The 144,179-nt window shown below is 43.9% G+C and overlaps 1 protein-coding gene across 1 annotated transcript; it reads right to left on the bottom strand.

The window, feature by feature from the left end:
- Positions 1–26,353: 26,353 nt before the first annotated feature.
- On the bottom strand, positions 26,354–124,990 carry LOC147718223 (nicotinamide N-methyltransferase-like). The gene is made up of 3 exons (XM_086966646.1): positions 124,831–124,990; positions 65,696–65,900; positions 26,354–27,098 (listed from the first exon to the last, which is right to left on the bottom strand). The coding sequence occupies exons 1-3, from the start codon at positions 124,976–124,978 to the stop codon at positions 26,648–26,650; spliced, it is 804 nt and encodes a 267-aa protein (XP_086822772.1). The 5' UTR covers positions 124,979–124,990; the 3' UTR covers positions 26,354–26,647.
- Positions 124,991–144,179: the final 19,189 nt, after the last annotated feature.

Here is a 144,179-nt window from a genome sequence, read left to right as displayed (position 1 = left end):
TTTCCCACAAAAAACAAAATCAATATTTGAAGAATATACAGAACCAGGGGTTGGAGTGGTCGCCACTCAAGCACGAAATCCACAGGTCAGTGTACAGCTTGAAAAGAGATAATGTGTTAGGTTATTATTCATAGTTATCATAAGGCACTCGAAATCAATTAGGTGTTCATAACCAAGTCATTAGTGAACCCATCAACAACCCACGTAGGTAATCGTTCAAGCAAGTAGTTATGAGCACAAAGTAATTTTCAGGTACTCAGGTGGCACCCTGACCTGGGCGTAAACCATATAGGTGTCATCTGAATCCTGTTGGAAAGCACAGGTGGGCAATACTAACTTGACATTGTTGCACCATCATAAAAACACAATGCAAGCCATTGACTTAGACCATACAGGGAAATTCTAAAAGTGAACCTGCACAGGAAACTGAACAATGCAGATTATGAAGAACACGAAAGGGGATGGTGGGGTCTTTTTTGTGTAATTTAGCAGCTGCAGTCCAGCTATTCACAATGGAAAAGGAAAGAGTGATGACTGGTGGTGTTGCAGTCCGACTACTTACAGAACAGGTACAGTTACTCAATGGTCATACAAATAAAAGCTCCCTGTCTTTATGCCAAACAGACATTCATGAATTGAAAAAGCTGTAAAGAGCTCAGAGCGGGGGAAGCTTGCATGCTACAAAATGGCTGAATGCGAGTTGCTTACTCAAAACTTGTTCCTACGCGCTGCCCCTGCGCCTGTGTGAATGAGAGGTCAGGTTGGATGCATCGCACGCAAACCTATGACGGGACGGACGCAGGGGGTGCAGATTTACCCAGGAGGGTGGCTGCTACCCAGGTCAAACAGGATTACTTTAGAAGCCATCCCAGAGTCATTGGGTGATCATCCAAGTACCTTAGAAGCCATTAACACGTCATCGGACATCATCAAGCTCTTGAAGTCATCAGCAAAGCTGGAGAAGTTCAGCCTGATGACTTCAGTAGGTGTCAATATTCGTGATGATTTAAGGATGACTTGAAAAGGAGTACCTGATGACTTTAGTAGGTGTCATTATTCGTGATGATTTAAGGATGACTTGAAAATTAGTATCTGCTGACTTCAGAAGGTGTCATTATTCCTGATGATCTGAGGATGACTTGTAAATGACTCTCCGATAACTTTACAAGATGACATTGTTCCTGATGACTTTGGGGTGATTTGAAAATAAACATCTGAATACATCAAAGGTACTACTGTGTTTTCAATAAGATGTTTTTGGGTCTGGTGATTTTTACAGGAATTGCTTGTCTATTTAAAGAGCACGTCCACCACTTTGGTTTCAGTTTTTCCAGAAAAATGCAAACTGTTGGATGATTGCACAATGAATTGCAGGTAAACGCAAAATGTCATATACGTTTTCTATTATACACAACAGAGTATACAATGTGCTATAGCATGGGGCACAGGGCCAGAGCTGATTTGCATATCGCCATTGTCTAACCCAGGGTGGTGTGGAGTGCAAAAAAACGATGGATTTGGGCCCAGATCTTTGGACTGGGGTGAATGTGTGACATTGATCCGCATTCGATCCATCACCTGTTTTGTTTGCAAATACCGCCATAAGTGCGCTGGGGATGCTTAGACGTGGGTCCCAGGCACTCCACACCACTGGAGTCAAGCTAGCCGGGCTGATGAGAGGTGTTACCTCGAAACCGGTCCGGTCCTCGGATGCTTGATTCCGTTCTGGGAAGGACATGGCTTTTGTAGTTCGGACTGGACTTTTCCCATGGGGCACAGGGCCAGAGCTGATTTGCATATCGCCATTGTCTAACCCAGGGTGGTGTGGAGTGCAAAAAAACGATGGATTTGGGCCCAGATCTTTGGACTGGGGTGAATGTGTGACATTGATCCGCATTCGATCCATCACCTGTTTTGTTTGCAAATACCGCCATAAGTGCGCTGGGGATGCTCAGACGTGGGTCCCAGGCACTCCACACCACTGGAGTCAAGCTAGCCGGGCTGATAAGAGGTGTTACCTTGAAACCGGTCCGGTCCTCGGATGCTTGATTCCGTTCTGGGAAGGACATGGCTTTTGTAGTTCGGACTGGACTGTTCCCATGGGGCACAGGGCCAGAGCTGATTTGCATATCACCATTGTCTAACCCAGGGTGGTGTGGAGTGCAAAAAAACGATGGATTTGGGCCCAGATCTTTGGACTGGGGTGAATGTGTGACATTGATCCGCATTCGATCCATCACCTGTTTTGTTTGCAAATACGCCATAAGTGCGCTGGGGATGCTCAGACGTGGGTCCCAGGCACTCCACACCACTGGAGTCAAGCTAGCCGGGCTGATGAGAGGTGTTACCTCGAAACCGGTCCGGTCCTCGGATGCTTGATTCCGTTCTGGGAAGGACATGGCTTTTGTAGTTCGGACTGGACTGTTCCCATGGGGCACAGGGCCAGAGCTGATTTGCATATCGCCATTGTCTAACCCAGGGTGGTGTGGAGTGCAAAAAAACGATGGATTTGGGCCCAGATCTTTGGACTGGGGTGAATGTGTGACATTGATCCGCATTCGATCCATCACCTGTTTTGTTTGCAAATACCGCCATAAGTGCGCTGGGGATGCTCAGACGTGGGTCCCAGGCACTCCACACCACTGGAGTCAAGCTAGCCGGGCTGATGAGAGGTGTTACCTCGAAACCGGTCCGGTCCTCGGATGCTTGATTCCGTTCTGGGAAGGACATGGCTTTTGTAGTTCGGACTGGACTGTTCCCATGGGGCACAGGGCCAGAGCTGAATTGCATATCGCCATTGTCTAACCCAGGGTGGTGTGGAGTGCAAAAAAACAATGGATTTGGGCCCAGATCTTTGGACTGGGGTGAATGTGTGACATTGATCCGCATTCGATCCATCACCTGTTTTGTTAACAATACCGAAGGCAGAGAGTGCTTGGTATTATGTGAGATGGTGCTCTGGCATGAGCTGAGCCTGTCTGCAGCTTTCGGAACCATGTCCTTATAGCTGTTCTATGATATAGCCATACCATATACTTTTAAATGCATTATAATCCTGGCGGTCATTGCTAACTTCGGTTTGGCTTTATCAAAACATGTTGTGCAAGGTGTCATACTCTTTGTGATTCTCACCAAACCCAAACAGACCCTAAACCTTGAAATTAACCATGGCACCCCAAAACCCATATACACCCTGAAACCCCAAATAAACCCTTGCATCCCAAAACCCAAACATACCCTGAACCCCCAAATAAACCCTGGCACCCCAAAACCCAAACACTCTAAACCCTAAAATTAACCATGGCACCCCAAAACCCAAACACACCCTGACCCCCCAAATTAACCCTTACACCCCAAAACTCAAACACACCCTGAACCCCCAAATTAACCCTTGCACACCAAACCCAAATACACCCTAAACCCTAATAATAACCCTTGTACCCTAAAACCCAAACACACCCTAAACCCTACAATTAACCCTGGCACCCCAAAACCCAAACACACCCTGAACCCCCAAATTAACCCTTGCATGCCAAACCCAAATACACCCTAAACCCTAATAATAACCCTTTTACCCTAAAACCCAAACACACCCTAAACCCTACAATTAACCCTGGCACCCCAAAACCCAAAAACACCCTGAACCCCCAAATTAACCCTTGCACACCAAACCCAAATACACCCTAAACCCTAATAATAACCCTTGTACCCTAAAACCCAAACACACCCTAAACCCTACAATTAACCCTGGCACCCCAAAACCCAAACACACCCTGAACCCCCAAATTAACCCTTGCACACCAAACCCAAATACACCCTAAACCCTAATAATAACCCTTGTACCCTAAAACCCAAACACACCCTAAACCCTACAATTAACCCTGGCACCCCAAAACCCAAACACACCCTGAACCCCCAAATTAACCCTTGCACGCCAAACCCAAATACACCCTAAACCCTAATAATAACCCTTGTACCCTAAAACCCAAACACACCCTAAACCCTACAATTAACCCTGGCACCCCAAAACCCAAACACACCCTGAACCCCCAAATTAACCCTTGCATGCCAAACCCAAATACACCCTAAACCCTAATAATAACCCTTGTACCCTAAAACCCAAACACACCCTAAACCCTACAATTAACCCTGGCACCCCAAAACCCTAAAACACCCTGAACCCCCAAATTAACCCTTGCACGCCAAACCCAAACACACCCTAAAAATAACCCTTATACCCTAAAAGCCAAACACACCCTAAACGTTAAAATTAACACTGGCATCCCTAAACCCAAACATGCTCTAAACCCTTAAATTACACCTGGCCCCTCAAAACACAATGGCACCCTCAACCCTAAAATGACCCTGTACGCCCTAAATTCCAAAAGCCCTACAAACCCCCAAACTGTTTATGAATGCAGAATGCAGGGAGGCGCTGCTGTGATTGCAAATGATACTTTCTGTACCCCCAGACTGCCCTTCCGTCATAGAGTATTTCCATGGAATCCGATTGTTAGGCTTATTAAACAACTGCTGACAGACCTGCTCATGGCCCTAAAGAGGAATGGTCTTGCAAAGGAAAACAAGCTAATTTGTAGAAGTCCTTGGGACTGCCGAATTCACTCCATCACAATACTAAAATACATTTATAAAAAGCACAGCAGCTCTCTCTCACCTTTGCATATCCTGAAGCCGGTGGATTCTATTGCAGGACCGGAGGCTTCAGATTATGCTTCTCAATCTTTACTAGAAGCTCACAGCAGCCAATGAAAAGGCTTGCTTTTCATATTAATAACGTTAAACACTGCATATCCCATCATGCCTAGAACATAGGCACGCCCCCTTAGTCCATAAGAGGCCTCTGCCTGCCGCCATCTTCCTCTTTCTTTGCTGCTCACAGCAAGAGCTAAGTGCACTTTGTTTACTCCCTCTGCTATGGCAGTATTGCTTAACAGTAATGATATTATCAGCAATGATATTAACAGTGATGTAGCATTTTACTAAGGAGTATTTCATCAGACTTTCATGCTTAAACCTGTGGGTTAGGGGCAAGGGATTGTCACCTGTTTTGCCTGTTTACCGAGTAATCCGAAGTGTGAGGGGGTGTTGCACTTGACCGCTAGCGTCGCGGCGCATAGCGAGTCTCTTCTCATTCCTCAGTGGCTTGAAACGCCCGTGTGGCGCGAGGTAGCGTCGGTCGCTGACCGGGGGCAGACGGGCACCATTTAGTGTAGTGAGCCTCTATTGTCCCGGCTGTTTTCCCGGGGAAGCGCGTCTCGCGCATGCGCATCGGCATCTCTAATAGGCCGATGACGCGAGTAGGGTCCGGGTGGCTCTCGGCTGTGACGTGCGCCTAAACGCGCTGAAATTGGGCTAATTTCTAGTAGGTTTTCAGTCGCGTTTGGGCTGCACGTCACGGCGCGAACCTGAAACTGTCAGGCATAGTGTTTTGATTTATTGGAGACAACGGTGATCCCTCTGCTCTCTCGAAACGCCTGAAAAGGTAGTAAAATATTGTGGACAGTATTTAGAGTGTGCAAACGCTCTGTGGATCGTGCATTGGCCTGGGTCTGTGGCCCCTGTGACTACAGCTTTGCTTAGGGGGTTTTGAACTTTGTGACATTAAGTGTGCTTCAGGGCTGACCCCCCCTCTTGACCCTCCTTGTGTCTGGACAGTGTGTTTGCATATCTTCATTGAGGTACGGTTCAGACAAGAAATACCACTGCAATGGCAGAGTGGGAACAGTACAATGAAGACTATGCTGAAGAGGAGGTGTATGATGGACAGCAGGAAGCCGTCCTTGAAGACAACATAGTCAATGCATTGGACGCATCAGTTCAATCATCAGTCAATAGGGCTATGGAGACTACGGTCCCGCAAACAGTACAACAAGCCCTGGCTACAGCCCTCCGTCCAATAAGAAAGCAGTTGGAGGGCTTTGCCAAGAGGCATGGCTACGACAAGCCGCAAAAGAAGAAAGTGGTCGCTTCCACTTCCGGTCAACCGTCAGTTGACACTGCCACATGGCCTCATGCGCAGGCCCTAGCTACCCTTCCGGACACGGCAGAGCACTACTCTGGGGGCAAGGCCAAATCTAAGCATAAGGTCCATGTAGATGTGGACTCAGACACTGACAGGGACACTTCCACAAACACTGACACAGATTCCTCTGAAGAGCATCCCCCTCCAAAGATGGCGAAGACTGCGCCAGTGAATGGTCCACAGGTGATCACACCATTTACATTTGATCCGTCTGACATCATGCATCCCAGGTCACAGGACTGGGTGCCACCTCCGGCGGTGACTGCGTATATCCACGACAACCTCAGATGGAGTTTCCCTAGGGAAGTCAGGAACCGCCTCAAATCAGAACGCCCGCGTCAGGACATCCCGGACAAGGTTGCAGAGACGCCAGAAATCGACGCGAGTCTCTTGACCTTCTTAAGGAAGTTTTCAAAAGATCCAAAACGAGGTCTAGATAGGGCATGGTAAGGATGCCAGGACAAAATGTTGGATGCTATCGGGCCGCTGGCCAAGATTCTGGAAATGGCTCTTGCAGCCAAGGAGGGTTCCACTCCTGTAGATCCGGACGTGCTGGCGGGGTGGACCCAGCGAGCCATATGCCTACTAGGCAACGCAAATTGTGCCATATCTTCTGAGAGGAGAAAATCGCTGCTTATGAAGATGGACACAAAATTAGCGGATGCGGAGCCGGGACCCCTTGCTGCGGGTCAATTATTTGGAGACAAGTTTGTCAAGGACGTCTCAAAATATGTAGGGACATTTACGGCACTGGACAAGGTGCAATCCGGCATTAAGAGGGCTCTAAGCCAGGGAGTTTTTACCAGGGACGGACGAGGCGGGGACCGCTCGTCGGGCCGAGGAGGTCCACAAGGTTCCCAAAGAGGAGACTTCGGCCGGGGCAGGAACGACTATGATTCCACCCATGGTGGGACCTTCTACCCCTCCCACAGGAGGTTCAACAGGAGCCGGTATCAATCCAGTTACAATAGGGGGACCTTCAAACACCAGCAGAACTCAGGTGAGAGTAACAAAGGTTTATCTTCTTCCTTTGGGGGGACGGACGCAACACTGCCTAGCGCAGTGGCGGGAACTTACACAGGATGCATGGGTGTTACAAACAGTTCAAGGTTTTCACTTGGAGTTCTATTCTCATCCTGTTCAATTGGGGCTTCCTGCAGATCACCATTTTTCCCAACAAGATCTCAGTTTTATAGACGCAGAGATCATCGAGTTGCTGCAGAAACGCGCGATAGCACCGGCCCAACAAGGACCTCGCGGTTTCTGCAGCAATATCTTTGTTATTCAGAAGAAGGGAGGCAGAAACAGATTAGTTCTGAACCTCAGAGACTTCAACCAGTTTCTAACGTACAATCATTTCAAGATGGAGGGCATCCATCTTTTAACAGACCTTCTACAGGTAGGGGACTGGATGGTCCGATTGGATCTGAAGGACGCTTACCTGTCGGTTCCAATTTTTCCCCGCAACGCAGATATCTTCAATTCCGGTGGAGAAACCGATGGTACGAATATTTGGTTCTGCCTTTCGGGCTCTCCTTGGCTCCTTGGTGCTTGAAGCCAGTGGTGGCATATCTCCGGGAACGGGGTATCCACCTCATAATTTACCTGGACGACAACCTAATAGTGGATCAGTGCCAGCAGACACTCTTGCGACACCTCAATCTGACGACGACATTGCTTCAAAACCTGGGTTTCGTAATCAACACCAGGAAATCTGTCATGGTACCGACTCAGGTGATAGACTTCCTGGGTTTCACGATCGACTCCATGACAGCGCAGCTTGGCCTTCCAAAGGACAAGCTCAAGGACCTGAAGAAGGAAATCAGAAAACTTCTGAATGGTCAAGCGGTTTCACTCAGGGCGATTGCCAGAGTGGTAGGAATATTGGCATCATCAGTACAGGCGATATTCCCGGGCCGTCTCCATTACAGGGCCCTGCAACAGTTGAAGATCAGACACCTACAGAAGGGACTTTCGTATTCGGACAGTATCCCTCTCACACAAGAGGTGAAAACTGAGCTGCAATGGTGGCTGGGACACGTGGATGCCTGGAACGGCCGAGCTATCTTCGGCTCTCTCCCAGAAATAACAATAGAGTCAGACACCAGCCGCTGGGGCTGGGGAGCGCGTTGCGGAGACATTTCCACAGGTGGCAGATGGTCTCCAGAGGAGCTTTCTCTTCACATAAATTGCCTAGAGCTGCTCGCGGGGTCGTTCGTGGTGCGGACGTTGTCCCCGAGGCAGACATCTTGTTGTATCCTCCTGCGCTTGGACAATGTGTCGGCAGTGAGGTACATCAACAAGTTGGGCGGCACAAGGTCGTCAATGCTTGTGCAAATAGCCAAGGACTTTTGGCACTATTGTCTGGAAAATAAGATATCGATAATCGCGGAATATCTACCGGGTCAGTCCAACAAGTGGCGGACTGGAACTCGAGGTACCTCAGGGACTACAGCGATTGGAAGTTGCTCCCGAGGGTGTTCCGATGGCTGGAGAGAATTGACGGCCTTATTTGCCTCCAGACTAACTTACCAGATAGACAGGTTCTTTAGCTGGTCATCAGAATCGACCTTCAGAACGTATTATTGTAAGCCGGTGGGGGATATTACCTCTGTTGTATTTAATAAGCGTTAAACAAGCATAATCTGAAGCCTCCGGTCCTGCAATAGAATCACAAATTTGCAAGCATTCGCGACAAGAATTTGCAATTCTATTAAGGACACGGAGGCGAGGATTATCCCACCCGGCATGTTATGTATAAATGCTTGCCCACCCAGTTAGTTATGGTGGTTACGGTCTCATATCCTTTATTCCAGGTTCTGATAAGAAGACTGACTGAAGGTCAGAGAATACCAGGATATTGCGCCTGAAGATGTTATGTTCTTCCACGTTGGAGGAGTTGCAAGTTATCCAAGTTGTTGTTGGAGCTGTTCGCCTAAAGAAAGAGGAAGATGGCGGCAGGCAGAGGCCTCTTATGGACTAAGGGGGCGTGCCTATGTTCTAGGCATGATGGGATATGTAGTGTTTAACGTTATTAATATGAAAAGCAAGCATTTTCATTGGCTGCTGAGAGCTTCTAGTAAAGATTGAGAAGCATAATCCTCGCCTCTGTGTCCTTTATAGAATTGCAAATTCTTGTTGCGAATGCTTGCAAATTTGTGATTCCTCTTGCAAAAGCCTACGCACATCCGGGTGCGCCGGAAGTGACGTCATTGGTCTGCGGCAAGAACGAATACCGTGAGTGCAATGGCTATAATGGATGATGGATCGGGATTGGTCTTTTTATTTTTCCAACTCCACTTCCAAAGCATCACAAGTTCATCGATTCCAGTGTGTATACTCTGGTAAGTGCTGCAGCTGCTAGGTAGATGTTAGTCCATCGGGGCAAGCTCCACGGATCTGCACGCGCCCATATCCTGGGTCAGCCCCTCGATTCTAGCGCCGCTGCTCCCAGTCCTCCGCTCTCGGTCCCAGCTGCTCAGTTTCCGTCCCAGACGAGCTTCCTCATTTTTCGGAAAGCACGAGTTTTCATTAAGTGGGCCAGACGCAGCTCCCTGCAGATTAAGAAAAAAAGACAATGGGGCATATTATCAAGCCTGTGCGCTAAAATTATCGCCGCTTTATCGGCCGAAAACGGCCGATAAAGCGGCGATAATGGGCTTGATAATATGCTCTGTGGAATTCCAATCGAAGCCCATGTTAGATGTCTTCACATCTAACATGTGCTTCGATTGGAATTCCATAGAGCATATTATCAAGCCCATTATCGCCACTTTATCGGCCGTTTTCGGCCGATAAAGCGGCGATAATTTTAGCGCACAGGCTTGATAATATGCCCCAATGTCTTTGGTTGATGTGGCACCCGATGCGTTGGCTGCACGCTTTTCCAAGCCGAGCCGAGGGTGTACGCCTGACCGGTGACCGGGCGGAACACTAAGATAAAGGTGTGTGCTTCGTGTTAGTGTAATGAATGCCTGCCTTGCAATGTGTGTGCGTGTGTGTTTGATGTTTGTCTGTATCAGCATACCTGCTTGTTTATGCACCTTTTGTGTTTGAGCATGTGTATTTTGTGTATGTGTGGTAGTGCGTGCCTGTGTAAGTTGTGGACAATTGCAAAACGCCTAAAAGATGTTTTACAGCAAGTTCTTCGCCGTAAGGAAAAACAAATGACTGCCCGTGTATTGGGTAGCTGACGTTTTCGCCTAGTGTTAGTTCGGAAATTAACGCTGGGTACAATGTTGGGATGATTTCTTCTAAATCATGTGACATTCTGCATTTCATCTGAAATGTACCCGTGTCACAAGCACATGAGAGTCTTCAAGAGAGATAGGGACACGAAGTACAGCATAAGGTCTTGTGATAATCCGGGACAGTTCCCTCTAAAACTGCCGGGGGGGGGGGAACCGAAACATCACATCATACCAGCCTGGCGCGCAAACACGATGAAACACTGGCCGCATATTCATTTCAATTTATACTATGACTTTTAGTACCGAGATATACAACATCGGTTGATGCCTATATGAATGTCAAAAAGCATTTTACATTTTATTTGCAGCTTATTTGCATAAAGCAAATGTGCAAACGAAGAAACTGTTCTGAACAGTAAAACACAGGGAGGTGGAGCGTCAACATAGGAAGGATGACTTGCAGAACCCACTCCCTTCTCCCGTGAGATGCCGGCCTATTAGAGTGTGTGATAATAGTGATAATAACACACGTTAAAACAAATGAGCACCTTTTAGCAGGTGCAGTCTCGGTTCAAAAGTGAATATTTGCAGGGTACACCCCCTGCGGTGGACAAGACTTTCCTCCTGCCAAAGATGCGAGTCAGTTCTCAGGAACTGCTGGCACGTACTTCCGTTCTCTGGCTTTCGGCAGGTCTCTAGAATGAAGCCTCTGCAAACGTGAACATGTATGCCTTCTGAAAATGAGTTAAAATGTAATGAAATCCACTTATGTTGGTATCTTGCATGAAAATTGAATGTGTGGGTGGGCAGAGCTCACGTTCAAAAGTCACGAGTACACTCGAGCTGCACTCGAGACGTTTTCTGCTTCAGTCAGTATAAACTGCGAGATTTTTGTAGCCACAAAAATTAATAGAATTTTGCAAATGTCATATAACACGAAATTTGGAAATTTCACGAGCATTATAAAAAGTTTTCATGTGCCTTCCAGCAACAGAAGAGTACTGGAGCAGCATACAATTGGCTCTTCCCTCATTAATATCGATGAGGCCATGTATGTATATTATGGCCTTCTGCATTCATGATACAATGTAACCTGTAAGAGAAAAAAAGCCTTTGCCGCCATCTCTGTCGAAGGTTGTAACTATCTACATGATTTGGTGCAGTTTCCAGATTTCGAAAGACTCTACACCAGTGGCATAAGAAAGGCCTCTGGGGTCCAGGGGGTCCCGCACTCCAGGGAGCCGCTCAGCACAGTGACGTGGCCTCAGAGCTCCTGAGAAAGTCTGGAGGGCAGCCTCTCCATGCGATCTGCAGGGGTCTCACCTCAAGTTTCATTACGTTATTGCTCCACACTATATACAAACCTTATTCCTTCATTTAAACTTCTTCGTGGCATGACAGGTAAGGGATGTCTCATGTTATATATTAGCCAGAGAACGCAGTCATTATGTAACTTCACCTTAGTGTGTCATTTCAACTGTTAATTTTACACCCTCCTTGATCCAGGGCATTGCCATATCATGAATCCACATCGCAATAACAAAGCTGTGTGCATCAGAAGGAGAAAAGGACCCCACAGCACTCGAGACAGTCATGGAAGGATCGCAGCTCATTTTTGATGATAGATAAGATATGGGGAGAAACACACCCGCCCAGCCACGAGCGAGCTCAAAAATTATTTGGGCTGATTAACGTGTTGCTGAATCTGAACTTCTACTCAGGCAAGCACCTGCTTCGTTTATATCAGCATTTGGAGGCATCTGCTGCTTACTGGGGACTACCCTTACCTGACCAGGGATACAGCCGCTGCACGTCTCCCTCCCGCCGCCACCATTCAAACACGGCCGCAGTGCGGAGGGGGACTACGATTCCCAGTGTTCCTTGCGGCGGAACCAGAAGCCGCCACCCGCATTCTCCCGCCTGGAGGCGCTCAAAAACATCCAGAGCCCCGGTGGAGCGGGCGAGTCTTTTTCTTGCCTGAGGCATTTGGAGGCATCTGCTGCTACTGGGGACAACCCACACCTGACCATGGATACAGCCGCAGCCCGTCTCCCTCCCACCGCTGCCATTCAAACGTGGCTGCAGTGCAGACGGGGACTACTATTCCCAGCATCCCTTGCGGGGGAACCGGAAGCCGCCACCCGCATTCTCGCGCCTTGAGGCGCTCAAAAACATCCAGAGCACCCGCGGCGCGGGACCGCGCGCGGGCTAACCCTGGGCAAAGGGCGGGCCCTCTGTGGCCCTCAGAGGCCGGAGGAGGCTGGGCAGGGCCATATTACTGACATCTCCCCCCTCCTGTTCTACTGACATTGTAGGTTAACGGTATTGTGGATATCAGACTCTGGACCCTATGCACATTTTTGCTTGTTATATTGTGTTCTATTGGTAGGTTGTGCCCTTACCTAGTTAACCTCTTTTAAGCACACGCATCACCTTAATACAAAGCTGATCATGCCATCAAGGGGAAGGAAATCATTAGTAGGAGGGTCTGTGAGGGGGACACTGGATCAATTCATTACTTGGGCGGCTACCATGCTTGAGCATGAGATAACTATCACTGAACGCCGTATCTCAACCGAGCTTCAAAATAAACGCTCATCTTTAGGTCCCCTGAAGTTAGCCACTACCACCGTACATAACTCAGATAAGACGAGCTCTTTGCATAGTAATATTAGCACTCCCCCTCAGCTAAAAGATCTTACGAATGTAACTGAACCTATCAGCCCAAATTGTAGTGAAAATTCCAGTCTGGAGTATCCCCTAGTAATAATATCTGACAAACCCCCCAAACAAGGACTTCAAAACCCTATAGCATCTTAGAAACCACATGCCCAAATACCAACAAAAGGACCCATATTAAAGAGAAAAAGGGGGGATAGAAGACAGGGGGGCAGTTTATGAAGCTGGTTGTTCTTGATATAGAGAGACATGATGAGAAATATTGTGTGAGAAAGAGAAAAAAGGAGTGCATAGGTAATACTTGTTTAAAGAAGTATTTTTGTTTATTAGAGGATAGGTTAATAGGAGGATTAGTGTCAGTGTTTTTAGTGATAGTTTGAACATAGTTGTGTATGAAACTGTGTGTAAAGAAGTGCCGTTTAGTATTTTATTGATGTGGTGATATTGTATGGGATAGTGAGATAGACGGGTGATAGAGTAGTAGAAAAAGATAAAGCTGTAGGTGAAAAGGGTATTTGGAGGGATGGTGGAATGTGAGATGTGTATTAGTTATAGTGTGCGAAGCTTTAGGAAGGTTGTATATGTTCATAGGTAGTATCGAAAGGAGATAGGTAATGTGGTGGATGAATGATACGGTGTAGTGATATCATTTAATGATGTATTTTTCAAAATAACCAAGTATAAGTACATCAAAAATGTTTTCTACTTTTTTTATTAGAAAATACATTTTCTTTTGTAGACACACTTATAGCATTTACAATGCGTCCCAAATTGTATATTCTAATAGCCAAAATAGTAGCATTTTTATACATTTTAAAAGTTCAAATAAATAAAGTTAGCAATATATTGGAAAAGTTGTATTGGGAAAAAATATTTTTCAGTGAATTTACTACCAGTGTGCGTATTAAAATGATATTAAAAAGAAAACCGAAGTGCGTGTTTTTCTTATATTGACTTGGATATGTAATCTTTGAGGTTCTACAAATTGTTTTGTTTGGTTAAATGTGTGTATTAAGGGTTACATTTGCGAAACCAAAAGTTGAGTTATAAATATAAAACTATGGGGGTGATGTGTGTGGAACACAAATCCAAAAGTGTTACGTACACAGTCTTGGTGGGCTATATACTAATTCCCGTGCCACAGCAGTGGTGCTTTAGAGTTTGGCAAAAAAAACTGTAAGAAACTACTACATGTGCAATTACTATGTTTTAAAAATGCTGTTTCTGAAGGTACATTTCCCCCTCTTAAGAAATATAGGTTGAACCCATTCCAAAAAAATCTGAATACTTCCCACAAATTGGCATGTGGGTGCTTGCATGTGTAGAGGGAGGGTTTTCACAGGAGAGGCCTAATTGTGGGAAGTACTCTGATGATATGGAGTGGGTTCCAGATAAATGTCTAAGTAAGTTGAGATACACGTTGTAAAAATGTCAAAGGGTACAGAGTGTTTTCAAAATGGTAATGGGTATATGTGATAAACTATGGATTAGCTTTCAGACCAAACTTATGGTGTAAATGTATTCATTATATACACCTATAAGGGGAGGAGCCTGTTATTTCTTGCTTGCACGTTGGTAGCCCCTTCTTTTAATTTGGGGGGGGGGGGGGGGGGGTTATATACCGCAAAACTAGACCCCAAGGGATCAGAATACTTTGAATGAGCACCAGTTGCGTGACAGATGGAGACATTCATTTTTGTTAGGCACAGGGAGATTAAATGATTTGCCCAGAATCACAGGATGTTGAGCGTCTCTACTCCAGCTCCAAGATAGACCACATCTTCGCCAATAGGCTTCAGGATGGCTCAGGGACTTCACTGTGTTTGCCGCACAAACATACTTTGCTCCTTCTTATAGCAGGTTTATTTACTGAGGAAATATAAAGTAAGCAACAATTTTCTAAAGTTTTTTCAAGTTCCCATGTTATCCTCTCAGTGCAACTAAAGCAAATCATAGGAAGCCGATAAGGGGCAAACGCTGGAAAAGGGTTAACCCAAGGAAACTGTGAAAGGCTTCAGGAGTGCTCAGTGAGGTAACTGTGTGTGTGGCAAGTAAACAAAGTGTTTGTGGATTAAAATCCCAAGCCCTGCCAGTGCCTACTTAAAATTCAATCCTCTCTGAGTTACAAACCTTATGACCATTAAAACTGGTGAAAAGTAATACCCTTTATTTAACGTGCTTTGATTCAACAAACGCGGCATTAAACAGGCTTGAGCTCGACCAGCATAAACAAGTAACACAGATGTTTTCCCAATGTCTACCGCTGGGGCACTAACAACAAGTTATCCAATATCTGTTGTGGGTTTCAGACTCGAAATGAATGACCACAGATGCAACAATTCTGGCTGGTATGTGTTACTCAACCAAACTTGGGGACACAGGGCTTTTTGTAAGGTCCAACATACATGCCCAGGTAGATACTAGAGAAAGAGGTATGCAGTTCCTAAACGGGTACAGAAAAGGGGAGAAAATTGCAGGATGCTGTCAGAAGGGCTGAAGGAAGTTCTAAAGTGATGGGCAGGAGGGGGGAGTCCTCCCTTTGGAACTAGGGTCCTCACACACCCACCCAGCTAGGTGTCATGCTTCATCATTGGGCCTGCTCCTCGTTGGGTTGATGCGCCAAAATATCCGATAGGCACCCAATGTGGGGCATTTTGGCGGAGATCTTTTGTTCCTTAATGTATGGTGCAGTGGGAGTGAGGGGCCTAAAAGGGTATAGCTGTGGTGGGGTGAAGAGGAATGAATAAAACTGGTTGGGAAGTCCAAATGAGCAATTTATTCTGGCTGGCTCCCCAGCTGAAAAAAATGAAAGTAAGAGTGATGGTTCAGGATAACTGTGCTCTACTGTTAAGGAGTTGACATGTTGTCTGGAGGATAAAGCGGAAATTCATCAGGACCTAAGATAAAACTATTTACACATTGTGGTAAAAGTGAACTGACCTACCTACCACATTTTATCTCTGCAGGAAAAGTACCCACATACACAGAGGACAACATAATAGCTATAGTAGCCTCACCTCAACTGTATCCAGCATGCTGAGACACATTACTGTGTCCTTAAAACAGTGTTACTCGAATGGACGACTTACCCCTCGTCGCTGGTTTCCATTAGACCTATGCCAAATTTAAATTAGTTCAGTCTAATCTGCACAAATTTGCAAATTTTGTATTGATCTTTGTAAGAAAAATTCCAGAAACTACGTCAGTACTCTACTTTGTTTAATTACAAAGCATTAGTGGTAAACAGGAACCAAGGAAAAACTGAACAGAAGCGCTCTATTTTCCTACATTTATTGTGTGAAATGCATCCTTGTGTTAAAAATTAATGAAAGGAAGTATTTAATGTGAAAAGATATCAAATCAAATCAAGCTTTATTCGGTTTTTAAATTTAAAACCATAAAAGCAGCAGAGAAAAAATACATACATATATAGAGACACAATTGGTTGCAGGTTTTAAAAGAAAGATAAAAAAGGGGAAAATAAATCCGGCTATTTAAACCAAGCTAAAAACAATCTTGTAAAAAATAAAAGCGCATGGTACACAGGAACCCCCCTTTCAACTGATTTTATAGTTCGATACTCTGGGGCCAGGATAAAAGTCAAACAAATCACAGATACAAATAGGGCCATCTCCAGTTTTGGGGTGTGTAGATCTTAGGTAGGGGGCAATGTTCCTGTGTTTGAATTTAATTAAAATCAGATCTCCTGGAAAGGTTTTGGGCAGCGTGCCCAGCCATCCCACCCTCCTGACGCTCAGAATTCCGCCATCTAGGTCAGGTGGCAGCGGTCTGTTGTTATTAAGCCAGAAGATGGCTTTGTTCAGCAGGTCCTGGTTTGTTTCAAATTTGCCCTGAGTAAGCTCTGGCACCCCAGAGAGGACGGTCACGTAGGGGGCGGCTTCAGGGGGTAGGTTAATTCGAGGCCTTCTTTCAGGAGGAATCCTAGGTGCTATTAAAGGTACATAAGTTGGTTTGGGAGTAATCTTACAACTTTTTGGGATGGATTTGCTAGTGGAGGAATCAATTGGTCGTGCTTTCCTGTGTTCTGTAGACTTAGGTTTCTCATGGTTGGTGGAGGGCATATAACATAAAGGGGGAGCAGTGTTTGCATTTAATGGATTAATCCTTTTTACTATTTTTTCCACGCTGGACAACCTTTCTCCCAGATCCTGAATTTTTGTGACCAGGGGTGATAGGGCCGCATTCAGCAATCGTTCAATGTGGGCCAGTAGGGTCGATTGGAAGGGGGAAACAGAGTCATTTGATGTGGCCCCCACCTTATGCGGCGTTAAAACAGTTGAGTTATCGGGGGGTAATGAGGGGCTACAGGACATTAGATCAACATTTGCTGGAATCTCCTCAATGTTCCTTTTTGTGAATAGCGCCTGGGGCAGCGTGTTGGCTTGAGGGGATGTCGTTTCAGGCGAGAAAAGTACTTCCTGGGGAGGGTGGTTTGTAGGGTCAGTGTTTCTGCCAACTGTGGGCGGAGTTGATATGTTAGGGACATAGTTTGTGCCACACCAGGCATTCAGCTCCTCCCAAATAGACATATTGTTGGGACAGCAGGAGCTCCTACGAACAAGACACAGAACGGGTCAGGGACAAATGACAAAAGTTTTGAGTACCTGCTTCAGTGATGGGGCCAGGTGGGGTGGCCCGCCCCGTCCTCCTCGGGTCCTCTGAGGGCCACAGAGGGCCCGCCCTTTGCCCGGGCTTAGCCCCGGGCGCCGACCCGCGCGCGATCCCGCGACGCGGGGGCACGCGCTGTCCTTAAGCGCACCTCCGGGGGCGGGACAGGAAACACGCCTCCTTGGCGCTAGGCTTGCTGGGGGATGTAGTCCCCGATGTGCTGCCTCGCCGCGATTTCCCCGGAGCGGCAGGCAGCAGGGAGCCTTGTGAGTCTTGCTGCTGAGCAGCGCTGTGGCTGCGGTAGTGGTCAGGAGCCAGGTGAGTGTGGCCAAAAGTCCCCCGCTCCCCCGGTGCTCGCGCTGTCCTTAAGCGCACCTCCGGGGGCGGGACAGGAAACACGCCTCCTTGGCGCTAGGCTTGCTGGGGGATGTAGTCCCCGATGTGCTGCCTCGCCGCGATTTCCCCGGAGCGGCAGGCAGCAGGGAGCCTTGTGAGTCTTGCTGCTGAGCAGCGCTGTGGCTGCGGTAGTGGTCAGGAGCCAGGTGAGTGTGGCCAAAAGTCCCCCGCTCCCCCGGGGCTCGCGCTGTCCTTACGCGCACCTCCGGGGGCGGGACAGGAAACACGCCTCCTTGGCGCTAGGCTTGCTGGGGGATGTAGTCCCCGATGTGCTGCCTCGCCGCGATTTCCCCGGAGCGGCAGGCAGCAGGGAGCCTTGTGAGTCTTGCTGCTGAGCAGCGCTGTGGCTGCGGTAGTGGTCAGGAGCCAGGTGAGTGTGGCCAAAAGTCCCCCGCTCCCCCGGGGCTCGCGCTGTCCTTAAGCGCACCTCCGGGGGCGGGACAGGAAACACGCCTCCTTGGCGCTAGGCTTGCTGGGGGATGTAGTCCCCGATGTGCTGCCTCGCCGCGATTTCCCCGGAGCGGCAGGCAGCAGGGAGCCTTCGGAGGCAGCAGGGAGCCTACCTATCATCAAATGACATATTTTCACGGAATTAGGCAAAGGCAAATTCAGCATTTGAAGCCATTAGCTGGAATCCCTTGCTGTAAATGCAGATACTTACTACATTACCTGCCATCACCTTGATCCTTTTTGTGGTGATATTGTCAAGGGAAGTTACTGCTTTTGCATTCTCATGCTGCCGTTACTAGGGGGCTTATTTATGGGATTTTGGCATAGGGCAGAGCAGCAAGGCCCGTTGGTGTCCTTCTCTATGCCAAAGTGTATTTAAGCAACTCAGTGCATCCCTGCCCATTCTCCCTGTGCTGGCACTGTTTCAGTAGCCTAGCGCCAACATAGGCACCCTTGCCCCTTGGTGCCAGGGTGCCTCCATTGCATGCAGTATTATTTTTGTGCAGGAATGGACACCTTTCTGCAGAAAAACAATCCTAAGCATTAGTTTCCTCTTCTTTTTTTTGTACACAAAGAAAAAGGAAAAAAAGGAGACGGAAGAATATTGCCCTTTCTCAGGTTTACGTGATTTTTAAAATCTGGGGCAGCCTCAAATTCCATGGGTGTTGCGTAGGAAACTGACTGCAATGCTCATGGAACGCCTTCTGGGCACAGAGTAAGGCAACACAGCAAATTGCGCCACCTTACTCAAGATGAATGTGTCTACTTTAAGGCAACACAGCAAATTGCGCCACCTTACTCAAGATGAATGTGTCTACTTTAAGGCAACACAGCAAATTGCGCCACCTTACTCAAGATGAATGTGTCTACTTTAAGGCAACACAGCAATTTGCGCCACCTTACTCAAGATTAATGTGTCCACTCAAAGCCATGCAGGGTGGCTTTGCGTCGCTTCCTAAATCTTTATGAGATCCCTTTATGTTGTGCAAAAGTGATGCAGGGCTCTCATAAACAATCCCGTAGGTCTCCAGAGACTTGAGTGATGCAGTGCAGTGGCACATTACATGCCACCTTTTCTTTCATGGGTCTCTGCAGACACAAGGGAGGAGATGGTGCTCTTTTGGTACATTACTTATGCAGCTGATCCTTATATTACTTGGGGGTCTGTGCAGATGTGTGGCACACTGGAGAACATTAGTTGAATATGTGTTGAATATGTGTGGAGCAGCTCACTGAGAGCCTCTGTAAGCATGATTGCTTCTAACTGCGAGTTGGTCAGTTGGTCAGTTGGAGAGTGTGAGAGATGGTCCAGTAGGTGGTATAGGAGGGTCAAAGGGTGGCAAGAAGGTGGTTAAGGAGGGTGGCAGGGTAATCAGGGAAGTTGGCAGGAGAAGGTAGCATGGTGACAGGGGAAGGTGGCAGGGTTGCCGGGAGGTGGTCACTGAAGGTGGCACAGGCAAGTGGCAGAGGAAGGTGGCAGGATGGGAGAGGAATGTTGCAGGGTGGCAGGGGAAGGTGGAAGCATTGCAGACACATCTTGCCAGATGTTTTTTTTATGGTAAGAAGGTTCTACTTGGAGTTGACTGGGATGGCAGCATGCCACCTACTCTTTTAATCTCTGCAGTTACTACGTCATGAAGGGCTACATTTTGTAAGATTGCATACATCATATAGAGGGAGAGTATAACTGTATGAAGTTAAGGTATGAAGAATACAATTTATATGATGATTGATTAGATTGCAGTAAGGACAAGGGTACAGAAAGTGTGTTATTACTGAAGCAGCAGATGTGTGTCATTTATTTTTAGGTGTGCAAAATACATATTGCACTTATCAGTTCTAATTAGTGCTTTACTGTCTTCGATCTTTGACGATGACTGCAGCCCGTTGAGAAGGTAGGTGGTGGGGCAGCTGGACCATCAGGATACAGTGATAGCAAGTCACAGAAATTGTTTCTTCTTTGTGCAGTTATCAATCAAAATAATAATAATTTAAAGTTGTATAACTTTCCTTGTTTTTACAGGGAGACTCATCCATTGCTGGTAGTGTGCTAAGGAAATACCTCAGATATGTGTTTCAAGTGTTTAGCAGGTTCCCACAGACATGGACACTGCCACTCAGGTCATATGAACATTTTGAAGCAGCATCAAAGGTCACCCTGTACATTAGCCAACAACAAATCAAAGTTATGGATAGATTGACATCTTAATCCCTCCCGACTACTCTATACTCAGAAGTGATTGACTGGATACAACAGGAGGCGGCATTGCCTGCATTCATCACTCCAACCTCACAGTAAAAAAAATATGAAATCTGGAACAAAGACAAGAACATGTGTGTGCTGCACTCGATCTATCACCCTCCTGGTGACAATCTAGTCTTCACAGAGGAAATCATGGAGGTCAATTGCTCAAGCTCGGACCTACCCTACCACATATTCCTCAGAGACTTCAACCTTCATTGGAATGACACAAATGATCCAATTGTCTGTTCCTTTAAGACTTTCCACTCATCATTCCCAAAGACAACTTCATACAAGTAGGAGAAATCCTACTCTGTGACTGGTCTGCTCATTTTCGAATTCCCTTCCTCACCTTAGACAATGGACTGGGTAAACAGGGTCAACCCCTTAAAGCGAAAGAAATGATTTGCAATATGAGAGACCTCAACATTAGTATGATAAAGTCAATCACCAAAAATAGACTACAGCCCCGCTAACTTGACCAACCTTGACGATCTTTCTGAGCATTACATTAAAACATTTTTGACCTGGTTGCTCTGAAACAGCTCAAAAGGATTCCAGTCAAACTTTCTAAACCATGGTTTAATTGTACCCTAAATGATCAATGTTGCAATCTAAGACTCTCTGACAGACTCCGGAGAAACTCACCTGCCACCACAAGTCTCTCTCAACTGAGGAAAATGAGAAGCGTTTACAACAAACACATACGCTTGGCAAAAATCAAACACTTCAGATTTCAACTGGATGGAGCGTAAAAATGACACAAAAAACTCTTTGAAATCATTAATCTTACCAATCTTCTAACCAGAGCTTTACTCCCTTATCCCTGCTCCCTAGTGGTGATGATTTTACAGCTCACTTTGCTGAAAAAACAATGAAAATAGAGCTGGATCTATTACCCACATCCCCAACTTTGCTATTCAAGATTCAGCCGGCAGGATCAGGGGAGGCAGCAGAATCCACAACAATACACTCGCCTTTGGGCCTCAAAAACAATGCCTCTTGGAGCAGGTCTCTCCTACCAGACTGCACTGAGATACGTAGCAACATGACATCCATCAAACCCTCCAACCACTTTGGTGATCCTCTACCTGCCAAGCACCATAAGTGGAGAAGTGTGGCTCACTGGTTAGAGCAGGCAGACCCTGAAGCAGAGGTCAGACCCGGGACCAGGGTTCAATTCCTGATGCGGCAGGGTCTTGAGCTCAAATGTCCACGGACTCGATAATTCTCGCTTCGGTGCCTGACCTAATCATGGGTTCACACTCTGCAACTCTGGGCATTAAGCTTGCTTAATCTCCACAACGGCCCCCCGCGGCGGGATGCCTGGCTTTCACCTTGGGGATGCCCGTTAGGGGCTATCTCACAGGGAAAAGCCAGGATGGGTTCCCAAGGCAAGCGCCGAGATGCCTCCGGGTAGTCGAGCGCTATATAAGAACATACAAAAAAAAAATGTAATCTCAGCCATTCTCCCTCTTTAGTCCAGGATCATTCATGAATACCTGTTACAGGGAAAGATTCCGGACTGCCTAAAAGTTGGGCATGTTACTCCCATTCCTAAGAAGCCCAATTCAGACCTATCAGATTCAAACAACTTCTGACCTATCACCAGCATCATGACTCTAATGAAATTGCTTGAAAAATGCATTAATTTGCAGCTCTGCAAACATATTGAAAAATATCAACCCCTGGATCCTCATCCGTCAAGATTAAGAGCATGGCATAGCACTGAAATGGCACAAACTCATATTGTTGATGATGCCGTGAGAGCCCTTGACCAAAATGTCCCTTGTCTCCTGATCCTTCTAGACCTGTCCTAAGCCTACGATACCGTCAAACATGAAAACTTGATTGATCTCCTACAACATAAGATGGGATTGTCGGCCGGATCCTAAACTGGTTTCCCTCCTCCCGTCACAACTGCATTCAAAGGATCACAGTTAATCATGCCCTAGCTTCCATTAACCCTGTTCTGATTGGAGTCCCCCAAGGTTCAACGCTCTCGCCCACTCTCTTCAACCTATTTAGGGAGCCTCTTGTGGTCATTCTGAACATAGCCAGCATCCAATAACACCTGTATGTGGATGACACGCAATTGTACCTGAGGATCTCCTCGTAAGAGGACATAACAACTTTAAATGCTGCATTTGCCCAAACTCAACAATGGCTAGCTAGGAACCTTCTCCTACTAAATACTCTCAAAACTGAATTTTGATCACCCCTCCTAATCACTCAGCTCCTACCTGTGACTGGTTTAAACAGTTAACTGTTCTGAACTGCAACCCTCACATTGTAAACTCTGCCAAATCTTTAGGTATCACCTTGGCTAAACACCTTAACATGCAAGCCCACATCAGTGCCACTACTACGGGAGCCAATTTCCAACTCAACACACTGAAGAAAATGAAACTATTCCTCCCACCCAAAGAGCTGAGGCTGGTGGTTCAATCCCTGATCATCCCTAGATTAGAATATGGGCTGGTGACCCTTGCAGGACTTCCCAAAGCTAGCCTGGGCCCACTCAGAGCTACCTTGAATGCATCAGCTAGGATTGTAATGGGTTCTAGGAAATTTGATCACATTTCACCCGAACTTTTGCAGCTAAACTTGTTATCTATTAAAGCTAGAATCCAACTCAAGATTGCTTGTCTGACTCATAAAGCATTAGACCATACATCTAGCAAATATACTTGCGCTATCAGGCTCCAGCCGGAACCTCAGGCAAACATCCACCCTTCTCTTGAAACCTCCAAGATTCGAAAAGATCGTACAACCGTGCATTCTCTGGTCTTGCTCCACGAATCTGGAACTCCTTGCCATCAGAGATCAGATCAAATCCTTACACTACTTCCTTTAAAAAACAGATCAAAAACCACTAATGAACGAACGTTAACACGCTGATCATGCTCCTGTGTTTTGTTAATAACCGAAATCTTGAAATATTTTGACTGATGTTCTATGTTATGTTTTTATCTTCTGATATCTTCATTAATTAAATCACCTCTTGATTTTTGCTCCCGTCCTTTTTGTTAATATTCTTTGATGTACATCGCACATCTTGGTTCTTTCAATGTGTATGATGTTTCGGAGCGCTTTATGGCACCACTGATACACCCTACTCTTTGTGAATTTCTTACCTTCTTTATGTTCTGTATAATTTCTGATGGTAATGCTGTACAGCACTCTGAAACCCCTTTCGGTCTTGTTTGCGCTCTATAAAATAAATAAATAAATAAAGAGAGTGTACCCCTGCACAGTATGAGTGGAATATTGCAGTGGGCACAAAGGACAAACTTAAACCAATACAGTTGGTATCTACATGATCTGGGTTAAAATATGCTAGTGTGTGTCACACATGTGGCTGATGAATAAAGTCCATCTGCGCCCCCTCCACAAGTACATAGAAAGACATGGAGTATGCATGTGTGTTGCAAAGACAGCTGCTTTGTTGAAGAAGTCTAAAGAGCCTTGGTATGACCCTGCTCTTTCAAAGACAGGGCGAGAGTACATGGACCACCACAAGGAGAAGGCAGGAGACCAACCAGAGAAAGGCAGACATGAGGATAAGAGAGGACCTCAAAACAGACCTTGGAGGAGAGCTCTGCATTCAGTTTATAACAAGCTTCAACAAGGTTCTACTAGATTCTCCTCTCACTGTCCCATTTTGTACCAAATTGGTATTACGTGTTTTATTCTACATAGTTGTAAGTATTTTCCAGTTGTGGCTGGTGACATTTGAATGTGGTGGGCATAAATGATTGTTATAACTTTTCTGTAGTGAGCGACACAAGCGAGCCTAATGGACAAACGTGGGGTCCAGGCTGGGTCCTTCTCCAGAGAACAAAATTAAACACGTTTGGCAAATGGTTGGTTTTTAAGCAAATTACTTTAGTGATAAAGCAAGGCTTATAAAAAATTAGCAAGATATAGTCTTGAAATATTAAACACATTATAAACTGCCCTATATCTTAAACTATTATTATATTCAACAGTGCAAATTGTACGGCGTTTTCAAGTGTGCCCTTCCCCAATGTCTGGCACTGCATGAACATCAACTTTGGAAGAAAATGCTCTAACCAGGCTTCAGGGAGGACGCACATCTGCTGACTGACTTCACTGAATATGTGAAGACAGGACTTAAGTGGGGTGAAAAATGTGGGGGCACTCAAAAAGGGAATATGTAAAGGAATATGTAAAATACATTTGTGTGATTGCAATAGTGTGCTACCCGACCTGTATTTTGGTTTCTCTCTTGTTATCTGTTTAAGGTAAAGAAGTGACTTCAAGAATTTGCTATAAATGGTTAACTTTGAAAATGATTTAATTCTGGAATTTCAAAAATATTGAGGCCTGTTGAGGAAGATTTGGCCTTGAGTTACATGTGCTTTATGTTAGATAAGTATGCCCTTTTTCTCTGTCCATCTGTACATTCCAACCAACGCTCTTTTCACTCTTGCCTCGAATGCACTCTCTCGCATCTTCCTCACTTCACCACTTCCAAACATACACTGCACTCACTTTTATTTCAGCAATGTATTTCTTTTTACTTTTGTCCTGCAAATATTTTGCATCTGTTCTCCCCCTTCACACACATTCCGGCAGAATTGCAACTACAACTGGAATACATTACTATAGTTTTGTGTGATTTGCAGAGAGGCCAACCCGCTGACAGGCACTTTGCTTTGGCTTCAGTGTTAAACACCTTGTTAAACACTCATAAAGACCTGGCACAGCTCAGATTATGCACGTAAAAATGTACATGCACACATGATTAAATAGCTAACTCCTGAAGAAGGTAAAATTAAGTAAAACTTGATTTAAGAGAGGAACTAAATGGCTGACATACATTGCCTTAACATTGTTAACACTTATTGATCGTAAATCAAATATTATTTTGGCATTAATGTTGTTCACGCATGAAGATGGTCCCAGTTGTAATGTCATACAGCAGTTCTCTCTCGCCTTGCTCTTGACTCAGATATTTGGATAAACTTCAAAAGTGAACTAGAACCCTGGCCTGCTGTTCTTATGGATCAATTTCACAGGACAAAAAATACAGCTGCTCCACGTCTAACGGGCCCGGACCTGCAACCCAGGCCCGGGGTGTCTCAGTCAGGGAGGTTAGCGCTGCGAAGGGTCTTAGCACAAGATATATAACAGATGATTGCAGTATAGCACTTACAATTACAAAGAACAAGGCACCAAAACACACACATGCTTGCATCCATGAATGGAAAATGGTGGGATGCCTTCCTTTGAATGATAGACAGCTGCTCTCATGCAGGGACGGAGACTTCAGCGCCACAAACCATGATGCTGAAAGCGTCCCTGGGCTATAGTGGATACTGCCATAGACTACAATGGTAATGAAGGGCTTTAGAACAGTAAGCCCTGCCTAGTGTGTCACAGTTCAAAACGTTGATGTAATGCCTGGCTTCCGTCTCCTGCTTCAGAGTGAGGAAAGACAGGCAGCCTGGGCCAGAGAGCCGAGACTTAAATACATTGATTTTTTCAGAGATACGATCGTACATTGATCTATTTAATATTAGTAGGCGAATGTGTAGGAATTTCAGGGACCAGGAAAATATTTATAACTTCTTCTACTGCTCTTTGTACAGGTAGTATCCCTGTACTGACACGCTTACCTGGAAACATAGCATGCACACCTGTCAAAGGAAGTGACACCTATGTGGCCAATGAACCATCCGGCCCAGGCGAAAAATTATCTTTTATTTTGTGCTTAAAAGCAGAGTCGTGAGATGTCTAGGGATGAAAGCGGATGGGACAAGAAGGAGCAATGTCTGGCCATCACCCGGATGTATGCCCTGAAACCTCAATAACATTTCTATTCTTTATTGCTTTACAACATTGCAAGTGCAGCATAAGTGAACATTTTTGTTTTCTTCCGGCATTTTAATATTGTTTTAAAAAACAAATATTTAAAAATCATAGAAATGGTAGAAAGATAAGCATTTGGATGCTGGTTCCAGGTGCCTTCTCCATCGCTGTCTCTTATCTTCAAGAACAAGAAGGCTCAATTTCTCTTTCTTTCCGTGCCTTTAAAACGATGAAACCGCTAAAATCTGATGCATCATATAAACATTCTTGATGCCGCTTCAAAACATGGTAGTTCTCCACGACATAGCCAGCCTCGGCGAGAATATTCCTAAGAGAGCTCTCATTGATGGAGAAAAAAGGGAACTTGCAGTTGCCCAGCATGTAGAAGGTGGCTTCCAGGACCAAGATCATTAGTAGATGGCCTCCGGGTTTTAAGAGGGAGGAGACATTGTTTAGAGCTTCGCAGAAGGTTTTCTTGTCGGGGACAAAGTACTCCAAGGAATGCACAAGGAGCAGACAGTCTGCCTGGGGCTTGACGACGGGAGCCAAGGGGTTACTGCTCATGACGTCACACAGGAGGACTTCTTTAACTTTTCTTTGTAAAATGTTCTGCTTGGCAATCCATGTTTCACTGTAAGGAAAGTTATAAGAAGACAGACAATAATGAGACATTATTAATATATTTAAATTATTGACCAGCACCTTTTCTAAATCGTGGAGCCTACCATTGTGGTTGTTGTATGACGTTTGAAGATGGCTGCCCCAAAAGCCTATACTGTCTTCTTTGTATAGCACGTCTTTGGAACTACATATGGTTTATGAACTAGGGGCCTCATTTATGAGAAATGACGCATCGCTGCGTGAAAGCAGCGATGCGTCACTTCTCAGTGCGCACTCCCTGCAACATTCCTTATGCATCATATTTAATGTATGACGCATCATGTCGCAAGGAGTTACAGATACGTCAGTATTTCTGACGTTTCTGTAAGCGCAAAAGTGACATACATTTTACTGCATCACTTCTACGACCCTTCCTTGCGTCAATACGCCCCCCTTGCATACAATATACCTGCCGCAGGTATAATGTGGCGCAGGGGTTTACAAAGTGACGCATCTACCTAGCCGCGTCACTTTGTAAATATGGCGCAACAAGGCACATTTTTTACGCCACTGGAGCGTCACAAAAAGTGACGCACCGGAGGCGTAAAAGTGACGCACAGCCTCATAAATGAGGCCCTAGAAGTCTATGCTATTAGCGCTATCTTTCTGTAGCTAATGGTTTCCTATTACACACACAGGGGACAGTTTTTGGTTTAAGAGTTACTGTTGAGATTAATTTGCCTGAACAATATAGGTAAGATTGAAAAAAAGACCGTTAAACTCTTAACCAATGTGAGCCAGGTTTATGTTTGTGTTGAGTTCCAGGTGTGCTCACACTCACTCCTTCCATAGTAAGAATCATGGCTTGTAACGCCATGTTTTTATCCAATGTTCTCTAGGTTGTGTGACTCTTGTAGCATGAAGGTGAGAGCTTTGCTGCTGAGCTCTGGGTTAACCAAACCTCAGGACCTTAAAAATCATTTCCCCCTTGGAAATGTTTTCCCTTGAGATCCATCTTGTTGCCGTCGTTATTTTTTATTTTTTTTGTCATGGCAAACTTACTACTGTAAGAAATGATATATTCAAGAAGGAACATGAGTGCAGACAATGTCTGCACCCAGAACTTACAAAAGGTAATAGCTTTTGCACAGCATTATGTTGTCATCTCTACTAGATTAGAAGCAGTAGCTCATCCTCATGAACGCAAAGTTCACCAGGGTAGGTGCATTCAAGAGCGCACCACAAATTCCTTTTAAAAATGACAAAACATTAGGAAAACCTGAACTTGGAAATTATTGAAATCAAATGAGCGGCCTTACTGCATCATAGATCTTCTGCTGAGTATGTGTCATATATAATGCTGATATCAAAGTTTATCACCGTCAGGTCTGATAAAGAATACAAAATCACTAGACAGCAAGCCCAAGATTTACTAAGCCTTTGCGTCATTCTTGTGTTGTGCAAGAAGATGCAAGTCAAAGGCTTAAGTCCTATTTACTTTGTGTAGCAATGTGTGTTTTTGATTGCTTCTCTTGTCCTTGCGCAAGTCAGATTCAATATATGCAAGTGGGTGTTCCAACACAAATAGTCATTCAAGCCTAACACATTTTTATTTTTCAAAGCACATGCTGTATTATGCAGCCTTATACAGCATATTACAATGCTTTTATTGCACCAAAAAGCTAAACATGACCCTCACAGGTGCAGGTAACCACTAAAAGACCCCAATATACCATACATAACCCCCTAGACTTCTTACCAAATACTTTCCATCTATTGGCGTTCTTTTTTGTGATCGAGTTGTCATCTGCACCAACATAGCATTCAGTGAAGGAGGAAGTAACGGATATTCAGACAAAAGATCAGTGTCATTGATTTAAGGGATGTTTTAAGATTTCTCCTAGTTTGGAACCTACAGCATCCCATTCCCATGACATTCCACCACATGTCAAACTGATGGCAGAATTGCATTTGTTGGCTTCAGAATCATTTCAGACTTCATCTGCTTGCTTGGCATGAACTTCTCAGGCTGAATGTTCTTCTTTTCTGCCACCTATTCTTGCTGCCATTTTGAGGATCACTCCTAAGTATCATCACTTTCCAATTGACAGGCAAGAATAATTGATCAATCAATCAATCATATAATTATATAATATATATATATAAATATATATACATATATATACATATATATATATATATATATATATATATATATATATATATATATATATATATATATATATATATATATATTTTATATATATATATATATTTATATATATATTTATATATATATATATATATATATATATATATATATATATATATATATATATATATATATATATATATATATATATATATATATATATATATATATATTCCATATATAGTTAGTTGCACTAACTATATATCGCGCACCCGCAATCCACTGCTGATGATGTCACATATTACATCATTCATGACATGGTCAGTGACATCACTGATGACATCACTGATGACATCTCAAATGACATCACTGATGACATCACTGATGACAACATCCAGTGACTGTATGTTTCTGTAAAGTTAAAATATGTCTTACATATTGAAGAATGAGTGGATGTATAAGTGTCTGGATGAAGGATTTAGTAGGTGCATGACTGACTGTATGAGTGAGTGTTTAAATGTGTCTGACTGAGTGCATGGGTTAGTGACTAAACTGTCTTAATTTGTGCATCATTATGTCTGTTGTTCTGTAAACTGTTGCATGTGTTGATAAGTAGCTATATGAGTAACTATATGGGTTATTGATTGGTTGCCCAAGTATTTGTATGGGAGACTGAGTGTGTGTGTGGGTGGCTGGGAGGTGTATGACTCTGTGCATAGAATTGTGAGCAGTTGATTCACTAGATGTATGGTTTCAAAAGTGCATGTGGAAACAGCCAGTCAGTCAGTCAAAAAAGGCTTTATTTCGACATATAACAATATCTTAAAAAGCGTACATACAATTTAAAATTAATTTCAATGCATTTAAAGATAAAAACCGCAAATTTTTACTATAAATAAGTTTATAAATTTCCTAAAATAAGCATGGATTTTAAACAGACCAATAAAAAACGTAATTAAACAATTTGTCTGAGTCTTTTTGACCGAATTCGCCATGCCCACCCAAGGTACTTCGAGGTGGCACATGCGTAAAAGGTACGAGTGTCTGAAAGAAGAATCCTTAGGGCCACGTTACAATGCCTAGTACCCAGTGTGCGACACATGGGTTTTAGCCATTTTGACCGTGGGACTTTATATGCAGGACACTCAAATAAAAAGTGGGGGACAGATTCTTGGCGCTGTGGGCAGAAGGGACACCACGGAGCCGTCTGGTATGGAATTTTCCAATGACTAGTAAATTCCATTACAGGGAGAAGACCAGTTCTAAATTTAAAATACAGGGACCTTTCCCAAGGAGCTGAGATAATGTCCAAATACAGTTCTCTAAAGGGGGTATCTTTGGACTCCATGAAGTTTCTGGTCGACTTGCAAATCGAGGTGGAAGAATTCCTTCTATTTGTCACCCAGTTCCAATAAAGCTGTTTTATCGTTGATTTGGGCGGGGCTGTCTGTTGGTACCATGCATCTTCCAGCCCCAAGTTGGTGAGTAATGCTTTGATGTCCGTTAGCCACTTTATTTTCGCCCACCCTGTCGATCTTAATATCTCCCGCAGACCGTCCGCATAACTTGAGAGTTCGGGGACTCTCCAGATGCGGGCCCACAGAAGCAAAGGGCGTAACTTTGCTAGATCTTCAATCGCCCGACAGCCCATGTCCAATTGCAGAGGTAAGATGGGGACAGAAGGGCCGAGGGACATCAGGCTTCTCAAGAAGGTATTCTCAGCTCGAGTAAGGTCTTTCAAGTTCGACATTCCCCACAGTTCCGCCCCGTACAAAGCGGCACTTATTCCACTTATTCCTCTAGCCGAGTAGATGTCCAAAACTGCGGCAATGGGTTTGGTTGAGGCTGCTCTCTGCTCTTTCAGCAGGGTCCCAGTTACTCTTTTTAGATTTAACAGCATTTTAGTCAGATGCTAGTCCCATTTCATGGTATCCACCAGCCTGATACCCAGATAATCGAAGGTCTTAGTCCTGTCCAATGCCACAGAGCCCAATGTTGGCGGAGGGCCAAGTTTTTGCGGAGGGTTCAAGATGAGGTACTTTGTTTTGTCTGTATTTATACAGAGTCCTCTTTGTCTACAAAAATCGTCAAATCCCGAAAGAAGCTGTTGTAGGCCCATTGGCGATTTTGACAAGAGCAAAGTGTCGTCCGCAAAAAGCAGGGTGGGAATAGAACGACCTGCCAGGCGAGGGGTATCTGCTGGTATCCTTGACAAGTGGTCCACCACCCCATTAACATAGAGCGAAAAGAGTGTTGGGGCAAGAACACACCCTTGCCGCACACCTCTATTCACATCTATTCTTCGGGTCTTTTGACCATTAGGACCCCAGCGGATTTGGGCATAGGTGTTTTCATGAAACTTCATGATCAAGTGAAGCAGGTAAGGTGGCAGCTGTATGGGCGGTTGACTGTGTGCATGTGTGTATTGGTGAGTGAATGGATATCTCAGTGCTACATGTCAAAGTAAGTACATATGTAAAACACAGTACATGTGAGAGTTGACATATATAAATAACTGTGCATAAGAGCCAGTGAATGTGTGAGTGGCTGTATGGATCATTGTGAACTTGTATCAGGGATTGTATAAGAGAGTAAATATGTGTTAGTATATGTTTGAATAAGTAAAGTTTGTATAACTGTATAGTTGAGGAAATGGAGGTGTGATTGATTCTTTGCATGACTGACTAGGTGTGTGAGTAACTCCATCGATGAGTGACAGTCTGTGAGTGTCTGTTTACACTGATTGTATCTAAGGTTATATTAGAGTCTGAAGAGGTTCATCGTATTATCACATGAATGATATCATCAGTGATGTGATCAGTAATGTCAAATGAGATGTCATCAGTGATGTCATCAGTGATGTCATTTGAGATGTCATCAGTGATGTCATTTGAGATGTCATCAGTGATGTCATCAGTGATGTCACTGACCATGTCATAAATGATGTAATATGTGACATCATCAGCAGTGGATTGCGGGTGCGCGATATATAGTTAGTGCAACTAACTAGATATGGAATTTCAATGGTTTTGTGTGAGTAAAATAAGGTTTTGTAAATGCGAATTCCTAACTATATATGGTCTATAACCTATCGTTTTTTCAGTGAATTTTCAAGGTTTTGTAAATGCTAATTCCTAACTATATATGGTCTACAACCTATGGTTTTTTCAGTGAATTTTCAAGGTTTTGTAAATGCTAATTCCTAACTATATATGGTCTATAGCCTATGGTTTTTTCAGTGAATATATATATATATACATACATATATAAACATATATCATCTGTATATCTATATAAATACAAACATAAATGCATGCATACATATACTTATATGCATACAGATGCATGGTTTTTACATGAAAGTTGAAAAAACACTAATAAAAGCAAAGCTAAAAAGCCACCTCATTACAAACAGAATGGCTTTAACTTAAACGAGGGCGAGATCTATTGCATTTTCAATGCTTGTTTACTTTGGTTCCATCAAGAAGGCATTCAGATGTGTCACACATTGCCATACATTCTGAATGTTAGCACTCTAGTTGCACATTAGATCACTGTAGTAAAGCTACTGCTCACCAGGGGCGTCTGCTGCTGGTATTCAAAGTGCATGTTTCAGTCTGCATGTCAGAATTTTTTTAATGAATAGAAGAGGATTTGAGAAGTCACTCAAAATGATCCCTAATTTTTCTTTCTGAAGCACTAATCATACTTTCTATGGCAAAATTAACCCCCTCATGTTGTTCCTTTTTAAATTGAGTGTTTTCAGACTTACCACTTCATTCCAATCAAGATGGCTTCTGGTGTGCCATACTTTTGTCATAAGTAAGACTCTTAGCGCTCTAGTTGTTCTTTAGAACACTCTCGGACATTCTGTCATTGGGCTATACGTGGGGTACATCTGGGTGATATTTGGGCTACATTTAGGCTCTTTTGTCTCTGGTGGCCATCTTGGGAGACTGTATGTCAGAATTTTTTAATGAAATTGAAGAGGGTTTGAGAAGTCACTCAAAATGTGCCCTAATTTTTCTTTCTGCAGCACTAATCATAATTCATATGGCAAAATATACCCCCTCATTTTGTTCCTTTTTAAATTAAATGTTTTAAGAGTTACCACTTTATTGCAATCATGATGGCTTCAGGTGTGCCATACCTTTGTAATAAGTAGGACTGTTAGCGCTCTAGTTGTTCTTTAGAACACTCTGGGACATTCTGTCATTGGGCTATACTTGGGCTACATCTGGGTGATATTTGGGCTACATTTGGGCTCTTTTGTCTCTGGTGGCCATTTTGGGAGACTGCATGTCAGAATTTTTTAATGAAATAGAAGAGGATTTGAAAAGTCACTCAAAATGTGCCCTAATTTTTCTTTCTGCAGCACTAATAATACCTTCTATTGCATAATATACCCCCTCATTTTGTTCCTTTTTAAATTAAATGTTTTAAGAGTTACCACTTTATTCCCATCACGATGGCTCCAGGTGTGCTATACCTTTGTAATAAGTAGGACTGTTAGCGCTCTAGTTGTTCTTTAGAACACTCTGGGACATTCTGTCATTGGGCTATACTTGGGCTACATCTGGGTGATATTTGGGCTACATTTGGGCTCTTTTGTCTCTGGTGGCCATTTTGGGAGACTGCATGTCAGAATGTTTTAATGAAATAGAAAAGGATTTGAGAAGTCACTCAAAATGTGCCCTCATTTTTCATTCTGCAGCACTAATCATACTTTCTATGGCAAAATATACCCCCTCATGTTGTTTCTTTTTAAATTAAATGTTTTAAGAGTTACCACTTTATTCTAATCAAGATGGCTTCAGGTGTGCCATACCTTTGTAATAAGTAGGACTGTTAGCGCTCTAGTTGTTCTTTAGAACACTCTGGGACATTCTGTCATTGGGCTATACTTGGGCTACATCTGGGTGATATTTGGGCTACATTTGGGCACTTTTGTCTCTGGTGGCCATTTTGGGAGACTGCATGTCAGAATGTTTTAATGAAATAGAAAAGGATTTGAGAAGTCACTCAAAATGTGCCCTCATTTTTCATTCTGCAGCACTAATCATACTTTCTATGGCAAAATATACCCCCTCATGTTGTTTCTTTTTAAATTAAATGTTTTAAGAGTTACCACTTTATTCCAATCAAGATGGCTTCAGGTGTGCCATACCTTTGTAATAAGTAGGACTGTTAGCGCTCTAGTTGTTCTTTAGAACACTCTAGGAGGCTGCAGTAGAACACAAAGGAATCAACTGACAGTCTCTGTCCTTGTTGGATGTACATGTTTTACTGAGAATGTCAGACCTCATTTTCACATGACTGAGAAAGATAATGTGAATTTACAGAAAATATGCTTTCAGTTTAGCTTATAGATCCCCTTCCAAACCACTGTGGGAAAATCATGAGATATTAGTTTTCTTTCAAACAATATTCATGATATCACAGCAGAAGGTTTTTTCACATGGTAAAATAACCTTAGAACCCACCACAATTCCTAAAACGAGTATGGTACCATCAACAAATGATTTATAATGTAACTAAAGTCCTAAAACCCTCTATTAACTACAATGCTTTTTAATGAGGTGCTATCATGTATATTGGTCCCAAGATGGCTGCCAACACTTCTTGGATGAAGTGCTGACAGCCAATCAGATCAGATGTGTGGTTAGGCTCCGCCCAGATATATATCTTTTTTTGAACCTAAATTACTCAAAATCCACTGGAGCACATATATTGAGACCTAGCAAAGGCACATCGGGCTAACAGTCCCTACAATTTTGCCAAGTTTCGTGCAAATCCATTCAGCCGTTCGAGCTAAAAGTGAGGCCAACCGCCCTATGGAAATTAACATGGGAAAAACGCGTTTTGGGACCCCCCTTTTTTCTCGGCCCCGCCTTGATAAAACCCCCCCAAATTGTCAGGGGCTGCTCAGAAACAAAATGTTCCTTTTTCCTGAAAATTTCAGCCAATTCCGTCCACAAACGCCAAAGTTATCAGACATAGAATTTTCAAAAATCCCATAGAGAAAAAATCCTAACTATATATACCTACTGGCAACCGCCAGTAGGTAATATATATATATATATATATATATATATATATATATATATATATATATATATATATATATATATATATATATATATATATATATTATCTACTGGCGATCGCCAGTAGGTAGTTATAGTTAGGATTTTTTTCAATGTTAAATCTCAAAATTCTATTTGGAATAACTTTGGCACCGGTTGACGAATCTGCCTGAAAATTTCCTGAAAATGGCCTCGTCGAGCTCCGGTCCTTCCTTGAAAGTTTGGGGGGGATACGTCAAGCGGGGGCCGAGATAAAAGGGGGGTCCCAAAACGCGTTTTCCCCATGTAAATTTCCATAGGGCGGTCGATTTCACTTTTAGCCCGAACGGCTGAATGGATTTCCAGCAAACTTGGCAAAATTGAAGGGACTGGTAGCCCGATGTGCCTTTGCTATGTCTCAAGATATGTGCTGCAGTGGATTTTGAGTAATTTAGGTTCAAAAAAATATATATATCTATAGGCGCTCTCCGGTGCGCGCACCGGAGTGCGCTCCAGGCGCGACACGCGACTTGCGCGCAGGAAGCTGATTGGCTCTTGGGTGTCTGTAAACATTCTAAACAGTCTGGAGCGGCCGCCATCTTGTGTCTCGGTAAAATCGAGACACAAGGGGTTTGAAAAAAAAAGGGGCAAATGACCATAAGGGGGAAGAGTAGACCCCCTCTCACCCCCTAGGTTTGATGTAGGGGCTAAAATAGGGTCCTGCGGGGCATTACATTTTTTATTTTTTTTTTCGTTTTGCGCGGGGGAAGCGCATGGTACGCGCACCGGCGAAGCACGGGGAAAATCCAGGACCATATTTATGAAGGCCTTGCGCTGCCAGTTTTGCGCCTCCTGTGCGTCAATTTTTGTGACGCACCAGCGGTGTAAAAAAATGCGCATTGTTACGCAATATTTAAAAAGTGACGCATCTATCTAGATGCGTCACTTTTTAAATATAGTGCAACGAGGCACATTTTTTTACACTGCTGGTGCGATGCGTCACTTTTCTGTGCGCACTCCTTATGACATTCCAGATGTGTCATATTTAATGTATGACGAATCATGTTGCAAGGAGTTACAGATACATCAGTATTTCTGACATATCTGTAAACATAAAAGTGACGCGAGGCAGGCGCAAGATTTTGACGCAACAGCATCCTAAAAGTGACGCAGAGAAATCTCATAGATTTCAGTACGTCGTTATTACCAAGCTTTTTGCGGGGGAATGCCCCCTCTGCATACATTATACCTGACGCAGATATAATGTGGCGCAGAGTTTTAAAAAGTGACCCATGTACCTAGATGCGTCACTTTTTAAAAATAGCGTCAGGTATAATGCATGCAGAGGGGGTGTTCTCCCGCAAAAAGCTTTGTAATAGCGACGCAGTGAAATCTTTGAGATTTCACTGCGTCACTTTTAGGATGCTGTTGCGTCAAAATCTTGCACCTGCTTTACAGCAGGTGTTAGACTGACGCAAGACCTTTCACATGGTGCTTTTTCCATGTGAAAGGACACATTACTGGAGTTGCGTCACTTTTGTGACGCACTCCAGCAATGCGTTACTTGGAATGTCATAAGGAGTGCGCACAGAAAAGTGACGCATCGCACCAGTGGTGTAAAAAAATGTGCCTCGTTGCGTTATATTTAAAAAGTGACGTATCTAGGTAGATGGGTCACTTTTTAAAATCAAGCGCCACATTATATCTGCGTTAGGTATAATGCATGCAGAGGGGGTGTTCCCCCGCAAAAAGCTTTGTAATAGCGACGCAGTGAAATGTTTGAGATTTCACTGCGTCACTTTTAGGATGCTGTTGCGTCCTTTAAATATAGTGCAACGAGGCACATTTTATTACACTGCTGGTGTGATGCGTCACTTTTCTTTGCGCACTCCTTATGACATTCCAGATGTGTCATATTTAATGTATGACGAATCATGTTGCAAGGAGTTGCAGATACGTCAGTATTTCTGACATATCTGTAAACATGAAAGTGACGCGAGGCAGGCGCAAGATTTTGACGCAACAGCATCCTAAAAGTGACGCAGAGAAATCTCATAGATTTCAGTACGTCGTTATTACCAAGCTTTTTGCGAGGGATTGCCCCCTCTGCATACATTATACCTGATGCAGATATAATGTGGCGCAGAGTTTTAAAAAGTGACCCATGTACCTAGATGCGTCACTTTTTAAAAATAGCGTCAGGTATAATGCATGCAGAGGGGGTGTTCCCCTGCAAAAAGCTTGGTAATAATGACGCAGTGCGTCACTTTTAGGATGCTGTTGCGTCAAAATCTTGCACCTGCTTCACAGCAAACCTTTCACATGGTGCTTTTTCCATGTGAAAGGACACATTACTGGAGTTGCGTCACTTTTGTGACGCACTCCAGCAATGCGTTACTTTTGTGTTTACAGATACGTCAGAAATACTGACATATCTGTAACTCCTTGCGAATTGATTAGTCATATATTAAATATGACATATCTGGAATGTCATAAGGAGTGCGTCCACAAAAGTGACGCATTGCTGTTTTCACGTAGCGATGCGTCACTTTTCAGAAATGAGGCCTCCAGTTTATTCACTGTGTCATAACTTTCTTTTCTGGGGGAGCGTGGCTTGAGCGCCGCACAAGATGGCGGCTTGACGGCGAAGCTCCACTGACGAAGCTCGAGCACCGGCGATTATCTTAACATACACCGAGGTTTCTCCGGTCCACTGCAGATAATCGACAATCGGAATGTGAGGTGAGCAGGACGCTATATTCCCTGTCTCTCAATTCCACCGGAATGTGCTCTTTTTCCAAGTGACGCGGTTCGCTATTCTGGCGACCGCCATTTTCTTTCTTTTACCGCAAACCTCTCAACAGCGGTTTTCCCTCATGTGAACCTTACCAGAAGTGCTGTTCTATGAACCTTTCGCCTTTCTCAGCCACTTGCTCTTACAACATGCTCATAAAGCTGCAATTTTTCATCTTCTGTGTTTCGAGGCTCCACGTTGTTTTTCACTAACTTACCTTCTCGAATACATGACCTCTCAACGTGGTTGACGCCTCTTCATCGCGACTTACATCCTTTTGGCACATTCTCCTATATTTTACTTCTTTTGAAGAAGTTTTTCATACAAAAGAGAATTTCTCCACAGCATTTACTTTTCAGTGTATCTGTAGCAGCGTTGCTGTACTTTTTCCTTGCCTTATATGGGGAAATTGCGCAACCTCAAGCTTACGGCTCCCAAAGTCGTTTCTCGTCAGTCATCAGACTCTGATTCTACTACACATACCATGGATGAACAAGCTCCTCACAAACCAGAGGCTACACAGGGAGCAATTCCTAAAACTAATCTCTCTAATAAGCTCCTGCAACCTGGTTCTTCTAAACGTCTGAAGAAAGACCCTCCCTCTCCAGGTTCCTCGTCACACTCAGCTTCCATGGATCTTATCCTTGAAGAACTTCGTGCACTTAAACTATTTATGGCTGAAACTACCAAAACTTTGCAATTCCTTCATGACAAATGGTCCACACTTGAATCGAGGGTTCTTTTGGTGGAACAATCTACGGAATCTCTTCAGGCTTCCTGCGCTCGAATTTCGACGTTGGAAAAGGATGTTTCTCTCCTAAGAAGGCAGACGGAAGAGTTGGAAAATAGAAATCGTCGAAATAACCTACGCCTTTATAATCTTCCGGAGCACACAGAAGGGTCAAATCCAACTGAATTTTTCCTAACCTTCCTACAGAAAATTCTAGATCTTCCTCCATCTTCCTCCCTCAACATTCAACGCGCACACAGACTTGGTCCGAAAGTTTCCACCAAACCCCGCGGAGTCATCATGTTGTTCTTGCAATATACTGATCCCCTTCAAGTACTTTCTGCAGCCAAAGCGAAAAAACAAATTATGTGGGAAGGTCATCGTTTATATCTTTCTCAGGATGTAGCTAAACCAACAGCTGACCGTCGAAAGCAGTTTCTTGACCTACGACCACGACTTCGGGACCTTGGTGCCAGGTTTGGTTTACTTCATCCGTGTCTCTTCAAGGTGACCTACAAGGAAAAGACCACTACTTTTGAAGAACCGCATGCCCTTGAAGAGTTTCTTCGTTTTCATGAAGCCGAAAACATGGACACTGCACGACCAGTTTAATTTATCATGTGTCTTCCCTGTTTGACAGCAGTATTTACCTCTCTTGTATCCTAGTGTATTTCAATGTTCTCTCCATCCTAGTTTGTTTTACTTAATCCACATTTATTGTATCTATTACTGTACATTTATGTGAATGGTCTTCATATGTTTCCTTAATCTCCCCTTTTCAATTTTTGTCTTCCTACAGATCCCCTCCTCATGTTCCTCACCCTGGTGTATATCCGCTCTCCTGAATTGCTCCTAAGCTGGTTCCTCGAGTGTTCGGTCGCGTGAGTTTCAGTTGTCGTTGTCGTCCTCTTTTGGCGTCGTCACCCCTCTTCTTCTATTGTATTTGTTGGTATGTCTCCTCTCTTTCTTCTATCTTATCCTATTTCTTCTATGCTTTCTATTTTACTATCACTCCTCTCACTATTTTCTTTCTTTACTCTTTTCTCTAGCTCTCACTTCTCTTACTCTCAACTTTTCTCTCTCTCTATCTCTATCATAAATTCGGTTTTGCATTCTTACAACTTCTCTCAGCCTTTTGTTAAATTCTTTTCTACTACATTTTCTCTTTTCTATCATTCTCTTGCTAATTTACATTCCGAGTAGTCACCTGGAATGTTAAAGGGTTAAATAACCCTATTAAACGTCAACGAGTCTTAACGCATCTAACTAGACTTAAGGCAGATGTAGCCCTCTTACAAGAATCCCACCTTACAGACTTGGAGGCCACTAAACTTAAGAGATGTTGGGTGGGTCGTGTTCTCTATTCTCCTGCTGTAGGTAAGAAAAATGGTACAGTTATACTTTGTCATAAAAAATTAAATGTTTCCATTGTTTCTCAAGAATGTGATGATAACGGTCGATGGGTCATGGTTAAACTGCTTATAGATAAAATACCGATAGTTATATTTAATATTTATGCTCCTACTGGTGTTGATAAATTGTTTTGGCCTGCTATTTCGGATAAACTTGTTACCCTCAATGACCAATATGTTATTCTTGGCGGTGACTGCAACCAAGTTTTTGATCCCTTTATTGATAGGAATTCAAAAGTTAAATTTTTTCCTTCCAAAATGCATTCCCAGTTTCTCTCCTCTATACAGAATAATGCTTTAGTTGACATTTGGAGGCTTTGTAACCCAGTCCTTCGAGAATACACGTTCTATTCCCCCACCCATCACTCCCAATCACGTATTGATTACCTTTTCCTCAGCAAACCATTAGCACAACTCGCCATTCATTCGGACATAGGCTCCATCCTGATTTCGGACCACGCTCCCGTCTTTGTGGACATTGACCTCATTCCCTACTCCCCTCATTCAGGCCGATGGAGATTTAATAATTCTTTACTCCTTGACTCTAACTTTTGCACACAATTTAATAAATTTACTACTGAATTTTTTGCAATTAATCACCTCCCAGACTCTTCCTTTGTCATGATTTGGGACTCGTATAAGGCAGCTGCACGCGGATTTATTATTAATTTTGTTTCACAGAAGAATCAATCTCTAAGTCAACTCAACTCTTGGATGAAATTGGAGTATGCTTATTATAATTCACACTCTGAATCTTCTCTTCGTGAATTAATTTCTGCCAAATTTGATTTTAATAAATTCACCACCAACGCTGCCTCGAATTCTCTACTAAATTGCAATTCCCGCTATTACGGCGGCCAGAACAAGATGGGCAAACTCCTGGCTAATTATCTTAAAATACGTAAGGACCGAACAAAAATTGAATCCTTACAAGGCCCAAATGGAGTTTCTTTCTTTAAAGACAAAGACATATTAACTCAATTTGTTTCCTTTTACCAAAATCTTTACACTCCCGAATCCTCTCCCGACCCTCATGACCTTCTTACATATTTTCAAGACATCCCCCCTCCAGAATCTTCTCATCTTGACTTTCATTCATTAGAGTTGGATATTACCCCTTCGGAAATCTCTCATGCAATCTCTATTCTTCGTTGAGGTAAAGCTCCAGGACCTGATGGTTTTACCATTGAGTTTTACAATCACTTTTCCTCCCTTCTTCTCCCAAAATTACATCTGCTATTCCAATCTTTTGCGACTTCCGGCTCCTCTCAAGGTACTTTCCAAGAAGCATTGATTTGTTTAATCCCCAAACCCGACAAAGATCATACCCTTTGTAAAAATTATCGTCCCATATCACTAGTAAACACTGATTATAAAATCTTCGCCAAAATTATAGCTCTCCGATTAGATCCCTTACTACCAGACCTTATAGGCCCTGAACAGTCCGGATTCGTTAAAGGCCGCCTATCATCAGACAATTCTCGTGTCTTCTTTAATATTTTGAGTAAAGCCCCCTCCCTTTCTGCCCCCCTCGCTGCCATCCCCCTAGATGCTGAAAAAGCTTTCGATAGAATAGGTTGGGACTTTATGTTTCAAGCTCTCCGATGGTTTGGTTTCCCCCCTAAATTCATATCTCTGATATCTTTACTCTATTCTAGCCCCCACGCTTCGATCTTTGCAAATGGTATGGTTTCCGACTACTTTCCTCTTCAGAGAGGGGTACGTCAAGGATGCCCCTTATCACCCCTTTTGTTTATTATAGCCTTAGAACCCTTTTTAACTAAAATTAGACTCAATGACACAATTACTGGTTTTCATTACGGTCCTCAAAAACAAGCTAAATTATCTGTTTACGCTGATGACATTTTATTTTATTGTTCAAACCCTCAAACCACTCTCCCTTCCTTCCTCCATCAGGTTTCTTCCTTTTCCAACGTTTCAGGCTATCGTCTCAATACAGATAAATGTGAAATACTTCCCTTAAATCCCTTATGTCATAAACATCTCTTCGACTCCTCTGGCTTTTCATGGCAACCCACGAAGATTAAATATTTAGGCATCTGGTTTGCCCCTCGTATCCCAGACACTCTTAAATTTAATTTTGAATCTCTCTCCAACAAAATTAATGCATCAATAACTCGTTGGAACCCTCTATTTCTTTCTTGGTGGGGTCGATTGGATTCCATCAAAATGATGCTAGCACCCTTAGTCCTCTATTCTATTTCCATGATTCCCATCCGTATCCCAGATAATTATTTCAAATCGATAGACTCCCTTCTATTAAAATTTTTGTGGAAAGGGAAAAAATCTCGAATAGCTCTCTCTTCCTTGAAAAAAGATAAATCCCTCGGCGGTGTCAAATTCCCCCACTTTAAATCATATCACAACGCATTTTCTTTAAAGCAAGCTATAAGGTGGCTCTCTTCTGATCTTCCTCACATCCCTCCTCTGTGGCTCACATTAGAATCTTCTTTACTTCACCCTTACGAATTTTCAGAAGTTTTATCCTTTACTTCAAAGGTTTCATCCCTATGTTCCCCTATCATCTCTCACTCTTGCACCCTTCTTCGACCATATTTAATATCCACTTACCCATCTGCCTCCTTCACTCACACCCAACCTATCTGGCATAATAGATTCCTCAAAATCCGTAACCGTTCTTTATATTGGAAAACCTGGCATTCCCTTGGTCTAAAATGGGTCTCACAACTGATATCAGACCACCAACCTCTTCCTTTTCAAGATCTACAAACGCAATTCTCACTACCATCCTCATCCCGTAAACAATATTTATCATTGCTCCCGTCCCTTACCCAATATCTTTCTTCACTCCCGGCCTCTGACTCTGTCCCTACCACGCATCTTTCGATTTCTAACGCTATTGACCAATCTCTCTCTGCTTCATTTATTTATAAATCTCTACAGTCCTCTGCTGAACGCACGAAATCTAAAGTTGAGTTGGCTTGGGAAAAAGATTTATCTCACACATGGTCTCTCATTTTATGGGACAAAATTTGGTCTAAGATTCATAGTACATCCAGAGCTGCTAACACTACACAAACCTTATTTTTCATTTATAATCGTACATTATTCACTCCACTAACTCTATCCTCCTTCTCCCCTGACACACCATCTACTTGTTGGTCCTGCCCATCCCCTATGGCTGATCTGAAGCACATGCTATTCGAATGTCCTCCTATTCTACGTTTCTGGCACCTAGTTTGGTCCCAATTACAAAAGATTTTCAATTTTACAATTTCATTCTCCATTACACACATTTTCTTAGGCTCCCTATCTCCTGTTTTTGCAAATTCCCATCATAAACAAAAATTGCTTGATCTTTGTATAGCCATTGCTTTCCACCATATTACATCACACTGGAAACAAGCTAAAGATGTCTCTTTTACTGCTTGGTGGAACACAATATGCTTTAATCATAGACTCGACACTAATTTTGTATCTCCTATTTCCTTAGCAGTCAAACGTGATCTTCTATGGCTTCCCCTCACCGAATATTTATCACAAGTTGCTAAGCCTCCTCCCTCACTTCCAATACGTCACTGACCATGTCATGAATGGTGTAATATGTGACATCATCAGCAGTGGATTGCGGGTGCGCGAAATATAGTTATTGCATCTAACTATATATGCGAATTTCAATGGTTTTGTGCGAGTAAATTAAGGTTTTGTAAATGCTAATCCCTAACTATATATGGCCTAAAACCTATGGTTTTTTCAGTGAATTTCAATGTTTTTTTAATAGCAAATATCTATAGCTGTAACATATATTCTTATTCTAATTCACAAATATATTTTATATTTTATTTTTTAAGCAAAGGACCCAGATGCATTTACAGTTTATCACTAACAATGTTCCAGGCTAATGTATTTTCACGGGAAATTAACAACTGTCCTGCAAGTAAAATATCCCTATTTCATGAAAAAGGGCGTTTCTTTGTCCCGTGAGGGAGCCGTTGAGCAAAAGAGACTCGGCCTGCTGTCTTAGTCGCTGATAGGCCTGATTATCGGATTTTTATCGATCACTTTATGTTGCAACAGTGGAAAACAAAACAGCCCTTGCCCATTTATTTTTACAGCATTCCTGCATATTATACTCTACCCCCAAACAGTATTTTGCATGTTACCATAGTAGTAGTTAATGGAACACTTACGTCAGCACATAGGTTAAAAGTTCACCACAATATGTTGCTAATGAGTGAGCTTCAGCATTATACTTCAAATTATAAATATCATTTCTATTGATGACTGCTACCCCCACAAAAAAACAGACGTATGTACTTTATTAATTAACTTTCATTAAAACAATAACTGGAACTATAACTAAAAGATAACACTACAATAAATAACTAGAACTATAAGTAACAAAACAATATAATAAACAACATATAATATGGAGTCCAAAATAAGTATTGTAGTTAATCTGCAAAACAAAAAGAAAATTAGTGTTTAAAATTAGATTGAAGTAACTAAATGAGATCAAACATCACAAGTCAAAGTAAAACTTGACAATATTTATATTTTTTTAAATCTTCGCAGTGTGCCTGAAACGCTTCCACTGGCATTGTACAGGCAGACTTTGGTCCACCCTTTTTATCAATTTTTGCAGTTTGAGATATAACGTCCTACATGTGTTATTCATCTCCTACTTTCTCCTTTCAAATTCTCTTGTAAAGACCTTAACAACAAATAAAGGGAACATTTTCTGCATATTTTTAATAAAGCATTTGACACAATGCATAGTAACACCGTATTTATTGAATGTTTTGAAATTAATTTTCACAAGTCTTAAAAAAGGTGAATGAAAGAAAAGTTACTTGCCGCATATGCAAGACTGCTTTCAAAAGGAGACCCCAATAAAAAGGACTTGTGTGGAACTGCAAGTATGCTGAAGCAGTTGCAGACTAGGAATCCGGTCAACTTTGCAAGGGAAGAGTTAAGGAGATTGAGAGCGGCTCCTTCTACTTCATGAGAAGGCCCGAGTACCAGTGGAGCAACACCGTCAACCTCTAGAGCACAGCCTAATATTTGTCCCCAATTTAAAAACCCTTTAGGAGAAAAAGTAAGAAGGTTGGGATCTTTGTATGCCATCCTAATATCTAATTATCCATAGTAATACAGAGATCCGCCCTGTATCAGACTCATATGTACAAGTGTATATTGTAGATTATCTGCCAGCGAAAACCTCTCAAGTACCTATATCTGTTACTTTTTAACTTCGTTGAGTAGTCATATTGTGAGTATTTACCTTAAAGTTGTTAATTTTTTATTGATTATTGCTCTTTGAGATATTCCCTGTCTACAAACAGAGAAGAATAGGAATATTCTGTCTCCCTTTGCAGATAGTGAAGGATAGGCCATTGAGGAACAGGTGTGGGTTCACTATATTGAGAAGTTGTACAGTAATAATAATTCTCATGGTATTAATGTTGAATTCGATAATGCTGCTGTTTCACTTGACTGTCCAACAGAAAAGGAAATTGAATGTGCCATTAAGAATATGCGTTCCTCTGGTGCGATGGGTCCTGATAAAATCCCAATTTTAGTATTAAAAAACCAGAGTGAACTTTGGAGTAAAATACTCTTTCCAGTGTTTAAATTCTGTTTTTTAAGTGGAATAGTCCCCCTCTCCTGGAAAGGAAGCATCATTGTCCCTTTGTATAAAAAAGGGGCAAGAGATCTACCACAAAATTATCGCCAAATTGCCTTGCTTGACGCCATTGGTAAGGTGTTTGCAAAATGTGTGCTTTCTTTAATCAACGATTGGGTATCTGAACATAATATACTTCCCCTGGAGCAAACAGGTTTCAGACAAAATCATGGAACCTTAGATAACCTGACCGCATTGCAAGTCATTAATGAAAAATATGTGAAAGTTCGGGGTGGTCAGGTATACGGCGCCTTTATTGACTTCTCCACCGCTTTTGACAAAGTAGATAGAAATTTGCTGTGGAGAAAGTTAGTTATCCTTGGTATGCCTGCTTCCCTTATTAAGTTAATTCGTGCCCTATATTCTGACACTTGGTGCAGAGTTTTACTTGGAGGTGATCGCGGCGTATCCAAATTAATCCCAACATCTAATGGGTTGAAGCAAGGTTGCCTTTTGGCTCCGTTGCTATTTTCATTATATACTGTTGATTTACCCATCGCTCTTTCTGCCTGCGCCGGTATTGCCCCATCTTTGGGGGGTGTTCCAATTGCATGCCTTATGTATGCAGACGACATCCTAATTTTGGATCTCACCCCAAAGGGCCTAAATAATCGGTTGCATGCACTTTTTGAATATGCTGAAAGTCATTTCTTATCAATAAATACGGCAAAAAGCAAGGTGATTTGTTTTTCTGGTAGAAAGAAGCCTAAATGTTCTAACTTTCCATGGGTTGTGGGGGGGGAAAAACTAGAATGTGTGAAATCGTATACCTTTTTAGGTAAAATTGTCACTCACAATCTAAGTGACAAATCACACATAGACAATAACTCCCGGAAGGCTATTTCTCAGGGAAAGAGTTTAGTTTCCTTATATAAAGCCACAGGTAGAAGGCATTTTTCTATTCTCTTAGATGTTTTTAGAGCGAAAGTTCCAGCCTCCCTGTTATATGGAATTGAATTAGTTGACCTAAAAAAATGGAGTTTTCTAAACTCTGCGGAAGGAAAAATTCTTCGGAGTTTAATGTCTGTAGGCACCGCAAACTCGACTGCTTCCTTGCGACAGGAATTGGGTTTACGTAGCAGCAGGGTTCAAGGTCTTGCTAGTATCATACGCTGGGTAGTAGCTTTATCTAAAGGTGAACCCAATACCTTAAGAGACCTTATAAAAAATGAATTATTAGGATCTTTTAATGACTTCTCATCAATTGTAAAAAACTTTAGACTGGCTGTGTTACAATTGAAATTGGATGAGGAGACTTTATTTTTACTGTCCTCTCATCAATTAAAAACAGTTTTGAAGTCAGCCTCTTGGGAATTGGGGTTTTGTCTTGATAGAGACTTTTGTCTAGCGAAAAAAGGTTGTACGCCTGTTATTGAATCTTATACCCTGCGGAAAGCACAACCATACATGTACTGGAACATCTCCCATGGCGTGAGACGCCTGTTGTACTTATTAAGACATAATTTGCTTCCGCTAAAAGTTATACAAGCCAGCTGGTTTGGTTGTTCGGCACGCTGTGATCTTTGCCAATTACATGATCAGGATTTAGATCACGTGATGTTCGTTTGCCCTACACTGATGCCTTGCAGGCGTAGATGGTTAAGATCAATCTGCTTACAACTTAACATATTATCAGCGTCTTCGTTTAAGGCAGCCTTGATTAACCCTCCTAATGAAATGTTTGTTTTTAAACTGTACAACTTTTTTAAATGTTTTTTGGACCTGTATTAAGATATCTCATGTGATTGTGATGAAAATATCTTCTTTTCTTTTTTTTTTTTTTTAAGTATTTATGCTTTGTATGTATATGTTGTTTTATGTGGACCTCATAAAGAGTTCCTTATCATAATAAATAAACTTTGAAACTTAGTGAAGGATAGGTAATGCGGACTTTTGTCCCCCGTTGTAATCCGTCATGCCTGTTTTTCTCCCCACTGATTGATTGATTGGCTGGACATTTATTGTTCAAGGAATAGTTCTTTCGAGGTATTCTCTGTTTGCAAATAACGTGGAATAGAAATATTCTGTCTAGTCTTTGCAAGTAGTGAAGGGTGGGTAATGCGGACCTTTGTCACCCGTTGTAATCTGTCATGCCCATCTACTCCCCACTGATTGAGAAACTAGTTCCACCCGGACCATTTATTAGAGGTACATCATCTGGCTCAACCCGAGAGTACCCCTAATAAAGAAGACATATGTAAAATACGAAGTAATCACTGTATCCTGTTAAACAGAAACTTTACAATGAAACACACTTGAAAAAGAAGGGAAAGAAATCGAACAAAATCAGTAGGCCACTGATGAGTTTTTGACTTCGCTAGAAATAAGAAACATGGAAGTGGTGAGAGAAGCCAAGCTTGACGTTACGGCAGCCACGAGGTAGCTAACCTCCGCCACCCCCCCACTGCTCCAAGCATGTCTGTCCCACCGCCCACCATGCCCAATAACGGTAACATGAAATAGATACAAATCAGCAGATACCTACCCCCATTCCGGAAACTCCCGAAGTGCATCAGGTCCACAGTTACGCCCATCCGGAAGACGAGGCCTCGACACGTGCAGGGCGGGGCCCGACTAGCCACCATCAGCCGGAGAAGTCGTGGGATGGTCGGCCCAGAATGTGCTGGTCCTCCCTTTCTCTTCTGGCGCCCTGCAGGCCACGGGGGGGATGTCTTGCCTCTGCCTCCGACCCCCCCTCTTATCGCCTGGTCCAGACATCACGGATATCAACGCCAGGTGTCGGCGTGGGGTGCGCTGGGAGGGAGAGGCGGCGTGAACGAGCCTCTCCCACCCCCCCAGGTGGGGGCACCTCAGCTGCACCCCCAACGCTCCACTCACCCAACAAAAGGGTTGTCGCGTAAGGTGCACCAGGAGGTGAGTTAAGGCCGACGGGATCTTCTTCTTTCTTCAATAATGGCTGCAACAACACTAGGGGGGATGTCTTGCACATGCCACCGACCCCCCCCCCTCCCCTCGTATCTCCTGGTCTGGCCCCGGCTTGGTATGAGCTCCCTGTTCGGTCCTGATGCGGCGCCCTGCAGGCCACGGGGGGATGTCTTGCCTCTGCCTCCGACCCCCCCCCCTCTTATCGACTGGTCCGGACATCACGGATATCAACGCCAGGTGTCGGCGTGGGGTGCGCTGGGAGGGAGAGGCGGCACGAACGAGCCTCTCCCACCCCCCAGGTGGGGGCCCCTCAGCTGCACCCCCAACGCTCCACTCACCCGACAAGGGTTCCTCCACTCTTGCGATGCAGCGGCGCTCCACTGACCCGACAAAAGGTCTCGTCCACTATTGCGAGGCAATGATGCTCCGCTCACCCAACGGGGGACTCCTTTACTTTTGCGGTACAACAACGCTTTTCAGTTCAGCTAGAAAATTAGTCCTGCGTCCAGAAACGTTCTCCTCAACTTTGAAGATTCTATAAGAGCCACGGAGGCCCCCGACCCCCGATGGGGAATGACTGCCATGATCACCCGCGGAACAACCACGACGTAGCCGAGGGACGTCGGCGCGCTCATGCTGGCGCCGGCCTCAGTCTTGAAATGATCAAAATCCTGCAAGACTACCAACTTGATCAGTTCCAGTTGGACACCAGTATGACCCGGTAGGAGAGATTGTTTCCTCCCACCCCACTTTCACTGATTTTTCATGTCGCCAGTCCCCTCTGCTACCCTTCAACGAAAACTTTTGGACTGCCGAAAGAGGTCCCGGTCAAACCACGAGTTGGTGGAGACATTTTGACTATACTTGGACCTTCCTGCCTCACCCAAAATGGCGCCGGTACAAATGAAACTCTCAACTCCTTGTTGTGCCCCGATTGCTCAGCCTTGATATCATGAGATATGTATGCAGTTTTTAGCACATGAATTGATATGGGATAAGACTGATTACACGTTCGAACAATGAATTGATATTAAGTTCTAATGCATCATTGATTACTGTATTTATTATTGAAGGTTGGAATTGTCGACACTAATGGTACTTGCTCACAATGAATTATCGATATGATTTTGTTGCACTTGTCACACTTTTTACTATGAAATCAACGACCACTGACTCTGTTATGTTTTCCACAAATAAATACCCCCCCCTTACAGTTCCAGCCTGCTCCGTGGCCGGCCCATGGGGTTGTAGGCCCGTATTTGGGCACCAACATTTTTACTAAAGGTTTTTGAAAAAGCAAACGTGGTTGTAACGCGTAGATTGGTAAGTTTCAAAGAAATGGCCACTGTTTCCGATTTTTTTTTTTTTTTAAAAAAAGCAGGTGAAATGAAGCAGCTCAATTAGTTAAGGTTTAAAAAGTATAGTACGCAGAAACCTTGAAAATATGAATGGTCCAGGTTTGTTGTATGTGTTTTTCATTTTTGTACAGCATAAAGCAATCAATAAAGATCCTGGTATTTAGCCTCTACTTTATATGCTACCTGTATCAGGGAAGTTGTTTTAAATGCCCCTAAGCCACCCCGAAGGAATGTCACCTGGCCCCCCTAGTATGAACGAAAACAACTCGGTACCACTGTAGGTTATCTCTCTTCCTCAAAAATGACAAAAATTACTTTCTAGGACGTTTTGGACATTGATGATTTTCATATGATCTATTTATTAAAGTAATACTCATCTCTCCTCATGAAATTAATTTTCCACATGCTACACAAGTCAATCTCATCTGCCCAAAGTTCTTTTGCAGATTTGGGACCGTTTCCCTTGCCTCTGACTCACTTATTGCTAAGTCATTGGTGGATGTTTTTGCCGGTCGGGGGTTATCCACCAAATCTTGAAGTTGTTCTTTAGAATAATTAAGAGGGTGCCACCTCTCCATGTGCCGATGCATGGTATGATTACCATAGCTATATTTTTTTTCGGTCCCTCTCGAGAGTTTTTTTTTTGCAGATGATTTAGGTAACGAACCTGACATTAACTTTCTTTTCATGAGAAGGAAAAGAAAAAAATTGCCAGATAAAATTCACTTTCACATGGGACGTTCTTGGCATTTCTTTCAGAAACTTTTACATCACTGTGTCATTTCTTTGTCTATCCTGGTTAAAGCAATGTCATGTTTAATATAAGCATTTCCACATAGGATTGGGTGTATTGTTATAAGGCATGCTTTAAAAGTGATTTAATGAAATGAGCGACATTTCACTGAGTTAGTTCAGCAACACTGATATATGAAAACATTGGTGGTAAATGATATTAAATGTTACATGGTGTTCTTTGCAGGAGTTTAAGTCCTTTGTTGCAGTGGCAATTCTGCCTCAGGATTAAGGGGCCGGGGGGCTGAGTGGTACTTGTATGATATGTAGAGTGAAATGACAGGCTCTCCTCATGAGAAATAAAACTTGTGTTCCTGCTTCCAGCGCCCGTCTCTTTATTTGGTAACCGTTCAAGATGGGAACTAAGTGGCGTCTTGTGCCAGCAGCCTGGACATCGGTTGCAATCTGGGCTGAATTTTCCTCAGCACGGGGTGTGATTCTCAGGGAAGAGCAGCGCATATGGGAGGAGGTTTATGGCCCATACATGAGAGAGAGAGAGCGTGGGTGACCAGTGCATGGGGGAGATGCTTGCGAGGGTGGGGAGCCATGCTGAGGATCGGCGGCGTGCAGAGAGTGGGTCTGGTCAAGGCATCTAAAATGGCTGCCGTGCACGACAAAAGTGTGGCATTGGAAAAAAAGCAAGATGGCGCAGACAATGTTTATCAATACGGATTAATTTATAACAATTATTTTTAACAATATATTTACTCGCAGTGTCAAAATGGCGGTCAACACTTCCTGATTTCCTTCGATTCGAACGTTAACAGAAATCACGCAGCAAAAAAAAAAAAACGCTCACGCGCAACCGCTGGAAGACAAGTATCAACAAATATGAGCCTCCTCAACCACCCTCAGAAAACATAGGGGGTCAGGATACGTCTCCCATACCCCCTTTTACCCAATACTCACATTGCTTTTCCTCCACCTAGTAATTTAATTAAATCGAAACACAAAATGGCGAATTCACGTTTCGCTACCAGTTTGCGACCCGGTTCGCGAACCGAGAAGCGCTTCTACCGCGAAAAATCAAATTTTTTTTATTTGCCCCACGGGACCCTTTAAAAACCCCAACATCATTCCTAGGGGGTCAAGAGGAGTCTACCTTGCCCCCTTTCATTAAATTCCCCCTTCGTTTTTCTCCTCCTCTTGTCTCTCGATCCTACCGACAGACAAGATGGCGGCCGCACCGGACTGTTTAGAATGTTGACAGACACCGGAGAGCCAATCAGCTTCGCTTTGCAAAGCTCCGTTACGCGAAAAGTACGCGATCTGGAGCGCTATCCGGGACGCTGTCACAGATATATCTGTTTTTTTAAACGTTAAATTCTCAAAATCCACTGGAGCACATATATTGAGACCCAGCAAAGGCACATCGGGCTAACAGTCCCTACAATTTTGCCAAGTTTCGTGTAAATCCATTCAGCCGTTCGAGCTAAAAGTGAGGCCAAACGCCCTATGGAAAAATGAATGGGAAAAATGCGTTTTGGGACCCCCCTTTTTTCTCGGCACCCCCTTGACGAAACCCCCCCAGATTTTCAGGAGCTGCTCAGAAACAAAATGTGCCATTTTCCTGAAAATTTCAGTTGATTCTGTCCACAAACGCCAAAGTTATTAGACATAGAATTTTCAAAAGTTCCATAAAGAAAAAATTCTAACTATATATACCTACTGGCGACCGCCAGTAGGTAATATATATATGATTGTCAAGAAAGGATTCCCACGCATTCTCAGAGCAATTGGTGCCACTAGCAGATAAACCCAAATGTACTGTAAAAGATAACAAACCTATTCCATTAATATGCAGGAAATAGTGGACTATAAAGAACATGTTTTTAAAGTTGTTGCCACATTTTTTTATATGTATTTCTCATAATTTTTACATAACACTCTGATAATAATACAAAAGCATTTCGAATTTGGAAAAATCTATCAAGTTTATAAAAATGCAAATGTGTTTAAAACAATTTAGCAATACACCCATTATAATTTGGAATATTCTGGTTACATAAGTCATGTTTGAGTTAGGATCTAGGTAGACCATATGGCAAGGTGCATTTTAATTAAAAGGTTGGAAATGTACTTTTATGTTTTGCATATCCTGGAAGGTAAAAACTCCTAAATTCACTTTTCAATACTGTGACACCTACATCTCCCACATACTGACACTGGGATGCCTTATTATATTTAATAAGTGCCAACTTTTCAATGAGTACAGTAAAAAAAGATGTGGTCGCGGTAGTGTGGAGTATCTTTCTTAAACAATATATAGTACATGTACATGATTAATGTGCATTATATTATATTATGATAGTGCTCTTGAAAAGGGAAAAGAAGGAAGGGAATGGGTGTTAAGTGGTAACATGTGGGTTGGGAACAGGGAAAAGGTATTTGTGACATTGCATGATATGAACCTTTCCAGTCTATTCGTAGGGCAAAAGTTCCCAACAGTACACATAGCTCCAATAGACAAGCAATTGTTTCAAAACATTGTCACCAGAGTTTGTGTAGTATGATGTCTGGGTGTTGTTGATGTTTGGACCCCTGTGTGTAGGATTGATTGTTATCCTTGCGGTGGGGTCTTCATCAGGACTGAAAAGAGCACCTGTGAGTGATAGGAAAGATTATGTAAGGAAATGAAGGTGCTACTGGTATTTCTCGTGATCACTACCTACTTGGAAGGGGAGATGAGAAACCTCCGCCATGTCAATTGAATTTGTGGGCTTGGGGAAGCTCCTGGGGGAAGAAGGAAACAATCACCTATATGCTAGTGAGCTAAAATCTCAGGCCAAGGCCAGGCCCATCTTCGCCCGTCAGAGCCCGAAAGAGGCTGAGCTGGGCCACCCCTCTTTCTGTTTTTGGCATAGTTTTGAAAAAGCATTGGTCCACGGAGCTACTCTTGAAGCAAGAAAACAAGGAGCCCCTTTGCTGTTTGCTATGTGATGTTTACTAAGCTACCCAGCTGCTCTGGATACATTTTGGCTCCTCTTCCTTTAATCGAGGTTATCGACAAGGCAAATCACGTTAATACCTTTCAGCAACAAAGGAAAGACATGCCTGTTTAGGGAAAAAGCAAACTCTAACTATGCAATCACCAACAACCCATCAGCTTACTATTGATAAGATGTTCTAGAGGGCTATAGGGGTGGCATCAACACAAATTGTTTTCACTGAAAGGCGGCTATCAATAACACTAGACCTAGCCTTTACCTGACTAACTCTGAAAATCAATCTGCCCCGTCAACTGTGGACTCTGAGTCCTCTGAGACCCTGTCCAGGACACAACTCCTGGTACATGACACTCCCACCACAGATGTGCACCTCCAGGTCCAGGAAAAAAGGGAAAGCTAAAGCTACTATGAAGGGTGGGAGTAACCGGAAGAAAGGTGCCATGGAACCCATAGTGAATGGAGATTCGGGGAAGGGAGAGACTGGTGGTCGTGTAACTGAAGGCTCAGAAAAGCAAACTAGGGTGGCAAACTTGGTAAAGGATTTGGAGTTGCAAATAAGAGAAATCAGTAAAGATGAGTTAAACCTCTTGACTTCCCTGGTAGATAAGCTCACAACTCTATTAGAGTCCTTTGTAGGAAATATAGGTGCAAATCTAAGGGTGGGTGAATCCCCACAGTGGCGAATGTCACAAACCCGGTCTGTCCATGGTAGGACCGATCACCCTCAAGAAATCAACTTGAGTCTACCCCCGCAAATCCAGAATAACAAGGTGGAGGCAAATAATCAAGTGATTACTCCAAAAATGCGAGGTGACAAAGTCAGTGTCCAATGTCAGTGGCCCAGACAAAGTTGGGAGGCTGGTAAGAAGCATAGACCCTGTCCAGAAATGCCAAAAGCTGAAGTCAATACGCAGTGCCCACGACCCACATACAGAGTAAATGAGGGGCAAGATGCATGTACAGAAGCAGTAGAGGGTAGACCAGTTTTATCATGTATAAATCTACCCCCAGATTCCACACCAAATGTCATGTTTTTAACTGGAGTGCCAGAACTCAATTGGGGCAAAGGGAATCCCACTTTGAATAAAAAAATAAGTGCATCTTTTGGCTGGCTAAACAGTTCCTATTTCCGTAAAAGGATGCAGGTGAAATTATGTACACACAAAGGGTGGGATGGGTGGGCTGGAGGCCAAAAGATATATCCAGTGATTGTGATTAACTTCAGAGATCCCCGGATTGTATGGGCGCTTTAAGAACAAAACTATCAAACGAAGAATGGGCCATTAGGCCTCTCACGTTGCAGTATTTTTACCCTCCAGTACTTTTGAGTGAAAAAAAACTGTGGCCTGTGTATGGGGCAGGGACTAGGCAGCAGCCTAAGCTAAGTACTATCCTGGGACAGGATCAACCAAGCCCACTATTTCGTAACCTCCCACTTACAAATAGATTTGGGTCCCTAGAATCAGAGGGATCTCTGGTGGGATCCCACAGAAAGGAGGGTATCCCCCAAGAGGCTTGCGGTATCAAGACAGGAAATAAGACAGGTTATTCAGAAGGCAGAGGGAACAGGAAGTGTTCAAAGTGAGGGAGTTCAAGGGGTTTCCAGTATTCGCATCACAGCGGGTTTACCCCCGAGGCCCCTACAGGCACCTAGAGGCCAACAGTGAGTGAACCCAGTATCCACAGTTCCTACAGTTGATCACCCTACTGCTGGGATGGGCATAAGGTCCCTTGTGAAGAAGCCTGGTGACCCCATACAGCCAATAAATGATGCACCCAAGTTCCAAGTGCTATCCTGGTGTACTGTGGGCCTCCCTTCCAAACTAGACAGCCCGGAGTGGGAAGCAGTTATTCAATCAAATTATATTTGCATGTTCTAGTAAACCTGGGCTAGGGAGGATTCCCAAAGATTAGGTTACTCAACCTTTAGTATGGCAGCCACAAGTGGGGGAAGGGGAAGACCCGCTGGGGGCCTCTGCACTTGGATTCCCATACACCTGCGGTGTTCAGCAAAACAGGTTGAGACATCTTCATTTTGAGCTTTCCTGCTAAGATCAGAATTGCCCTGATCTATGTTTATTCTCGTCCAGTTGGGTTCGTCTAGGAGTCTGCCCCTCTTGACCTTCTGACAAACTTTTTGCTCACTATTTCTGGTAATATTCTGGTGATTCTTGCCGGTGACTGTAATTGTCAGAATGAACCTCTGAAGTACCTGGATGTGGGTAACTCCAGTGAGAAATATGTGCATTGGGCCATTCCAGAGCCTATTGCTCCGGCAACTCAGACTTGGACCCCAATGATATTTGAAATGATCAACCTCTCACTGAACCATTCCCTCAGGGCGTGCGATGGGCGCACTAAATCTGATTTCCCGGCCAATTATAACTATAACAGATTTGGTTGTCCATTGGTTATAGACTACGTCTTGGTCGACACCAAATCTTGGCAACTGTGCCCATACAATAGTGACCACGCTCTGATTCTTGAGATGGTTCCGCCTTGTCCCAGGGATGCACCTGAAGGCCAACCCCCAACTGTTTCTGGGTTAATCTTAACTAGTTGCAGGAGGAGAGTTAGATGGGGAACGTTATACCAATCTCAGGAAAAGCTAGCCTCCCTCTATCAAACTGTCATCCCATTTCACAAGGCTACAAACCAACATAGAGGAACTGTTGACTCCTCTAGTGCCTTTCTCAAAATTGTAGAAAACCACCAAGGTTTAGTAACAGCCTTAGGTAACATTTCTTTCCCAGATAAACGAAAAAGGGAAATGCGGCTACAAGGGCATCCTTAGTATAGTGGTGATTGCCACAAGGCTAAGCAAGCTTTTGTCTAAGCTATTAAATCTAATGACAGACTCAAAATAAAGGATGAGCAGGTAGCATAGAAAATATGATTAAACTAGCAAAAAGAAATTGGGAGTGAGACAAATGGGAGAATCTGGGAAGTGATTTATGCACAGGGGACATGAGGACTTTCTGGAACTTAGTAAACGTGGGCCGTACAGACGGTAAATCGGCAATAGAACCTAATTTAGGTGCAGTAGTTTGGAAGGCTCATTTTCAGTTTTTATATACAGGGGCAGAAAGTGACATAGGGCAAGTCACAAAATGAGTGCGCCTATTCCCAATCGCTCTGCTCTGATGCTCCAGTAATCACTTTAAAAGAGATAACGGATGCCCTAAGTAGGGTAATTCCATCCAAGGCCCCGGGTTTAGACAAGATCCCCAGTGACTTTTTTTGCAATGAACCTAATATTTGGGCAACGTACCGATGAACCCTGTTTAATGCCATCTTTCAGGGAAATGCGGATTCCTTCGAATTGGCTGGGGGCAGAAACCATTCCGATTCATAAAAAGGGCTCACTACCCCATCCCGCTAACTATCGCCCCATCAGTCTCATAGATGTTACTCTAAAGATATACGCCCGAGTACTTCTGGGCCGATTAAAGAGCTGGATGGAGGAGTACACTATTCTTAGCCCATATCAGGCCGGTTTTAGAGCACGAATGCCAAAAATTGACCACATTTTCATGTTGCAACTATTGTATTGGAAGACATTGACCCTGGAGGGTGGCAACCTTTACATGATCATTGTGGACTTAAAATCAGCTTCTGATTTGGTTCCCAGGGATACATTTTGGGCAATTTTATTAGACCTGGGGCCCCCCTGTATCTCTGTGATCAGCTGAAATGGCTACATGAAGGTAAATTTGCCTAAATTAGACGCAGAAAAAATGGTGAGCTCACAGATCCTATACCTATAGATAGAGGTGTACAACAAGGGTGCATGTTGGCCCCTACCATCTTTTACAAATTTATAATGCTTTAGTGAAGGCCTTGATCAGAGGGAGGGATAAAGATGCTCCAAGGTTGGCAAACTGTGGGGGCGCTAGAGGGCGCACTAGCTGAATGGCCGTGCTTATGTGAGACTCCAGCAGCCTGGTAGGAAGATCCTACAAATATCCTCTTTAACCTACACCAATCTGTCCCAAAGTTTGATCGAGTGTTGAGCACCTTCTGGAGCATCGTTGGTGAAAATTTGGAGTTGCTACGACCTTCCACTCCCGTCTTCGTGCAGGAGGAAGGTTGCACCGAGATTACAAACGGAGCCTGCAGTGCGACCGGCTGGGACAGGGCGCTGCGCAACACCGAGGCTCACCACGAGCCGTGTGGGCCTCACTGAGGATACAGCTGCAGGAGGTCCCTTCTGCTGGGGGGTTTCTGCGGGACTGAGTGCGGCGCTTGCCTCCACAGGAAGCGACTTCACGCCGATCGTGATCTGAGGAAATATATGGCCTATTCCGAGAGGAAGGGAGGCCAGAGCGGAGATTCGCGCTACCGGTGGGCCTGGCCGCTGCCTACTGACTGAACCGGGACTGCATCGGTAAGAGGAGACTGGGGCTGAAAGGGGAGCAGCGGTTTAGCCCTCCGACCTGAGGCCCGTGCTACGGGGACGGGGGCTGGGGCCGGTACACACTAATAGCAGCGCAGTGATGGGAACGTTTGACCCACGCACGGCAGCTGTGACGACTGCAGAGAGCAGATATTTGGTGATGGGCGCTTGAGCTGGGGATGTAGGCGGCCACTGCCAGCACAATATACAGCGGGCCCCCTAAACAGCTGCGTGCACCTAGCTGCCAAGACTGATTCAATACATAGCTGAGATGGTGTTTTAGCCACGGGGGAGCCACGACTATGACTGCGGGTGAATGCAAAGCAACGGACAGATATGACCTCGCTGTACGAAAACTGCGATCTACTGCAAGTGAGTGAGGCTGAGTGGTAATGAGGCCTGGGGGACCCTAGGCGAATTGATACATTGCTGGACATTGGGGTGCTGCATGGGAGGAGCGACACTGTACGGCGAGGATCCTGCTCTGCATTGCACAAGAGAATATACAGTGCTGACACGGAGAGACAGGCTGAGCTCGTGGGCACCAGAACTGACCTGTACATTGGTCTGTTTAACCCGAGGAGGTTGGGCATGTTGTGTCCTTGCTAGCGTCTTGGTTATGCTGCGTCGTTATCAACAATAAGGGGATCCGCGTTACTACAGGAGGTGTTCAAACTAACATTGAGGGATGCTGGTGATATGCATGTACTGTTCCTTTGAGAAGGCGTAGCTACGAGGTGTACGGTCACGGTGGACCTCAGAGGTGGGGGCTCTGCTATATCAATAGCTGACGAGGGTATTTACGCATCTGAGATATAGCTGCAAGACGCAGTGGATCCCCAGAGTGTGAGGGTGCTGGTGGTACTGAAAGGTGGCCTGCACGTGGTTTGATCAGAGGCCCTCTTGCTATTACCTGGATTCCTAGTAAACTATTGGATATATAGCTTGCTGTGTGAAGTGGGCTCATGAATAAAGGACCCTCCCTTGGGAGAGAGGATCGTGCCAACCGGCTCTCACCAATGGCTAGCAGCCCCTACAAAAGACTGGTCATGGGGAAACAGGAGAATCGGCAACCTAAATTGTCATTTGAGCCTGCAGCTGCTAAGAGGGGAACACGCAGCACCTCGGAGGCGGTTAGTGCCCACGGCCCAGCCAATACAACAAGCCCTTCCACCTCTGCCACTCCTGACATACAAATGATGATGGAAGAAATGCGGCAGGGATTCGCCACCATAGTAGATAAGGTTGATCGCCTATCGTCTAGGATGGATGCTGTTGCACAGAAGATGAAGGTGCATGAAGAGAGACTCACAGAAGCTGAGAGGCGTATCTCAGGGAATGAGGACACTACGGCCTCACATGACGCACGGCTCTCCAGGATGGACAATATCCTTAGAGTAATTGCTGCAAAGAATGAGGAGTTGGAGGCGCGTAGTCGGCGCAATAACATACGCGTCATTGGCGTACCAGAATCAACCAACACCATACGCATGGAGGAATATGTGGAAAAGATCCTGGTGGCAGCGGTGGTAGCGAAGCGCTCGCTTGGACCACGCCCCCAACAGGGGGCCCCTCCTCGGCCTATCATCGCCCGCCTTCTTAATTATCGAGACCACGACACTGCGTTGCGGGTGGCACAGATGAACCAAAACCTGGCGTGTGAAGGAGTCACTTTCTCCATATACCTGGATTTTACACCTGTCGTGCAGGAGCAAAGGCGTAAATTTCTGGATGTTAAGAAAAAACTCAGAGCTCTTCAGATAGGCTACGGCCTCCTATATCCAGCAAAGCTTAGAGTGACCCATCAAGGAAAACAACATTTTTTCACAAATCCGCAGCAGGCAGAGGACTTCGTGAAGAAACTGCAATTCGCTAGGGAAGGGCGATGAAATGTTAATGACGATGAGGATGAAAGGGACCCAGCTGAGAATGAGGATAATTAACTTGGCCTTACATGTGTGGTCCAGAGGGAGATGCACCAGTACCCTCATTGAGATATCTGTTACGGCATCCCCACTGCGGGGGAGTGCCGCCATTGCTCAAGAATACCACAGACGGGTATTGGACTGTAGGTGGTAATGTATACCAGGCACCACCCCCTCTTCTAAGTGTGGCCTGCTGGGGCTACAAGGGACGTAAGGAGAGGAATGGGGGTGGAAATGTGTGCACCTCAGATGACCCCTATAGGGAGTTCCCCATAGTACTTGTTGTTTCTACTGTATATGTTGGGATGTCTAGGGCTTGGTAGGGGTGGGGGGGTAAGAGAATCTGGCAAGTTGGGGTTGCTTCAGTGGGTGGAGGGAGGACTGAGGGAAGATGAGGACAGGCACTGGAACGGGGGGAGGGTAAAGGAGTTTTCTAGTTGCAAGGTATTTGTCCGGGTATGGGCGCCTCGAGGACAAGGGGTAGGGATAGGGGTATTTACAATGGTTGAACTTGTCTGGGAGACTGACGTATTTGAGAGCTGTCAAATTGGAGGGGGAGGGGATAAGGGGTATGAATGTGATGAAGATTGGATTCGAATGAAGTTACATGATATACGGAGGCTGAGATGTGATGCGACTGATCGGCGGGCTAAGCACGTTAGTGTGTTGGATGTGATGATTCGCAATAATGACAATGGCTAACAATGCACTGGATAAAATATCGGTCTTATCCTGGAATGTAAGGGGCCTTAACGATGCAAGGAATTGTAGAAATGTATTGGCGTACTTGGACAGGCACCAGGTGCAAATAGCTTTATTACAGGAGACGCATCTCCGCCCACGGATGGACACTAAATTCGCTAGTAGCTGGGCCCTCATTAGGAAATTTTCATCATACTCGTCGTATGCTAGAGGGACTGCAGTGTTACTCAAAAAGTCACTTAAATTCCAAGAATTGGGAGTGAAACTTGATCCTGAAGGGCGATATGTGATACTGTGGGGTAGGCTTGGTACAGACACTGTTGTAATCGTGAACTGTTCAGGCACCCAATGTTGAAACTCCAGGTTTTTTTTTACGGCACTCTGGGGACATGTTCTTGCGATAGACGCCACACACATCATATGGGGCAGTGACTTTAGCATAGCTCCAAGGCCTGGGGCGGATAGGTCAGACGGGAGTAGTCAATATAACAAGCAAGCGAGAGACATATTGCAGGGTATACTAGAGGAAGCTGGCTTTGTGGATAGCTGGAGGTTCACACACCCCGAGCGTAGAGAGGGCACACATTTCACGGCGCATGCGCGGACATGGGCACGCCTGGACTATTGTTTTATATCACGGGGTCTTAGCATGAGACTACAAAAGTTGGAGCATTTATCCAGGACCTACTCGGACCACTGTCCGGTTCTGGTTACTCTGGCAATCCCAGGTTTAAATAGGGTGCGATCCCCATGGAGACTATTCCCTTCAGTACTATTGGACCCTGTTTTCAAGACAGAGCTAGGAGATAAAATAGAGCCATTCTTCCCCAGGAATAAGGGCTCAGTGAACAGTGTGGAGATGATATGGGAAGCATTTAAGGTGACAATTCGGGGATTACCATATCTAAAAGCTGTGGGATACTGCGGGATATCATGAGGACCACAGCCAAATTGGAAACAGAATTGAAGGAGCTAGAGAAAGAGATGATAAGAGGCGGCGACCCAGAGTCCTGCCAGAAATTTAGAGACAAGCTATCAGAATTCGAGGAGGAGGCAGCCAGAGAAGTGAAATATAGGGGGAAATACTGGACGGCTAGGAAGTACTGCGAAGGGGAACGGCTGGGTAAAATACTTGCCGCCATCATGAGACACCAGTGCTTCAGTACTAGTATCCTCGAAATTGAAACGAAGAAGGGCAGGCGATGCAAAGACACTATAGGGATTCAAGCAGCTTTTCTGCAGCTCTACAAACAGTTGTACTCCACGCAGCAAGCGGGGGAGGTGGACTTCGGGAGTTTTCTAGACGATATTGCCTTATGCTGGCTGACCGATGGTCACAGAGCGTTTCTCGGAGGACCTCTAGAGGTTGACGAAATAAGGGATGCAATAATGTCCCTGAGCAATGGGAAGGCGGCTGGATTGGATGGGCTTCCTGCCGAGTTCTATAAATACTATATAGACACAATGGCTCCGGTGCTTAAGGAGGTGTTCGAAGAGTCATTGGAGGTAGGAGTGCTGCCGGGATCAATGAGGGAGGTAGCGATTACTTCTCTGCTGAAGCCTGGTAAAGACCCTCTAGATACCGACTCCTAACGACCCCTGTCGCTGCTTAATTGTGACGCGAAAATATTGGCAAAGGTGCTGGCAACGCAGTTGTCTTTGATTACGACCACTATAGTACTTCCAGGCCAGTCTGGCTTTGTACCGGGCCGGGCCACTACTCATAATCTTTGCACGCTTTTTTCATTGATCCCAACCATAGCTCCTGAGCTCCCTGTTGCCGCCGTCTTTCTGGATGCCACGAAAGCTTTCGATTCGGTGGAACGGAAATACCTAATAGCTATTTTGTGTAGAATGGGATTTCCAAAAATATTTATTGCATGGGTGAAATTGCTTTACACCAAGCCAGTGGCTAGAGTGATTGTCAACGGAATACTGTCCCCCCAGATGCCCATAACGAGGGGTACCAGACAGGGCTGCCCTCTCTCCCCATTGCTCTTTGCCATAGCAATAGAGCCGCTGGCATGCCGGATTCGACAGCTGTATAAAAATAGCGCGTTCAATTGCTTTCAGCGGCAGATAGGGGTGTCACTATATGCAGACGACATAACGCTATATGGAAAAGACCCGCAGTTGAATCTTAATCCACTCTTGCGGGAGCTTCTTGTTTTTGGGAGAATGTCAGGAGTGCACATAAAGTGGAAGAAATCGCAATACTTCCCACTCACGGGAGCTGTCAAGAAATTTCAGCTGGACTACCCCTTGGAGTGGTGTGACACTGATATTCGCTATCTGGGCATAGTGATATCGCTTAATAGAGAAGAGGCGATTAGACTCAATTATGGAGTGGCCATCTCCAAACTAGCCGATAATGTCACAAGGTGGATGTCCCTGCCGCTATCTATGGCAGGCAGAGCATCGCTGGTGAAAATGGTGGTACTCCCACGTTTTTTGTACTTATTTCAGAATGTCCCCTACAACCCTGGCGCCTACTTCTTTAAACGACTGAGGTCGGAACTCCTTAGATTATTCTGGGGAGGCAAACAACCATGGTTGAAATGATCCACTCTAACACAGCCTTATGAGAAAGGGGGGTTTGATTTCCCGGATTTCGAGATATACTATATGAGCGCTCAGGCGCAATATGCATATCATTGGATACATCCCACGCCTTTTATGCCACAGGTAGCGGCGGAAGAATGGATTGTACACCCCCTCCCGCTCAACAGGATGATACAGGGGAAGGTTGGAGACGTAGTGACACCGGCTACCATGGTAACATGCCCAATTGATGTGTGGAGACGAGTTGCAAAAGCTTTGGACGCTCCGATGCTTTACTCGCCGGCAATGCCAATCATGTACCATCCAAGCTGTCCCTATTACAGGAGACGGGATTTCAGATAATGTGCAAACGTATCAAGCTGGCCACATGGGGGGACCTGTTCCTCAAGGGTACATTCCATACTAAAGACCAGATATTTCAAGGGGTGCAACCCTCTCCCTTAGAAGTCTTTTACTACATCAGACTCCGACAGGGGCTGCGTGAAGTACTGCCCCACTTTCCAGATGAACCGGGGGTGGTTTTGCCGCTGCACACTATGCTAGTGTCCGATGGCCGGCACTTCGTGTCGAAACTATACACTACCATTAGAACGCAGCGAGAGGCTCCCGATAGCCACGCGCGAGGGCAATGGAGTCTGGAGCTGGGCACTGACGCCACTGACGAACAGTGGAAATACTGCTGTAACATCACGGCCAACATATCATCTAGTTACAGGCTTAAAATCATACATTATAAATTTGTGCAGACATTCTACTACACGCCGGTAAGGAAACTGAGGTTTCAATTGGTGGACAACGACAGGTGCGTCCGATGTCGAGCGGAGGGAGCGGGATTTCTGCACCTGGCGTGGGACTGCATGGGAGTGCATGAATATTGGACCCAGGTCCATGAGGCGCTGCAGGTCATGACTGAAGGAGCAATACCGTTGGACCCCCTGGTCATGCTATTAGGATACATGATGGACATACCCAAACCTTACCGCAGATTTGCAGATATTGCATTATTGCTTGCGAAGAGGAGAGTAGCATGCAGATGGGGGAGGGGAAGGGCTCCGAAATTCAAGGAATGGATAGATGATGTTATATACAGCCAGGAGCAACATAACATATATGCCGACTTGTTGCCTGTACGCTGTAGGCCAAAAGACATTTGGAGTCCATTGCAAATATACTGGTTGTCTAAGGCGACACAACAGGGAGAATTGGAAAGTGATAGCCGGGACAGTGGGGTGTGAGTGAAACACTGATATGGGATTACATACTGATGATGCAAGGGGGATGACTCACGAACACTAGCCTTTGACACCCTGGTGTGACGTATACACTGATAGCCAGGTACTCTATAATGGCCTATGGCGGGTTCACTGCTGATATCACTCTCTGTAATTATAGTATTGTGTGAACCACTGGGAGTGTTGATGAATAATATGAACAGGTTGCGAAACATTGTGCTGAAGACTTCGAAATATGTTACGCTGAGATATTTTTTGCTGATTTACTCGCCCTTTGTAGGATAAGGTCCGATATACACTGTACATTGTATACTGTATTGAGATATAACGCTATGCCATACATGCCGTGCCCGCTGTGAGGTACAACCTCACCTGCCAGAAGATAGAGGAACTGTAACTTGTATGTATGTGACCAATGTGCATGTAATGTGATATACCAGACTGTTAAATTAAGGTTTAAAAATAAAAAGGTTGGCGAACTGTAAAGTACCAGTCTTGATGTTTGCCGGCGATACCCTCCTGCTATCCAAGTCCCCTATGGGAGTACAATATCTTTCACTCATTCTGGAAGAGCAGGGACCTAGAGATATATCCTCAGAAAACCAAATGTATGGCTTTAATGCAGGAAACAATACATGCTCAAATCCTGTGTTAGAAGGGAAATCATTAGAGAAAGGGACTGTTTTTTAATATGTGGGAATAACACTTACTGAAAAAATGCAGTGGCTAGACAAGGGGGCGTAGCAAAGATGCATGAGATGTGCACACACAAAATTGTTGGACCGGTGATGGAATTTTATAAAGTACAAGCTAGGGGGAAGTTCACACTCTTGTCTTGGCCGATCTGTTCACAGTAACATTCTCTTAAACCTCTCCTCAGGTATGTGTGATATCATGTTAGAACACTTACTGAGAATATTTGCAGTGGATTTAAAACATAGTCTTATATGTTAGCATGAAAACGAGTAAAAATCAGTACAAACTCAGCCGATGGAAAGAACCTTACCTGCTGTCCTGCTCATAAGCTCCCTTTAAGATATGAGTCCAGTCCAAAGCATCCGGTTCATTCCTCGTCCATTTCTGTACCTCCTGGACTGATGGCTCGTTTGAGCAAGCAAAGATGATCTCAGTGAAGTTTTCACAGACTGGGATTGCGTAATAGATCATGGGACCGAATGAAATTCCAATCAGGGTCTCGCCTTTAATATCACCTGTTTAGAAAAATGTTTAATGAATTGTAAATGTACATGTGTCTTCCTTATCAGCAAATGACAAGTATAAGATAAGACCAGTACACCCATCATCATCATCATCATCATCATCACTTATATGTTAGCTTTCTTATCCCACGGACCTTACTCTGGAGGCAAACCATATATATAATAGCAAAGTACTAGAATAGGATTAAATGCAGAGTAACAGGAAACACTTTTGGACATATTCAATTAATCCTGAGGCCATGGTGATTTGTTGTGGGATGCAGAACCCTCAGAACTGGAGTCTCGCCAAACCTGAGGATCTAAAGCAGTATGCTTTTTCATGATCAACAAATAATTTTGTGCTTTTCTACTCTCCACCCTAAATGGAATTCTCTTCTTCCACTTCAAGACAAGATGATTATACAACAAAATCAGTGTTTGAATGTAAGAGGAAGTACTGGTAGGGAATTTTAAATGGTTAAAGACAATTTAGCCTTAGCTAAAGAAGCACCAGGCAGTTGAGGTACAAAGGATTTGCTATAATTGCTATTGTCAGAAACTTCTAAATAATGGATGCCATGCTTGTGAAGCTGAACCTTTCTTTCTTTATTTTAAATGTTTTATATAGCGCTGGCTAGACCCGGAGGTATCAGAGCGCTTTACATGAGTTACAATGAGTTACAGGTTACATAGTTATATCACTTGAATCAAAGATTCAGAGGGGGAGGAGGTGGGGGAGGGAGGGAATACAAAACGGGAAAAATTAGGAAAATATTGTCAGATGTCTGGCTGGGTAGGTGGCGACGGAGGAGGCTATACCAGGGCCATACTCCTCTTTAGCTGCATATGACATCTCCACCGGGCATCAGCCAAGGTTGCTTGTGCATCGAGGTGAGTACAAACAGTTTCGGTAACTGCCCAGGGTGCGTCATCAGAGGTCCATCAGATGTTCAGAGGAACGGTATTATGATTTTTATATAGTGCTGGCTAGACGCGTAGATATCAGAGCACTTTACATTTGGCTACACACTGTTACAGCGAATGAAAACAAATACACATTGCGTCAAAAATTAAGCAACAAATTGGGAGAGGAAATAAAGGTAATGCAAATAGAGAGGAGTGGAGAAGTGTGAAGGGAGAGGATGAGGGAAAAGACAGCAGATAGCTAGGTCTCAACCGATGAGAGAAAGTTCACAGAAGAAAGTCCAGTGGATAGACAAGGTGGGAACTTTTAGCAAGGAAGGTTGAGGGCTAAGGTCAATAGCTGCAAAGAGGAAAAGAGTAGAGAGGAGGGGGAAAGGGGTATAGACAAGAGGAGAAGGGAGAAAAGTCCAGTAGAGAGAAGCAGGAGAGTTTGCCCAAAGACTGGCTGGGTAGGTGATGGTTATGTAGGGAAATCCATAGGCCTATTCTCCTTTAGCTCGCGAGGTAGCTCCACCGGGCATCCGTCAAAATGTCAAGGTCTCAGCTGCCAATGGAAATATCTCTGAGTCAAATGACATGGCGAGTGAGCAGGTGCAGGGTCGGATTGGGAGTGCCCCGGTGCCTTAGGAATCCCCCATGGTGGTAGTCAGGACTGGCACCAGTCGGCATCTTGGGGAAATGCACTACAGCAAACTCCACCTCCAGCTGAGATGCAAGCATTGTGAAAGGTAGATGGGAGGGGGCCAAGAAATCATGGTAGCCTTTCCAGCAAGAGACGTGGACCAAGGCTCAGCCGGTCGTTGGACCAGAAATTCAACTGTGGATGGTAAAGGTTCAGCTGAGCATCGGGTGCTCCTCACAGCAGCGTTGGCACCAGCACAAGATTCAACAGGACGGGGCATCAACCAGCTCCACAGCTGCAGCAACTTTGTGCACTGTGAGTTGGACGCTGTTACGGCACTGATTGAAATAGCGCAGGTGGCGGTCGCCATCATAGGGTCAGGCAGCATTGGGGACCAATGTGCTTGCAGCACGCTTTGGCTCAGATAGGGAATGTGCATCCCACATGGCATCTGGTGAATGGATGTATGGGACCCTTCCTTGCTGGCACTAGGAGGGAAATGGGTACACCGCTACAATGGGAACTAGCCTTAGGTCAGGCGGTGTGTCACAAGTCATACGAAGTCCCTCTGAACAGGATATGAAAAGAGGTCATTGCACTTTAAGCACCTTAAAATCACTACATTACAATGTCACACATAACAAGCTACCTCTCCTATCCCATGTGAACAGTATATTTGTCTGTGAAATTTACAGCTCTCCACTGCATTTCCGGTTAGGTGCACACTATAGAAATATTACATACATATATTCATGTGAAAACCATGATTTGTAAATACATATCTCACTTTAGAATTACATTTTTTGTTAATGTTACTAAGATATTTGTATGTCTCAAACATAACCACAAAGGCAATGGCATGTTTTGCATTAAATGGCAGCAGGATATATATGCAAACTCCCTTTATAACTGTGCATTAAGACTGACCCTGCTGCAGACTACAGAAAGTAGCAAAGTACCAAACATGCTGACTAGCACTCCTCTGGTAATTTAGCACAACGTATACTTCATAGTGCATAATACCTTATTCACTAATGTGATGTAATTAATTATTATTTATCCACACAAAGGGTCTGTTTAGTTTTTTAGCTAGTAAAACCTTTCAAAGAATTAAATATCATCATTCTGTTTTATTAATCTGATGATATTCTGCCCTAATTTGTTTCAACCAGACTGTCAGTATTTTTTATGTGAGGCATGTGTGGGTAAAAACTAACCCTGGGCGTAGTTCGCGAAGTAGCGCTACGCGAAGCTACGCAAAGTGCACTTCGCGCTACGCGAATTTCACGTAGCACTACGCGAGCTGCGTAGTAGCATGTTTGCACTGTGCAAGATGCGTTTTCAATGATTGCACAGTGCGGACAAGAATCCGGCACTGTGCAATCATTGAAAACAGCATCTTGCACAGTGCGAGCTGTAGTTTTCTGCTGCTCGAGTAGATTATTACTCGAGCGGCAGCTTTCTCAACGCGAACTGGTAGTTTCTCATTGAGAGCGGTCGCGAGCATGCGCAACCACTCACAATGAGAAACCTGACCTCCTCACGTTGAGAATCTTGCCGGGATGTCATTTTGCTTGCTCGTGGTCGGGAACATTGACATTCAGGACCGCGAACAAGCAGAAAATGACTGCTGCACTACGCTACGCTGCACTACACGTGTTCGCACTGTGCTACGTGCAGCTCGCGTAGTGGGAAGTTGCGCAAACTTCACAAACTCCGCGAGCGTAGCGTAGTACTTCGCCCAGGGTTAGTAAAAACTTGCTCTGTGACTCTGCTAATCACATCAAATTTCAATGGCCGTAGGGGACCAGGAATTACTCCTATGGTGCCATTATTTAATATTAAAAACATGGTTGCACATAGCATTGTTTATAATTTGTCTTTTTTCTTTTTGTTTTTCCTTGATATAGCTACTCCTGCTTGTCCAACATCACTCAGTGGTCTCGATCTCTCAGCCGCATTTGATACCGTGAACCACATCGATCCGGTAAAGCGGCTGGGAGAAGTAGGGATAGGGGGGACCGCCTTAGACCTCCTGTCCTCCTTCCCGGAGGCGAGAGAGCAGCGGCTGTTTTGGGATGATTTAAAATCCTATAGTTTCCTCCTCCCATGTGGTGTTGCGCAAGGCTCTCCTCCACCCTGTTCAATCTGTACGTCACCCCAATGGCAAACCTCGTCAGAAGGCATGGCTTTGATTTAGTCTCTACGCCGACAACACTCAACTTGTCATATCTAAAAGTGATCGGCAGAGACCATAGTAGCCAGTTTTTACCCTGCCTCTCCGAGATCATGGCCTGGATGAACCAGAACCATCTGAAAATAAACACCAATAAAATGGAGGTGATGGAGTTCGGGCCGGGACAATCGCTGTGGAATCTGTCCTGGTGGTCCTTGGAGGCTTCCAGTAGGAACGATACCGAACTGAACTTTGGCCCACAGATAAACAGTTTGATTTCCTCATGCTGTTACCTTCTAAAAACTTTGAAGAAAATACTCCTGTTCATTCCTAAAGACCTCCAAAAGACCGTGATGGTCGCTCTCCTATTATCAAAACTGTACTACTGCAATGCCCTGTTTCTGGGAATTGACAAGTACCAGCTGCAAAAACTGCAGTCTTTGCAAAACGCAGCAGCAAGACTTTTACTGGGTATTCCCAGAGGTCAGCCAACCTCGGTTGGCATAAAAACCCTGCATTGGTTGCCTATTAAACAGCGTGTCGAGTTCAACGCTCTTACTGTGGTACACAAAGCAATTTATGGCGGTGGTGCTGAGGATCTCCAAGCTTTTTTTACACTTTACACTCCCATCCGTCCCCTCAGATCAGCCAACCAGGGCCTCATCGATACCACAAGGATAAGACGGGCAAGATGGGGGGGGGTAGAACAATCATGCACTGCGCATCCAAACTTTGGAACAAGATGCCGCTCCCTCTGAGGACTCAACCCAATCTTCAGCTTATCAGAAGGAGCTTAAAGACCTTGCTGTTCACAGCTATATAAGACCTCATCCCCCAAGTCTTTCCCTCTACAAACCACAGTGCTAAGACGCCCCGGCATTCGAGAGCTTTACAAGCATATATAAACATAAACATCACCAGCAAAATGGCAGGAGATAGAGGCCTGGCTGTGGTGGCAGAGCAGGAGACCATCCGGGCTGAATACCAGCGGCTGGTGGCCCTGGAGGAGGAGGAGGAGGAGAAGGAAGAGGCAGATGCATTTGCCTCTGTCCCAGGCCCAGTACCTCCAAACAGCCACAGCCTCCAGACTTATAGCCAATATATCGCTGCCAGTGCAGCCTGCTGTCATGGTTCCTAACTGCCACTTCTGCCCCTTCCTGCTCATACCACCAATTCAGCATCATCTCCTGCAGCAGATGGACCAATTTTAAAACAGGATGGCCCGGATCGAGCAGAGGCGTGATCACCTCTGGACCTGCATAGATAGTGCCCTCTTCTAGTTCTTGCCCTGTTTTTATTTTTTTGTTTTGCTGGGAGGGACGTTTATTCTCAGTGGAGAGGACGGAATATGAAATGGGAGTTGGGATCGGGAGTTTGGACTTTGTTGGACAGTTTTGTTTTGACATTTGATATTTTATCATACTTTGTGCTTGAAGTTGTTTTTTGTGTTTTACTTTCACTTTGCACTGCAGCCTTTTTGCTCATACTGTTTTTGTAATCCACTTACCAAAGTGTATACCAGTTAGTCAAGGTTAGCTATATACCATTGTCCTACTACTCTCTGTCAGTGTCTGGACAATTAGGGGGATATGCTGCCATGACCTATATTGCCTACAACAACCTAGATAAACAATTACTAACTAAAGTAGTTCACTTCAGTCCAGAGATATCTTACCTGAATAGATGAAGCGATGGCTGCTAACTTTCTCAGTCTTCCAAAACCTTAGTTACAGCAGGTTTTCTGCAGAGTTTCCCATGGTGTCGTTAATGGTGTTAGTAGTAGTAGCAGGCTAGTGTGCTAACAGGAGAGGCATTAGTCGCGGGGTCAGCAGCAGGATGCACCCTAAAATGTGAATTTCTATCCTTCCAGATCACATTAAGTAATACTTATATGTTCATGGTCCTTCTGTTATGCATGCCCCCAGGGGCTAGATCCACCTTTATTGACTCCATTAGTCCCTTCATTGAATCTAGCTGTGATGCAGCCAACTTCACAGTTCTGGGAGATTTTAACTACCATTTAGAAAAACAGGAGTATCATGACACAGCCCTATTGGTGGACACCATGGCTAGCTTCTCTCTGAGACAGATAGTAGACGATGCCACACACAATGCAGGACATACCTTAGATGGTTTATTTACTTCAAACCCTTATCAGAAGATTTCTGAAGTGTTACAAGTCCCATGGTCGGACCGTAATGCCATAATGTTCTCCATAAGTAACAAGCAGCACTCCTCCATACCTTCTAGGCCCTTGTGTCGCAGTCAAAGGGGAAGACTGGGGGAACATTGATGCCCTCTCCCAACAATCGTCCCTTTCTAGAACTCAGTTCGACCTCACCACAGATTCAATACGGCTGTGCAGAGGTTCTTTACCTGGATTAAAGCTGCCCCCGGTAAAGACATTTTGCAACATGCGGAAAAATCATTTAAAACCCTGGTTCTCCAGGAAACTAATAACCCACAAACAGATTTGTAGAATGAAGGAGAGGCGGTGGAGACTGAATTACGACCCAACAGATAAAACACAATACGCGCAATCTCTGGCCGACTATAATAAATTGATTCTGGAAGAGAAAAGGAAATACTTCACAACAAAAATTTTGCAGGCAAAACACTTGAGTAAGGAGCTGTTTTCAACAGTTAAAAGACTAGCTAAGCTACCAGAGCCCCCTAGGATGGAAAGTAGTGCCACATTTTGTATGGTATTAATACAGTTTTTTTTAGGACAAAAGTGAAGGCAGTGTACAAATTATTTAGGGATTATCGCAATACCATATTTGGGAAGCTTCTAGCAGGCACACCACCCCCCCACCAAATCTGCTAACTTCATTTCCCCCCCTGTTGTGCAGATCATCCAGGTGGTTAAGACATCCAAATCTGGAGGGGCCACTCTATCCATGCCCACCGAAAATACTGCACCTTGTTTCTGAAATTTTCAGTGAAAAACTTAGGGGTCGCTTTCAATGAGATCATTTGCTCAGGCATCTTCCCTTATGCCTGGAAAATAGCCTCAATTTGTCAGCTCCTGAAGAAACCCAATCTTGATCCAGCCGACCCCAGCAGCTATAGACCCACCTCAAGAATACTCTTCCCAGGAAAGGTGCTGGAGAAAATACTTAACCTGCAACTTACAACATTAATCTCCTCCATGAAAACTCTGGATCCATCACAATATAGTTTCCTGGAGGGGAATAGCATGGAGACAGCGCTGGTCCTGGCTGCCGAAGAACTGAGATCAATATTGGATGCTGGGGAAAGGCCGCATTGATTTTACTAGATCTATCAGTGGCATTTGACACAGTGAGCCATGTCATCTTAGTCAACAGGCTCTGAGAATTAGGAATTAATGGCACTGTCCCCAAGCTACTGTCCTCCTTCCTTTCTGATAGGGATAAATCAGTAGAGACTGGATCCTTCTGATCCAAACAGTTTTCGCTATCTTGAGGGATAACGCAGGGCTCAGCCTTTAACCCAACATTTTTTAATCTATACATTTCCTCTCTGGCTAAAATCATCAGGCAGTTTGGCTTCTCAGATATATCCTACACTGATGATATCCAGCTAATAGTGTCAGTTTCCAGCATTGCGGAAGAGACAGATGATCATTTTAATCACTGTATGACCAGGTCAACCAATGGATGAGTTCTAACTGCCTAAAATTGAATAGTTAAATGACTCAGGTGCTCTTGCCGGGTACAGGTACCTCCTTTTGGTCATCTAGATAGTGGCCATCCAGCCTGGGAGACTTTCCAGTTCCTCTGCCTAAGGAACAAAATCTAGGCTTTATAATTTAAGATAAGCTAACCTTTTAAAACCAGATTAGTTCCCTCACTTCATCAATTTTCTACATCCTAAAGATTATCAGGAACGTTTGCCCCTTAATTCCTCCGGACACATTAATCCTCCGGACAGCATTGGCCTTGTCCTGACTGGACTACGGTAACACATTGTTTGTATATATTCAAGCAGAGCACCTTCGAACATTGCAGTGTCTTCAAAATGTGGCAGCCAGATTGCTGCTGGATATCCCGAAACGTTAGCCAGTCCCTCACAAGCTGAGAACCTTGTACTGTCTCCCAGTGGACAAGTGGATCAGATTCAAACCCCAATGCCTAGCGTTTAAGGATCTGGTTCTCACTACCTGAAGAATCATCTGAAGTGGTTCTTACCACCCAGAAACCTAAGATCTGCTTACTGCAAACATTTACAAACACCCAGGATTAAGAAAGCTTGTTGGGGTGGAAGATGTTTCCTGGTAGGGACTGTCAAAACCTGGAACATGCTCCCAGCCGGAATACAGAACAGCCCAACAATGCCTACTCAGTCTCTTTGGCAACCTTGCTAAATTTCCTGGTATTAGTGCATTGACACCCATGGGCAGGCGTCTGCTTTATAAATGTTGAAATCAAATCAATCAAATCAAATAGCCACCAAGGTGAGCTCCAACTTCAAAGGAATTATCCATCACAGGCAACTAGGTTGAATGAAAAATGTGGCTCATAATTATATCATAACTTTACAAAGATTGAGACCAAGTTACTTCTACCATGACATAACAAAGAATCCCTGATAATATATAATATAATAAATATAAAGTTATGAAATCCTTGAGTTAGGGGAGGTGGACTCAAATTCAGGAGTGGACAAGGTAAAGCGTATATGCAACACCAGGCCTGAATGATTATGCTCTTCTTCATCTAAAATATTGATCACTTGTATGCGTGGGTGGGTAAATAGTCCAGTGTGGGCAATTACTCAAGTATTAGAAGACCACACTGTGAGTTGGTGTCAGTTTCACCATATCTGCCCCACCATGTGTATGATCCATTATAGTGTAAATTAAGTCACAACTCAATGAGTCATACAGCCTGGAAAAGAAGGTAGGGGTTTGAAGAATGGATGAGAGATTTGGGGAAAAGTGTGACAAACACTACACCATGGCAATAATAATCTGAGCAATGAGCAGCACATCCTCATCAATCCATTGTGGAAGGAAATGAAGGAATGTGTATGGCACAGTTCAAATAAATGCAATATAAACAGTCCTTTAGCTCCAGTGACCAAAGTTATCATTATTTATCTATATTATCTTGCATCTAGGTTTAACAGAGACAAAACGTGGAGAAGTGAAGGGAACCTACACATTATTCTTAAAAGAAAAATGATACTGTATTACAAAATGTTATTTTCATATTGACATCAATCTTGGGTGCCTGGCTGAATATGTCCAGTAGGGTAAACAGAAGTGTTACAGAGTTTTGCCTTTTGTTCAAGCAAGCAGATTGTGTCGCAAAACATTATATTTTAGAGTCAAGGAGATTGACAGAAGGTAAGCTTCATGAGGAGTGAACAAAGATGACTCAGGGGTAGAGCAAGATTGAGTCTGCTGCAATAATTCATTTTATGACTCATGTGCAAATAATTAAATGAGAAGTGAGAGCACATTACAACTAACCATGGACAAATGGCTGCATGTACTGGGATGATAAATCTCACAAAAGACATCGTATCATTTAGCCAAGCATGAACATATGTGATAATGTGACATCATGTGTCTGTCCCCAGTTACTTACAACAAAAGGCCCCCCACCCAACCATGCAACCACATGATAGAGGAGAAATGTGAGATAGCATACACACTAAGCAGCATTGTACTTCCCAAACCATCAGTCAACAGAGCTTAATAGGCATCTAAGAGTCATCATCATGTTAGTTTCCGTGAAGTTGATGACAATCTTTTTCTGGCTGTTGTTGAGGTAGTTTCGCACTAATTACTTCCATTATCATCCTGACTCTGAATAATGAATCTGTCCAACTCCGTCCTGACTCCAACCCAAATGAGAGAGGTCGACCTGTAGACAGTCTAGTGCTGTTAATTAACAAAAAAAGAAACATTGTGTATATTTTGTGTGAATTTGAGTTTGTTAACTAAACAGACTTGATTGTTCGTTGAAGATTAATTTTTGAACCGGAAAAAAAAGGGGTGGACTCAGCAAGCAAATCTCGATAAATATCAAAGGGGAAGGGCCAATCACCTTCAGGAAAAACTTCAAGCCATCTGGCCACAAACACTGTACATCATCATCTGCTACTGCATGAATCATCATTCACAATCACTCATATGTCACTCATTTGTGAAACATTTTTACCTGTTCCAATCCAAGTACACAATTGTCGATCCTCTTTGATGCACACAACACACATTGTTAATCAAATTAACTGGGGAGTGGGGTAGTCCTGCTAGGGGGACAGAGTTAGGCATTGTCTCTGCGGATCACTGACAAAATATCAAAATACAAAATATTGTGTTCCCAAAATATCAGACAAAATATATGTCAAAAATATTGACATCCTATCTACATAATGGTAAGTACTAAAATATCCCCCTTAAAATATAGTTGTTAAAAATATCGCTTTTTTCAATGTATAAAAAATAATGTAAATTAAAGTGAATAATACATATCACTTAAAATAAATATTTTGAAATAATAAAAAATGTTAACATTTATAAGTTATTAATGTAATGTAAAAATACATTAAACATACATCTATAACATTTAATATATGTATTTACTTATCAATAATGAATAAATAATTGTTTAAATTAATCATAAATTATTAGAAATATATTACAAATTATAAATGCATATATACATACATGGACCTGCTACCTAATTTTCGAATATATATTATAAATTAAATTATTGAAACATTTATACATTTTTAAAAGTACATTTTAGACTACCTTAAGTGAAACAGTAGAGAAAGTGAAGGATATCAGAGGGGAATAATTTACTATTCCCACTCCAGTGAGTGCAACAGTAGGGTAACTGTTTGATAGAGGAGGGCTAAACATTATTAATCCGACTCCAGCGAGTGCAACAGTAGAGAAATTGTTAGATAGCGGAGGAAAATAATATACTATTCCCACTCCAATTAATGCAACAGTAGAGAAAGTGTTGGATAGCGAAGGAGAATAATTTACTATTCCCACTCCGATGAGTGTAACAGTAGGGAAAGTATTGGGTAGGGTAGAGGTAAAAATTACTTTTCCCACTCCAGGGACTGCAACCGTAGGGAAAGTGTTGGATAGCGGAGGGGAATAATTTATTATTCCCAATCCAATAAAGGCAACAGTAGGTAAAGTGTTGGATAGCGTAGGGGATCAAATTACTATTCCCATTCCAGGGAAGGCAACAGTAGGGAAAGTGTTGGATGGCAGAGGGAAATAATTTACATTTCCCACTCCATCAAGTGCAACAGTAGAGAAAATGTTGGATAGTGGAGGGATTAAAATGATTCTTCCTACTCCAGCGAGTGCAACAGTAGGGAAAGTGTTGGACAGCAGAGGGGAATAATTGAATATTCCCACTCCAATAAGTGCAACAGTAGGGAAAGTGTTGGATAGTGTAGGGGATTAAATTACTATTCGCACTCCAGGGAGTGCACGAGTCGGGAAAGTGTTGGATAGTGGAGGGGTAAATATTACTATTCCCACTCCAGCAAGTGCAGAAGTAGGAAAAGTGTTTGATAGCGGAGGGAGTAATTTACTAGTCCCACTCCAATGAATGCAACAGTAAGGAATGTGTTGGCTAGCGAAGGAGTAACAATTGCTATTCCCACTCCAGCAAGTGCAACAGTAGGGACAGTGTTGGATAGCCGAGACCAAAAATTACTATTCCCACTCCAGCAAGTGCAACAGTAGGGAAAGTGTTGGATAGCAGAGGGATAACAATTACTATTCCCACTCCAGCAAGTGCAACCGTAGAGAAAGTGTTGGAGAGCGGAGGGGAATAAATTACTTTTCCCACCTCAATGAGTACAACAGTAGGAATAGTGTTGGGTAGCGGAGGGGATAACATCAAAGATTACAGCAATTGAACCTAAGTCCCTAAACTAAATTAAAACAAAACAATTACCAAAAATATTGATCAATTCATAAATAAATATTAATGATCAACTAATAATTAATTTATTTAAACTAAATTACTTTCAACCCTCTACCCCAATAAACACCAAAACATACACCTAAAAATATTTACACAATTTCCATAACACATACTATAAAATAACATTAAATAAATATGATATTAGAAAAAAGTATACAATTTGCATGAATTCCCACCCTAGTCCCCTATCATACCACAACCCACTCCTAAAAAAATGACACAATTATAATAATTAACAATGAATTATTAATAATTAACAAGTAATTAATACATCGTTAATAATACATTCATTAGCACACTTAACAATAAAAGTTATTAAATCCATAAATATTCATTAATTAAAAAGAAACATTAATTATAATGATCTTACTTCCAACTCTACTACCCTATTAATCCACAAACCACTCCTAAAAAAATGACACAATTAACATAATTACCAATCATTCCAGAACAAATTCAAGTGGTACGAGCCCACCCGGTCCCTCCGATCCTCATCCTTACACTTCATTTGTGTCCCTAGGATCAAGAAAGCAACCTGCGGGGGACGAGCTTTCAGCATTGCTGCAGCCCACCTCTGGAATAACCTCCCCATCGACATCAGGAAAATCAACTCTTCCAAAGCTCATCCCCGTAAATAAACTTATTCTCCTGTCCACGCTCCTGCCCCCCATAAAGCTGCAGCCACATAACTAAGCGCCAGGATGCCCGCAGGGTTACAGAGCGCTCTATAAATGCCATAAATATACATAAATAAATAAATACTTAATAATAATTAACAGCCAATTAATAAATATTGATAATACATTCATTATCACAATTACCAATATAAAATATTAAATGCATAGATATTAATTATTAAAAAAATATGAATTAATGAATTATTATTACATTATTATCCCACCCTATTTTCCTATAAACCAACAACCTGCTATGAAACTAAAATGCAAAAGTTAATTAAAATAAAATAAATAACATCTAGAAATTTAACACATATAATGAAAACAGATGCACTGCTTAGACAAAAACTAGAACACATAATAAAATACACATTCCAGCTAAAAAATGATACTTTTAACGACAATATTTTTGCAAACGATATTTATGACTTTGATATTTTTGTAAATGATATTAATGAATTTGATATTGTTAAAAGCTCAATATTCTTTACTACAATATTCTGACAGTCGCTATTTTTGTATACCGATATTTTACACTCAATATTAGTGCAAGTCGACAATAAAAACTCCATAATCTGAACATCCTCTCAACTTTCCATTGGTGCTGCACCTTGCTCAACCTCTTTTACCTTTGCCTCTATACTGAACTTAAGCCATTCTCTCTGATACTAAGTCAACTCTGAGGTTGTGTATGATGCTGTTGTTGGGGCCGCCAGTGTTCTTGTTGCTCGTGTTGGCTACTGTGAGACAACAGGACTGGAAGTTGAAGACGGCACCCCTAAAGTTCTTTCTGTGAGTGAGACGCTATGCTCAAGCTGTTCTTCTTCCAGGACTCTGGCTCATTCAAAAATCCACTTCTTTTGCTCAAAACATCCCCTTCTGAAAAAGGAATGTAAGCGGACAGTAGTTTTTGGTAACATGGTTCCAGTATTGTGGCACAGATGTACTCTTTGGATGACACTATGTCTCTTTGCAACCTTGTGCTCTCAGCCACACAAAGGAGTAAACTGTGAACCAAGGTACACTCAATTGTATCTTTGTTTTCAATACCCACAGGTCTGAACTTCTCAGACACACCATTGAACTGGTCAGTTAGCAGATCCAACAAGATCCGACAGCAGGATAGCCTTGCCTGTCGTATTGTCCTCCTTCCTGCATGAAAACCTCAAAATGAAGTAGCACCTCTTCAGGCAATTTCCCAGACATATGGAAACATCCCACACTAATTCCTCCAGGGGAAAAAATGAATGGGATCCTGGGGTTTTGAATAACAACAGGCCAATCTGTCTGTTGCCTGCGCCGGCAAAAATGTTGCAGCGACAATTGACCAACTTCATTGAGAGTAAGGGCATTTTACATGATACCCAATCCGGATTTCGGTCTGGTCTTGGTACCGAGTCAGCTCTCTTGGAGGTGGCCGAGTCAGTAAGATTCAGGGGCATCCGCAATGCTGGTGCTCCTGGATCTCTCAGCTGCATTCAACACAGTTGACCATACCTTGCTGGCTCAGAGACTGCAGGATATCGGCTCTGGCCTGGCTGAAGTCTTACCTTAATAATCATTCACAGAAGGTTGCTTTGCAACCCTATCTGTTTAAACTGAAACATCTTTGGTGCGGTGTCCCTCAGGGGTCAGCGTTTCGTCCACTTCCGTTTAATCTTTGGCCACGCTGTTCTCTCTGATATCTAACTGTGGGGTGAAGGCAATTTCATACGCCAATGGCACCCAGCTGGTTTTTACCTTTAAAGAGCAGACTGAGGACTCCTTCAAGAGTTTCAAGTGCTGCCTAAGAGACATTGTACTGTGGATGAACAATAATAAACTCAAACTCAACGCTGTAAAAAAGGAGGTGATGTTTTTCAGGAAGGATTTGCCTCCAGCACCGGATCTTTAGTGGCTGATGGAAATGGGACCACCCCCTGCCCCTGCAACTATTATAAAAGAACTAGGCATGAACTAGGAGGTCGAACTTTCATTTTCACTCAAATACGGCAGGAGACAGCCACCTGTTTCAGAAAATTGAGAAATGTATGGAAATGTGTGCATCTGCTGCCAGAGGATTGCCGCAAAAGCATTGTCCACACCATGGTGACATCTAGGCTGGAATATGCAAATTGCCTCCATTTGGGCCTACCAAAGTGCTTAATTAGATGACTGCAGATGGTGCAAAATGCAGCTGCGAGACTGATTAGACGTGTGCCATTCCGTCATCATGTCTCTCCGCATATCTAGGAAAGCGGTTAAGACTTGGCTCTTTAGGTTAGAGTATTGGTTTGTGATCTTTGCTTTGAGCTTTTCGTCTGCATACTTCCTAGTGCTAAAGCGTCGGGACACCTCTGTTTGAGGTAGCTGTTTGCGCTTTACAAGTGTTGTATTATTATTATTATTATTATTATTATTATTATTATTATTATTATTAATAATATTATTATTATTATTATTATTTGGCAAATTTCCATGTATCCGTCCCAATGGTCATGCTTTTAGTTATATCCCCTTCTATTTGCATGACATACAATTTGATCGGTTTGACCTACTCCAAAAGGAAGTTGCACAACATAATAGGCTGAGTTCCAATGTGTTGGCACCTCCTGTATGAGAGCTTTAAAAGGTAGTCTAGTAGCATGATGAATGATCCCCAAGTATTGATGCAACACGTCAAACACAAGACTGTGAAATAGACACCATCTTTCATGGCCCTAACTATGTTACTGCCATTGTCCGTGGCAACAAACCCAATTCTGAGATCTCTGTGTTGCAGCCATTCAAATACCTTGCTGTTAATATTTTCTTAGATGTTTGCAGCCATATGGGATTTCTCCATGATGAGCATGTCTGCTGTTGAATGCCACCAAATGCCCTTGAAAGTATCTTCATCTAGAAGCTAGCATAACCCCCACAAGAAAGATCTAGTCTGAAGTGAGAAACATGCGATCAGTGGCTTGACAACTGGCCCACCGGTCTGCAATCAGGTGGATAGTCTGAACAGCACTTTGCTACATAGCTTTTCCAACTAATTCTAGCACATCATGATGCCACTCTGGCAAAGTAGGTCCTGCTAGGAACCTTTCATTTAGGAAAGATGACCATCACGCACTTTAAAAATCCACTCCTTTCACAAAAAAGCAAGCAGTTGCTATGCAATCAGTCTCACATTTGCAAGAGTTAGTGATACTGGAGTTAAAATGCAATGTCTTTTGCACAAGAGTTTCAGTTTGTAGTGAAGTGTAAGTATGTGGTTGGAGTGGAATTATGTATGTTGAATTGATTTTTTTTGTTGTAGAATTGTGTTGGTGTGTACACTATATATTGTAGTGGAATTATCTGGCATGGTGAATAAATACAGTTGAGAGCTACACAGAATAGATAAAATGGAAGAAAGGACTGTTTCGACAATATTCTGACACCCATAACCTTCCTTTTTCCTTCCAAATCTAGTCATCATTCTACACATTTTTTTGTCTCCTCACTCTTTCTCTTATTTATAGTACCCTTAAGATCCTGCAGATTATACTGTGAAGGTTATGGAGTTGTTCTTTGTGTTCTTATACTAATGCACTATGTAAGTGCGGATACAATTATTAACACACCTCAGCATCTGCAGAAGACCGTCTTGTTAGGGTTCAGTGAGGACACCAAACAGATAGTCTTTCATTCATTTTACACCTGCAGTGTGTTATTTTTTTGGGGACCTGTTCCAGCATCCTCATCAAAGTGGCATTTGACTTAGCAGTGCACTTGCACCCTCCGGTCATGCTGACTGGCACAGCTTTGTTACCACATTTGTAATGCTTAAAGTAATGCCTAACCCCGAAATTGTGATATCGTGAATGCCCGTCAGTGATACAGTTTGATGAAGTCTTCCTCACATATAGCTACAATAGTGCAGAGAGTTGTATGAAGGAAGCTTTGGCCAGTCACCCGTGAGGGGTTACCAACAAATATCTTTGTGGAGAGTCCAAGTTGGTCAAGCTGACTGTCACAGCTCCATTTACTGAATGCATGTGAGGAGTTCTGTGCATAAACCTTGAGGAGATCTCAGTCTGGTCACACTGACTGGCACAGCCCGATGTTTATTCTTGTAATTTACAGCTTTGCATTGAAGGGGAAGAATTACCCTTACCTTTGAAGGAGTCTTCTTTTGTTGCTCACTGTGTCACACTTTCGCATTCTCTCATTTCACAATCTCCTTGTCTCCTTAAGTTTCTGTATTTTGCTGTTTCAAGGAGATCATTTTTCCTGTCAGCCAGGGCATCAGTTGTGTGAGGAAGCTACAGTAGTCAATAAACTGACTAAATAAAGAATAGTCTTTTCCTCTACAAAGAGTTCAACAGAATAACAGCGCCATCTAGTGGAATTGTATTTTCGCTCAGTTTTTTTGATGAAATCCTCTGTCCTCACATGATTTTAAGATCTGATTGATTTTGTTCAGAGTTAATACGGTGCTAAATTGTAGCTTCTGCTGGGTTTATAGCATTTGGGAATAACATAGAAGGAAGATATTTATTCATTCTTTTATTGTTGTAGTGTATTCGTTTTTCTATATATACAACATGCAGAATGTTACACCATCCTTCTTGGTTACTTCAGGAGAGCCAACTTTGAAATGGAACAAGTGGAAAAAAGTTGTTCATAACTATGCATTGGTTTGTGAGTCAAATCTCGGATTGAAAAGGAAAATGGCATTATCGCTACACTACCTAGGGGCTGAGGGACAAGTAATTCTAGAGTATCCCCCTGATTTGAATGTAAATGCTTCCAGAGCTTTGAATGAATATGAGATTAGCATAAAAAACTGGACATCCATTTCTTGCCTAAAATAAGCACAATAATGGAATGTTACCACTTTGGAAAGAGAGGACAGAAAGAGGGTGGGAAAGTAGAAGGATGTGTATCTGAGTTGAGAAAATTAGCAGCAAGTTGCAAATATGGGAGGGGGCTGTGAAGAACGAATGGGAGACCAATTCCTTTTAACAGTTTAAGATAGAAAGGATACAAGAAGAGTTATGGCAAAAAGATGACTCAGCAGGAATCAGCACTCGGTGAATATGTGAGTAGCCTATTCTAATGGAAGCCGGCATCGCAGCCATTTTTACGCTTCACATAGCGCGTTCCGTGCCTGTTTGCTAACTCCCGCTGACCATGTGTTATTTTCACAGCCCGGAAATTTGGCGGCGTCCATTGCCTATGCCAGTGGTGGTTTTTCCTCAATATTGAGAGGTAAGCACGCATTAAGAGACTATACCTTAAGGGCGCCTACTAATGACGGTGCCGCTTGTGTATTACGGTAAATAGCGGTCGAGACCTCTGATTACAGAGTACACATGGATGCAAGCAGGTCCCTGATTGCACCCGTATTTTGACATGAGCGGAGCGGGTCTCTCCATTTATGCTCTTATGGGGCCCACCTATATGCACGTATTGATGCTCTTTTGGGCAAGGGCATATTTGATACACAGTTGTGAATTTGTGTCTCATGCGTCTGTTAGTCTTTATGTATTTCATGTATTGGATGTGCACACATCGGTGACACACTATGTAGCATCAAGGTGTTCCTGATGTTGAAATCTGTGTCCTATCTTGTTTTGTTTTCCTTTCCTAGGTACTGATCATTAGCGGTTACATCATGCAGCTGTAGCCAGAAGTTGGGCCTACAGGTTACTGCTCCGCCCTGGTAGATTTTGAGGGTATTTTAACTTGTTTTTCATGTGCACTTAACATTCTATAACTCTGGTTCTGAAGAAGCGCCAACGACCCTTATGGCGATACAGGCGCGAAACATGTTGACCTATGTTTTTCTATACCCGGGCATAGTATGCCATTGGGGCTAGATTTTATTTAGAAGTTGAGTCTGCTCCGGGTACATCATTCTAACATTCGCTGCATGGTGACCCTTTTAGAATTTTACATTACACTTGCACGCACTTTTTACCACCCTCATTGAACATAAACCCCCCTCCCACCCCACACACCTGCATGCACCATCCGGCAGTCCTATAAAAGATCTCTGATAAAGAGACACTTCGGGGGACCCTTAGGGAATTGCAGCACCGGCCCTACAAGGAGCAACTGCCCAATGATGAAGCATGGCACCTTTCGAGGTGTGTGAGGGCAACACTCCTATAACTGAGGAAGACTTCCGCAAAGAATTAGCCAATCTTAAAAGTGGTTCCCCCTCTGATCCTATGCCCATTCATATTCTTAAGAGGATTGCACAGACCATCTCCTCGCGGGCCACGGATCTCCTTAACGCCTCCTTCGGCGGGGGGGGAAGTCCCCCCTAGCTGGAAGAAGGCGATGGTTAAGGCTCTCCCTAAAAAGCCGGGACTTGATCCTGACGACCTGGCGAACTTTCGCCCAATTTCTTTGTTGCCTGGCTTGGGCAAAATTGCAGGATCTCCTTAACGCCTCCTTCGGCGGGGGGGAAGTCCCCCCTAGCTGGAAGAAGGCGATGGTTAAGGCTCTCCCTAAAAAGCCGGGACTTGATCCTGACGACCTGGCGAACTTTCGCCCAATTTCTCTGTTGCCTGGCTTGGGCAAAATTGCAGGAAAGGTTGTCAACCGCCAACTGTCCACATTCCTAGAAGGTCATAACCTGCTCAAGCACTCGCAAACAGGCTTTCGCCCTGGGCAGGGTACTGACTCTGCCCTGATTGCAGTAGTGGAGGAAGCCAGACGCATTCTTGACGCAGGAGGTTCCGCAGCTGTGGTCCTACTTGACCTCAGCGCGGCGTTTGATACCGTCAATCACGGTATCCTTATTCAGCGCCTTACTAGGGTAGGAATTTCTGGTCAGGCTTTAAGCTGGATTACTTCTTTTCTGAAGGATCGGTCCTACCAGGTCTGCGATAACACCAACCTGTCTGAGTCGATCCCCCTCCAGTGTGGAGTCCCGCAGGGCTCCTCGTTGAGCCCTACGCTCTTTAATATCTATATGGCCCCACTGGAGGATGTGGTTTCACCCTTCGGGGTGAAAATAGTGACCTACGCAGATGATACCCAGCTTGTCGTTTCACTTTCCCATCATGAAAATGCGGCAGAAAGATTTGGGTGCTGTTTGACAGGTATCATGGCTTGGATGACAGAATCTCGGCTTAAACTCAATGGTTCCAAAACGGAACTTATGATGCTGGGCAACCTCTCCACCTCCCTTCCCAAAACCATGTGGCCCCCCTGTCTGGGTGAGGCGCCCCAACCCAAAAATTAGATTAAGAGCTTGGGAGTGTGGTTAGAGCCCGACCTGACGTTCAGAGTACATACGAAGAAAGTGGCAGGGATCTGCTATGGTTTGTTACGCTCGGTCCGAAAGGTTTTGCCTCTTCTCCCCTTTAGTTCAAGGAAACTCTTGATTCAGGGGCTAATACTGTCAAGGCTGGACTACAGTAACGCCTTGCTGCTTGGTGCCCCTGAATCAGCCATCAACACCCTTCAGCGAGTACAAAATGCGGCGGCCAGGGTTTTGACAGGCACTGGAAAAAGAACTTCGGCCAAGCCTGCTCTTAGAGCTCTCCATTGGCGTCCCATCCGGGAGAGAGTCAAATTTAAGGCCCTTTCCATCGCCTTTAAGTCTCTCCAGGGAATGGGCCCCCCAATCCTCAGGGACCTTATATGCCCCTACAAGTCCTCGCGCCCCCTCCGCTCTGATGGGAGCAATCTACTGACTATACCCAGAATTAAAGAGAACTCGCTCAGGAGGCAGGAGGTTCTCTGTGAACGTAGCCAAGATCTGGAATGATCTCCCTGCAGCTCTCCGTCTGGAACCCTGTTTTCAGAGGTTTCGGAAATCTTTAAAGACATTCCTTTTTCCACGAGGAATATGAGTCCGTTGCCTGAGGTTCGTGGAAGCTAGCTGTGTGTATCAGCGCTGGAACGCTCTTGGGCAGCCATGCGCTTAAGAAATCCAATTTCACAGAGGACAACAAAATGGTTTTCCTTTTATTGGTGGGGCCCGTCACCTAGGAATTTTGCTTCTTTTTCTACTTCCCTTTTTATCACACATGTGTGACTTTTTGCACCCCAATGCATGGGTGACTTTTGCACCTTGCATTAGGAACAGTGTCCTTTTTTGGCATGAATATAAAATTAAGGAGCATGGACACTGGACCTTGTAAAAGCTCCTTGGTCCCCCGTCTTTTTTGTTTAAGCAAAAAGATGACTCACCCATGGAGGAAGTGTTAATTGTTGAAAAACAGGTGATGCAGATGATGTAGTGTTTTAGTGAAATTAATCAAGACTGTGTAGGAAAGTAAAAAGTGAGTGAAATAACGAGTGAGAGTGACAATGTACTTGTGATTATGGGTGCAAAAAGAGATCAGAAAGAGAGCAGAAGTAGTTGGAGTTGTAAAGGAAATTGCTACAGGAGTGGTAAAGCAGGGCATTGGGAAAATAGCAAGGAGTGACCTGCGTATAAGGCAACTTGCAATACGTGTGGTTGTAAAGGAGAATGTACTACCTGCTGCAAGGATAATACCAACTACAAAAGGAAAAACAGAGATAACACTACGCATGTCTGTGACAAATTCATCTTAAATATTGAGAGAAAGACAGCAAGCAATTCAAAAGGCTTCATAGCTGATGAAGAGACAAAGATAGAAGCTATGTTTTACTCTTGTTTAAAGTTGACTATTATATCCGCTGGGGATTTTGTAAAGGTATCAAAAGGCAAGTTGAAACTCCAAAGAATGGATATCAAACTGGGTGGCTATGGTGGACAACCAATACAAATGAAAGGTTTTTGTGGGGGACGGTTGGCTATAAAGATAGAATTGCGGTCACTAAAGTTTATATATCGAAAAAGGGGGGCAACATACTAGGGTGACAAGCACAGAAGGACCCAGGAATCTTCCTCAATCCTAACAAAAACCCACAGATTTTGGTGCAAGAGGTTGGAAAAACACCAGGAGGGATTGAAGAGGAGTTCAAAGATGTCTTCTCAGAACAGTTGGGTTGTCTCAAGAGTTATGCCCAAAGAATAAGACTCCGAAATAATTCCAAACCTGTTATTGCTAAGGTGAGTATTCTGCCCATATCAATGCAGGATGCAGTGAGAGAAGAATTAGAAAACTTGTGCAGTTTGGGTGTGATTGGACTTGTGGAAGCCACTGAGTGGTTGGCACACATAGTAACAGCCAAGAAAGGAAATGGGGCTGTGTGGTTATGCATAAATCTTAGAGCACTTAATAGAGAGGTCATTGTGGACAAGTATCCACTGCCCAACATCTCTCAAATGATGAGTAGATTAGCCCGTGCCAAGGTTTTTTCTACTCTAGAAATAACCTCAGCCTATTATCAAGTCAGGTTGCACCCACAGTTACAAGAACTGAAGGCATTTATCATGCCCTTGGGAGCATACAAGTGTATGCCCTTTGGACTTAATTTGGCAGCTACGGTCTTTCAAAGGATCATGAGCAACCTTCTAAAATGCATCCCGGGAGTACTATGTTACCAGGAAGATTTTCTGATCTTTGGAGAAGATAGCACACAACATGAACTCAGACAAGTCCCAATAAGGATCAAAGAGTGAATGTGTGACAGAATATCAACGGACAGAAAATCGACCTGCAAAAATATTGCCACAGAAATATAGAAGTACACAATTTTTAAATCCAATCTACATAAATGTAAGTATAAACATATCGAAAAAGATATATATTTGTCAAAAATATTGAAGTTAAAAATATTGTTTTTTTAATGTTTAATTAATAATGTAAAATTAAGTAAATAATATATGTAATTAAAAGAAATACATTTAAAAATATGAAAATATATTTACAAATAGGAACTAATTCAATAAATGTTAAAACAAATTAAACATACACATATAAATATATATATATATATACTTATTCCACATAGTGCAACATTAGGTAAAGTGTTGGATAATGTATGGGTAAAAATGTATATTCCCACTCAAGAGAGTGTAACAGTAGGGAAAGTGCTGGATAGCGTAGTGTTTAAAATTGCTATTCCCACCCCAGTGAGTGCAACAGTAGGGAAAGCGCTGGATCGTGTAGGGGTAAAATTTACTATTCCCACTCCAGAGAGTGCAACAGTAGGGAAAGCGCTGGATAGAGTAGGGGTAAAAATTACTATTCCCACTTAAGTGAGTGCAACTGTAGGGAAGGCGTTGGATAGCATAGGGGTAAAAATTACTATTTCCACTCCAGTGAGTGCAACAGTAGGGAAAGTACTGGATAGCGTAGGGGTAAAAATTACTGTTCCCACTCCAGAGAGTGCAACAGTAGGGAAAGCATTGGATAGTGTAGGGGTAAAAATTACTATTCCCACTCCAGTGAGTGCAACAGTAGGGAAAGCGTTGGATCGCATAGGGGTAAAAATTACTAGTCCCACTTCAGTGAGTGCAACAGTAGGGAAAGCGTTGGATCGCGTAGGGGTAAAAATTACAATTCCCACTCCAAAGAGTGCAACAGTAGGGAAAGCGTTGGACAACGTAGATGTTAAAAATAACCTACTTATACATGTAATATATATATTTAAACAATGATTTACTGATAAATTTGGGGAAAAAACTATAAATATATCAAAAATAATATTTACTTTAATAATCTTAACTTATTTCCAACCTATTCCCCAATAAACACACAACACACTCCACATAAAACTTTACACAATGACATTAATTTAATAATTTTGTATTGATCAATTAATAAAAAATAATTTGCAATTAATTATTACATTAGATTTTTTATCAATAACAATACATAATATGTAATACAAATTAATAACCAATTAATAATTAATTAACAGACACATTAATTATCAAGACCAATACATAATATTGTATAAAAAATAATAACAAATAAATAATTAATTAACAAAAAAAGTCAATACCAATCAATTATATTTTATAAAAATTAATAACCAATTATTATTCAATTTACAAAAAATGTGTTGTCAATACTCAATTTTTCTTAATTATTTACTTAATTACAAATAATTGACTTGCCACCCTATTCCCATCAAAAACACACAACCCACTCCAATAATAAATTAATATAAATAAAATAATTATAAATTAATAATAATTAATAACCAATTAATAATTAATTAACAATCAATTATTTATTAATAACAATAACACCCTATTCTCCTATAATTCCACAACCCGCTACAGAAAAAAACACAAAATGTAATAAAAAAAGTTAATAATTGCTAAACAATATTATTAAATTTACTATAATTGAAATACTTCCCACCCTATTCCCCTATAAAATCACAACCCGCTACAGTACTGAAATGATAAATTTACTTAAAAAAATTACTCATTTCTAGAAAATGTATACATATATTTAAAAAACTGTATAATACTTATCAAAAAATATAGAACACATACATATTAAATGCTTACTAAAATACTTACAACTCACATAAACATCGATATTATTAACATCGATAATTTAATTATCGATATTACTGACATCGATATTTGCAACATCGATATTTCTTACCTTAACTTCCTTATTCTGGTTGTTGATATTCTTGACTTCGATATTTTGTTCCTACTCAATATAAATCCATATTTTGACTGTCCACCTCAAAGAGCAAGGTCTTACCTTTAGGAGGGGGACATTTAATTTATGATGGTCTGAGGTAGAATTTCTAGGGCAGAAAGTAACAGCAGAGGGCATACTTCCAAAAACTGAGCTGAGAAACACCATTCTTAACCTAACCCCACCTAGCAGCAAAAGAGAAATCAAATCCTTCATGACATTATTCAGTTTTAAACTAAAATTGTTCAGAACTTTGCCAAACGTACCTAACAGATTCATAATCTGTTAAGACTGGAGTGAATCCGTCATGATCTGACTCAGGGCGCCTACTCAACTACATCTCCCAGAATGCAATCCTAGTGGGAGGAGTTTAGAGTATATACCACAGCAGACCACTGGGGCGCGCTGTATGTGATTTTGCATTCCGAACCGTGTTTGTGTTAGCAATGGTTCCGTAGTGAGGAGCTGCTAGTTTTCAGAATTCAAGACTCTTGGGTACAAGAGTTCGTGTTTATATATGCAGTGAACCTGAGTGGCTTTCTAGGAAGGAAGAACCTTTCTACTGTTTCTTTCCTCTGGCGGCTGCTGCGAGCATGGAGTGAAAGTGATCTCGGCTGAGACACGTTGTTACGGAGGAGAGGAAGCGAAAGAACACTCTTCTGCATTTTTGCTCTTAAACCTTTATCGTGGGTGAGCTCCGCGAATCAGAAACGCTAAGGATTGATTGACTGCCTCTGCGCTCTTGACCCTTGTTTGCCTCTGGGAGCCGCGGACAGGAATTGAGTGCGTGTTACCGGCTGGGACACGATTTTGAATTTGGAATTAGTTAATTTAAAGCTGCTTATCCAGGTTTCTGTTCACCGTCTTTATCGCTTGCAGCTGCAGCGAGTAAAGGGCGGTCTCTTGGGTTTGTGTACTGGAATACTCTGAATATTTTACAAGCAGTACCTATTTCCCAGTGCTGTTTTGTTGGCAACTTCTGGATAAACAGCACAATAGAATTGGAAAAGTTCTGGAGGTCATTTCACCCTGGACACTTCAAAAGCCAGTAGGTTGTTGCGAATTGAGAGTCAAGTCTTCAAGCTAGTAAGCCTCGGATGAGGTTGGACTTGTTCCTGTTCATATTCTTTTTTTATGTATTCCGTTTAGTTGGGCCCAGCTAGGGATACTTTTTTGATATACTTTGTATTACGTTTATTTTTGGATGAACTGGTGTCGTGTTACAGACTATACCGAATCCTTCTACTTCAGAGCCATGGAATGACATTTTCTAACTGCCAGCTTCTGGCTTACTGGAGAGAGTCATTTTATAATTTCAAGAGAACAGAAATAAGGGTGCGTAACCTATGTTTGTAGTGGTGTTGGTACTTCTCAGAATGAATGTGAACAAACAGTAATGTTGGGTTTGTTTTTAGGAAGCACCTATATCTGTAGAGAAGGAACAAAGTAAAGAAGAAGGGCTCACCTCATGATTCTTGTGGTAGGTAGAGGTTCATTAGCGAGAATGAAGCGAGAGTAGTTAGGATACATGTGTTAATACTTTTCCTTTTGTTGTTTCAGCTGTTCCTTTCCCTTACCTTTCCCTCGCTTGATTACCTCTATGCTTTGTGAATTATCTTAGTCAGAGTGTGGGGAAATCAGGAGGTGGACCCCTATCAGGATCACCCTGATCCCGAGGAGGAAACAACTGTGACAGAATCATGCCAGCGGGAGTTCAAAGATACTGAGAAGGCATTAGCTGAGGAACCCAACCTCAAAGCTTTTGTTCCTGGCAGAAGAACGATCATAACCACTGACGCCAGTTCAAAAGGTTTGGGAGCGCTCCTGCCCCAAGTAGGTGAGAAAGGGAAAGAGACTATAGCTTTCGCTTCTCGTTCCATACACCAGGCAGAGTTCAACTACTTGGTTATCAAGAAAGAAGCTCTTGCTGTACATTGGGCCATCAACAAATTTAGAGACTTTGTGTCGCACTCTCATTGGTAAGGACCACGAGTCCTGATTATTCCGCTTTCAGCTCCATACATTTGCTTCTCGAAAGGCGCATACACCACGCCCCTTTGAATAAATGGCAGTAGTGATTGTCACACTAGTTGTAACCCCTTCTTCCGGCTATTTCTCACGACCATCACGGTGCTAGGAGAGACAAACTGTAAGACGACAGCTCACCTTGACGGAGTAAGTGTTTTGTTTTCCTTTTTGCCCTTCTCAGGCAGACCCTGTGCAGGCCGAGGGGAAAGCTGACTCTGTGACACAGTTTCTTTGCTCATACAGGCATGTTCAGCTGTCTTTTATGGTGCTGCATATTCCACCAGGGGTCGGTACGTTTATGACACAACACCTGAAGGGCTAACAAGACCCACCCTCAAGCAACTTTGGGGGCTCTTTGTTGGTTACTAACGACTCACCTTTTTATTGATTCCTTTCATGTCACGCAGAGTGTGACTATAAGGAGCTCTCATGACTCCACCTCCTGTTCAAGTTTAGATTTTAAATGAACTCAGTAAGCATCCTGATATGTATGATGGTTTTTCCTGTCTCCTGGCAACGTTGCGTGTCTTTTAATCAAAACTTTGATATTAACTCTGCTATTGACGTGTGCCATTTATGAGCACTAGGGATGACATTTAAAATGTTTATACACCACCGGGCACTTTGGCATTTTACTATGCCCAAAGTGGGTGTTGTTACACTCTTGATATTTTATTGTTTGACATTGCTGGGGGGTGAATACCTACTTGTGCTGCTATCATGCTTTGCACAGAGGGCACAGCACTTTTCATTTCACACTTGTTTTTTATTGATTTTATACAGGTCCCTCTTCGAGAGCAGGGCACTCTACCACATTGTATCTGAACAGTTACTCAGAATGGGGGTCTTCCCCTCACCCCTAGATCTAAAGAGGTAGGGTTAGTACCCAAGAGATAATTTCCTAGTGAGTCCTGATGAAAGCCAAGGTATTGCATTTTGCCGGCTGAAATATGTCAATGGTTTTTGCAGAGTCAATGGGTTGGTAGCTCATTATAAGTTCTTCATACCACTATCCACTGGTCCTGTTGTGACAATTTACTCTGTACAGGGTATCCAATAATCAAATTGTAATAGGGTCTCCCTGTGGTCAGTTTTTATCACAGTTTCTGCACCTATGTTTTCTTGTGATTCCATATAACTGACACCTATTTTTTGTATTGCCTTCCTATTGCTCCACCTCCTGCGTTGGTCTTCACGGAGGTGTGTTAACAGACCTATGATGAAACATGACACAGTTTGCTGTGTGTGAGGGCAGTTTTAGTTCCTCCAGAAACTTTGAGAGAGGTTTTGGTAAATGTGGCTCATGAGGGCCACCTGGGCATTACAAACAGAGGTTACGCCAAGACTATTGGTCGCCAACATGTACTTGGAGATTGAGAGGAAAATAGGAGTGCATGTAGCATGCTCCTCCAGCAACAAGATTCTTAAATACCCTACTCATCCTGTGCATTGCAGGTCACCCCCTAAGACCCCATGGGCTGATTAGGCTTTTGATGTAATAGCCCCATTGCCAGTAGAAAATCGCACTCCATACATACTGGTACTCATGGACCTGTACTCCATGTGGCCCGAGATAATGTTCATCTCAGAGATCCCTACCAAAGTAGTCATTGAATTCCTACTGTCGGGATTCCTTCGGGGGGCTTACCCAGCAGCATTCTGGCAGATAATAGGGTGCAGCTCTGCTCATAGGAAATGAGACAGTTTCTTGAGTGCAATGGGATTAAACACAAGTTATGTGCTCTCTACCATCCATAGAGTAATGGGAATGGTTGAAATATTTAACCGAACCATCAAATAAGGTATCCAGTTAGCAAGGTCCAGTGGTTTGAGCTGGAATGATGAGGTTAGGAAATATCGAGAGGATTACAGGTTAACTCCTCAACAAATCACTAATAAAATGACACAGTTTGAGCTATTGAGAGCTAGAAAGTCAAACTCTAGATTGGTACTAATATAAATGAAATGGTAGACTACTCTTACTGAATTGATGTAAGAGACAGAGAAAAGAAGGCCATGGATGATAGGAAAGTAAGGTTTGACAAAACACATGCAGTAAAAGACATTCAGTTCAAGATGGGTGACCAGTTCAAAGTCAGAGATCCTACAGGTTGATCAAGCTGGTCCGAGTTCACAGAGTCCACAATAATTGTTAAGTTATTCAGAAATGCAGTCAAAACTCACGGTGGGCAAATTTGGAATATGGAAAGGGTGGTGGGATTAAGTATGGGCGTAAAATCCGTTTCGCAGGCGAATTTGCAGATTTTTGACGAATCGCGCAAATTTACCCAATAATCCGCAAAATTCACAAGCTACGAATTTTTTTGCTTGGTCGCGCTTGAAAAATACAATATCGCGCGCGCGGCGTTGACTTACCGTGATTCTGAGTGCACTGAGTTGTTTTTCTCCCGGTTTTGCGTGTGCTGCAGCATTTTCGATCTTGCTGCGTGATCGCGCGAGAGTTTTTCAAACGCAATTATGTTATTGCGCCTTGCCATCTTGCACAGCGAGAGTTTGACAACGCGAGTATGTCATAAAGGCCTGCGATCATGCATTGCTGGAGTAAACAATGCCGAACACGTAGATGGGGCGTGCAGCTGACTTCCGGCGGGAGATTTGAACAGCTTGCGTTCCCGAAATTGCAAAAATTGCGATTCTGCATAAGAAATCCACCACAGGAATCATAAACCTTGTGAAAATGATGATTTTGATCAGAAAAACTCCTCTGATTGACATTTGGCTGTACTTTTTGGTGCAGGAGTCAAATTTCTGGGGTGGGGTGGAAAGAAGGAAGTGCCCCAGAGTCTCCAACTTCCTGTTCCTGTCCAGCAGGCTCCTCCCAGTGCTTTGTCCTTGTCCTGGTCACTTTTCCTTTGGCTGTGGAGCTGGAAGGATTACTTTTTGTGACTGCTGCTGGATATTTGTATTTGAGGACTTTTTAGACTTTGGAGTTTGGATCACTTTTGGACTTGAGATTTTACAAGTAAGTTGGTGTTGTTTGTTTGGGGCATTGCAGTTGAGGCAACTACAGTTCTAAAACTTTTTTGACAACTTTAACAAAATATATGGATGGCATGGGATTGTGGTGATCTTTGAGTGTTTTACGACTTTTTGGGGTGTTGTTGGGGCCTGGCCATGTGGGTGGGGGCCATTTTGATGCCTTTTACAGGCAGAGCCTGGCCATGTGGTGAGGGTCAAGAGGTGATTTTTAAGCCAGGCAGTGTGCTCAGGACTGCACCCAGTTTGCCTTGCTTTCAACTAATATTTATTTATTTATTTATTGTTTGTATAGAGGGCGACAGCTACCCGTAAGGGTTTCCCGGTGCTAGAAAGGCAGAAGCAACCCAGCACTCACCAATCAGGATTATTGATTAAAGAGCCAGGTTTTAACGGCTCGGCAGAAGCGAGCATGACAGTTCTCCACATGAATCTCGAGGGAGAGAGAGTTCCAGAGTCTTGGCCCCAAGTTGGCAAAAGCGCCACCTCCAATTTTCGAGAGTCTGTACTTCGGTATAGAAAACAGATGCTGAGAAGAAGAGCGAAGGGTGCGCGAGGGAGTATAGCTCTTGAGAAGAGACTGAAGGTACACAGGTGCAACCCCCGCTCTGATCTTATGCATGAAGCTTAAAGCCTTAAACTTCACGCGGCTCTCGACTCAGAGCCAGTGGAGCTCGCGGAGGCGTGTGGTGATATGGTCCATTTTACGACAGCCGCAAAGGAGGCACGCGGGCGCGTTTTGCACCAATTGAAGTCGAGGTGTGACCACCCTGGTGGACCCCAGGTAGAGAATGTTGCCATAGTCCAACCTAGAGGTCACCAAGGCGTTTACAACGGACTTTTGGTAATCAGATGGAAGCATCCAGAATATTTTACGGAGCCACCGCAAAATGGTGAAACAAGTTGCCGCCACCTTGTTGGCTTGACATTTCATAGACAATGTGCTGTCGGTGATAACACCTAAGTTTCGCACATGCTGTGAAGGGGTAGGAAGTGGACCCATCACATCAGGCCAATGCCTAAGATTCCAGAGTTCAGGTTTATTCCCAAGCACCAGAACCTCAGTCTTACTCCCATTAAGTTTGAGTAGGTTGAGGTTCATTCAGTCAGATATTTCACTGAGGCCGACCTGCAAGGGGGAGGTCGAAGTAGGATCCAATTGGGAAAGGGAAAAAACTATTTGGGAATCATCGGCATAGGTAAATAATGTCAACCCAGAACGTTGTGCAATAAGGGCCAAGGGGGCAACATAAAGATTAAAGAGAAGATGACTAACGATAGAACCCTGGGGAAAACCGTGGGGAGAAGGATAGGTTTTAGATTTAGACAAGTGTGAAAAGATTTGAAAAGTCCGGTCCTTCAGAAAAGATGTTACCACTGCAGGGCTTTACCACCAATCCCAATGGCCGCAAGGGTACCAAGAAATATCTTGTGGGACACAGTATCAAATGCTGCACTGAGATCAAGCAATATCAGTGCAACAGTGTCACCACGATCCAACAGAAAACTCAGGTTTTCTGTGATGCCCAAAAGGGTGGTCTCAGTAGAAAAACTGGGACGGAAACCGGACTGGGAAAAATGTAAAAAGTTATGGGTAGTCACAAACTGGGACAAGTGCTGGTTGATGTGCCTTTCCAAAATTTTGGAAAACACAGGCAGCAGAGAAATAGGACGGAAGTTGGAAGGGACCTTGGAGTCTGCCATAGGATTTTTCAGCAGGGGGGTAACCATAGCGTGCTTCCAACAACCAGGGATAGTAGCAGTGCTAAGTGATTGATTAAGAAAAGTGCAAATCATAGAAAGCTGAGGAGTGTCCAAAAGACGCAGAACTGGGACGGGCAAGGGATCGCAAGGTGAGCCCGATTTGACTTTCCCCAAAAGTACACGAAGAGTAGAGGGATGAACAGTGGGCCAGGACATAAGTGAGGCAGAGGAAGGGGACAACCGGTCAGTACATTCTCCAAGACTACTAGAAGATTTGGTGTTTCTTTGAACGGAAATATTGTATATGGTGTCAATTTTGGAGATAAAAAATTGAGCAAGTTCGTCACACTTGGTGTTCGATAAAGGAGGAGGTTTGGCTATAGTCTCTAAGCCAGTGAGGTTTTTAAGCACCCCAAAAAGTACTTTGGACTTGTTGACCGCTTCAGATATCATGGTGGATGCGTAGTTGGCCCTGGCCAAAGCGCAGGCTTTGTGGTAGCGTTTCAGCACACTTTTATAAGTAAGGGCCGCTGCTGGACAGTACTCCCTTCTCCAGATGTGTTCCAATTTTTTGTAACAAGACCTATTGGTTTTTAAAGACACATTATACCAAGGGGCAGGAGTTTAGTGAGGTTTCACTTTCTTAGAGACAGCCGGAAGACAGGTATCAATGCCTTCAAAGAGCCATAAGTTGAAAATACTGGCTGCAGTTTCTATCTCAATGGAGTTAGGCAGGTCAGTAGGAAGATGTTTAACAAGTGACTTGTTGAGAGAAGTGATAACCAACTTTTTCCAGTCTCTTTTATTGACACTAATTGGGGCAGTATATTGGGGTATAGCTCCGGTGGCACTAAAAGAAAATTTGATTAAGTAATGGTCAGACCAAAGAATAGGCAAGGCCGATAAGCAATGTAACTGAGAGATGTTAGAAAACATGGGGTCGAGAAAATGACCATCAAAGTGAGTGGGGCCCAGATTCTGAAGAATGATGTTCATGGATTCTAAGTCAGCAATTAGATTGCTGCTAACACTATTCTTAAGATCCTCCAAGTGGATATTAAAATCCCCGACGACCATAAAGTCACTAGATGTATTACGAACTGAAACTATGTAGTCAGAGAGTAAAGCCGTACAGGCATTCGCAGGGCCGGGAGGGCGATACACCAGTAACCCACTAAGGATGATCCTGGGATGAAGAGCAAGCTTAAAAGATGCTGCCTCGCTATTGCCTATCAAAACTTGGTCAAGTTGACATTGAAAGACATTTTTAAATATAATTGCAATGCCACTCCCAATTTTCTTAGATCGATCACACCTAACTATGGCATAACTAGCGGGCAATGCTTTCGCAATATCGGGAATGGAGCCCTCATGCAGCCAAGTCTCCGTAAGGAATATTACATCCGGCAGTTCATCCACGAGTATGTCAAAAATATCGCGTTTGTGTTTATGAAGCGAGCGACAATTTAAACTGAAGAACGTAAACTGGGGTGAATTAACAGAGGCAATCTGAGGGGCAAAGCGGCTACATAGCTGCAGGACATCCAAGAAAAATGCACAATGAGGGCATGACTGAGGGAACTGACCCAACAAATTGAAGGTAGGGGCCACCTACTCAGGTAAAGCTCTGCATCATAGCTAAGTCTAGGCGATGGAAATTGACCAGGGATTGTGGCCCCTGGGTCTGTGTGGGCGTGGACGGGATATGCCAGACCTTTATACCGGAAACAGAGAGAGGGTGGGAGGGTCAGATGGACTAGACCACAACTTTATGGGGGTACTCAGTGGTGCATGGGCCTAGTCTTTCTGTGGGGTGTCTTGAACTTAAACATCATGGATGGCATGGGATTGTGGTGATTTTTTTGTGTTTTTGTAATTTTTGGGGTGTTGTTGGGGCCTGGCCATGTGGGTGGGGGCCATTTTGAGGCCTGGTACAGGCAGGGCCTGGCCATGTGGTTGGGGTCAAGGGGCCATTTGAAGCCAGGCAGTGTGCTCAGGCCTGCACCCAGTTTGCCTTGCTTTCAACCATTATGCCCAGGGGAACTCAGCGGTGCATGGGCCTAGTATTTCTGTGGGGTGTCTTGAATTTAAACATCATTGAGGGCATGGATGGCATGGGAGTGTGGTGATTTTTGAGTTTTTTTCGACTTTTTGGGGTGTATAACTGATAGTCCTCTGGATTCCATTGCTTTTAGGTGCACAAGAGAACCACCAGTGCCAGGAAGAAGTCCTGCAGAGGTGTGTGCAGCACAACATCACGTGATGTCACGTGTGGCCACAGACAAGACAACTCTGCAACTTGTGCAACTGCGGCCTGCTGTTCGGACATCTCAAGAAGATGGCCCCAAAGAAAGTTGGATGTAGCGCCTCGGCGAAAAAAGTCACCAGTGCCACTGCCAGTAAGAAGGAGCAGAAGAAGCAAGTGGCCCCACCTACCAAGGAGACTGGTGTGCCCACCGAGACCTTTTTTGAGAAAAAAAACTAAGCCTGCAGCAGCAGCGGTGTCTGCCGGGGACCAAGCTGGAAGCATTACCTCCGCTTCATTGGGCTCAGTGCCACCACGCCAACTTAGGTCCAAGAACATGAGTGCTGCTGCAGCAGCCACTTTGGTTGTTCAATCACCATCGACCAGTAATCTTGGCTCATCACAAGAAAGTACCATCCAATCACCGCCGGGTGTAACTCAGCTGACGAGTGTTCAACAACCACAGCCACAAACACAAGTGCAACTAGTACAAGCGCAAGTACATGGGCAAGGAGAGGCGCAAGTAGAGCCGCAAGGAGAGGCACAAGTAGAGCCGCAAGGAGAGGCGCAAGTAGAGCCGTAAGGAGAGGCGCATGGACAGATGCATGGAGAGGTGCGACTAGAGGTTCATGGAGCGGCACAGCTGCCTACAACGCTTGTTCCTTCAGAAGTGGGGGCACATCAGGAAGTTGATTTTCAAGGGGAGGTATCATCCGAGGAAGCCACTCCTCCTGATGATGATTATCCATTGTCTTCCAGATCCCAGGCAAGAAAAAGGTCAAGGAGGCATACTACTACTACTACTACAAGTTCTTCTTCAAGCCACTTCCTTCTGATGACCTTGATCATGATTGGAACCCAGCCATGCAGTCTGAGAGTGAGGCACGCCATGAGCCGACAAAGGTAGCTAAGCCTAAAAGGAAGGTTTCACCAAGGCTTCCACTTATGTGTGATGATGACGAACAAGAAGTGGTGTCTTCTGCTGCTGATGAACAGTCTGACGATGACCCAGTCATCACAGTCATCACTCCAGCCCCAGCAGGCATGCAGCAGACAAACATTTACACCCTATCCCGATATGGGCGGCGTGGCACTGGTACCACCACCGTTAACTACAACACCAACACGACCTACAGCTTCCATCTTTTTTAGTCAGAAGGGCCGGCATGGACCTCTATCCGGCTCGACCTCAAGTAGTGGTGCTGTAAGTGAACAACAGAAACAAATTCAGCCACGCCCATCCTCCACTTCATCTGGCATTGAAAGTCAAAGTAGCACCTCCACCTTCAGCAGACATCACCAGACCCTAGTTTGGGACTTCTTTACTGTTAGCGCAAAGGCGGAAAACATGGTCGTTTGTTCGATTTGTAAAAAATGCGTTAGTCGGGGTAAGCTTGGTACCAACTATGGTACCGGAGGCCTGAGAGGTCATCTCAAGCAACACCACCCTATCCAGTAGGGAGCACACATGAGGAAGATCGAGGAAAGCAAAAGAAAAATAAATCCAAATGTATCCATTGATATTGCATCTGATGATGACAAGAATCTGATCGTGCAGGGGGGAGTGAAGAAGCGACAGACATTTTTTCTGGTACACCCAGTACCCCTGGCAGCAGCACTGCAGTGGTATCTCCCACACCCTCTACCCCTACAACATCTTAAGGCACACTAAGAGTGTTCGAGAGACACCAATGCGAAAAACTACACCACTGGGCCTAACTGGTCTGAAGACATCATCATCATCATCATCATCACGTAAAATGATCCAGCCCACCATTCGTGGAATGTTCTGGTCGGAGGCGCCATTTGAACGCAACCATCCAACGGTAAGTCTGTATAACGCAAAGCTGGCTAAAATGCTAGCGCTGGACCTTCTCCATTTTTCTTTCGTGGAAGGGGTGGGGTTTCTAGAATTAGTGGCAACAGTTTGCACTAAATGGAAGGTTGCTAGGTGGTCCTATCTTGCCAGGTTCCAGCACTACATCAAGATGTGCTGGAGGTGATTGGGGCAGCTATGCAGAAGAGCGTTGTTCACACTATCCACTTGACAACAGACATGTGGACCAGTTGCCAAGCCATTGATTACATGTGCATCACTGCACACTGGGTCTCTTTTGCAGGGTCTTTTGCAGGGGTTGGAGACAAGTCAACTGCAGTTGTTGACCTGGACACAGTTTTTCAAGCTACTCGAAAACATGCAACATTAGCCATGTTTGTCATGGAGAAAACTCATACTGCAGAAAACATTTTTGGAGGAGTTTAACAGTGAGGTCTCTGAACGGCTGCAATCAAGAAATCACATAGTTGGTTATGTTTCCACTGATAATAGTTAAGGCCATGCAGGACGATGAATATTTCAGAGTGCCGTGTTTGGCCCACTGTATAAACCTGGTTGTTCAAGATTTCTTGAAAACTGAAAACAAAGTCAAGAAGTTACTGACCACTTGCCGAAGAATCTGCACACATTTCAGCCATTCTTTTAACACCTTCGATGCTCATGACGAGCTCAGCTCGTCATGAGGCACGGTTGAGCTGTGATGATCAATGGTAAATCTGCAAGTGCAGCACCAGGGGGGAAAACCTCTAGCAGCCACGGTGTTAAGGCCTGGAAGAAGCTGAGGAGCATTCAACATGTACCTAAAGTGCCAGTCAAAGGACTCATCCAAGAGGTGGCAACACGTTGGAACTCAACCTTTTACATGCTTGAGCGTCTGTTTGAGCAGTGCATGGTAATCAATGACTATATCTTTACACTAGGTTCGGCTATGAAAGACATAAGGCTAGAGTTGGAGGAATGGCAGCTTGTTAAAAGCCTGACAGACATGCTTCGTCCTTTTGAGGTCTTCACGCGTGAAGTCAGCAGGGAGGAGTGATCTTAGAGCAAAGCTATCCCATTGTTGGTCATGCTAGAGCACCAACTGAAGGCGGTGTCTTCAACGTTCAGAGATGATGTTGGAAAGCAAGCTGCATATCTGTTGGCCGCCTAGTTGCCAATGAAAGACATACATACAGAACAACATTACATTTGTGCCACTATTCTGGATCTACTGTACAAAAAGGCAGTGGCCAGCAAAGCATCCATTCCTTTTGATGACGCAGATGTTTCAAAGTACAAACATTGGCTAGCTGTGTCAGCCAGTCTGTTCGAAAAAGATCGGCAGAAAATTCAAGGAGCCATCAGAAGTCCAACTAAATCAGCAGGTGATCCAGCGTCAAGTTCCACTTCTGAATCTGTGGGCGAAGGGTGTAACTTTCCCTCACAGCCGTTGACGACACCAGCAGCAACCGTATCATCATCCTCACCTGGACCAGGCCCACCTATAATATTGTTGGAAGCGGATTGGCTAACTCATCCAGGATTTGCTCATTCCAGTGCTGAGAAGGCCACAGATGGTATGCAAAGTGGAGCAACAGTGGAGAACCTTGAGTTGATGGTGCAGGCCTAACTGGATGACCCAACATAGGTCTTTGTTAATACGAACCCATTGCTGTATTGGTACAGGAAAATGGCTCTATGGCCACTGATCACCAACCTGGCTATAAATTACTTGTCTTGCCCACTCGCAAGTGTGTCTTCTTAACGTGTTTTCAGTGCTGCTTGTGCCTTTGTAACTTCAAAAAGGACCCGCCTCTCGGCCAAAAATGTGGAGAAGTTAACACTGTCCAAGATGAATCAGCACTTGACACCACTAGATTACAAAGTACGTGAATGCACCTACTCCTGTCTCAATTCATGGAGTTTGAGGACGAGGACGAGCTCTACCTCCCTGACACCGAGCCCTGAAAATGACTTCCTTTTTTCATCCTTATTCAATTTTATTCCTGTGTGTCTTTCTTTGTTTTGCAACTTTTACCAAAACAAAACTCTAATCACTTAATCACAACAAGTCCATCAGCAGCACTGTTTCCATCTTATATTCCTTATTGATTTGAAGGTGCCACAGTCTGCATTCCTAGGGGTTCACAAGTTCACAACTCAATCATGCTCCTTTATACTCCTCCTCCAGACTCCCCCAATCCATTTCCCTCAAGGCAGATGGATGGATTACGACGAGTCCCCTAAAGTGTGACTGAAATTACTGACTGACTACATGCTTGCTGATTGCTGACAGAGTTACTTCTGATATTGACAGGAGAGGCTGCCCTGTGGGCCCTCACTTTCCGAAGAAGATGTGGACAAAAAGTAGAACAGGTAATGAATAATTGAGAAGATGGCGTGCACTGCACAGCAATGGCTATCTGGCTCTGATGAAACCAATTGCTGTTTGTTTTTTGTGCATTAAATTATGATTCATATGTCTAGTCTCAGTTATTTTTTAATCTTTCACATAGTAATTGTAACTCATGTCAACAACTCGTTTTTTTACCTTGTTTAATTAAAATTGTACTTCAAATTCAGGGGCCACTATATTACATTTCACAAAATATGCAAAATGTCCTTGGAGCGGACTCACTTGCCAATATACCATGATGATTGATTAAATAATATATCTTTTTTCTTTACAGTCACTCACTGGGATGGATGGATCATCAGCGTCGATTTACGGAAGAACTATGGCCAATTCGTGAGTGGCAAACAGGTAAACCAGTCTACAACAACTACTACAGCAGGACTACATGTCTGTCTATTCGTGGTATGTATTGATCAAGGGCGAGGCAGTGTACTGTTGTTGTTATGCCAGACAGAGTCCACTCCAGACAGCAGTTCATGTAAAATTGGGGCTATGTGGCTTGCTGCATACAATGAGATATGCCTTGTCTGTCTGACAAAGAGCCTAGGTATGCTACATCAGTTTGCTTCACTCAGTGGTGCCTGCCTTGACCCTCTGCATGGCACTGCCTCAAGCTTGGACCAAACATTCGTTATGTTTGCGAAATTTGCCGTTTTTCGGTATTTCGCAAATCTCGCGAAAGTACCGAAAAATCGCAAATTCTTGAGTGAAATGGATTTTTGGCCCATGCTTGCGGCAGGGCCATGCAGATGGTCAAGGCAGGCACCACTGAGTGAAGCATCCTCCTGATGTAGCGTACCTAGGCTCTTTGACACAGACAGACAAAGCATATCTACGGTTTAAGGTTCAGTGCGAATTTACTAGGATTTTTGGGTTTAAGTTGGTATGGTTCACGCTGATTCTAAGGCTTGGGCCCGATGCAGGCTCGTTCATAATGATGTTGGCAATGTGTTAGGGGGGTTTGGTGTTCTTTGGTCCAGATATGGCAGAATTTTGGCCTTTTTGGGTGTTTTGCGGGCGCGTGTGTTTGGGTGAAAAACTAAGTGAAAACTAGTCGTAGCCGTTCTTCTTCTTCTTCTTCTTCTTCAAAGAGCGCAGTGGTTCGATTTTGTTCTGCCTTGCGGAGATTCTCGTGAATCGCTGGAGCAAGTGACTGTCCAGGTGAGTTTCAAGAGGATGAAAGTAGAGGAATTGCTGAAAACAGCAATGTTTCGTGAACAGCGCAATTTGCCATGTTTTGAATATACCAGTATTGCATGTTTTTTAGGGCCTGTTTGGGGGTGTTATAGATTTATGGGGGAGGGTGTGAGGGTCTGGGAGCACTGCTGGGATAGCATAATTTTTTATTGGAAGTGATTTGAAGAACATCCATGGTGGGAAAGAGGAGTTATTGCCTAGCTGCAGAGCGTGTTTGGACCGATGTTGACTGGTTGGCTGAAAATGTTCTAAGTATGAGTTTTTGCATTTATGCTTTTTCCCTGTTTAGGGGTGTTCTGCTTTTTTGCAGGTGGCTGCATGGGTCTGGGGGCATAGCTCGGAAGGTCTAATATCGGAATCAAGTGTTTTGGACCAGATCCATGGTGAAAAAGTGTTTGCGTTTTTGCTCACTTGCCTGTCTTTGGGGTGCTGTTTGGGGGGCTTCTAGGTTTTTGTGGGTGAGTTTTGGGGTCTGGGAGCACTACTGGCAGAGTCTAATGTTGATTGCATTGGTTTTTCAGGAAATCCATGGTGGAAAAGGGGAGTTAGGGCCTAGATGCAGAGCGCATTTGGACTGAATTGAAGGTAGGCCCATGTTTGCTTTTTGGCTATTTGGGGATGTTCTGCTTTTTGGCGGGTGGCTGCAGGGGTCTGGGGGCATATCTTGGAAGGTCTAATATCGGAATCAAGTGTTTTGGACCAAATCCATGGCAAAAAATATTTTGAGTTTTTGCTCACTTGCCTGTCTTTGGGGTGCTGTCTGGGGGGCTTCTAGGTTTTTGAGGGTGGGTTTTGGTGTCTGGGAGCACTGCTGGCACAGTCTAATGTTGATTGCATTTGTTTTTCAGGGAATCCATAGAGGAAAAGGGGAGTTAGGGCCCAGCTGCACAGCGCATTTGGACTGAATTCCAGGTAGGCCAGAAATTTGCTGTCTCACTTTTTGCGGTTTTGCTTTTTGCCTGTTTGGGGGTGTTAAACTTGTTTCCGCCTGGGTTGACAGGTCTAGGGGCATTGCTGTGAAGGTCTAATACCGTATAAAAGTGATTTGGAGAAAATCGAAGGTGAAAAAGTGTTTTTATTTTCAGGCATTTCGCTCACTTTAGCGTTTTCAGGGGGCTATTTGGGGAGTTCCTGGTGTTTGTGGGTCGGTGTTGGGGTCTTGGAGCAACGCTGGGTATGGATACTTTTGATTGCAAGAGGTTTGAGGAAAATCCATGGTGGCAAAGGGGAGTTAGGGCCTAGCTGCAGAGGGCGCACGGAGTGATCTGGGAAATATGCAGAAATTTGTCAAAGTGCCCATTTTTCCATTTTGGCTTTTTGGCTGTTTGGGGGGGTTAAACTTGTTTTTGCCTGAGTTGACGGGTCTGGGGGCATTGCTAGGAAGGTCCAATACTGGATAAAAGTGGTTTGGAGAAAATCGGAGGTGAAAACGTTTTTCCATTTTCAGGCATTTTGCTCACTTTAGCGTTTTGGGGAGGCTGTTTGGGGGGTTCCTGGTGTTTGTGGGTGGGGTTTGGGGTCTTGGAGCAACGCTGGGTATGGATACATTGATTGCAAGAGGTTTGAAGAAAATCCATGGTGGCCAAGGGGAGTTAGGGCCTAGCTGGATAGCGCTCACGGAGTGATCTGGGAAATATGCAGACATTTGTCAAAGTGCCCATTTTTCCATTTTTGCTTTTGGGCTGTTTGGGGGGGGGGGTTAAACTTCTTTCCGCCTTGGTTGACGGGTCTGGGGGCATTGCTGTGAAGGTCTAATTCAGGATAAAAGTGGTTTGGAGAAAATCCATGGTGAAAAAGTTTTTAACTTTTCCGAGTTTTCGCTCACTTTCGTGTTTTTGGGGGCCTGCTTGGGGGGGTTCCTGGTGTTTGTGGGTGGGTTCTGGGGTATTGGAGCAACGCTGGGTATGTATACTTTTGATTGCAAGAGGTTTGAAGAAAATCCATGGTGGCAAAGGGGAGTTAGGGCGTAGCTGCATAGCGCGCACAGAGTGATCTGGGAAATATGCAGAAATTTGTCAAAGTGCCCATTTTCTTTTTTTTGCTTTTTGGCTGTTTGGGGTGGTTAAACTTGTTTCCTCCTGGGTTGGGGGTTTGGGGGCATTGCTAGGAAGGTCTAATACCGGATAAAAGTGGTTTGGAGAAAATCGGAGGTGAAAAAGTTTTTCCATTTTCAGGCATTTCGCTCACTTTAGCGTTTTCGGGGGGCTGTTTGGGGGGTTCCTGGTGTTTGTGGGGGGGTTTTGGGGTCTTGGAGCAACGCTGTGTATGGATACTTTTGATTGCAAGTATTTTGGAGAAAATCCATGGTGGCAATTGGGAGTTAGGACCTAGTTGAAGAAAGCGTTTGACACTATATTTAACATAGGGCTCGTTAGGGTTAGCAGTATTGCATGTGTTTGGGGGTGTTCGAAATTTTGGCAACTGGGTTCTGGGGTCTACTCTTGGAGCACTTGTCGAAAAATATCTAATTTTGGTTGCAAGTGGTTTGAAGAATATCCATGGTGGGAAATGGGGGATTTGAGCCTACTTTACTTTCAAACTACTTTTTGTTACCATTTTCCACTAGGCCTCAAACAGGTAGCAGTATCGCACGTTTTTTGGGGTCTGATTGTGGGTATTCTACATTTTATCGTCTGTGTTTAAGAATCTGGGAGCACTGCTGGGAAGGTCTAATTTTGTTCTAAAATCGTAGTTTACACTACACCTAGCTTGAGGGGAAAAATCTGCAAATTTCGCCCATACTTATTTATCCTTCAAAAGGAAACTCAGAGTACGCCCTTTCGAAACTATTGTACTGTCGATTCTGAAACTGAAAGTGTGACTTTTTGCACTACACAGAGTACGTTCCTCATACTTTTTTCTCAGTGGTGTTTTAATATCACTTCCTGTTTTCCATCAACATTTACAGGGCGGCTTTCACCCTGTGCAATGGAAAAAAGGATGAAGTCAGGCTTCACATTAGCGATCCGCAATTCAGCATCCGCCAGGCAGGCAGTGGACAGGGTATCTTCTGGTCACCAACATTGATTTACGGAGAGTCAGATGGAACGGAGGAGTACCGCAAATAAGAGGAATGGCTATTCCTTTGCTCTCTGCTTCTAAATTCATCCCTCCAGCCATTGTATAGTTTAACTTTGCAATTTTTCAAACTAATTTAAGAAACAAAGTGTTTCTCTGAGTGCTGAGATAGGCAAGAGAAAACGCATAATTACTGCAGCCCTGTACTGTCGCATTCTTTCATTCATTAGAAAGTACTACTTAGTTTAAGTAACCTAACCATCCATTTAGCAATCAACTTCATGCCTGCAGAAGTGCATGCACTTCCTTTATGTCCCTTAAAATATTTATAGATATCTTCATTTGTTGTTTGTCCATGCTGTGTTTTTTTTCCCTCTCTCACTCAACAAAACTGTCCCAAAAAAAACATTCCCATCCAATTTCCAAACCCTAACCCTCTTCCCACGGGTTGTGTGGTTTTCATTGATGTGTGAGTAAATGACAGCAATAATTCCACACACTTGCTGGGGAGGATAAGGTCATAGCAACTGAAAATGAATTACATTTTAAGGCTGGTGAAGGAATCGAAGGATATATACTTACTCAGCTTGACACAGACCCTTGACTATTGGCAAATCAAAGCAGATTTTAATGGGCGCCATCAACTGGATTGATCATGAAGAACATCCTCCTCCTACACAGGGCAAATGATTAGGCTGCTGTGTCCTTCACCTTCAGTACTATTTCTTGTAGTAGTAGCCAATGTCAAATTCCACGGAAGTAGTAGTTATACTTTCAATACTTTAGCATTTGTAAGGCTACATTTTGGCACTGTTCTAGTGTACTGTCACATGCTTTAGTATCTATCATACCGTTCTAATGCTCCGCGCAGGCCAATCAAGGTTTCAATTTCTTTTCTTTCATATGCTGCAACTGCCACTGTGTACCACCACCAGTACCACCTCAATGATGCCATTTCAACCGCCCAGGATTACCAACCTTAATCGCCATTTGCCATGTAGCCAGCCCTGTGCCTAGCCCTATTTATAAACACGTAAGGTAAGATAAGCGTTTGGGGGGAGGAAGAATAATGGAGTAGTATGAGAGACGAGAGACTGGCGGTAATACTAGTAAAGTCCTAGGACAATTGAATTCACTAACTCTGTGAGAGGCACTTACTTTTGTAAACATTTGGGCAATTACTTACACAATCTGAATCAAGAAGCCACTTACGTTTCAGGAACACAAACTTACTGTTAACCCCCCCCCCCCTCCAGCCTCAACTGCAGTAAAAACACATATGCTATGTTTAAGTTTAAAGTAATAATTATTTATATTCCTAACAAAAATAAACTATCCTGCAAGACCCGACCCACCCCCCTACCTAACCCCAAAGAATGTCCGTGAAACAAAAAGTCCCCAAAGTCCAAAAAAACAACTCCCAATTCCCACCCCCCAAAAAATTTAAAAAAGGGGCTAGGGACAGTCTCTCCTTCTCTAATGCCACCGGCGGCATAATTTTTGGGCCAGGTGGTTATGCTCCTTGCGGAGGTTCTTGAGCAGGATTCTCAGTTTCTTCTGCTCCTGCTGGTAGGACACCCTGAGTGTTAGGCGGTTCATGCGTGCCTTGCACCTGCTGTGGGGGGCAGCTGATTTTTTGGTTGCTTGGCGGTGGCGGGTGGCTGCGGTACCACGGCTCCGTACCGCTGGAGGCCTGCGCTGACTGGCTGACCCAGGGAAACGGAGGAGGATGCAGCTGTCCCTGTGGATGTTGTGGTTGACTGCATGTCCTCCTCCTCCTGGGCCACAAGCCGCCGATATTCGGCGACAGTCGCCTCCAGTTTCCGTTGCCGGGCCCGTCTAGCCAGCTCCTTCCGTGACAGTTTGGAAGGAGCATCTATATGAAGAAAGAAAAACATAGTCTGTAACCAATGCTCTTTAAGATTAACACAAAATAATGCAGTAAAAAGTTGTATCACAGTAGAACTAGCAACTTGCAAGCACAGTACATAACATTTGTGGGCTGTATCTATCTAACCTCCCACTTCTTCAGCCTTGCTCTAACATTAGTGGGAGTTTCAGGAATCAATTCTATGAGCACTATGGACTCACTACATTAGAGTCGACTATGACAGTTCATCAGTCTTATTCTTCTTCTTCTCTCTTGTTTAGCGAAATTGGTACGTAAACTTCTGGAAGCCAGCATAATGCCAGCGCAGTCAACTTGCCCCCGAGAAAAACAGACGCATGCCATGATGACACAGGCTTGCGTTACTGTACCAGTCCAATACATGCAGGTGGTGAAGCTCTTACTTTTCTATTACGGGTGGCACTGAGAATACTCTGTTACAAGGGCTACTGCTTAATTAATTTAACTTTTATCCTACAGTGACAATGACTACTAGAAAGGAAAATGAAGAAGATAAATAATATGAATATCTATCCCTTCACATGATATGTATTTGATTGCATATGGGATGACTTTAGGTACTTTGTTTTTTATTGAGTGAACACTAATAGGCCACACATGAATGACAGAGTTGTACTAAAACTTATTAACAGAGGTAGTGAGTGGCCCCCGTAATCACCGGATATATGCTGTGTTTGCAATACAAAGTACTGCTACTATTCATGGTAGTATTCGGAAAAATTACAACTTCTTTTCCTTGCCTTTCCTACACTGGAACGGACGTGCAGGTGCGGTGTTACATGCTCTTCAAAGTAACACTTAGTTCATCCAGTGACCGTCTACTCTCTCTACATACACATATGCTATCTATGAGTCAGATAGTACCATGATCCAGGCATCCATCCATTCAAAGTAAATGTCAATCATTCTTGTTAATGTCTCAAGTGGACAAACCTAACATGTTCTCACAGGAAAACAACATTTTCATTTTAGTTTGGAAACCGCAAGCCATGCATCCTTGCTTGACTTGCATTTGAATTTCAACCAAAGGATATATTGCGCAAACATACAGTTTCTGTTTCACCCACCCAGGCAGTCCTCTTTCCTTTCTCCTTCCACCCATCTTTGCCTCATCCTTCATCCGGCCATGCATGATATTCCCAGCCACCTCGGGCAGCATTCAAAAACGTGTATCATTCTTTGTCAGTCATCATTACTTTTAACTCACTCGTCCTTCCACACTTACTTACACCCTTTATTCCCTTTTCGTTCATCCCATCCATTAAGCTTATCTCTGATCTGACTTGAATTCTCGAAAAAACTTTCACAGCTGAGTTGAAGTCAATTTAGAGGAGGCTACTACCTGGTTAATAAAAACTTAGTTGTAAATTTGTAAGTCTTCTTAACAGTATAGTATACCTGTTCTGTACAACATATACACCCGTGCAGAGAGCACACTCTGCAGTCTGCTATCTCAATAAGTAAGGAATATAATAGCTTACTACTGTCCGCCACTACCGTGGCATCCCCCACAGCAGCTTCCGCTGGCTCTTGCACCGCCTCCGCCCCCGGAGTGCCCACCTCCGCGCTGGCCCCGGCACCGGTGGATAGTTGTGCCGATGTTCCGCCTAGAAAATACATTTTAGATTCTTAGATGCCATGTACACCACTCCCTAGTATTTTGTATAGGAATGAAAAAATGTCACTACGACTACACAAACAAATGTAATAATTTGTGACTGTCTAGTCAAAACTAAATATTGCACTATTTTTCAGGGAAGGGTGTTGTCTTGCTACACTTTTTAGCACAACTGATGAATGCTTGCTTTTTAACATGCACCGTTTTTCTCATAATAGACAGAAGCTTCCCTTCTAAGAACAAGAGCAACATCAGATCATCATCACTAGGACGGAGTCAGCAGCGATTCAGCACCACAAAGAAGATTTGAAGTTCCAACCACGTGAGGGCTCGCCCACAATTAATGTGAGAAATCACTAGGCAATTTTCCATTTTCAATCCACCGTTTATGTTGTATGATGAACTTGAATTTATTAAATGTTTTTACTTTTAATAAAGCTTTATAACTTACATAGACTCTGTGGTTTTTAGTCATGAGTGAGTGAGCGAAAGGGTTTGCAATTTGCAAGCAAGAGTCCGTGGCTCTGATAGTTCTCGACTCTGACTCCGTAGTCTTATGTCCTGGGTTGGATAATCATCATTGGGGATCAATCATTGATGAATTAGGGAGCTAAATGACCCTGTCACACTAGCTAGTCAGTAAGGAGATTGGAGGTTCAAATTCTGTTATGACTGAGGTATGTGGAAAGTCTAACTGCGCCTGAACAATGCACTATTTAGTGTCCATAGTTCTGTTTGTGCAGAATTGTCCCTGCAACAATAGTAGTATGGATTGTCCTCCTATCCAATCAAAAAGTAAACTAGTATCTTATTCTTTCTTGGTGGTCATTGACAGTTTATTGTTGGGAATTGTCAAAGCATAAACATTTAGAAGACTTCAAAATACATTATGGACAACCCAGAGGACTGCACTCAGTGCATGGAGCTAATCCTGAATAGAATGGGAGTTTTGTTTAACACCTTTTGCCAACTGTGCAAGCTTAGTTAGCTACATAGACGGACTAATAATGATAATCTAGTAGTACCACAGGGAGTCATAGTAGAGGCAGGATAAAAATTTAGAAACAGTCTACAAGAAGATCAAAGACGATGTAGGAAAAATTGAATGAGGAACGTTAGTAAAAAATAGGTACTCTAAAAGATAGGGGAGTAAAATTAATAATATTAACATAAATACTTACTGGGGCCAGCAGAGGAGCCCTTGTGTGTCCGATCCTGGCCTTCCTGGTCCTCGTCCGCCGGCGCCGCTACCTCCTTCTCTGTCTGTCCTCTTGCCCCTGGGGGAAGCTGATGTACAACATGAAAGAAAGACCCAAACATGGATGATTGTTCTCAACCAAATCAAACATTTCAAAAGAACAATAACAATAGCAAATGGAAAACAATTGCACTACATTTATTGACCTATCTGATGTGGTCTAATAGGATATTAGTATTGCTGGATACGCGGACCGTCGACTTGGAAAGTTATGTAACTCACTAAAACAACTACAAAAAGGTTCGACTAGGACTGGCAGGCAGCACACCACAGCACGCGAAGTGACAGACAAAGTCCATCGTGATTGCAGACCAGTGAGAACACTAAAAAGTAAGTTTTCTACTACATAACCAGTCATTAAAATTCTCAAACTATCAATACACCATCACTATCTCTTCTTAGTGGCAGGTGTACAAAGGAAGGACTGGACTTGAGTCTCTAGGGGCAGATTAACAAGTCCCTTGCGGCTCTTTTGCTCCGTCGTTGCCTGACTTTTGTGATGCAGCGGCAGCGCAAAAGAGGCACCATGGTGCGGCGTATACTAACAACGTGACGCATATGGGAGATGCATCACGTTGTAAAGCCCTGCGCCATCAGGGGGGTTCCGGTTCAAGGGAGGGCGTTCCTGCGCAGGAACGCATCCTAAAAGTGGCTGAGTGACAGTCACTTTTAGGCCAATGCTGCGTCACTCTAAACCCTGCGGCTGCTTGAAGCAGACATACGGCTTGACGCAGCATTGGGGAGATCGGGCACCCCAGAGCATTGCTGGAGCTGCGTTGTGGTTGCTAAAAAAATATTCTGTGACACATTAATCAGCCCCAAATTAATTCAGGTCACTTGAGGCAGGGAAGGTGTGCTTTGCTTTGCCAAAAATAATGTACACTGGACAACCAGAGGGTGTGGTGATGAAACAGAGGGTGGCATGGGTGGGCCAGAGGGTGGCATGAGTAGTCAGAGAGTGGCAGTGGTGACAGAGAGTGGCAGTGATGAAGAAGAGTGTCCCAAACAGGCTGGACACGTAGAAACAACAAGTTCGCAAAACTTGCGACCCGACAGGTAAGTTCGCAAATTGCGAAATTGTAAAAACCCTCGCGAACTGGCAGAAACACGGGCGAACACAAAAAAAAAAAATCCGCAAATTCGCGGGAATTCGCGGATTTTGCGGATTGCGAATCCGCAAATCCGCAAAATTCGCGAACGCGAGATCCGCAAAATTCGCCCATGCTTAGTGATATGCACTGCTCCAACAGATGTCACAAACACCTCAAAAGGTGGAGAAGTTGGTATTCCAGGTGCTACCATTTCTTTTGTTCCTGCTGACGCTGGGCAGACCAACACACACTACAGGGTGAGTGGCAGAGTTCTTTGTCTTCCTAAATATTTAGAGCAATATGTAGACAAGTAATTGTTGTCTTTTTATTCTACCCTCCCCCTATTTTCTTTTCCTGTCAATGGTATTTTTTATTTGTAAAGGAGGGGGATGTGTGGTATCCTCCTCTCTAGGGGAGGATTGCCAATGTATTCTCAACCCTCTCCTCTTTAAAAGTTATGGTTCATACTTTTGTGACAGGCCTTAGAATATCACTGCTGAGAATGTTTTATGTTGAGCTCCTTGTGCAGAGTTTATGTGTGAAATTGTTAGACAATGTCTGTTGCTGAGGGCCTTTTGCTTATATCAGAAATACAGCTTCTCTGTTTGTACATCTACATTTCCTGTGATTTAACCACCAACGTGTGTACTTTGAATTTCACAGAAAGGTAGCTTGTCCTCAAAGTGGTGAATGAACTCAAGACAGAGGAACAGGTAGACTTTTTGAGAAAGAGGGAAAGTAGGAGAGAGCAGTCTACAGATGTATAAAGAGGGTGAGCCTGCGTATCTAAAATGCACTCTAAAAAGAGGAGGTGTGTTTGAGGGACAGAAACTTTGAAACAGCACAGCAAAAAGACCTGAAGTGAATCAATATGAGCCAGTTGTAAACAGTGAAGGTGAGAGCATGTGAAAGAGTAGGAGCAATAGAGCGGGACTGGATGGAGGATTACCCAGAGGGGGGGAGTTACATGCTTGAGATGGACCTGTGTATGGCATTAGGAGGCATGTGTATTTAGGTGGTACAGAGAGGAGATAGATAGAGTGGGGGAGAGATGACAGGGTTGGTGGAAGTACAGTGTTGAGATGGGTTATATTGCAATTGTTTCTTGTGGTGTTGTGTGATGTGGAGTGGTGTGGTGTGTGGTAGTATAGTGAAAATATGTGGCATGGTTTGCTGTGGAATCATATGGATAGTAAATAAACAGATTTAACTGAGAAGGTTCTATGTTGGGTTCCCGGTGCAGAGTTCATGTGTGACCTGTTGGATAACAGCTGTGGCTGAGGTCCTTTTGCTTATACCATAAATAAAGCTTCTCTGTTTTTACATCTACATTTCATGTGATTCAACTACCAATGTGTTTACTTTAAATTTCACAGAAAGGTAGTTTGAGCTCGAAGTGGTGAATAAACTCAAGACAGAGGAGCAGGTAGACTGCAGATATTGTGTGTTATGAGTTAATTATGTGGAATGGTATTGTGTATAGTGGCATATTGTGGATGTAAATTATGTTCTGTGCTGTTCATTTTTGTAGTATTTTACTGACATCTGTGTTGTGTATTTGAGATATGTGGTGTGTTGTGGAATTGTGTTGTCTACTTATAATATGTTATTTGGTGTTGCATGATGTGGTGTGCATTGTAAATGTGTGGAGTTATATTGTGTTGAATGAAAATGTGGTCACTGAGTGAAATTAGGCTTATTGGAATTATATGTTATATTGTGTAGTGCATTTATGTGGTTTGCTGTGTAGTGTAGTTCCTAGTTTCCCACTAGGCCCTGCGCATTGGAATAACATAAACAGTAGTATCGACGTGGAACTGTGGATATTCCAGGCCTCCACTGACTATGCTAAACTTAATTGGGTTGTGTTACCAACTAGCTCAGAGGTCACTGGAAACTTTCTTCTCTGCATAGGAAGTGATCAGCTTCCTTGGCACAGACAAGAAGGGATTCAGCTTTCCAACAACGGTGCAACATGACAACTTTGCTCCTCAGATCAAGAGTCAATCTCTAGGGTCGTGTGAAACAATAGACATGTATTTCACTCAGTCAGTCTAGTGCAGTTTACTTTCACGAGATGTAGAGAATAGAGAGACGGGCGTTTGTCAATTAAAGGTTAACATTTATTGAACAGTCTTTCTTCTCGTACAAGAGAAATGTATTGCCACAATTGCAAGAATTGTTATTGTAAAAAGTACGTACAGTAAGATAAGGATTGCGAAATAGAACTGTAAAAGCATTGATATGGTTTCTTAGCCATACAATGGTTTAAAAGTAATAAAACATATATACAGTCATATATACATTAGGCTAACATACTCAACTGGTGCTTCTAACTAAGCCTACCCCAGTGTGCCTGACCTAAGCCTAACACGTGGAAGGGGAGTAAGTAAGTAGCTTTAAGTTAAGTTGGTTTTGCCAAGGTTTGTTTCAAGAATTCTCGTCTAAGGGTTTAGTCAACACCATACCTCTGAATAGAATGATGGAGGATTGGTATCTCCTTCAGGGGTCACTCTCGATATCCCAGTCACCCGCGAGGGTAGACCGGAAACGCCAGAGCTGGATTTCTCTGCACGAGAAAGGCAGCGGCTTCTCTTCAGCGCGTCGAGGAAGGAGGGGGGACAGCGTCCGCGGGCAGCTGGAATCTGCTGGATGTCTTCGCAGAGGACGGCTGTTCAGCTCCTAAGCGTACTGTACCATAGTTCGCGCTTTGGCAGCGATAATGGTATCAGCAGCTTCACCACCACAGGGACAGCAGGCTGCAGCGACAGAGTGCTAGATTTACCAACACGGGGTCTTGCAGGCAGCTGGCATCAGCAACAGTAGCTCGCATTGCTTAAGGCAACGTTGGTAATATTTATACCTGACAGGTGCCGGGTTTGACGCAAGTTTGCTGGACATAAGACGTCAATTAAAGATGTCACTAGGAAGTGATAGTTATCAGTTGCTCATTAGAGTTCCATTACTAATCAAAACACAGCAAGCGGGGATTTCCAGGTTTGCTGAGTTTTTATCTTGTTGAAGAACTCGGAGTGTTATCTAGGAATATCAGATAGTGACTACTGCTCTGTCATTGCACTAATTGGTCGCAAAGGAAGTGGCAGAGAGAACTATGCTGGAATGTGGCTCTGTTCGTGTGAGGCCAGAGATGACTTTTCAGAAAATCGCACTTGAACGGTTATGCCAATATAGGGAATAAATGGATTTATAGCCGAATAGGGGCATAAGGTCACAGTATCGATCAGGAACCTAGATAAACACGTAACAGCTGGTATGTGACATAGAGTGCATTTCTGTGGATTGTTTTTATGTTGAACCATGAAGGCAATGGTTGTAAAAGAGAATGTTCTTGCTTAGCAGGAAGCGCAGACTCCTGTTCTGCTCCTACTCAAAGTAAGATCCATTGCTGAATGTTGCTGCTGTCTACTTTCTGGAAATGGAAATAATGCACGATGACAACAAAGTACACAAGCAGGCTTATGGTAAATGTCCACTGGCAGGCTATACAAAATAACTACCGACGTCAGGCAGCAGGCAAGGAGGCATGGCCACAACAAAGAACACATACAGGTTATGGCAGAAACACACTGGCTGGCTACACAAAATGGCCACTGACTACATGTTCAAGAAGCAATCAAGGGTGCATATCTACAACAAAGAAAGACATGCAGGTCTTTGGCAAATACACACTGTCTGACAACGTAAAATGGACATCCGCCACATGATCAAACAACAACAGCAAGTTTGGAAGCCTGCCAACAACAAAAAAACACATGAGGTCATCTGGCAAAAGCACATTTGCTGGCTACACACAATGTCAACCAACCACATGGTCATGCAGTAAGCAAGGAAGCATGGTCACAACAAAGAACACATGCATGCCTATGACAAAAACACATATCAGGCAACACGAAATGGCCACTGACCACAAAACAAAGAACAATAGCAAGCAAAGAAGCATATCCACGACAGTGACAAAAACACACTGGATGGCTAAACAAAATAGCCACTGACCAATTGTCAAGCAGCAAATAAAGAGGCATGTCCACAACAATGAACACATGCAGACTGATTACGCAAAATGAAGCCTTACCACATGGCATTGAGAAGAAAGACAAATTGTAGCCAATGGGAAACAGAAGCACACTGGCCAGACAATTGAGGCATTGGTAACACTGAAGAAAATGTGTCCTCCCAGGTCATCAAATATTGCCCCACTTTTACACTTTTTGTACAAACAAAACCTGTGAAGTACAACACATTTTTTTATTTAATCCAAACCCATCCCGCCAAAAATTATGTTTGAAAAAAAACAAATAACACAAACACAGTTGCTTTATGATCCCATGACTAGTACTGGCCAGGCCTGCTGACTCTATGGCCCATTGGCAGACTAGGCCACATGGCAAGATATATACATACTGCAAATTTAACAAACATGGAGAAAGTGTACTGAAGTGTGCAACATTGCTCCTTTATAAAAGAAGAAACAATAAATCCCAAAATATAACTAGGCATCTACTGATACTGCCAGCCACCAACCACAACACATTTTGGTTATTGAATAAAATTACAAATAAATACTGGTGCATGCCCTCTATCAAACAAATAACACCCATACTCAAAGTTTTCAAACTTACTTGTGAAATCCCCAACAAAAGTCCTTAAATCCAATAGCAGATATGTAGCAGACACATAGAGTGATTCTTCCAGCTATAAATCTAAATGTAAAGTGATCAGGAGCTGGACAAAACACAGGGAGGAGCCTGCTGGACAGGAACAGGAAGTTGGAGTCGCTTAGGCATAACAAAGTTAAATTAAAAAAAGCCTTCTTGAACAAAAAACAGAGCATCCTGAACGGTCGGTTGGAGGTTAATAGTAACTCAAAAATGCCTTTTTGAGAAGATTTCGCTGCTTCTCAAGTAGAAAATCTGCTTGAGAGCAGCCTCGGTTGCTTGCACTCACCAATGTCATGAGAAAATCACCAGAAGCTGTGCTCCCTCAGTATTTGAAAAGTCGATGCCGAAGGTGATACTCTCGTTCCGAGGATGATGTGCTTGTACTGACTCACACAAAGGCAAAGACATATCAGTTTCCTATGAGGATGCATGCATTTTGGATGAACATGCTCCTTAGGACTTACCTCCAAGTGCCCAGCACTTGGCTAGGTAGAATCTCAGCTTGCAAAGTTCAGATGTAGATGCTAGTAGTTGAGGTCTTTTATACCCCTGAGGCTTGGAACAAGAGTCAAGCCCTTTTATTCACTCTGGGTTCAAGTGATGCAGGTACAGTCTTTCTGACCCAGGCAAGAGAACATCAGGTGTCAGGTCAGCTCATCAAGGCAAGAACACAGCATGAAGGAGTACAGCAAAGCATCAGTCGAGCCGAGTGGCGGCCCCTCCAGCAGCAGAGCAGTTCTTCTTCCTGGCAGAGTACTCACAGGTTCAGAAGTATACTGAATTGTTACTGCCAGAGATTTAGTATTTATACCCGGTGGTGATTTCAAGTTTGGGGAGCCTTCAAAAAAAGCTTTGAGGTGCACAGAGGTTCTCCCTTCCTGCCCTGACTCCAGACACACTACAGGGGGTAACCAATCCTTCGTGTGGGGACAGGACACAGCCATTTTAGGTATAAGTGTCAGCTCCTCCCTTCCAGTGCAAAAAAACAATGGATTTAGGCCCAGATCCTTTTACTGGGATGCATGTATGATATTGTTTTACATTCCGTCCATCAACTGTGTTTTTTGCAATTTTCACCCCGAGTGGGCTGGGCATGCTCAGACGTGAGCCCCAGGCTCTCCACACCACTGGAGTCAAGCTATCCAGGCTGATGAAGGCTGATAGCCAGAAACCGGTCCTTGGATGCTTGATTCCGGTCTGGGAAAGACATATCTTGGTAGTTCGGACTGGACTGTTCCCATGAGGCACAGGGTCAGCGCTGATTTGCATATAGCCAGTGTCTAACCCAGGGTGGTGTGGAGTGCAAAAAAAGATGGATGTAGGCCCAGATCCTTGTACTGGGGTGAATGTATGACATTGTTCTACATTCTGTTCATCAACTGTGTTTTTTGCAGCTCCTCCCTTCCACCCTGCTCAGGGTGGCATGCAGATGACCACTCAGGCACCCTAAGCATTATTTGTTTGTGACTATCTAAAGGGAATGCAGGAAGCCAGCTGTCACCCGCCCTTGATGTGTATTTCAGAGACAGTCATAAGGCACTGAACTGCTAAAGTGTTAAATATCAACTGTCCAAAGTGGACATTGATAAACTGGAATTTAAAATTAAACTTTAGCGTAAGTTGTGATTTTAAATTGTGAGTTTAATGACTATAAACTTGGAAAGTCTACGACAAACAATGTGTATCCCTACCCTTTTAAAGGGGACCACAACCCCTGGAAGTTGATTTTACGGGACCTTTGGGGTGCCACTCAACTTATCACTGGCTTGGAAAGTGGCACAGGAGTGACAAAACTCCTTGGTATCTTCAGATATATGGGGCCAGTGAAAGTGAGGGACACGCCTGTCCCAAGTCTTGCTTTGCCCTGAGTGTCCTGCAAGAGGAATATCATGTGCTAGAGAGAGGATGAAACCTTTGAACCTCTGGGGTATTACCAACCTCCTGGTGGCACCAGTATTTTGGTCCTTACCCAGAGAGTACAGATGCCCATCTTCCCAATAGATCCTATGGGACTCACTGATATGCTCTGCTTCCTCTGCAGCAGTGTGCAGTCTCAGGGGTTCAAGAGAGGGGCAGGTCTGCTGCTCCAAACTCAAGTCTGCCCTGTAAAGGGCCCATGCCCCCAGGAACTCTGCCTAGTCAGGCCCAAGTTCTTCTGGGACAGTACCTTCGGAGGGGTTGGGACCATCTTCTGAATGAGGCTGATCTTCACTGAGAGTTTGTGAAGAGGATAAAGCCTTACCCCTCCTGCTCCATCTCTTGGGAGGCATCTGGTACATTTTTCCAAGATCCAGTGCCTTGTCAATGCTAGCTGTTTGATCTGAGCTCAGGTGACAGCAAACCCACTGGCAGAGATGCCAATTATCTCTGCATGAGTCCTGACCTCTACCTCAGCCTATGCTGAAGTTTCTAGATCATTACTCAGCAGGCAATCTACAGGTAGGTCTGGGGATACCATTGTATATGGATAGACCTGCACATTACTCTTCAAATCAATAATATGAGTGGAAAAAATGTTAAAAGCAACTATTTCTGCGTGCTACTTCATGAAGGGGTGTAGCCCTAACCCCTGTATACGAATACCGAATGCGAAGACACGGAGACATCCGAGTCTGCGCAGAGCACTGCCAAGTCCCTAGGGTTTCAAGCAATTAGTTCTGGTTTCCTGCCTTTCAACAGTCATTCAAATAAAGTATATACAACAATTTGGTTATGATAAGAAAAGCACTTAACAAACTCCTGAAATGAAACGTATGAATGCCCACGTTGGGTGTTAGACCTGCGGACCAAACGTCCATTCTCATTATGAGATAAGCGACTGTTCAAAGCCCAATTTTCTGTAATTGGAAACCTAATCTAGAAAACAAACATGTCCTTAATGGAAAAGAGGAGCGTGTCTACTGTGCAGGAATGTGAAATACAAACAATAAATCAATCATATCATTTGTAAAGCGCACTACTCACCCATGAGGGTCTCAAACGCTGGGATTGGGAATGCTGCTACTGTCTGAAAATCCCAGTTTTAAGGAGTTTTCTGAAGGTCAGCAGGTCTTGGGTCTGCCGTAGGTGGATGGGAAGGGTGTTTCAGGTCTTGGCAGCGAGGTGGGAGAATGATCTGCTGCCGGAGGTCGCTCTTCGGAAGCGGGGGACTGTGGCGAGGGCGAGGTCGGCGGAGTGGAGCTGGCGGGTTGGGGTGTGAAAGCTGAGTCATCTGTTGACGTACGTTGGTCCGGTGTTGTGGAGTGCCTTGTGTGCATGGGTGAAGAACTTGAAGGTTATCCTCTTGTTGACCGGGAGCTAGTGCAGGTCTCTCAGGTGGGGTGTGATGTGGCTGCGTCAATCGATGTCGAGGATCAGGTGTGCAGAGGTGTTCTGGATGCGTTGGATCCATCTCAGGAGTTTGTCTGAGGCTCCTGGTTAGAAGGCGTTTCTGTAGTCCAACCTGCTGCTGATGAGTGCCTGGGTGGGGATCTACTTGTAGATCCTGCAGAGCATGTGGAGGGTGTTGAACCGGGAAGAGGAGACGGCGTTGACCTGGAGTCAAACAGAAAGTTGTCTCTCGGACACTATACTGAGATTGTCCATATCAATGATCAGGGTGAAAGATATATGTATAGCCAAACTAGCTGTATCTCACAGTGCTAGTGCAGTGGGAATAATGCCATCTACGCCAGTAGTCGACAATATGCACCAGCAATGTTATGACCAAAGCAGACATAGAAAAGAAAATATAATCATATGGATGGCATAGTAATAACCATCCATAGTCAGGGTATATTGTCCTTGTGTGATGAAAACAGGTATTATGTGTTATAGTTCAGCATAGACAGCATAAGCTGTAAAAACATATTGAAAAATATTATTCATAGATGTATAGGTCTGGGAACTTAAATATTTCTGGTGATCCTTACTCATGTCTATATCCTTCTGTGACATGAAGGGTAAAATCAGAAACCAGTAAGGTATTTTACATTGTATTTCACCAAATTAAGCAGCATAAAGTGTGAATGTTATTCACAGATGTAAACAGCCAGGAAAACTGGAGCACTTCTGGTGACTCTATACATATATACACATTTCTGTGACATGAAAGGCAAATAGCAAAAATACCAACCACAGAACAAAAATACACAAAATACCACTGTGTTTCTAATCCCCCAAGATATAGTGCATCTCATGGTTGCAGTTAAAGCCATACTCCACTATTGGGAGGCGTAAAATTCAAGTTGCTTCTGCACGTCTCAGTCTCAATTCTCTGTTTCCTCCATGTACAATTGATTGCTCATTTTGCATCCGAAAGAAGGAAAATAACTTGTGTGTGCCCTAGGATAGACATGCAGCCACATGTAATGCTACTGGATATCTGGCATCTTGCTGATGTAAAGCTCTCACATGCTCACTAATTCTCTCTTTTAGTGGCCGTATGGTACTGCCCACATAAAATTTGCTGAATGCACATTGAATAATGTACACCACATTTTTCGTTTGACAGTTTACGTTTTGTTTGATGAAGTACTTCATCTTATCCATGCTCTCAAAGTTGCAGGTGCGATGCTTGGCCCACCTACGCCGCCCCCTATATCTCCCACATTTATGGAAGCTCAAAGTTAGTTTAGAAAGCCAGGTTAAATCCCTGGTACCTTGTGGAACCGTAGGTATGAGCCTGGTTCTGATGGTTCTGCCTCTCCTGAATGTTATTTGTGGGTAAGAGGTCACTTAAAACTACATCAGACTGTAAAATCCCCCAATGTTTAACAAGGATTTTTTTAATTACATGGATTAAACTGTTATCAATCTCACTGGTTGTTTGTCTATGTGCTTAGATGTTTTCGCTCGAAATGTATCTCCTCTAGTGACCTGTGTGATCCTTTTTTCTGCTTGCACAATGATCTTAGTGGTGTATCCATTCCTCCGGAATCTGTGTTTCATGTGACTGAGGCATGCCTGAAAGTCTGCCTCATCACTACAGTTCCTTTTGGACCTTAAGAATTCACCATATGGTATGGTATGACTTTGATGTGCAGAATGAGAGATGTTTGCATGTTATAGTGCATTGCAAGAGGTGTCCTTGCGAAAAAGTTTACTATGTAATCTTTCATCTTTGATAAAGAGTTCAATATCCAAAAACGTTATTCGTGTTGTACAAGATTCCATAGTAAACTTCTTGTTGTGACAGTTGTTGTTAAGATTTTCATAAAAGTCATCCAATTTATCTTGTGTGCCTGACCAAAGCAACAAGCAATCATCTATATATATCGTCGCCAATAGACGATAGAGTCAATCCATGGGGCTCCCTTATCGCTCCATATCCAATTCGCTTTAAGTGTGCCCATACACAGATTGGTGAATGATGGGGAGAATTGAGAACCCATGGCCACTCCCCTGATTTGTTTGTACCATCTGTTATCAAACATGAAGAAATTATTCTCTAGGATAATTTTGATCATCAGCATAGAAGTGTGCTGCCACTGTGTGGCTGGTCTCTTATGTAATAGTCTGGTTACTGCATCTAGACCCTGATCAGGTTTGATGCTGGTGTACAAAGACATCACATTCAATGTTTCTAAAATTATACCTGTTTGCCACTGTAAGTCTGTTGGAATACTCGGGATATGCTTAGTATCCTGAATATACGACAGTAAGTTGCGTACCATTGGTCCAATGAAAAGATCAACATATTCCGCTAGCCTTTCAGTGGGGCCTCCTATCCCTGACACAACGGGTCTGCCTGGAGGAAAGGGGAGATGTTTATGTATTTTTGGCAGAGTATATAACCAAGGAAAAGTGGGTCTGAACACTTTCAAATATCCCAATTCGTCATCATCCATATGCCCAGCTTTATGCCATTCCAACAAATATTTGTTGATCTTAAAGGACAAATGGCCAATAGGGTTATGCATTAATACCTCATAGCAAGAGTGGTCCTGTAGTTGACTTAAGATTTCATTGTTGTAGTCAGAATGGTTCATGACTACCACATTTGTGCGCTTCCCTGATAAGAATGTCAGTGTCTGTGCTAAGTGTCTTCAGTGCTAAACGTTCTACCGTCTCAAGGTTGTTCTGCTGTTTATATCATTTCTAGATCTTTTGATGTCAAATTTGTCCATGCCCTCCAGTTCCCGTTTATAAAAATTGTCAATAGGGTGACTCCCTGGGAGTGTGGGTGTCCATTTTGATTTGGTTCTAAGACCACTGGATATAATATAGTCAGTGTTTATATTTAACTCCTGAAGAAGTAATTCCATATCATGTGGAGATTCTTTATTGTCTGTTATATACAAAACTGGCTGTGTGGCTTTTACATCCTGTATTGTCAAGATATTGGACACAAAGTGGCTAGCAATGTTCTTAGTAGATTTATTCACAGGTTTGTTACAAGAAAAATGTTTCTTTAGTTTGAGACCCCTAATAAATTTGAAAAGGTCAAACCTGAGTTGACACATATCACCTGATTCCGATTGATTGAAGCTCAAACCTTTACTCGGGAGAGAGTAAAGAACTAAAGGAACATTTTGCTTGTAACAAATCTGCTAAGAACATTGCTAGCTGAATAAACACATACTTCGAACTCAAATTGTGAGCATGCTATTACTTTTCTATTTGTTTTGCAGCACGTAAATCTTTTTGAACCCTATTTTGTACTTGTATGGTTTATGTGATAATCCATGTTAACAGTGAGGTTTTGTATTTTTGATTTGTATGTACACATTTATTATTTCTTTTAATGGTAATAGCTCATTCTGTAGCATGTAATTATATTGTATCAACTCCCAGACCTGGCTTGTGACCTTTGGGTGACTATCTTTATTATCTAGACTTCTGCTAGAAGTTTGTAAAGCAGCTATTACTAGACAAACAGTACACATACTACCCTGTTGTTGACAAACTACACATTTCTGAAAAAAGGCAATTTGTCCTATTAATGAAGAGGTGTTTTTAACCATTCAACTGATATGTGTTGAATGACATTTAAAGCCACCCCCAAACCGTGTTTGTCAGTTGATCTCTGGATTGTTGAATCACTAAGGTTGATCTCTGCCCCTACCCACAGAAATACAAACAATGGAAGCACTGACTATGTAAGGAGGAAAAAAACAGTACATACCAGATGAGACAATTTTGCAGAGATTTGAAAGTAAACGAACAGCATCCACAAAGAAGCCACAGTGTTGTGACAGAAAGGCCTCCCGGAGGCTCTTTGGATCAAAGAATCTTACATAGTACTCCTTCAAACCTATGACAGAAGCGTCCATTTTCTCCAGAGAGCTTGCTGCTTGCTGTACTCTGTGTTGCCTTCACTCACCCTATATACAGCAAGAAATCTAAATTGTTAATGATATCCAAACAGTGGGTGTGCTCTGCATCTCATTTCAGCTGCAATGTAATTTCAATTTTATAACTAAGGTCACTTCTCAGTTACATCTTTATGTTTAGCTTCTGTCTGGGTGTGTTTTTCCCCTTTCCAAGTAAGAGTATTTACCCATGACAGCCATCAAGACACAGTACCTTTCACAACATGGTTACATATGATCATGCTTGTGAATTTTTGAACATGCGGTATCTTCATTCATGTAGAGAGAGGGGTGTCAGCTGGTTAGTTTAATTACAGGTTTGGTCAGTTTTAAGTATATGCCCCAAAAAATATTGCAAACTGCAGTGGAGTGATGGCTCGGCACCTGGTGCTGTGATGACTCGGCGCCGGGTGCTGTGATGGCTCTGCGCCTGTTGCTGTGCTGGCTTAGCACCTGCTGATGTGATGGCTCGGCGCCTGGTGCTGTGATGGCTCGGCACCTGCTACTGTGATGGCTCGACGCCTGGTGCTAAGATCGCTCAGAGCAAGCTGCTGTGATGGCTCGGCACCTGGTGCTGTAATGGCTCTGCACCTGCTGCTGTGATGGCTTGCCCCTGTTGCTGTGATGGCTCAGCGCCTGCTGCTGTGATGGCTCAGCACCTGCTGCTGTGATGGCTCAGCACCTGCTGCTGTGGTGGCTCGGTGCCTGGTGCTGTGATGGCTCGGCACCTGGTGCTTTGATGGCTCGGAGCCTGGTGCTGTGATGACTCGGCACCTGCTCCTGTGATGGCTCAGCACCCCCTGCTGTGATAGCTTGGCACCTGGTGCAGTGATGGTTCGGCACCTGGTGCTGTGATGGCCCGGTGTCGGTGCTGTGATGGCTCGGCGCCCGCCGTTTGATGGCTCGGCGCCTGGTACTGTGATGGCTCGGCGCCTGGTGCTATGATGCTCGGCTCCTGGTGCTGTGATGGCTTGTACCTGCTGCTGTGATGGCTTGGCACCTGGTGCTATGATGTCTCGGCGTCTAGTGCTGTGATGGCTTGGCTCCTGGTGCTGTGATGGCTCGGCTCCTGGTGCTGTGATGGCTCTGCACCCGGTGCTGTGATTATTATTATTATTTATTTTTGTAGAGCGCGTAGTCACCCTGAAGTATCCCAGCGCTAGGAACCCTATCTCTTCAGTTCAGCGGGCCGAGGGCAAAGCGAAAGGGTGGGGGGGCAGAAGATCAGTGTTATGGGTAAGCATGAATCATTGGGTGATGGCTCGGAGCCCAGTGCTGTGAAGGCTCGGCACCTGCTGCTGTGATGGCTTGGCGCCTGCTGCTGTGATGGCATGGCACCTGGTGCTGTGATGACTCGGTGACTGTTGCTGTGATGGCTTGGCGCCTGCTGCTGTGATGGCTCGGCGTGTGGTGCTGTGATGGCAGAAGGGCTGAACACTTGCCTGAGACTTCAGCTGATCAGAGTCCACATATCCCCTGGCCACATGCTGATGCCTTCCACAGCCCCCATGAGACAACGACAGCCGCCCACCTCTTGCAGCGGGGCTGTCTAAGGTATGTCTATGGAGGTCTATTGGGAGCTGTGAGCGGATGTGGGCCTAGAGTGTGATCTGCATTAAAATTACACCACAGGCTGGGCTACTCCCACAGGGGTCTAGAGTGCGATCTGCATTACGATTTCACCACAGGTTGAGCTACACCCACAGGGGTCTAGAGTGTGATCTGCATTACAATTACACCACAGGCCGTGTGTAACGACCGGATTCTCGGACCATATAGAATCAGCTCACCAGAGCACCACCAACCAAGCCGGAACGTAATCACCTCCCTCCTTAGGACCTATTCACAACAGGTATCCATGTCTCCTACCCAAGGATGGGGAATTAGCAATATACATGCCTAAGTTTGCTACAATACCACACTCTTACCATATAGTCTCACGGCAACTCAGGCCCAGACTATTCTACCCTGAGGCAGTTCTGATTATATACCATTACACACTGGCCGCAACCAGTGCTCTCTCAAGCCACAATCTTGTGGGTATAAATACCAGTATCCCCCCTGGTACTCTCTTTTATCTCTGTACAAGCCACAATCTTGTGGGTATACACATCAGTGTCCCCCCTGATGCTCTCATTAACGCCGCCTCCCAACGGCGATCACTTTCCTATGAATACCGTTAACTCCTCATATCGGGGAATCTCTCGCTATTTAGTAGAGGTACAATACTACAATATTATAGATCACACAATGATGGCCAAATTATATGATGTACGACTTATTCTCCATTTCAAGGGCTCCTCTCTCCCTCATTAATCAGTTACCGTTTGTCCGATCGGGGGTTGCGTCCGTTCGGGAGACAGTACCTGACTAGAAGAATAGGTTATCTTTATTATACAAGAACAAGAAGCACATGCTGATTCACTAAGAACTGGGGTACTTTATTTATCACAATAATACTATAACAATATAACACTATACTATGACATATAGCCTGCAAAGGAAAATGAAAGGTTAGAATGTGTGCACGCTAATAAGAAAGGGTCGACGTCACCTTATTAATATGAAGTTTGGACTCAGCAGTCATCTGGGTTCCCTTCTTGTTTGTGCCTTGGCTCGTCTTAGGATCACACCTCTGCAGTCACGGATACACGTCTGCACCGCTATGCTCTGTCTCCTCCGCTTCCCTCCAAGTCACTGGAACCTTTCTCTTATCAGCTGCTTTCTCTCTGGCTGTTCTGCACTACTCCTCTCTCCTCTCAATCACGGACTGTCTTCACTTCTCAGCTTCGATCTTATAACTCAGTTTCTATCACTCTGGTATTCGTTCCCTCAACTAACTGCTTCACTCTGTATGCTCTGATCTTAATGTCAAAGCTCGCCAGCTGCTCCAACTAAAATAACTTCAATCTTTCTAAGAGAGTATCAGGTTCTCAGTCTTTCCTGGACTTCAAAAATGGCAACTGTCTGCCCTCGAATAATTAATGGCATTGATGCTAACGACTAGCTGCCGCCTACAGACTGACTCACTCACTATTCCATGCTTTCGCTAAGATAGAAGCTTGTCCCTTCATGGAAAGTTACGGCCAGTAACCTGCCGCCCACCAAATTCTTGTACCTCCTCGTACCAAGGACACGTTCTCAGCCGGCCGGCCTGATGTTATGTCTTCGGAATGGAGAAAAATACAGTCTTTCGATAAGGGCCAGCCTGAGCCGGTTCTCTCCAAGTGAACAACACTTCGTAACTAAAACATTACACTTGACCTAGAAGCATCTCAAGCTGCCGGGGCAGAAAGTTAGATGGAGTCTCTCCCGTTTGAGGCCTACAGGGCCCGAAATAAGCATAGCTCCATGAAAAGTATACTAACACTCTTACAAAAGGACGGATTATCACTAATACTAATGAGTCTATCCCCTAACATAAGTTTATAAGCCCTGATCTAAGGAAAAGGGTACGGAATTATCAACACCCCTTGTGAATAGGCTGTATTTACGGTTCTACTCCCTCCATTAGAATGATAGTAGACTGAAGTCACCTCCAATCACCTTCCTTCAAGGAAGGGCCGAAAAAGTCGGTCAGAACACTTCACCCTTGACTTTAGGCTACTAATCATTCGCTAAATAGAACTAACATCTGTAGAAGAATAATATGAAACAAAACTAACCGATCTATTTCTCGTACCAAATCTACAGTACTGGAGTAAGGAAGGAATGCACTGAATAAAGCAGCACAGAGCTACTAAAATGCTAACAGTAATCATAGTACCCACTAATATTTGTCGTAGAGAATGTAAGTCAGGTAACCAATTGAAGAGCCAGTCAAACCAGCCCTGGTCAAGGTATTTTCTAACCTCTTCAGTCAAGCCATGGAGTTTGTCAATATGAGCCTGAATGGATCTGGTATGATCTGACAGATTAAAACAACAAAGGCCCTCAAAGTCAGAACAGTCATATCCATGTTTGAGCAAAAGATAGTCAATGGCAGCCCGGCTCTGCAAGATAGCTCTGCGTTCACCCTGGGCGTCTAATAACATGTCAGATAGGATTGTAGAAGTATTATTGATGGATTGACCATCCAGCAAGCCATTTTCCCAATTGATTTGGCATTGTAAACCGCTAAAGCTGGGACACCTATAATTGAGAAAGCTAAACTAAGGTATTCAGATTTGGAATATAAATGTAGTGAAGAATCACAGTCTTCATGTAACATCACAGCATCACGAACAACACAGGAATATGTATTAGGATGTGAGGAAAACATCAATAAGCTTAGTCTAGTGATGGCACAAGGTCCTCCAGTATTGTTTGCAGGAATGTATGGCCAGGAAGTATTACCACAAGAGAAAAGCCATCCTGAAGGTAACAGCATGGTACGATAATGACTAGGGGTAACTACTAAACTTTTACAGGTCATATTATTTCTAACAGAAGTACATGATTTCGGGGATCTTCGGGAACACAAAGTTCGTTCATGAGCTGAAAAAGAAGTTGCTGCTTTCAATTTTAAACGCACACATTCAGTAATTGCATTGGGATCACAGTAAGGAAAAAGCACAAATCTCCTTCAGTAATATTATATGTAGTGATTTGGGAATTGATAGGTGGTATTGGATCTAAAAGTACCGTGCATAATGGACAGTACTCATGGGTGGCAAAATCTCCAAGGATTACATTGGGCCGTGCACTTGATATATTAAAAATATGGGCTAGAGTCTCCAACGAAGCGGGGACAGGAACCAAACAGGTCGCTAGAATGTCAGTCACCGAACGCATCGGTGTCAAGCAGAAATGTGGAGAATTAGGAACTCGTTTAGCTAAAGAAGTCCAAAAATTAGATGATGAATCCCACGCAGCAAAGGAACGCGGTACTCGGGTTATCGAATTAACCAAAGTCTGCGGGTTCCCTCCTTTCCCGACGTAGCAGACCAAAAGGAGTCCAACGCCGACACATGCTGCAGCAGCAATCCAGAGAATGATCTGAAAGAAAATCAAATACAGGCATTATTCATTCTCGTAAGTAACATGTGTCAGCCGGGACAGCTTCCCAGCTATCTTTCCCTGGTCTCATGACAAGAATCGTGTTATCATGACCGGTTGCAATAATTTCAGCTTGTTCAGGGGGATTTTTAGGCGATTGCACCCATACTCTTGCTCCAGGATTATCCGTGGAGCCAAAACCTTTTTGTCCTCGTACAGTTAGCAGCGTTGGGGCAGTGCCTTTTTGAATCTCACCACTGAAAACAGGCATTTTTAGCAACTGAGCAATTCGGTCAGTTTTGTGAATTGGTAAATTGACCTCACTGCTATTCAGCAGGAGCACCTTAATCTCTCCCTGATAATCGCTGTCAATAACCCCTCCGAGTACTTGAATGCCTTTCAAGGCCAGGCCCGATCTAGGGACAGTCAGTCCAAAATTTCCAGTTGGTATACAGACACCAACACCAGTTTCAATGATAACTCGATCTCTGCTTTTAATGGTAGTGTCATTCATGGCATGCAGGTCAAAGCCTGCGGAACCTGGGGTTGCTCTGCATGGAGCTAGTGCTTCGGGAGAAATTTCCCAATACATTACAGCATTGCCAATGGTGTTGGGCTTTGCATCAATAGCTGGAGGAAATAAACGCATTAATGGAGATTCAGCATTCAAAAAGGGACGATTATTTAAAATTAACAGTGCCTGAAACGAATAATCTCTCCAATTCTTATATTTGTTGTCAGTTAAATTTTGCAATTGATCTTTTAGCAAACCATTCATTCTCTCAATAAGGCCTGATGCCTGTGGATAATATGGTATATGAAACACCCATTCGATGTTATTTTCCACACAAAATTCCTGCACCAATCTTCCTCGAAAATGGGATGCATTATCAGATTGAATTTGGAATGGAACACCATAATAGAGCATAATCATCAATTCCAATGTTTTAATGGTATTCACTTGGGTAGCTCGTTTACAGGGAAAGGCCACTAGAAGGCCACTGTATGTGTCAACAACGGTGCACATATTGGCAGTTTTTACTCATAGGAAGTGGACCAATATAATCAATCTGCCAAATTTGAGCGGGCAATTTTCCTCAATGTAAATGACCTTTAACAATTTGAGGTACTTTTCGTTGTCTAGAATGTTGACAGATAGGACAATGCAATATTGTATCTTTAATCAAATTTAAAGGAGTATAAATTCCTCGATCGGCGGCCCACCTGCTAGTGGCTCTCTCTCCAAAATGTCCTGCTTTCTGGTGGGCCCATTTCGCCAATCCCGCCAAATCAGCATCTTGCATGTCCACCACTGCCTCAGCAATTTTAGATTTCTCATCTGCAATGTTATGAAAGAATTTGTCAAGGGAGTCTATCGGGGTATGAACATCCACATGAAAGATTGTAACAGTACTTTGTGTGGGCATCTCCCAGATTTCTTGCCATAATTCTTTCCCCCACAGTTCTTTAGTGTGCAATTCCCAATTATGAGAATGCCAAGTTGGTAACCAAACCGCCAGTCCATTAGCAGTGGACCAGGAATCAGTGAAATGATGACATGTACCAGGTAACTCTTGTGTCAAAACTTGATAAACAGCATATAATTCTGCAAATTGACTGCTCTTTCCTTCACCAGTCGTACTCAGCAATTTGTGTTGATGGGATTATAAGACACTGCTTTCCAATGCCGTTTCTCTCCTATGTACCTCGCTGAACCATCCGTAAACCACACATGGTTTCTGTCCTCCGTGGACAAATCATCAAATGGCTTACCCCACTTAACAGGGGATTCCTGTACTACAGGTATGGAGCAATCACTCCCAGTCTCAGTCAATGGCGCCTGCGCCACTTGCTCATGTAAAGATGCTACACCTTTCGGTCCTACACGTGCCCTGTCTTGTATGTACCATTTCCACTTAATCACACCCGCCTCTAGAGCATGTCCAATTTGATGAGTTTTCGGCGAACTCGAAACCCACTGCATAATAGAAATTCCAGGTCTCAAAATCACATCATGTCCCAAAGTCAATTGCTCGGTATCCACCAGAGCCCAATAACATGCAAGCAACTGTTTCTCAAAAGGTGTATAACGCTCACCAGCATCGGGTAACTTTTTAGTCCAGAAACCTAATGGTACTTTATTTTTGCCTTGTTTTTGCCACAAACTCCAATTTGCATAAAGACCTTGCACGGACACATTCAAATCCATGTCACCATCACACACAGGCCACAAATCCAAAGCATACTGAATCGCTTCTTTTGCCAAATTAAACGCATCCTGCTGTAATTTACCCCTTTCAAACACATTCTTTTTGCGAGTGACTCGGTATAGAGGGGCCAATATCTGACTCAAATGTGGAATATGCTGGCGCCAAAAGCCAAATAAGCCAATGAAGCTTTGGGCTTCCTTCCTATTTCTTGGGACTGCAAAATCAAGAATTTTCTGTTTCACTTGTGGAATCACCTCTCTGTGACCTTCATGCCAATTAATACCTAAAAATTTTACATTTTGAGATGGACCTTGCAGCTTGTCGGGATTGATTTCCCAACCTTTTTCGCGTAAGCAATCAATAATTTGGTCTAACTGGGTCTGGACTTGGTCTTTGGTCTCACCTTGAATTAAAATGTCATCAATATAGTGACATATCTGTATTTACGGGTGTACAGGAACTTCGGACAAATGTTCCGCCATCAGTCGGTGACAGATCGTAGGATTATGTACATAGCCTTGGGGAAGACTTCTGAACGTCATTTGGCGTCCATTCCATGTAAAACTAAATTGTTCCTGACACTCAGGGGCAATCGGAATTGAAAAGAAAGCATTGGCAATATCAATGGATGCATACCATGTACCTTAATGTTTTTGAATTCTCTCAATTAAAGTAATGATATCTGGTACTGCAGCAGTCAAAGGGGGTGTATGTTTATTCAATTCGCGGTAATCAACAGTCATGCGCCAAGAATTATCACTCTTACGCATGGGCCAAACGGGATTATTCCAAGCAGAAGAAACCGGAGTTACGACTCCTGCATCCACCAAATCCTGAATCGTAGCACTAATTTCTTCATGGCCACCTGGGACACGATACTGCTTTTGACAGACAACCTGTGTAGCCTGAGGAATTTTTATGGGGGGCATTCTTAAACGACCAACTCGTACAGGTCTGGACGATATATAATTTTTACTTCCAAATTGATAACAGATGTCATCTAAATGCAATGTCATTCCTTTCAAAATATCGATTCCAATTATTTATTCCAAAAGTGGCACCACTAAAACAGAATATTCTTTTCGGGGAATTCTACCTATTTTCATTTCAAGTGTAGTTTGCACTGCAGGGGTTTCCTTTCCACCTAAACCAGTGATTGTGAAAAATTGACCTTTGAATTTCTTTGATTTTCCATGAATAAGAGTGGCCTCCGCTCCCGTATCTACCAATGCTCGGGCCCTTTGGATATTACGATGTTTCCAGAAAATTTCTATATCTACATAGGGTCTATTATCTTTGTGAGCCCACCTGCGTACTGGAGCTTGACCTATTTCCTAGTCATTTTTACTGCGTTCTGCCAACCAGGACAAATCAGGGTAAATGCTCTCATACTTCTTGGGTGTTAAAACATCATGTTCATATCCATCTCCATGACGAAATGGATTTTTGTCATCTGCCTGATACTGCGAATTTCGATCGGAAAGTCTGTGTCGATCCTCCCTTCTCCTCAACCCAGAGGACTGATCCCTTTCCTCTCTATATCTGCTGTTAACACCATCATCTCTCCCCCTTTCTCTTTCCCCCTCTCGCCCCCTCTCCTTTGCACGGCGAGGAGACACATCACACTCATGTCGTCGTTCACCACGACGATCAGAATCATCACGACGTCTGTCATCACCACTGTCATCAGAATATCCACGATCACAATCATTCTTCTGCACACGTCGGGCACCCTCCTTTCTATCCAAACCACGCTTGCAAAACATGTCCCACAAGTGATTATTTGGCTCACCATCGATGTCTTCCTGTTTCACACCATCAGCCAACAGTGCAAGAAACATATCACGTCTAGAGAATTTATGATCGCCAGAAGTACGACCCTCAGGTCTGGACTGCCTCTCAGGTTTAAACCAGTCACCTAATTCACCAAGCTGACGAACAGATTCAAGCACCATAGACAAAGGATTGCCAGTTTGATTAATTAATAAAGTCATCATAACCTGCTTATAAGCAACAGGAGAAGATCGGATAATGCGATTACGCACGGAAGATGTTAACAAACCATCCAACAATCTGTCAGCTGTACTCAGAAAAATCGCAGTTTTCATCACCTCCTCTTTCAGCCGTTGCGCCGCATCGCGCTAGGTGTACCACGGCTTGTCATTCACAGGCCAATCAGATTCAGTAGGGTATTTCTGATTACAGCCGTCAGTCGCTAACTGGAGTAGACTAGTCTGACCGGCACCATTAAAATTCTGAAAATGATCTTGCACAGTAGAATCGGAACTCAAAGAACAAAATTTCAAGGCATCTCCTGCATCTAACATGATACCCGCAGCGCCCAACTCATAAAGGTGCACCATCCACGTAAGCAAGGCCTCACCAGGCCGTTGTCGAAATCGTTGCAAAATGTCACTAACTTTCTGTTGAGTAAAATCCTCTAAACTATCCAAAGGAATACCATTCGGATTACCAGGAGCTTGTTGTAATTTTCGTCGAAAAACCGGATGCGCAGAAACCTCCGGACGAGCATCCGAAGAAGCCCGATCCATAGATTTAGAGGAACAATCAGAATGAGAAACGTCATCAGAACGAGAAGAGCGACCATGGTCGCAGGAATCATCACGTTTGTCACAAGAAGTAGATTTACAATCACGTCCGGAGCGAGAAGACTCGCGCCTGTCAGACTCCTCAGCCGAGGAGCCAGAATCATTCGAGTCCCAGATATTGCCGTCCCATTCATCAGGATTCCAGTCCAGTCCGGCTTTCGCCACGACCAGACGTACCTTCTGTTTAGAAACACGACCACGACGATTCTTATATTTGTATTTCGCAATGCGAACATTAGCCCTTTCGGCTATTGTCTGATAAGGTTCAAGTTTGTCGGCAAGCAACTTATTTTGACATCGCAAAAGAGTATGAGCATTCTGCACTTCAACAAGCTTTTCTTCCATATTTACATATTGCTTCTGTAATTTCAAAAGTTTCTCATGTACAATCCTGTACGCAGTTAAAACAATCCAACCTCTGCGTCCTAAAATAGGAAGTTCCTCACCCTTCACTACCGGCGCTTTCTGCAAACAAGAAATCACATGAGACGGCTCATCCAATTCCAAACAAGAACTCCAATTTTCACTCAAACCAGTAGAATCGGCACACTCACAGGCCAAGGCCTCGTAAGGCGTTGATTCCCAGCCGGGAATTTCAACAGGCAATTTGAAAGCAGATTTTGACCTCCGCAAAAACATTTCGACAAATCAAAAAGATATATACAACCATAAACAAAAATATACAAAATAAACCACGTACGAGCCGAGCGCAAACCAGCAAAATAAAAACAATACAGCGCACACAGGCTTCGTAAACAGTTCGTGACGCCAGATGTAACGACCGGATTCGCGGACCAGATAGAATTAGCTCACCAGAGTACCACCAACCCAGCCGGAACGTGATCACCTCCCGCCTTAGGACCTATTTACAACAGGTATCCATGTCTCCTACCCAAGGATGGAGAATTAGCAATATACATGCCTAAGTTTGCTACAATACCACACTCTTACCATATAGTCTCACGGCAACTCAGGCCCAGACTATTCTACCCTGAGGCAGTTCTGATTATATACCATCACACACTGGCCGCAACCAGTGCTCGCTCAAGCCACAATCTTGTGGGTATAAATACCAGTATCCCCCCTGGTACTCTCTTTTATCTTCGTACAAGCCACAATCTTGTGGGTATACACATAAGTGTCCCCCCTGATGCTCTCATTAATGCCGCCTCCCAACGGCGATCACTTTCCTATGAATACCGTTAACTCCTCATATCGGGGAATCTCTCGCTATTTAGTAGAGGTACAATACTACAATATTATAGATCACACAATGATGGCCTAATTATATGATGTACGACTTATTCTCCATTTCAAGGGCTCCTCTCTCCCTCATTATTCAGTTACCGTTTGTCCGATCGGGGGTTGCGTCCGTTCGGGAGACAGTACCTGACTAGAAGAATAGTGTATCTTTATTATACAAGAACAAGGGGCACATGCTGGCTCACTAAGAACTGGGGTACTTTATTTATCACAATAATAATATAACAATATAACACTATACTATGACATATAGCCTGCAAAGGAAAATGAAAGGTTAGAATGGGTGCACGCTAATAAGAAAGGGTCGACGTCACCTTATTAATATGAAGTCTGGACTCAGCAGTCATCTGGGTTCCCTTCTTGTTTGTGCCTTGGCTCGTCTTAGGATCACACCTCTGCAGTCACGGATACACGTCTGCACCGCTATGCTCTGTCTCCTCCGCTTCCCTCCAAGTCACTGGAACCTTTCTCTCATCAGCTGCTTTCTCTCTGGCTGTTCTGCACTACTCCTCTCTTCTCCTAATCACAGACCATCTTCACTTCTCGGCTTCGATCTTATAACTCAGTTTCTGTCACTCTGGTATTCGTTCCCTCAGCTAACTGTTTCACTTTGTATGCTCTGATCTTAATGTCAAAGCTTGCCAGCTGCTCCAACTAAAATAACTTCAATCTTTCTAAGAGAGTATCAGATTCTCAGTCTTTCCTGGACTTCAAAAATGGCAACTGTCTGCCCTCGAATAATTAATGGCATTGATGCTAACGACTAGCTGCCGCCTACAGACTGACTCACTCACTATTCCATGCTTTCGCTAATATAGAAGCTTGTCCCTTCATGGAAAGTTACGGCCAGTAACCTGCCGCCCACCAAATTCTTGTACCTCCCCGTACCAAGGACACGTTCTCAGCCGGCCGGCCTGATGTTATGTCTTCGGAATGGAGAAAAATACAGTCTTTCGATAAGGGCCAGCCTGAGCCGGTTCTCTCCAAGCGAACAACACTTCGCAACTAAAACATTACACTTGACCTAGAAGCATCTCAAGCTGCCGGGGCAGAAAGGAAGATGGAGTCTCTCCCGTTTGAGGGCTACAAGGCCTGAAATAAGCATAACTCCATGAAAAGTATACTAACACTCTTACAAAAGGACGGATTATCACTAATACTAATGAGTCTATCCCCCAACATAAGTTTATAAGCCCTGATCTAAGGAAAAGGGTACGGAATTATCAACACGCCTTGTGAATAGGCTCTATTTACGGTTCTACTCCCTCCATTAGAATGATAGTAGACTGAAGTCACCTCCAATCACCTTCCTTCAAGGAAGGGCCAAAAAATCGGTCAGAACACTTCACCCTTGACTGTAGGCTACTAATCATTCGCTAAATAGAACTAACATCTGTATTACAAGTACACCACAGACCATGCTACTCCCACAGGGGCCTAGAGCATGATCTGCATTACAATTACCCCACAGAATGTGCTATCCCCACATGGAACTATAGCGTGATCTGCATTACAAGTACACCACAGGCCGTGCTACCCCCACAGGGGCCTAGAGTGTGATCAGCATTACAATTACACCACAGGCCATGCTACCCCTACAGGGGCCTAGAGTCTGATCTGCATTACAATTACACCGCAGGTCATGCTACCCCCACAGGGGCCTAGTACTGAGGCGGTGACGCTGGTGAATGCAGTTTCCAATGGCTGGTTGCGCATCCACTGCGGGTTGAATTTTGATTGAGGGCAGGATAACATATCAGTGTGCCCCCCTAGGATTTCGTTGCCCAATTGCCTCGGGCGGAGACCCGGTATGTGTCACATCTCACCTGCCCATGGGCAGGTAATCCCCAGAGGGTGGTGGAACGCGACCTGCACTACAAGTAGCAGCATCTTTTGGAGCATACAGCGGTGGCATGGAGCATGTTTCATGAGCCTCTGAGGCAGAGCAACCTTGAGTATGGCCCTCATTGCTCCGCTGCTGCCCTTTTGAGTCACATGTTACCCAGAGGTAGAGTTTGGCCAGATGACATCTTATGCAATTAGCAAACAAAATTAGCAATTTATACTTTTCTGGGACTGCACATCACCCCAATCACTGCCCCAGAAAAGAGGGTCGCCCTTTTCCTCACAAGGTGACCTTCTAGTGAGTTATTGGCACTGTGACTTGAGGGGTTCAGGTCTGCATCAAGATACGTGTCACAGGGATTTGCTTTATTCTATAGAGTCCTGGTTCATGAGGTCCTGGTGCCAATCAGTGCAGTGTCCAAGTGGTGTGCAGGTATAGCTGAATCTGTCCTCCTGGCCCGGGACAGAATATGCCTAACAGGAGACGCACTGTCTGAACCACGATGACAGCCAAGATTAAAGAAGAAAAGCTCAATATGTGATTTACTTCTGAAAAATGCTGGGGACCCTCAAGGCCCGGGGGAGGCCAGCACAGAAGAGGGTACTGAGGGTGCAGTGACTGCTGGAGTCCTTATTCGCCTCACTTTGTGAAGACTTTTTGGCAGTAAAGACTGACCTGCAGTCAGATCTGAGAGAGGTGCATCGGGACGTTGATGCAGTTGGTGAGAGGGTAGCAGCCTTGGAGGAGGGCACAGTGACTAGGGATGAGGAAATCGCTGCATTCTAGCAGGAGGTCATTCAATTACAGGACCAACAGCTTGACTTCTAATCAAATGCAGAGGACCTGGAGAACAGTGCGAGGTGGAATTATATTCGTATTCACACTGTTTCAATTGGCGCAGAAGGTTTGAACCTGGAGGAGTATATACAAGCCCTGTTCATCTCTGTTTTGGGCACCCCTGCGGAAAATCTAATCAAAGTGTATCGTTGTCACCAAGTGGGCTCTCCCCACCAGGATAATCATACTGAAGGACTGGGTTCTTTAAGACCCAGCGGTGCCAGGGCACAACACCTGAAACCTTCGTGGGTAACCTGCTCCGGCGTACAAGTCACAGAGACACGGGACACTTCCTTCGGCGTCAAAGATTCAAGGTTTATTTGCTGCAGGGAACACAGAGATCACGACAAGTACACCACGTGCAACTTGGGGAGACTGCTTCAAATTGGTTCTGTGGATCGCTCCTTTTATACAGTTTTTACCCATAGGATTACATTGAGCACAAAAGTTTACAACCCGGTTCCCACAATTATCCCCCAGAGGGGTCACTTTGGTCACTTTGAAACACATCAGGTCCGGAACATAAGTGCGGAAACATTTGGCGGTTCCCAACTGTAAAAACCATCTTCCCACCATTAGCAAATTCCAATCAGCAGTAAAATAGATCGAAATAGGAACAAAGACAAGTGCAGAGGAAGACGGAGACAGTGGGGAGATCGGAAAGGGTGTAGAAGGGGAGGTATCGGGAAACACGAGATACAGGCATCAAAGGGACGTGCCTAATGAGATGCACGGCTGAGACAATAAGTCCGTGCGGCAAGATGAGCCTCGAGCGGCGCCATCTGCCTTACAGTAGCATCCCCCTCGTCATAAAGACACTTACAAAGAACATGTGTCTTCCGCAAATATCTTGGGAGTCCCAGGGTCGCGAAGCGGACAGCGTCCGTTCGCTGGCTACTTGAGGGCAAGAGACAAAATGGATGCCGTATCTAAGATGGAACCCGTGGGTACAGATGAGAAACCCACATAACAAACGAACGGTTTAAGTTAGCACAGCGAAACTGCGCACACTTACTAAACTCGTCATTTGCGGTTCATAGATACCAGACTCGACCATGTTCGTGCGAGTTAAAAAACACCACTTACAATCGTCACGGAACCTCAGACGCTCCTTTTGCCCTCATGTAGGCAAGCACTAGTCGGAATCATATTCGATATTCATCAGACCATCGAGATGTTGCTGCAGCATAGCTCTGTCCAACCGAGTCCCCTTGGTAACAGATGGTTGTCTCATACACGTTGTAGCACAGAGGCCACATAAGGCAGGACCACACTGTACACAAAGGCAACACGTGAACAGGAACACTACCACAACTCCAATGATCATCAGAATTTTCCAACCCCAAGTCGACATCAGGCCCCAAAACCATCCAAGTAGCGTCCAATCCCCTACATCCACGTGTATGGATTCGGAGATCTTATGCAACCTCGAGATGGCTTGATAGACAGTAGGAGCATTATCTGGAATGAAAATGCAGCAGCTCGAATGGATCACCTTACATACCCCACCGCGATCTGCTAAAATGACATCTAAAACCATACGGTTTTGTAATGTCATAAGTCTCTCCGCCTGAAGTTCTGTGGTGATATTACCAAGGGCACTGGCAGTAATATTAGCTGTCGATTCTACCACTCGAGTCAACTGTCTCAGGTTCCTACTATTGACCATAGGTCCCCAAAACGGGAGGAAACCCTTGAAAAAGTCTCCTGCCTCTTGACCGGCAGTATCCTCTTCACTAATTACGCCTCGCACAACTCTAGTCTTATGATAATCGGCATCTACAGTGAACGTCGGAGGCAACAAATTTGCAATAAAACATGAGCCCATGAAGTCTGCGGGCAACCATGTGTATGCACGATCATAACAGATAAAGTATGTACCCTTGGCAGCCAGAAACACAGGGGACGAGGACATCGGCAGAATGTAATTTTCAGTGCAAGCACTCGCTCCAAGTCGGGCTTGCGATCTTCGGCCACGACCCATAAGACAAAAATTACCAGTGTGGGGTACGACCCATATAGGAGGCGAGCTTTTAAGCTGCTTCTCGCTAGTGAACACACTATATTCACCTCTACTTAGGACTCTATAGGCCTGTACCTCTTCTTCGGGAATAAGCGAAGGATCATAGATCTCACTATCTAAATCCTCTATTGCTATCGACAAAGGTTTTTGGTACGAGGTAGGACCAGAGTAGGGGGAACGTGGTTCTCGAATGGGGTGGAAACCCAGTGCGCTTCGAAACATTGTTTGAAATGCTCGAGCTGACCCTTGGGAACTATACGGTAACACCAGATATGGAATTCCCTTATCAGTAGTATGTGGCATCAACCCACACACCCAACAATTAGTAGTGTTAACCACTAACTGATGCTGATGAAGGAGCTGAATAAAGGAATTGTTGCGGAATTCCACACGTCTAGCCTGCTCGTGTTCCGGTAACATGTGAAAGGAATGGGGAGAAGCAGTAGAGGTAAGGTTAGGGTAAGGAGTAGGAGTAGGTGTAGCAGGTAAGAAATAAGACATCGTGTAATACACCCCACCCGCCAATAATGCAGAAGCAGTCAAAAACAATACAAACAGTTGGAATATGAAGCATTTGGTACGACTGAGTTGCTGCAGCTTGAATCTATGGACTTGCGCTCCCTCCAAATCATTCAGCTTCGAGAATGCCATTCCCTACGACCGTCCGCAACGTTTCTTGACGCACTTCGTTCTGTGTAGCAATAGTCAATCCCTAGGAGTTCCTAGGAACCGACGGCCTTTAACCTAGCGTCAAGACCTACTATCCAGAAGGAAGTACGCGCGCGGCCCTACGGCCTTCAATACACAATATGTATATACAAGCACAAAGTCTCTCGGCTGTGGAAGTAAAAAGATACAAGGGAGGAAACTCAATATCTATGTGTACACAAATATTTACAGTGATACGAATGTTCAAAACTGATCACGGGAAACGAGGATAATGCAGTTATCAATTTCAGCAAGGCAAGAAAAATTTTATTTGTCCTTAGCGCGAGATCGCAAAGAATATCGGTGTTTCCCGGGACGTGTCTGCTCGTCGAACAAAGGGTCCGTTGGAGAGACAGCGTCCTGCTGATCAGTTGATGGTCTTGAGTCTTTTGCTGACAATTTTTCAACAGTGGCTTTCTGCTGCGCTGAGGATTCTCCAACAGGCTGTGCGTCGCTGAAAGGCACAAACGCCGGCAATGTTTCTGTTTCTGTTGACGCAATGCCTTTCCTTACCCACGGGTCTGCCGGCAAAGGGATAGGGACTCGCTTAGTATGGGTGGCATGCACCCAGTTTTTACGCCCCTCAAGACGAACGGCAGTCCTCGTGGCCAGGAGCACCTGGTAAGGTCCGGTGAACCTCGGGTCCAGATTATTCTTGCGTGAAAAGTTTCGTGTTACCACCCAGTCTCCGGGCTGGAGCTGGTGGCCTGGACCCTCCGTCTGCGTCGGCAATGCGTCGTAAACCTGTTGGTGAATTAACCTCAGTTTAGCAGTCAAGTCATGTAAATAGTCAATCAACATTGGATACTCAAGATCAGAAAACATTCCTGGCCTAGGAACCCCCCACACATTCGCAGGATGGCCGAACACTATTTCATAGGGACTAAGCCCTACTCGGGAGTGTACAGTCGCCCTAGTTGACAGTAATGCTAGAGGTAAAGCGTCAGGCCACGAAAGACCAGCCGTAGCCTGAATCTTTGCTAGCTTTAGTTTAAGGGTGCCGTTATACCCCTCAACTAATCCAGCTGACTGGGGATGATTGGCGCTGTGGAATTTTTGATTTATTCCAAGGCCCTTACACACACTCTTCATCACACTTCCAACAAACTCACTTCCGTTATCTGACCACACGACTCTAGGCATTCCATACCGAGGAAAATATTCCTTCAGTAGGATTTTCGCAGTAGACAAAGCAGTATTGTCTTTGAGGGGATAGGCCTCGATCCATCGGGAGAATGCGCAAACCACAACTAAAACGTATTTCAGGTTATTGCATCGCTCCATATGGATGAAGTCCAATTGAATCACCTCAAAGGGATACGAAGGAGGAGCAAAACTGCCAGGGGGAGTTGGGGTTCCTTTGCCAGGATTGTACATTATACACACCATACAATTCTTCACCAGACGTTCAGCACATTTCGTAATGCCTTCATTCTTCCACACAGCAGCCAGCAACTTACAAATACCTTTCACGCTAATATGTGCTAACCCATGTGCCATTGTCACAACGGCCAGCACATACGCATCAGGCAACATCCATCTTTTCTGATCCGACAAATCAATCCAACAACCATTCGCATCCAACTTTCCCGTACTTTCTTTCCACTTCGTCTTTTCAGTCTCGGTGGCCTCATTCTGAATTGCTTTCACGCTCTCGATAGTATCTTCACACATACTCGATTCTGTAGGCCACCTAACCGAACTCGTCACATACATTCGAGTGCTAAGATTCCGGGCAGTCTCCTTAGCAATCTCATCCGCAAACGCATTACCACGACCAACATCATCCGTCACTTTACGATGCGCACTACACTTAACAATCGCAACTTGCGTAGGCAAAGTCAATGCATCCAAAAGATCGTTCACAAGCTGGCCATGCTGTATCTTCGTACCGTGCGACGTCAAAAAACCTCTCTCTCGCCACAATCGTCCAAAACTATGCGCTACACCAAACGCGTATTGACTATCGGTGTACACATTCACACGTTTCCCTTTTGCTAACACACATGCTCTAGTGAGAGCAATCAATTCCGCAGCTTGGGCAGAATTCTGATTCAATCTTGCAGTTTCAACAACAGTGTTCAACGTTACAACAGCATAAGCGGTAGTCACATCGCCATTCGGTAACTTAAAACATGACCCATCCACGTACAGAGTGCCATCCGGATCTTCCAATGGGGTGTTTTTAAGGTCCACTCGACCTTTCGTTTCCTCTTCAGTCCTCAAGTAGCAGTCATGTTCTGCTACTTCATCTGACTCTGCACTAATTGGTAACAAAGTTGCTGGATTTAGGACATTACAACGTTTTATCTGAATGTGGCTTGCCAAGAGCGTCAATTCGTACCCAGACAACCTCGCACTCGTCAAGTGCTGAGTTTTCGTTCGATTCAAAAGAGTATCGACTGCATGCGGAACCATCACCGTAAGCATATTATCCATGACCAATCCTGCTGATTGTCGGATGGAGACCGCAGCTGCCGCAGTTGCTCTCAAACAACTCGGCAATGCTCTAGCTACTGGGTCCAAGGTCGAGGAAAAATATGCACATGGACGCTGCTTACCACCAAAAGGTTGCGTTAAAACACTCAAAGCACAACCTTCCCTCTCGTGAACATATAACGTAAACGGCTTGCTGTAGTCAGGGGTACCTAACACAGGAGCCGAACACAATGAATCACGCAGTTCAGAA

The sequence above is a fragment of the Lissotriton vulgaris genome, chromosome 4_1, assembly GCF_964263255.1.
Source record: "Lissotriton vulgaris chromosome 4_1, aLisVul1.2, whole genome shotgun sequence".
Taxonomy (NCBI): domain Eukaryota; kingdom Metazoa; phylum Chordata; class Amphibia; order Caudata; family Salamandridae; genus Lissotriton; species Lissotriton vulgaris.
The sequence above is the reverse complement of the archived record's forward strand: the minus strand, read 5'-3'. Positions and strand labels throughout refer to the sequence as shown.

What these genes read in the sequence shown, in the direction of transcription:
- LOC147718223 (XM_086966646.1), bottom strand. Translation starts at nt 124,978, where the DNA reads ATGGACGCTTCTGTCATAGGTTTGAAGGAGTACTATGTAAGATTCTTT. An exon ending in CTGCAAAATTGTCTCATCTG is followed by an intron (nt 65,901 to 124,830) that starts GTATGTACTGTT and finishes TTTTCTAAACAG; the next exon opens with GTGATATTAAAGGCGAGACC. An exon ending in GCTTATGAGCAGGACAGCAG is followed by an intron (nt 27,099 to 65,695) that starts GTAAGGTTCTTT and finishes CTTTCCTTACAG; the next exon opens with TGAAACATGGATTGCCAAGC.